Raw genomic sequence first — 144,179 nt, 5'->3', positions numbered from 1 at the left:
AGTGTTTCCTTACTCAACATATATTTTAAGGGATAAATATATGATTCCAGCTTAATTTAATGAGATAACATTCAATGCCTAAGTTTTTGGGTAGCAAAGAAAAGTACCAAGCAATATTTTTCAATGGCAATATACTTCATTTAATAGGAGACCAAGGTTCAATTGCTAAAATAAATGGCTTGTTCCTTTTTATTATAATATTCCTATGCTAGTAGTTCCCCCTATGATGTGGTAGTTTCTAATATGTACAAAATTAATGGTTTCCCCTAGATAGGAGACATCAAGATAAATGGACTTTCAAAATGCCCCTTCAACTAATTTAAGTTCTTTTCACAATCTTCATTCTATTTATAAGTGAAATCTTTGTGTAGAGTATTCATTAATGGTTGTGACTTGTCTTTCAGTTGTGATATGAACCTCCTAATAGATTGGATCCTTCCTTGAATGCTTCTCATCTAACTTATATTTCTAGGTGGTTACATTTTTATTATAGCTATAACCTTTTTAGCATCCACTTCAATGCCTTTAGTTGATACTATGCAGCCCAAGAGTTTATGAGATGTGACTCTAAACACACACTTCTTTGGATTGAGTCTTAACTTGAATTGCTCCATTTGATCTAACATTGGATTCAGATGTTCTAGATGTGTTTTTCTTTGCATGGACTTAGATAGACTATCATCTATGCAGTCCTTCACTATCTTGTAAATAATATCACAAAAAAGTATTTATTATGGCATAATAATGTTTTTATCCTACATTTTAAAGACCAAAATGCATAACATTCTAACAAAATTCCCTCCAAGCACAAGTAAAATCCATCTTTTCTTGATCTTCCCATCTTATTTTTATTTGATCATATTTAGAAAATCCATCCATCCATGAATACATATCATATTTAATGGTCATTTTCACTATCATGCCAATATTGAGAAGTGGAAAATCATATTTTGGATATGCCTTATTGAAATATCTAAAATCTATGTATATCTTTATAGATACATCAAGTTTAGATACCCAAAAAAAATAGAGATCCACTTAACATAGTCTATAACCCTTATGTATCTTGACTTTAGTAGCTTCTCCAATTCTACTTTGATTAACAATGCTACATAAGGATTCATCTTCCTTAGTTTCTATTTATCAAGTTTGAATCTAGGTTATATGGACAAATAATGTATGATGAGGTCAAGGTCAAGACCCTTGACATATAAGAATATGTCCATGAAAAATTAATCTTGTTTCACTTTAAATAATGCTATGAATTGTTTCTCATCTTCCTCTAATAGAGATTGAAATAACTATATAATCTATGGATTCTCTTTAGTTCTTAGATTGGTTGAACATGTTGATTCTATCAAAACTGATGACCTCTCCTAGAAGTGACTCAAGAGGAGATCAAATATCCCATCTTTGGGTGCCTCATGGAGGTTTTCACTCTTAGATCTTTTTTTTTTACTATTTTGGGTTATGGTACTTTCATAATGTGTTTTTTGTAATTAGAAAATTTATTCATTTTCTTCTTTATTATGAGCCTAGGATATTTTATGTGGGCCTCCATCATATTCATGCTAGATTTATTGGTGAAAGATGTTATAGGTTTGACAATGTTAAGGTAATAGCCTAGAGAATAATCATTTTGGAACATAGGGACTTCATTGGATGTATCAGTGGAGTGCCAATCAATTATCTCATGATGTACGAGAGGAAGTGAACAAGCTAGTTCAAGTGCATTCATGGTAAGATTGTCAAAAGATTGAACTAATAAGTCAATTCCTAGAGTGATTTTTTCCAAAGGTACATTTAAATTACCATAAGACCTAATGTCATTAGATAGGGACACATTGAGATAAATAGAATCTAACTAATCTAACCTAATACCAAACCCATCTCCTACCTTGAGTTGGTTTTCATAGATATGAAAAAAATCTAAATCCTTTTCTCTAGTAGCATCAAATAGTGCACCAAACTCATATTCATGGGAATATGTTTGAATTTTGGGAGGTAAGTTGGAATACTCTCCTACAAACATGGGTATCCATTCTCCACTCTCGTTATCTCCCTTATTTGGTTCACTTCTCTATTCAATTCCTTCTATTGTTTTTGTTTGACTAGATTCACCTTTTGAAACTATGGAAGCATATAAAGTTCACTTTGATATATTGGATTAGCTATTTGTATGACATGTACTTGTTCATAGGTTATCTAAATGATTGTAGTTGTTTCCTCAGATTCACCATGTAGTGCCTCTCCCATTTGACTTTTGTAAGTCATCCTGATGGATGCAACCTTGCTGATCTTTTGTGGTGATGGATCATGATTGTGACCCTGAGTGGTCTACACCGTCGAGGTGTTTGGATTTATATTTTTGTATCAGTTGCTTTATTTATGCTTTTTTCTGATCGGTGAGATTATGATGTGATTTTTGGTTCACTGAGGTTGTGCCAGTGGTTACCAGGATCGATGTGGTATCATGTGGTTGTTTCATGATTACCCTGAGATGTGTGCAGAGATTGCACTATGTTCTATTACCATGCTACACGGGACTAGGTTCTTGTAGCAGTGGTTAGTCATGTTGATGACTATGGTTTTTCATATGTTTTAAATGCCTTTTTAATATAGAGTAATCAATCATTAGTAAATGCTTAAGTAATTAGAATGGATTGTTCATGTTGGATTCTTTGGTTATGTGCTGCGAACATTTACCTTGTTATATTTCTGATTAGAGAGGTATTTGTTACTCATATGATGTTTTACATTTGAGATGACCTGAGGGTCAAATGCTACACTTTGATTCCAATATCATGGATTTTAGACTACTATGCTGTTTAGTTAATCATATTGCATGATGATGCCATTTTGAGATGACAGTGTGTTTTATGATGTTATCTGGTTATCTGGTATTTGGACATACCTCTGATTTTGTTATGTGATGGATTTAATGCTATGGTTATCTACTTCATTCTTGCGTTGCTATGCCTTTTGCGAACGTGAGTGATGTAAATAGATTATTTTAATATAATTGAATAAATGGTTAAATTAGGTGATTTAATACATTTATTGCTTTGGCTATGTTATTATATGCAATTGCACTTGATCGTGTTGTTTAGTGTGCAGGATTTATATCCCTGGCAGTGGCACATGGAGTTAGTGATTTAGCCATTCATATTTTACCAATGTCATCCTTGTATGGTTGACGTATCCTTAATTAAATGTTTAAATTAAACCTTTCAGTGAGTATTAAATCCGAACTCATTTGCATTATGTGATTAGACTAGTAAGCGTGTCTGTGCATTTTAGAGGTTCGCATTGTCGCAAAAAGTTATTAAGGAGATTTATGTGTTTTTGGGTTTTCGGGCTTTTTAAATTTGATTTATTTTAATTTCTGGAAGCTTTGCCATAGATGAATTCCTATTTATAGGAATAACCTATTTTCGTTTGGGTCGATTTGAGGTTTAACTAGATTGGCTGTTTAAATGCCCTAATCGATTATTCACCTGAAAAGTGAATAAATATCCAAAAAGGAATTTAATTCCTCACTTCTCACTTTTGAATTGGAAAGTTGGAGAGTAAAACCCAAAAATCCTCTTCATGAGGATTTACTGTTTTGTTCATTGTGGGAGCTACGAGTGTGGGATCGTCGCGAGGTTGGGCTCGTTGGATCCAGCTCGAGGAAACCTTGGATTGCTGCAATTTTCAGCTTATTCTGTGGGATTTTTATTTTATGGTTCAGATTCCCATTTTGCCCTTTTGGCTGTGAGGTAGGGCTTTCCCGTTTTATTGTTTCTGCTCCGTTTCAGCTTCTATTTTTGGTAGCCATTTGTTTGGAGGCTGAGAACTAGTGTTCCCCTCTATTTCTGTATGCTAGTTCTACCCGGTTGGGCGGGTATGAACATTTCTCTATTTTTTGAGATGAGGGTTTGGGATTTTACGCCGTTATGCTGGCCGTTTTTGCATACAGTTTCCGATTCCATTTATTTTTGGATTTTTGAGGTTTTTGAACCCAAAGGCCAAATGGGTTTTAATTTTGAAGTTTTCCAAAATTTTGGGTTTTTAACCTCGTTTTGTGTGCCGCCCTATTTTCTTGGGTTTTCTTGGCACAATGTGGGTCGTGGACCTTGATGATCCATTTGGATATCAGTCAGACCACTTTTGCACTGTTATGTTGCATTGGGATGCATGTTGCACCCATACTCTCGATGTTGTGTTCGGTTGAGTGATTTTATACCTGTTATGGTTTTTGTTGGACCTTTGCTTTTGTTTCGTGAACGCTAGGATTCGTGTAGAATCCATACTCTCGGATTGAGGCCGGTTGAGTAAGTTCATGACTTCTGGTCTTGTTACATCATTGGGATTCATGTAGAATCCATACTCTCGGATTGAGGCTGGTTGAGTGATTTTATGATGTATGGTTTTTTTGGCTTTGGGATTCGTGTAGAATCCATCCTTCCCATGTTGCTTTCAGTTGGGTGTTTTTTTTGCATTGTGTTCTCATTCCTGTCCTTGTGTTATGATCTTCATGATGGTGGTACGCCACACACAAGTACGTATGCGTACATTTGTTAGGTGACTTGCGAGGCCCGATCTTCCGTGGATTTGCCGAAAGTTATGATCATTGGGGTTGGGATGGGAGTATGCATGCCCACGGGCACTTGTCGTAGGATGAGCATGGGTAGGGTAGGGTAGCATATGGATGAGGCTTCTATCTTGCAGCTTGGTGACCTTAGTCCCATAGGGTTGGCAGAGGAAGTTTTAAATAAGTGATAATTAAAGAAAATGTGTGACTGATAATAAAACTTAAGATAATAAAATGTGTGTGCGGGGCCCTTCGTTGAGGAGTTGAAACGCATGATCCAAGCTTGGGCTTTTCGATGCCAAGCAACTCTCCATGATGTCAGCCCCTACTTAGTAGCCTTTTGAGTGTCTGACCAGGACCTTTACTCCTTGCATTGTCTTAGGTTCTTGGTTCAGCCATCATACTGTCTGGCGTGAGTGTTAGCCTTGGATGTTGTGCTTTTGTGTGTTTGTGGTTGGATCATTATCTCCATCAGCATGATGGGTGTGGACCTATGGGTGCCATGTGGTTGGGAGGCATAGCTACCTTCACCACTACTAGAGATCGGTGTACAGAGATGATCTTTTGTCCTAGTGCGACCGTTGCTAGATGTCTTCACTTGGTACTTTGGGTTCCGGAGTATGCTTTCTTGTGATTTATGCTTTCATTGGGATGCTTGGATATCATGTTTAGATGATGTTAGTTTACTTGACACATTCTTTTATCATGATGTTTAGCATATGATTATATGATGTTATTTGATTTAGTAGTATATCTGTTGCTTACTGTTGTTTAGCATGTGATAGGTGATGTTATCTACTGTAGGATTATCTTTATGCTTTACTACTAGCATGTTAGATTTCCTTATGCTTATTTTGTTGCATGTTTTAGTAGTGACATCCCTATTACGACAATACTGATGATCTGGTAGGTGGCTTGGGATGTTACGCACGGGGGATGGCTAGGACCCACGATGGTCTTATGATGCTATTGACGGTTGGGAGGAACCGCGTACTTAGTTTGGTTGTTTTGTTCCTAAGATGCATTTCTGTGCATTGTGATGTTGCCTTTATTCTCTGCAATGCTTATTTTCAGTGTGTTCTTTGCTGTTGTAGTTTAGATGGTTTGGTGTTCTTCATTCTGTGTTGTTCTTGTACTCGAGTGGTCATTCCTTGAGCCTTGGTGGATCCGGTACTCCCTAGTGTGGAGGTTCTTTGCTCTATTTTGGTCCTTTTTGCTTTTGGGAGTGTTTTCGTGTTTCTATGGGCAACATTTGTTCAGCATGGTACGACACTGATAAAGTATCGCATGCCCATAGAAAGAATGTCGTACGATACTGTAAAGTATCGCACACATTACTGGAGAAGTGTCGTACGACACTGGAAGAGTGTCACACGACTTTATGAGAAATGTTGCGTGATACTTTTCCAATATCGCACGACTTCTTGAGAAGTGTCGCATGCAGTAAGGGAGAAGTGTCGCCCTCCCTTAGTAAAAAGTGTCGCATGATTTTTGTGAAAAACCTGTGCGTGCCATCAGCGGGCACTTTTCTTCATGATCCAATCTTTTTGAGAGTGGTTTTGGATACCCTTTTGGGCGTTCTTCGACCCTATGCTATTGCATTTTGAATTCTGTCGGTTTCTTTGAAATTCAATTTTTGGGTTTCTGTTGTAGTCCTTCAGGGTTTAAAATATATTGTTTAAGTATAAGTTGACAACTTAAGATATATTTTAATATATGCAACAAATCGTTTGAGATAGGTTTTAGACCTCTCAAAGATAAGTTATGGATTCTAGGAAATTTTAGGGCTTCAGAAATCCAGACTTAGCCAATTTTCAGGGCTTTAGGATTTCAGGCTTAGCCAAATTTTGGGATTTTGCATTTTACCTCAGCTTGGTGTTTGTTGATGAGTGGTCATTTCTTGTGCCCTCATCTTGCTGTGGTAGTTGTTGGCTTTTGTTTGGGTGTGTCTATTGGTAGTGGCGTTCGGAGATTCGTTGGTTGCTGGGATTGTGTTGAAGTCTTCCATTGCGATCATTGTGATCCCTGTATGATGTTGTCATGTGCATTCATACTTGTAAAAAAAAAATTACCTTGGCTTGATTTGAATCCTTGTTTCCAAGGATCTCCGGGCGGGGCATTACACACCATCCCCTTTAACTCTATTTAATTATGGAGTTCTCTCCTCATGAGCATGAAGTAAATTAGAGATGTTTCTAGAGATAGGAGAAGGAAATGGATCCTCCTCATCTGAGCTCTCATTGTAATTTTTTGGGATTAGAACATATCTATTCTTTCTAAGGTAGAATGGTGCTCTCATAAAACCTAGGTCAATTCTATCTTCAAGTTTCCTAAATTTAACTTTAATGGGGTCAACTAAGTCTTTGTTATTCTTTCCAATAATTAATTTTCCTTCAAATGTAGCCTATTTATTTCATTCACTTGTATTCATTCCTATACTTCATAGGTGAGATTTCACAATGTTTTTCCTCTTTGGTTGTATCTTCATCTTCATTCTCAAGGGGTATACTTGACTATATAAAGGTACCATCATGAATAACATTTTCTTGAGGATTAGATGGTTTCTTATCCTCAAAAGGTTTACCATAGTAGTGTTGGTCTTATATGGTTTTGACATTTGAGTGTCAATACATTTAACCACTTTCTACATTGAAGCCGAGTATACTATGTATGCCAAGCCAAAGTGCGTGCCAAGTTAGATTTTCAATAGGTGCTGAGTGACTTCAGGTGCCAAGTAATATATAAGTGCTGAGTGATATATAGGTGTTGAGTCATAGTTAATGTTGAGCAATCTAGAACTATATATGTGCTAAGCAATCTAGGATCTTACATGTTCTGAGCAAGATAGAATGTAATACGTGCCAAGCAAGCCAGGATAGTATATGTGTTGAGCACTAGTATTTCAGTATGTGTTGAGTAACAAAGAATCAACATATGAGTTTGTCCCCTCACAAATTTAGATGTAAACTATTTTTGGAGCCGACATAGAAGGATTTTGAAGGAGGAAAAGGATAAGGATGAATCTTTTACATTTCCTATGCAATCGGCATGCAACCAATTAGAAAAATGGAGAAGGCATGCAACCAATAAGCAAAATGCATAGAATGAGTGGGAACTCAAGATTCAATATGGATCATAGATCCATACCTAACCCTAAGTATTCAAAATCTTTAAAAGGAGGTCAAAAACTCCATTAGTTATGTGGAAGAGAGTAGTGTATGGGTAAAATATAGCAAAATTTAGTGTGAAAGAGAGAAAGACTTAGAGGAACAGAGCAACAACTACATATCCAGTTGATCAAAATAGTACAAAGGACAAGGGACACAATCAGATATTAGATCTCAGAGGATCAAGGTCATAAGGAGCAGATCAAGTGCCTAAAATCAGCAATTGAAGATTGTAAGCAATCAAGTCAAAGATTCCTAATACTCTCTAGCCATTGTATTAGATAGTGAAAATCCTATGTTGATAGGTTAGCTTAATAGCTACTTTGTAGATCCTTTGAAGAGGTGACTAAATCCTTTAACAAGGTGACACTTCATGTAAAGTGTTTGTAAATTCTCTAACTAGGTCACTATTGATAGAGTGTAAAGCCTTTAACAAGGCAAGCCTTTCATAGGGTAGACCATCATAAGTGGTCAAACATTTATTGCTGCAGTGATTTTTGTGGGTATCATCCCCACCCTAGTTTTACCTTCTTATTCTTGGAGGGTTTCTAGGTTACCAATTTGGTGTTATGTGTTATTGCATGTGTTTACTTTATGTTCATTTATATGTTTACATGCATGTAGCTTACTTTTCAGTTATTTGATTAGAAAAGGTTAAAAGTGTGGTACTTTTGATTCACCCCCCTTCTTCAAAAGTACTCTTCCCATTTTGAACATTCCAAAAATTGGTATTAAAGCACTAGTTCTCACAAGGAGAAGCATAATAGCTTAGAGAAAAGATCTGAAGATGGAAGTACCTCTAATGTATGCAGGAGCAAGAATAGTCATCAGTATGATAAGCCTAAAAATGCAATCTTTTGTCACAAGTGCAAAAACCAAGGACATCAAGCACATGAATGTAGAAACAAGACTATGAGGACACCAAAATTTGAAGGTCACTACTACAACTGAAAAAAATATGGACATAGAGCATTTGAATGCATATCAAAGCCTATGTAGACACCTAATCAGCCTACAAGAGGAAACAACCATGGTCATCACTACAATTGGGATTACAATACTAGGTATAACTGTCACTATTGTTAGGAGTATGGACACATTCATGAAAATTGCATAAGGACATATTTTAGAGGAAATTACTATAGATGGTTAAGTCAAACTATATGTTTCAGTTGCTTGAAGATTGGTCATATCAACAAGAACTACCAACAAAGTCAAAAGCACCCAAGACAGAAGTTAACAAAGGAAAAGAGAAGGTTGATGTTGAACAAATAAGAGGGCAAATAAACAAGACTTGGAAGAAGAAAGATGAGAGAAACACATCAAATGGAGGGATTACTTCACTCAAAAGGTCAAGTGATCACACTTCATCCAACTAAGAAAAATAAATGTGTATGGGATTGATATACAAAGTTATATCATGCATCAATTCCAAGACAAAGAATTACTACAAGGAACGAATCTACATGAGCAAAGATGCCAGGTCAAAATTAAAAGTTTTTGCAAATACTACTGAACTATCCTTAGATGTTGAGTAAAGCTCCAATGGATGTCAAGTTGATAGTTGAAGCTGAGTGAAGTGGTGATCTAGTGGAAGCCAAGTAAATGAAATACAATAGGATCTGAGTCATGGTGAAACCTTCAAGTGCCAAGTTTACAGCTGTATGCATGAAGCATTTAATGCTAGTTCTTTGATAGGTACAAGGTTGAATTTTTCTCATTTTCACACCATTCAAACACAAGAAAAAATATGAGAAGAGAAAAGAAGCAATCAAGAGCAACCTAACAGCCATTTGCATGGATTTCAACAACAATTCAACACAAATTCATCGATTCAAAGGTATTTATCAAGTGCCGAGTTACACAGAAGTTAAAGTTTTAATAAATTTAAACCCTAGTGCAAAAAAATGGCCTCTAGTTCAAGAAATCCCAAAGAAAAGGAAGATCATGAGATTTAGTTAGTTAGCAATGAGGTAAAGCAACCCAAATTTAGGCCAATCCCTAAAGTCACGTACAAAAATGACCCAACTGGCACATTATCCATTATCCCACCCAAAGTTGTCATGGTGCAAGATGTAAGAAAATGCTATAACTAAAAAATTGGTGCCATAGGTGATCTTGAAATCTTCCATGCCTATGACAAGTTATGTGACAATGAAATATTGAAAGATGAATTCTAAATAGTTGAGAAAAAAGGGTTTGAAAAAAACCCTAGTCTTTCCTATAGTGTTTAAGACTGAATGGATTCACATTGTTTTGAGTCAAATTCATGATGGCTGTCTATGGTTGGAGATAGGACCTATAAATATTACAAAAAGGATAGTGCATAGGGTTACAGGATTCCCAACCCTAGATCATCGACAGACCTGGAGAAGTGATAGAACAAAGGTCATTGAGAAAAATACAGGAGTCAAATGGAATAATAGGGGAATGCCAATAGACACTATAACTGAACCCCTACTTGACTTTGTTGTGAGAATAATTTCCCACAAATTCTACCAATCCAGTAGATTGAACAATTTACCTTACATAGCTATTGATGTAGCTTACAAGTTGGTAAAGAAAGATCATACCTATGATTTGGCAGAACTAATGCTTCAACAAATAAATGAAAATTTGGGAGCTATAAGAAGATCCAAGGGAGCATAATGCAAATTTGGATTAGTATTAGTTTTCATATTATTTTATATGATCAAATAATTCCCTTTAATTGGGAAGATAAATTGGGATTCCAACAAGTCTAAAATCACACAAATCAATGAGTTTATTGATCAGATGGGAAATAATTTTGAGGCTCAGATGACTAGTTATTTTGAGGACTTTAAGAAGTCCATGAAGTAGAGAATGAGAATACCAATCTCATTAGTAGAGCAACATGTCAATGATATATACTTCTTGGTTGACATTGATTACACCTACATCCAAGTAGAAATACCAAGAGTAAGATGGCTAAGGCCATTAGGATATGAGCTTGATGTAGATGAAGCCTCAGTAGCAATCATAGCATTGCTTGCAGAAGAGATAGACAAGAAAGCTCATCACTTTGGAACATATGATATTATCAAGTCCAAAGTTGAAACTAAATTGAAGACAACTTCTATTATCAAGAAGAAAGAAAAAATAGTGAAAAAGATAAATAAGCAATTTGGAGCAAGCATTAAAGGTGAAATAGGTGAAGAAGAAAAAGAAGAAGTAGGAGGAGATAGTGAAGAAGAAGAAGAGCAAGGGCAAGGCCCAGTAGAGCTAACACAAGGCTTAGGGGAAGATAATGAGGAAAGTGCCAAGGGAGAAGAAGCCAAAGAAGCACCTACACCTATCGAGCAAAAGAAAAGAAAGGCTAAAACTCAGCCTGTAGCTCAGCCAAAGGTCAAAAGGGCAGCAAAGGTAGCTCAAGCTAAGGTAGCTCTAGCAACAAGGGCTACTACAAGAGCATCCACTCAAAAGGCTAAAGAGGCATCAAAAGAAAAGAAGAAAGCCACTGAATAGCTTGCTGAAGAGCCGAAGAAAAGAAGAAGGTATGTGGCTCAGCTAGATATAGATGATGAAGAACAAACAAAATCAGAAGGTATCAACCAATTTAGAGTGGTAAGTCATCCTCCTATGTCTACAATTAATAAACTTTGTGAAAATATTAGGAGTGTAGATTTAAATGATTTAAAGACTCTTGATTTTAATAAGCTAAATAGAGAAGAGAAAAATAAAGTAGAGGAATCTATGTATGCCATAATGGTAGAATTCAAAAACACACCTCTAGAAATTGACAATACCATGCCTAAGGAATTGTATGAGATAATTGAGAATAAATGGCATTATTGTCTAAAAATGGAAAGGGAGATCAGAGAATCTACCCTAGCTCAAGTAAAGCTTGACATGAAAAAGGGTCAAATAACAAAGGAAAATAAGAAACATGGTGGTAAATTTGCACCAAAGTATAGATCCTTCAACATCCTTTAAAACAAGATAGAGGATGTAGTGAATAAATCCACACAATTATGGAAAACAATTTACAAGATAACTGCTGACAAGGTAGAGGAAACAAATAAGGCAAAAACAAGTGCCAAAGAAAAGATAGAGGAAAAGAAAGCAGTGGAGAAGAAAGAAGAGAAATAAAAGAAAGAGGAGGAGAAGGAAGCAACAACAAGAGAAAAAGAAGAAAAGAAGAAAGAAGAGGAAGAGAAGAAAGATGAGGAGGATAAAGAAAAAGGTGAGGAGGAAGGAACACAAAAAGAAGACATGGCAACAACTAAACAACAAGAACAACAACAAGAAGAACAGAGTGTGCAAGACACACAAATGCCACCTCCTAGTCCACCTCATGTAACCATTACACCTATAGAGACAATAATTATCAAGAATGTTCCTGACAACTTAGATAAGAACATCAATCCCCTTACTATAGAGGATCTCTCCAAGATCCTTCACCAATCCACTCTATAGGCACAATTATGCACAAGCTCTATATTGGTGAGTGTTGATGAGTTACAAAAGGTAGTAGCAACACCACAAAAAGAAAAGGTGAAACCAAAGGAAAAAAATTTCACCTACATAGCTATTAGGACTAAAGTATTGATGCTTCAAACACCTCTAGTAGTAGGTGACAAAAATCATAAGCCAAGCATAGAAGAAGGGAAATCAGATGAGAAGGAGGATACATCAAAAGAAAAGGAACATGCCACCATTCAAACATTGGTAGAACTACCAAAGATTGGCACTCCTAAAAAGACCCTTCACAAGCCAAGCACTAAAGTCACACCTTTGCAAATTTCAACTCTAGGCTTGAGCTCAACTAGAGTGGCAAGGGTACTTCACTATGGAGAACCTGAATTAGATGAAGATATTGTAATACCCTCCTATGATACCAAGACCATCACTATGGCACAGATCAATGAAATGAAAAATGCATTAGACAGAAGGATGAGGCAAGAAATACTCAGGAAGGATTTCAAACACAAGCAAGCACTACATGACATTAAAGACACCTTTATGGATGCATTGAGCTTGCAGTCACCAGATGAAGCAAAGCCAATAATAGAGCAACTATCAGATATAGTTGACCAGGTGACCAATGAAGACTAGAATACTAATGTTAAACTCATGGAATGGTCAGAAAGAAAATTTCAAGGAAAATTAAATGAGAAGATATCAAGTGGAATAACACTTGAATAGGTAGATTTGGCCAAGAAAATAGACAAGGTCAAAGTTGTACTTGAGAACATTTTCTCATTATACAAGAAGCTGTGTGATTTTTCCAATTTCACATAAGAAACAAATCAAAGAACAATGAGCTTGGAAAGAAATTTGAAAATTTCTAGCATGCAACTACCAAAGGATCCAACTCAAAGTGAGAAGCATTTTGCACATTTTCATCACACTCAAAGGGAGTTAGCTATACTTACAACAGAGGAAGCCAATATAAAGGCTAAATTGATGCAAATTCAATCCTCTATAACCCCACATTTAGAAGTCCTCCACAAGGAGAAAGTATATGCTGAAATAGCTCTAAATAAATTAGATCCTAATCTTTCTACACTTGATGGATTTGTACACCTTGCTACAGAGACTACCATCAAGTACAAGTCACTTGACATTGCTTTGGAGAATTGGGATGCAACTTTAAAAACAATAATGGAGGTAAATAGTAATTTTTTGGCTAAGTATGGTATTACTCCTTAGAACCCTTTGACATTAGTGTCAAAAAGGGGGAGCTATATGTTTTAGGGGAGATATAAAAAAATAGGGAGAATACTATAAATTTTGATTACATTCTTTCGTTCATTTTGAAAATAAAAAGGAAAGTTTGTAGTTAGCCAAAAAGGGGGAGATAAGTAATAAGACAAAATGAGGGGGAGATACAAAATTTTGACAATCATATGGAAGATCAGATACAAAAAGACAAGGTACAAAATACAGGAACAAGACAAAAAGACAAAGAGTATCAAGCACATTCAACACAAAATTTTTGGTTGCAAAGAATATCAAGGCACAATCAACTCAGGGGGAGTTATAAGGTATTATGAACAAATTTTGAAATTTTGTGGATAAGGTACTCATAAGAACAGATTAGTAATGATTAGTTAAGTGGTTTTGACACTCATGTCAAAGGGGGAGATTGTTGGTCTTAGATGGTTTTGACATTTGAGTGTCAATGCACTTAACCATTTTCTACATTGAAGCCAAGTATACTATGTATGTCGAGCCACAGTACATGTCGAGTCATATTTTCAATAGGTGTCGAGTGATTTCAAGTGTCGAGCAGTATATAAGTATTGAGTGATAGATAGGTGCTGAGTCACAATTAATGCCAAGCAATCCAAAACTATATATGTGCCAAGCAATCTAGGATCTTACATGTGCCAAGCAAGACAAAACGTAATAGGTGCCGAGCAAGCTAGGATAGTATATGTGTCAAGCACTAATATTTTAGTATGTGCCGAGTAACAAAAAATCAACATATGAGTTTGTGCCCTCACAAATTTAGATGTAAACCATTTTTGGAGCTGACATAGAAGGATTTCAAAGGAAGAAAAGGATACAAATGAATCTTTTACATTTCCTATACAATCAACATGCAACCAATTAGAAAAATGGAGAAGGCATGCAACCAATGAGGAAAATGCAAGGAATGAGCAGGAACTCAAGATTCAATATGGATCATAGATCCATACCTAACCCTAAGTCTTCATAATATTTAAAAGGAGGTTGAAAACTCGATTAGGTATGTGGAAGAGAGTAGTGTGTGGGTAAAATATAGCAAAATTCAATGTGTAAGAGAGGAAGACTTAGAGGAACAGAGCAACAACTACATATCTAGTTGATCAGAATAGTACAAAGGATAAGGGACACAATCAAATATCAGATCTTAGAGGATCAAGGTCAGAAGGAGCAGATCAAGTGCCTGAAATTTGAAATTGAAGATTGAAAGCAATCAGGTCAAAGATTCCTAATACTCTCTAGCCATTGTATTAGATAGTGAAAATCCTATGTTGATAGGTTGGCTTGATAGCTAATTTTTAGATCCTTTGAAGAGATGACTAAATCCTTTAATAGGGTAATACTTGATGTAAAGTGTTTGTAAATTCTCTAACTAAGTCACTATTGACAAAGTGTAAAGCTTTTAATAGAGCAAGCCTTTCATAGGGCAGACCATCAGAAGTGGTCAAATATTTATTGCTACAATGATTTTTGTGGGTATCATCCCCACCCTAGTTTTACCTTCTTATTCCTAGAGGGTTTTTGGGTTACTAATTTGGTGTTATGTGTTATTGTATATGCTTACTTTATGTTCATTTATATGTTTACATGCATGCAACTTACTTTTTAGTTATTTGATTAGAAAAGGTTAAAAGTGTGGTACTTCTTATTCACCCCCCCAAAGTACTCTTCCCATTTTGAACATTCCAACAAGTAGTAAGGAGATGGCAGGAGAAACATTAATGATAGTATACGTTCCAATTTGTACTCCCCCTTTTTTTGCTCTTCATCTTGAGGGATTTTTCGTAGTCCTTTAGTTTAGCAACATGATTTTTAGTAGTCTCTCTATTGTTTGGCACAAGTGTATGAATAGGTTGTTTTTGTGTATTACAAGCATAGCTAGAGTCAGTAGGCATAACCACCTCTATTATTTTTTAGGTGAATTTGACACACTAATGGGTATGTAGAAGGCACAACTTGAAGTTTATGTATCTAGGATCTCCCCAGTAGGCTATTATTTGACAATGATAAATATAGCACTTGGAAAATCTAAATCTCATAGGTAGTAAAAAAAGTCCTTTAGCTGATATATCCTCTTTGTCATAAGCTTTGATAGTAATATTCTTGTCAGGATTAATAACATGTTAACAAAAAACAAGTTTTATTATTAGGTTGTAGGTATAGATATTTAGACCAACACCACCATATATCAATACATGTTTGGTGTATAACTTATGGATCATGACTTCAATGTGAAACAATTGATTATGTAGGAGACTTAAGGAGTTATCATAGTCTTCATAAAAATATAAGGAATGGGGTAAGGTAAAATGACCTACCATGCATTGAAACTAATCCAAGTCTAAGTCCCTAGGCACATTTTCTTAGGCAAGATATTTCTCCAAGACTTCCTATGAGGAGGTAAGATTTTTTAGTAATTCAAATATCTTGATTTGTGTGTTGCTGTGTTGTAGCTATTTAAGGATATTTTAACTAGTAGTGTTAGATGAAGATACTTGTTTTTAAATCTTATTGATATTTATAGCAGTTTTCTTATTTTTTGAAGATTTTTTTTGATTTGAAGTTGAGGTTCCAACTCCCTTATGAGTAATTTTGGCTTGTGATATGTTGAGTGGTCATTTTGCATGACACTAATGACATAAATGATCATGAATCTCTCTCTTGAAAAGATGATCAATGACCAACTCTAAGGTTTTAGATGGCTATTTTTCAACCTATTGAGTGGCTATATCGAATATAAATGTGAATGTTCACAAGGAGGCCTTTGCTAGTATCTACCAATTTTGCACAACTTTGTTGAAACTTAACCACAAAAAAAGTATATTTTTGTATTTTATATTTAATGATGAATGCAACTTCTTATCAATGCAACTATATGAATTCCTATTTTAACCACATGTTTGAAAATAAAATAACAACAATAGAGTGATGAGAGATTTAAATCAAATTACTGAAAATGAAATTGCTAACAAACATAAGCCAAAGAAAAAACACATCTATGAATTAAATTATCAAAAGGGCATGGTAGGAAACTAATGAAATTAGGAGCAACACTTCCTCAACTCCAATGATGCAATCCTCTATGGGAGCTTTAATGAAAAATAAAATATGTTTCATGATTCATCAAATCATACAACCACGAAAGGTGCATGCACATGAGATAAAATACTATGTAAGAATAATGATGATCCTTTCTCCAATTAATCACAACAACATAATCTATTAACATAAGGCAAACACTATAATTAAAATATCACACAATTATCACAGCACAACAAAACCATTAGCTCTATTATTATTATTCATGAACAAAAATTTACAAGAAATAACATACTCTGGCAATATTTACTACACTTAGAATGAGAGCACTAATAGAATTTGTTATTGCATAAAAATATCATCCTAGAGTACATATTACATCCATGTATTTATAAGAAACCATCTCCTCTTTTTTTGTTAGAAGTGAGAGCTCTTCTAATGAAAACACTATACTAAAAACTAATAAAATAAAGCTAATTATATACAAGTTGATCCTCTAAATGGTGTTAAGTAGGTCTCCACCCTTGTTTATGTTCATCCATTAGCCCAAATTCTTGGTTTATGAATATAACCAATTCATTGACATTATTTAGAATGTTGTGTAGAAGGTTCAAATTACCCTATATTATTTGCACCCATCTATCTTCAAAACTGTGATGCCACCTTTTGCAAGCATCCAAAAATGAATCAATTTCTTATGCAACTTGTTCTCTCTCATTCTTTTCTAGAGTGGCCCCTAGAGAAATATCTAGATGATTGAGGTATATCAGACCTACAATTTCATTTAAGTATCCCCTCAGTAATTCATTTTTCTTTTTGAAAACCAAAATTTATGATTCACCCTGATCCAAGTGTGAAAACACTTTCTTGAGGCATGTGGTGATTAGAACCTTTTATGTATCAACTATAGGTTTTACAAGAACTATCTCCTTCATCTAGTAGTATTTTGGAGACACTTCTTCTGTATCAACATGGGGAGGTGGAATGACAATGTGTCTTCAGAGATCCTCATTTTGGTTCTTCATGATAAAAGCCAACATCTTACCATCACCCTTTGTTTATTCTAGCATCCTGGCTACTTTTATCAATTTATTCATACCTTCCTCTTCAATAAACTCCATATGTCTCATTTATTGAGTTAAGACCTCTCTTTTTAACCATGTCAGAGTAGTTCCCATGGGGGATATGTACTGAGCAAATGTTCTAGGTTCCAAAGGTGGTCATTTTCCTTTATCACCTCATTCTAGAGCCTTCTCTTGTCGAGGGAGGACTACTAATTGAGCTTCTATCTTTTCTTGTGTCGAAGACCTAGTCTCTTCTTTGGGAAGAACTTTTTCTCCTTGATAATTTTTCCTTCTTCTGATACTTCATTTGTATGTGACCAGACATATTCTCCTTCCTCTATGGTCTAGCTTTCTAGCTCTTCTATCGAAGCAGGTAGAGATGCTACTTCTTGTTCTTGCCAAGGTATAGATGGAATATCTTCTAATGGTGGGAGAGGCATACCATGTGGCCCTTTAGGTAAGGGGTACAATTATTCCCAATCTTCTCCTAATGACTCATTTTGAGGGGTATCTTGTATTGTTTCCCCTACCATTTTTGTACCTATTGGCATGAAGTGAAAGTCTAAAATGTCAAAGACATTAGGCCCTTCATATCTATGCTATCCATATTTCATGTTCTTGTTCCAAGGATTTCATATGAATTTTTGGTTTTGGGATGAAAGGTGGTGTCTGGGTTAAACTATTCCTCCTTTATTCTTCTATAGCTCAATCTTGTCCCTCTCTTCCTCATTTTGAGCCTTAGGTATGGTCTCTAGAATTAGAGGTGATAGAATAATTTTCTTATTTAACTTCCTCATTTTCTCACCTACCACTATTATCTCGATTCGAGCTCTTTTTGGTATTGATGGGGTGGAATTTTATGGGGCTGTTGGTTCTTCTTTTACCAAATGTTCTTCTTGCTTGGGTTGAGCCTCTTCCTTCTTAGTTGGTTCTGGTTGAACCTATTCTTATTGGGATCTCTCTTGAGTAACCCTCTTTCTCTTCTTTCTCTTCACCCTCTTAGTTTGGAAGTACTTTTCCTCTGTTGATGTTGATGCACTATCTCTAGTCTTATGGGCAGCTTTGTGGGGTATGTAAGAACTACAACTTTTGTTCCTTTACCCTCCTTTGGTCAGGTGATGGCTTGTAAAGTCAGAGCTTGGGGAACTGTATCCAAGCAAAAAGGCTTCTTGACCCACTCCCTTATTAATTCTATAATATGTCAGGCCCTATGATGAATACCATTATTCTCCTCTCAACCAATTTCTATGTTCATGATGGGACTCTCATAGATATTGTATTTCTTATGTAATGAATCCATCACATTAGGAGTGTTCTTATTCCATGCCTTAAGGGATACTTCCAAATTAAGCACCTTTTTTGTAAGTTTTAGATTTATTCTACAATAGTCCCTAATCTAGACATCATAGTCATCTACGTAGTTCATCCAGTAATCTTCAATTTCCATCTTGGGTACAAGCTTTTTTCCTATAAAATTTTGCACCATCCCAATATTGTTGAAGTAAGGATGAGGTGATGGATAATCCTCCAAATGGTATTGATCCCATTCTGAGTTAAAAGTAGTTATGTCTTTCTTTTTCTTGACCTCAAAAGCTCCAATGGTGATCGACTAGACCCATGTATTCTTATGTTGTTTCTGTACCCTTTCATAAGTAGAGGTTGTAAGGAAACATGAAACAAAATATAACCATTTCCACATAACCCATAATATATCTAAATATATATATGTAATTAAAATCTACATACAAGAGAATAGACAACATACCCACAAAAATGTGACACAAAATTTACCCTAGGAAACTCTCATTGAGGGAAAGCCCAACCTCCAAAAGCATCCATCACCATGTATTATTCAACAAAAATGTCATTGCAATACAACCATGGAAGCCTTTAAAGCTACAACCACAAGCAAGCAATCCATGTGAATAAGGATGAATCAACACATCCAATGACATGCTTCCAACCTTCACAAATACTCCCTTGGTTATCCTATCGAGTCTTTTCTTGCTCAACTATTGCATTTTCAACTTTTTCTCTTTCATCTTTCTTGTCTTGTCTCTACAACTACCCTTGTGGCTTCTTATATAGTAACAAGTCCCACAAAACCACTAAGTGGTATTACATAAACCATGTGCTACCTAACCCATTGACCCCACCTTTAATATTGGACATTTAATTCTTTTCCCCAATATTAAATGATTACATCAAATATTATCACAATATTATAATATAGTTCATCAAGTATATCCTACGGGAGTCTTCACATGTTGCATGTCCATCTAAGTGCACCTAGGTGAAACATTACATAATAAATAGCTGGCTTATTCAGGGGCCCCTTATGAACAACCCCAACTATGAGGTTTGGATGAATGATTGCATCAACCATTTTGGGTAGAATGTTAGTAACTATAGGAATGACTAGGGATGGATAGACCTTTCCATCATCTCTGAAGATCTTAACCCTATTATAATTATGCTTAACTCTATGGCCCTAAATAACAATAGGGATGAGTTGGTCTAGGGAGATAATGCCAATGGGAAATATACTGCCACCTCTAGGTACTTGGCCCTTTGGAGATTAAAAGAGATTCCTCCTTGGTTGAGGGCTTGGATTCTTGGCCTCATTCCAAAAATTAATATATTCTATTGGCTGGATCTACAGGAAAAAATCCTTACCCAGGATAACCTCATTAAAAGAGGTCATATTATGCCTAGCAGATGTATGTTATGTAAAGATCAGATGGAGACTAGCAATCATTTGTTCATTCATTGCTCTTTCTCTAGAGAGGTTTGGGTTTTCCTCACCCAGGACTTGTGCTTCAGCTGGTGTGTGCCTTTTAACCTCCTAGATCTCTTTTGCCAATGGAAATGTATGTTCAATAGATCTCAACTTCAGGAATTAAGTTCCTAGATCTTGCCTCATTTCTGTTGGAGCATATGGAAGAAGAGAAATAACAGAATCTTCAAAGATAAAGAGGAGCCGACTATAGTGATAGGAAAGAAAATATTTGCTAATATTAAGGAAAAATATTTAGTAAGGAAAGGGGGAGATATAGAATTAGGTGGTAGAAAAAAGGAGAAGGTAAAAGATAGAAAGATGAAAAGATAGGAAGCCAAGTGGCTTCTCCCCCTGGAAGGTTAGCATAAAGCCAACTTCGATGGAGTGTCCAAGGGAAATCCTAGCTCCTTGGGAAGTGGATGCATAATAAGGAATGAAAATGGAGATGGTATTGTGGCTTTTTCCCTCCCACTGGGCTATCAAACCAACCACTTTGTAGAAGTGAATGCTATGTGTAATGCTCTCAAACTGGCTTTTGAAATTTGAGTTACTAATCTTTGGCTTGAAGGGGATTCAAACAACATTATAAAATGTATTAATGGAAACTCTCAACCATCATGGTCGATTGCAAATCTTATTGATGAGACTCGTGAGACTCTTGCCAAATTTAGTAGATTCCATGTCACTCATATTTTCCAGGAAGCTAACTTGGTTGCTGACAAGTTTGCAAATATTGGGGTCGATGCAAGCCAAATTATGACATGGCATCCTGGAAACACTTTGCCGATGGATGTTAAAAGAATGATTGAACTGGACAAGATCCAAGGAAGTACAAAGAAGATTAATTTGCAATTATGAGTATGAATGGATCAAGGGGAAAGGGTACTTCCCAAAAAGTTATCATAGGAAATTGTAATTGCTACAATTTATTACAGGCTAGTCGACACGCTTTGTGGGTCATTTATTACATTTACAATAGAAGCAACAAAAGGATTATTTCTTTTTGCATTTTTCTTATTCATAGATGTTCCAATATGTTGTAGTGTAAGGTGCATATGAGAATTGAGGGCATGTAGAGTGTAGATATGGTTGGCGAAAGGTGTAGAAAGAAGCCAGTGGGCGAAATTGAGAAATAGAAGAGTAGGGACAAAGTTTGGGAGCAGCTAGATTAGGGTGGGATAACTAGATATGTTACGAAATTGCATGGCTTTGATCAGGAGGTGACCAATAGTATGATTGGTTCAAGGAAGGATGGCAAAGTGAAGGTGAATGGGGTTTCTTTCATGATCATTGAGGAGGTGATTTTGATCGTTGCTAAAATCCCAATTGAGGGTTTTATGTTTTTTAGGGACAAGAAGCTCTCGACTAATGCTATGTAGGATTTTGTTAAGGATGAGAAGGAACTGAAAGCCTTGAAGAAGATTGACACATACTATGTTCTTGATACCATGAAGAAATTGTGGAGGTATGTTCTGAGAGTTGTTATAGAGTATATTACTTTGGACCCTAGGTTTGATAGGGCTCATACCCATCACTTTGTTCTTTTGAATCATTTTTGGCACAGCCATAAAATTTCTTTTCCTTTTTACTTGTTAACTTCTTTGAGAAAGGTGGTGGTTAGCTTCAAAAAGAAGCCTACTGATAACCTTGCATTGCATGAGGGGCTCTTGCTACTTATTTATGAGCATTTTAAGGCTCAAACTATAAGCAAGGATCCCCCTCAGACTAAGAATGTGACCTATGGAAGCTCCAACTTCTCTTCAGACTTGGATGACATTCAAAGCTTTAGCTCTAAGGATGATGTGATTTCTTTCGTTGATAAAAAAGCCACCCGTCAGGTCAAGAACTCGCCTTCCTCCATCACCCCTAGAAGAAAAAGTCCTAGGGATCATGGGTAGAAGCATCTTGTGAAAGAACTAAAGGAGGAAAATGATGAGGAGGAGGATGTGGAAATAAAAGAGGAGGAAATGGAGATGTAGAAGTAAATTAAGGATGACCAAGGAGGGAAGAAATTTAAGAGGGAGGGTCTGGAGGATGAGATTATGCAGTAAGAATGGGACATGTCTTCACTGCCTCTTTCACCTATCCATATTCATGCACAACCTGAGGAACAAAATTTGGATTTTGAGACCGAGGGTGGGGAGGCGTAGGTAAATAACAAGAGGAAAGTTAGGTCCTTGAAAATGGGCATTTTTAGAGAGGCCATGATCCCACAGGTCCTTGTGGATAACCAAGAAGAGATGAGGCTTGAAGAACTCATTGAACCTACGATTGTGGCTATTTCAAACAAAGCTAGGGAAATCAAGCTGAATCTCTTGAACAATGCCTGCAATAGCATGATTGATAACTTTAGATCAATCAAGTGGATTTTCCATGAGCTAGAGGAGGTCAAAGAGTAGGTGGGTCATATGGAGGATAACAGGAATGGAGCAAACTCTAATAAAAGAGATGGTAACAATGAGAGGCTTAGTCTAGTGGAGAGAAGGATTAACACCCTCAAAATCTACAATCATAATCTATCGAATCAAATGATTTCGATGCTAAGCTCCATTAATAGCAACATCATATCTTTAACGAGCTGGATCAAAGATAGATTTATGAAGGATGATGAGGATGGTAAAGATAGGGAAGAAGCCAGAATGGGGGATGACACTGCAAAGGACAGCATCAACAATGGTTAGGACCAAGAGGATCAAAGGGTGCACCAGCAAGAGGCTAAGGAGAATAGGATGGCCTATGAGGTAGCTCAGGTCATGCAAGACCTAGAGAGAAAGAATGAGGACTAATCCTCTGCCTGTTCTTTTATTTCTATCTATGCCTTTTTTTGGCTTTTTGTAAGGGCTTTTTCCTTGGTCATTTCTTGTTTCTATTCCTGGTCTTTTCTTTGGTTTTTTTTTCTGTCGGCTGGGCCTTGTGCTTATTTTCAACATTTGAACTAGAACTTTTTTGGCTGGGCCTTTCATGCTTATTATCAGCCTTGTTAATGTTTTAACTCTTGGGTTTCAGGGTCCCTGTAAAACCTATTTATCTAATAAAAAACATTACATAATAAAATAAAATAATACAATATAAAAATATTATGCAATATGTGCAACATTCGTAATCTCAATAGAGGCCAATTATCTTACTATCTCTAATAGAAACAACTTGTCTAATGGATAATGATGAAGCTTCTTTGAGCACAAAAGGGTACTAACTACCTATATATAGGAAAATGTGTTAATATAGATGAAATAAGCTCCTATCTATGATATCTAATCTATTTCCTCCACTAACATTCTCTTGGCATAGTCTCCTTTGAAAAACTGAATGATAGAAAAGATAAATCGATCATTGATCAATATGTATTCAAGGCTTTTGAAAGGAGCTTCTTCTTCACAAGTTTGGGGTAGACTATGTATATCCATGCATTTTCATCTTGTATGCTCCCTCTCTTAACCAATCAAGGATAATCTATTATCATTGCAGCTAGAAGGTACATGACATAGGAGGTCATGTAAAAATGTGGATCATTCTTCACCAAAATGAGCTGCTCATCCAAGTTATCACTAAGGATTGTAGCCCAATTAATTGGCATCTTTCTTGTACTAATGGTCTCTATAAAATTTACCATCTTGTTTTTGAGGTGACTTGTTGTAGGGAGGTCTATGACTCTACTCAAAAGGATAACATAGTAGTGAATGTCATCTATCATGTATCCTTGGGTCATGTCAACCTTCCCACCTCTCTAGTTCAATGGCAATCTATTAATGAGGTACTTTCCCTATACTAGCTCTTTTTCTTCTAACTCATTCTCTCTATACCATCTGGCTTCCATGTCATAAGTAATCTACAAATATTGATCTACCCTAGGTAGATGGAAGTTGTCAATATTCTGCGGCCTTATGTCTAGGACAATTCTCCTATTATACTTTAACCACTTTCTCTTTTGGCATATAGTATTTGGCTAGAATCATTATCAATTCTAATGACTGGACAAATATTGTATGAGTAATCCTATTTACTAGCCCAATCCTGATCAATTCTAAAACCATTGTTGATCTTTCCTTGGGTTTGTTGCATAATAGTAGGGATACATTTTAGTCAATTTGTAATAATTTAGTATCTTGGATCTCTAAGTGTTTGTCCCCAAATTTGGACTTCTTTGGTGTTTCCTGATATTTGAAAGCTAATAGTTTGGGTGCAACCATTTTAGCCATAGAAGATGAAGATGATGCCATTTATCTGCACAAAAGAGAAATGTTAGTAACATTAATGCAAAAACCTAAGGTGACCTTATAGACATTACCTAACTGGTAGAAAACTTATCAAAATAAAGGAAACTAAAGAAAAATCCTATAAGTTCCTGAAATGTACACTTGCACACCATGTACACATGGTGCACCTATGCATGTACATAATGTGTACTGTGCACCTTGCATCTTTGGTTTTCTTTGAGAAAATGCATGAAATGAATTGCGCATGTTGTGCACATAGCACACATTTTGACATTGATGTGTGAGAAGACATTGTCTGCACTAACTCCTTTGAATAATGTGCACCATGTAGGGGTGCAGGGCTACACAGGTATGCTTGTGTGCACAAAGATTTACCTTGGTAAGTTTTGAGGGTCGAAGGCATGGATGTGCAGTTGTGATATGGCATGGAGCTATGAAGTTGCAAAAGTGTGCACTCTAGAATCATAAGGTGAAAAAGAGGGGCGGGGGGGTCCCCTATTTATAGGCCAGGGAGGTATTGGGTGTGGATGTGTGCATCTCCAATGGTGTGCATGTGCACACTTCTTGGATCCACACATTATGAGAACACATTCCACACCTTGAATTGGTGCATAGGTGCACCTATGCACACTTTTATCTAGCCTTTGCAAAAAAACGACCTTCTGACCAAATGACAGTATATGGGAGTGACCAACCAAACACCCTAGAATGACATAGACTCAAAGGGATTTGTTCTTTCACTGAGGCAACTGACTAGGTGCCTTATTCTACAAAAGAGGTTCTCTTTCCAGAATGAGAGGGTCCTCATTTTGAGTTCAAAATGGTGCATGCATTGTGAAACCACAATATGATATTGTCAAGACATTTGTAAATTCAGATTTTTTCTTGTTCATGTTTATAATGATTACATCACAACACTCCATATAAATAGGTTCTAGAATGTTTATCACATTATCATCATTGGAATAAGTGTACTTTACCTTAGCATGATTTTTGGATTTGGATGATTAACCTCCTTCATTCTCATCTTAAGGAAATGGTTCTTTAAAATATTTTTGATCAGTACTTGATTTGTGTCCCTCTATTACTTCATCACCACAATATATGATATCCTAGATAACATGCTCAAGTTTCATGTAGTTTCTTGTTTTATTACCTTTATTTTGATGATAGCCATAGTAATAATTGTTGTTACACCATTTTAGGTTGACTTTTGGATCATAAGGTTTTGAATTATCTGGTAAGGCGATGATGTTATTTTTCAAGAGAGTCTTAGAAGATGATTCAAGAGACCCTCCAAGGGGTGTGAACTCTTGTCTAGGTCTTAGTACCCAAGGTTTCTCTTTGAAAATATTTTTGAATATCTTAGGTATAAACAAAACTTTCTCAACAACTTTATTTGCTTGCATGTTGCTCGTTAGGTTAAAAATAAGTTTGATAGTTTGTTAGTTGACACTTTTTCCCTCCTATGGTTTGGCTTATACCTTGAATGCCCAATGTGTGGAGGAAAAAAAATATAATCAATAGATGGATTAGTGTATGGGTGATATCATTGCCCTATGAATTAAGAGGTATAGCTCCCTTGAGTGTAAAGTTTTTCAATGAATATTGTCTTTATTAGGTCAGCGGTCCTACTTCTAAATATGGGATATTCTCTTAACGAAAGAGAAAATGAGCAATAACTAGGTTATGCTTAGAAAAAAATAACCCAAGTAGAGAGAATGATTTGGACAACCCACAACACCCACATATATGGTTATTATAAGCTATCTTTTAGCTCTTCAACTACTCTAACTTATATTCTACCTCTACTCCTATAGCTAGAACTACTAAATGCAAGAAGTGTACAATGAAGAATGAACATTCATGGGCTCAAGTGGCTCTCTAACTAGACAAGATTACCCAATAGAAATATCCCAACTCATTTATAATCAAATCCCAAAGTACACACCATAATACTACACTATAGAGATGCAACAATAATAAAAAAATGGAAATACAATTAATGAAGTATTTCTCAAATTACCCCATTTAGTTACAACAACTCTCAGATTTCCCCTGACTAAATCAGTTCCCCCATTGACTAGATTCCATTCCCAATCTCCCAAAGAACATGTGAACTATTTTAATAATACAAATGAATAGGGTAAATGAACAAGAATTGAAGTTGAAAGCAACACTAAGATTGCTTACACTACTAGCATACAACATTAACAACTTAAAATTAAATTATATTTCACTTCCATGCAAATCTAAACTATGAACATAAAACATTCAAAGTAAACTTAGACTCTCACTTAGTAGTCTTAGCTATAGGGGATTGTTCACAAAGAAATTTGTCGATCTTTTATTCCTCCTTCAAAACTACATTTATAGGACCTATTTAGAGTTTGGCTAGTTACATTCATCATTACAATTCAACCCAGTAGATAGGCATAACCTAGAATTAGGATTGACTGAAAATTATACATTACAAAAGTGTACATGTGAAGAGAATTTCCAAAAATGGCTACAATAGAAGAGTGAGAGAGAGTGAAACTTGTTGAAATTTAGACTAAAATATCATCATGGATTAGAGCTTATTTGATGCTTACTTTAAAATGCCATAAATTCCTCTATTGTGGTGACCTTGGATTAGAGCTTATCTGATGATGCCATCAATTGTAGTGAGCTCTCAAATTTTTGAGTCTTGATAGTTAATTGGACTAACTACTTTGTCAATGAATTCTAAGAACTTTTCCTTCATGTGTCATATGTCCACCAATTTATTATTTAGAGCTACTTGAGATTCTATGTGAATATCCTTTAGATATACATAGATCTTTTCAATGATCTTCTTCACATCATCACATACATTTTTGAGCTCCTATTTTGATTTCTCTAAACTATCCTTCTTAAAATCCATTGATTATTTTGAGTGGTGTAATGACTCTTTTCCCTTTCTAAGAATCTCATGATAGATGACCATGTTAGTCTTTATATCTATAATTTATTGCAATGGATACAACTATTCTTCTCACTTTCCCACTATTGTTTGCATAGAGATTTGGTGATTAGACATTGTTGCTCTCAATTTTGTTGTGACCAATATTAGACTGCCCAGATTCTCAATCAAGGGACAACCTTGGATCTTCAAATCCTCTATCCACACATGACCATTTTTCCCAAAATGTCTTTCTTATTGCATCTTCATGAGAAAATTCTTGTTCTCCTCCATAGTAGGATCAAAAGTGCTTAGGATAGCAATATATGCTAGTTTAATGTCAAGGGGCTTGATCATTACTATGATATAATCCATAGATTACTTATTGGAGGCCTTTAAAGTTTCCTTAGCTATTACTAGCTCCTCCAATCTATCCTCAATCTTGAAATTTCTATATTTCCACATATTCAACATGGTGTCATGCATTGGAGGTCTTGTTGGTCTAATTTTTTACAAGGTAAAATTTTCCTAAGAATTAGGTGGAAAAAAATTAGATAAGTTCTGTGTCCTGCTTATTAGGGTTTAATTTTTTGGATTTGAAAAAAAATTTAACCCTATGTGAAACCCTAGTAAAGTAAGTTTTGTGTCCCAAATAAATGTGTTAGGTCTTATCTATTTTAAATGTTTATTTGGTGGGCAGTTGTTTTGAATTTAGAATATTCTCTCAGATCTGTTTAAATTTCCACTTTTTCACTTCTTGTTCCCAAAATTTAATTACACCATTAGATATTTACAAGGTCAATAGTGGTCATTATGTTACATAAAGAAAATGTGAGGATCTTAGCCTATGCGACATAGTGACTATCACAAAATAGAAGGATGGTGTCATAAAGTAGAAAGTAGGTGTCAAATTTTTTTAATTGCTCAAAATTTTTTTCTATATGACTAATGTCAAAACTATCAATACTCGAGAAGGGACTAGCTGGAGTTTGTTATAATTTGTATCTCCAAGTTTTGGTATTTTCTAGTGGGTTGCTATGTCACAACTAGAGAATACAAGAGCCCTATTAGTAGCGACATAACACCTTGCTAGAAATTTAGAAAGGTGAGAGATTATGAAATAGATGGGCACTATAAAGTTCCTTGTTGTTAATGTGGTTATGTGACTTCAATTCTTTGTCAGAAGCATTGATTGCGGTAATCATGGTGGAAATGCAAAGATTTTATCAATCCCAGAATTTCAAAAGCTTTAAGGAGGTCGCTATGTCACAATTGGGATATGACAAAATCTCATTGGCAGTGACATAGTGCCTTGACAGAAAAAGGGAATGTGGTAACAATTCCAGAGGTAGGTCCCATGTATTTCCTTCATCAGTAGTAAGCCATGTAATTACCTTGACAAATTGGCATCATTTAAGCACATGTGTGTCTTATATGCCAAAGTTTGCAAGAAATATGGGAGGTTGCTATGTTGCGACCAAAAAATCCTTATTTTCTGCTAGTAGCAACATAGCGCCTTACCAAAAAAGATGAAACATAGTGGAGCTCAGTTATATGGTGATTATAGAGAGGATTAAAATATTAATTAAATTGCCAGCATATCAAAATATTTCCAAGTTACATATGACCTGGACAAATCACTCAATAAAGAGCAAATGAAGAATCATAATCATTGGATTAAAGTTAAATCAACAATTGTCGCTAAGTTGCCATCAAAGGTTGCACACTATTTATTTAGCACAACATGGAAACCAATGGAAATAATGCATGGACCCACCACAATTAAAGTAGAATAAATGCATATTCCTTACCATCAGATCAAATTCACATCAATGGTGTGAGCATTGCATCACTATGAGGAGTTGCTCATTTTTTAAGGGAAACAACATAGCAACCAAAGGAAGAGGAGGGACCCACCATAGTCATATGGAATCATTGATCAAATGCATATCATTAGATTAAAGTGGAATTGATGACTGTTGTTATGTTGCATAGACAAACTACTCAATTTTTATTCATAACAATGTAGGGACATGACAACATGTGTCCTCAAGTGCTAGTGGGTCTAGTCCAAGCTGTCAGCAATAAAAGAAAAGCTTATGTGGAGAAAGCTTACTAGATTAACTTCCAGCTTGGCAAGTGGAAGATGAGTCATCCCTGGGCTTTATTCTTGGATCATCAGATTTTTGGAGATTGATGACATATTTTTAAATCTGAATGTGGTGTCACCCTATTTTCCTTACAGTTTATTTATGAAGAATGAAAGCTCCTCATGTGAACTAGTAACAAGATATATTACAGAGATCTTGCTATCTTTTCATATGGAAACAAGTTTTTAGGCTTCCAAAAGAACTGAAAGCTATTAAAAACTTGTGCTTAAGGTGATCAGGATGTGAAAGAATTTCTACTTGTTCATAGAGTATCACTGAATTGCAGAAAAGGGTACCAAAAAATCAAGTAAGTCCCTATTCTCACTATTTACATTACAATTTTCTAGTTTTTTGCAAAGACATTTACCATGCCTCTAAAGAATTTTTTTTGGGTTAAGAGGATTATTTGGCTAGAAATGTTCATGATGATCTTCTCAAATTATTGCCTAAATCCACAAATGAGATTGTCAAGGTGAAAAAGTTAATCTCCCTAAGCGCTAGACTCAAGATTGCTGATAGATTGTTTGATAAGGGAAATTGGGTTAGGGATGCTAAAACTACTCAAATAAGGCTTACCCTTTTTAAAATATGATTCTTAGAAAGGAAATTATTCGCCCCTCATGCCAACATCTAGAATTTTGACTTGGGAAAGCTGGTGGTCCTAAGTGTCTTAATGGATACTGATTTATTAATAACTATTGCCAAAAGCTATGACCTAACAATCAAGATAGTTAGAAGAATAGATGGTCAATACCTGATCATAGTAAGCCTTGAGGAAATTAGGGAAATATTTAGCCTGGCACCACTATCAGATCATCATACACCCATTAACTTACAAAGTCTAGAAAAATAATATTTGTCTAAAAGGGAGAAGATTAGGCAGGGTGTGTTGAGGGCACATATAGGCACAATTAGAAAATTTCCAATTTATAGCCTCCTCTAGGGAGCCTTTCAAGAAGGAATATTTCACTTTTTGGGCTGTGGAAATATACATGACTCTATGTAGGGTTTTTGGGGAAGATGAACATAATTTTATGCTTATAAGTTTCATGTATATCATAGCTCAGATTTCTTCTTTTGGTGCTAATATTATTTTTTATTTCACTTCCTACTTAGCAAAAGAAATCCATATAGGCCTGGTTGGAATTGCCAAATCAAAATTTGAAAAAACTTTTTTTCATTATTCTCTGTTGATGCACATGTTTTTTTTCAAAGGAGCAACATATTTTGGTAAAAAATTTGATTTGAATAGGGAAAATGAGGGAGAGGCTCTACCAATTTAGTTGTGGAGTGTAGACATGACTTGGGATGCAGAAAATGCTAGTTTTGTTAGGTTTGATAGGTATTTTGCCTCAAAGTTGAGGTGCCTTTTATTAAGTGACAATCCAAAAGTTTCTAAGGCACTAGTAAATTTTATTAGACCCATGGATAACCCATCTGGTTTGAAAGTATCTCATAATTGGGGAGACATTATACCATACCCTATTTCTACTATTATTAGAGTTTATGGTTTTCAAGGGACTCCTCATGTTTTGTCTTACCAAGTGCCATTGAAAATAGGAATAGCTAAGGTGTTATGGCAACTAGGAGGAATTAAAAGAAACCTATTTGGTGAAAAGAAATAGATGCTCAATTTTCCCCACTTGTACTGTAGCCCATCATTTTGTTATTACAAAGGATGGCTGGTTATTTTTATACAAATTTTAGATCAGTATAAGATGGCAGTGTTGCATGCCCATTTTTGTGATACAGAGGGCTTTTATAACCAATTTTTTAGAATAAGGGTTAAATTTAGTGCCATAGATCATGAACCATATTACCCTGAGGATGTAATTAGGAATGAGTTCTCCTTGTAGGAGCAAGAGACCCAAAAAGAAAAATGGAGGGTTTTCTCAAGGGTTTTGGAATTTATTCATTATTTTGACAAGAATTATAAGCCTCTTGGTAATACAAAAATAGAGGCAAATAGAATCAATAAAATCATGATTACTTTTCTTGAAACAATAGAGGCCATGAATGAGAAAAAACTATTTTTTATTGATGCATATCCAGACAAGGCCAGGGAGGTTATGAAGAGATTGGCATTTACTGCCAATATGGGAACTAGACAATTGATTGTCCAAAAAAGGTCAAGTTATAGTGTGATACAAAATAAGAATACCACTATGGATAAAGGAAAACAAATAATAGTGTCCACTAGTGTTATCTTGGAAGAAAGAGCTGATGAGACTTCTTCTAAGAGCAAAGAATAATTAAAGAACAAAGTCCTCACATTGAGAAGCATTCACCTACTTAATCCCCTTTATAGATTGGAGAGGAGTAGCTCACTAGGGTCACAAGGGGGAGTTTTTATAACCCAAGCAAAGTTGGATGAGGGAAACCCTCAAGAACCTTCTATGCCAAGCCTTGATTTAATAGTTGCAGATTATAGAGGAAGGGAATTGGATGCTGTAATAGAAAAAACCAGCCATGAATTTTTGTATGATGATAGTTTTGTTAGAACAAGAGCCTTCTACCAATGTACATGGAGAGAAAATATGGGAAAATATGAAGAGAGGTGCAATAAGTTAGGACTAAGCACCTAGAAATGGAGCAGGAAGCCATGCAAAATCAAGTGAAAGATGAAATGATGCAAGAATTCCAAAATATAACCCCTGAAGAGGGGAGATAAATGGTGAAGGCATCAAATATTCTACTACTACCTAATTGGGATATAGCAGATGACCTAGTTTTTAACTCTATTTCAAATAAACTAAATTTACAAGATCAAGATAAGAAAGAAATAAAAGGTGCCACTTTTAGTGAAGACTAGGCTACCTTAGTTATTTGGTCATTGAGGAAAGGATCTAGGGATATTTCATCACAGACATATGATACTGGATTGATGGGCAATATAATTATCAAAAGGGTAGTAGGTACAACTCATGTGGGGGTTGCACATTTAAATGTTGGTACATCTAACTTAGTTTTGGCTACTACAGAGAAATAAGAAAAGGCAATGTCTAAATTGCAAAATAAATATGAAAAGGTTCTAGAAGCCTACAATAAAGAAGTTCAAAAAAGGATTGAACCTTAAAATAAGATGTTGGGATAGTCTACTAGACCAAGGTTCACATACCCTAACCCACCAGTGGAACCTTTTAAATCCACTCCTCTCATTGAATGCCAGAAACTCCAAAAAGGCCACAATACTATACAACTGAATATTTTGAAGAAAAGAAGAGCAAACTATGGGCACTACATATAGAGTTAAATGTATAGTATGAAGATAAATTAAGGCTCTTATGTATTTGGTTGAAAAAATTGAATGTCCATTGTTCTATGATTAGTTAGCCAAGATAATAAATACATGGGAAGAGATCAAGGTGAATGAAGAGACTTTGAAACCCATTGTAAATAAGTGGGGTAAGAGGAGAAAAGAAATTAAATTATTATGTTACTCTTCCATAAGGTCTGTATATGACCATATTAGAAAAACTTATGATGTTGCTCATGATCTCTCAGAGTTTGATGACAACAGAGTTGGATTACAAAGGAAAATTGTTAGTTATTTGAATAAGTATAAAAGTGAAAAATTTTACTTATTCCCATTAGCCTTGGATAAAAAGAATAAATTAAAAAGTAAAGATGAGTGGGCCAAGGAATTAGATGACTTATTTTTTTAAAGAATGAGTGAAGTCATAAACCAAAAAGGACATGCATGGTGGGCAACCACAATAGAAGAAATAGTGAAGGCCCAGTTATTCTTTGATTCTTTAAAACAAGATTTTGTTAGCATTGATAAAGAGGCTAAATATGTTATCAAGAAGCAACATGATATTCAACATTTTAACTGGCTAGATGTCACACTTTTTGACAAGTGGGTGATATATATTACTTCTAATGAAAAGTTGGAAGAAGCTGAGAGTGATGATAGTGAGATAATGATGGCATGGCAGAAGAAGAAACAAGAATAAAGGTAGTTTTATCAGTTCATGATGAATTTAATAGAGATCCTAGAGTTGAGGTTGATTTACAATTATCAAAATAGGAAACAACATTAACCAGTTTGATGGCTACATATTTTGAGGAATCAGAGTAGCATAAGAGAAAATCATGGAATTAGTAGCATTTGGAGATGTAATAGAACTGGGGTCTACCAAAGAAATGTTTGATGTAAAAGTTTTTTGTTACATGCATTTTTATCTTTTATGATAACAAAATGTAAATATATTTTGTCGAAAAGGATAGCTATCATTTTCTCTTAGCCTAAATCTTGTTGCATCTCATAGTATATAAGTGAGATTCTAGGGCTAGAGAAAGGGCCTGATTGATTGTCTTTCAAAAAGTTTTGTTAAGTCTATCGGTCTAGTTTTATTGATGAACACTTGGTGATATATTTTCTCTACAACATTTATGAGAATTGAATCAGTATGATAGGATATTAATGCTTAGTCTTGAGTTATTCTGTGTACTATTCAATTGTATGCAATTTTTTAAAAAGAAATTAATGCAAAGATGAGCTATCCCCAAATCTTTTCTGGATGAATCTTGTCTCCATTTGTGTTATTTGGTTTCCTTAAAATTTTATGAGCAAGTCTTATTCAATTGAATACAATTCATTCATATTGTATATTAAATTGCTATTACTTTTAATTCAATGAATTAAGTAAATGCTTTAGTAAAATTGACAAGATTACTAGGATAATAGAAGGGATGTCTGTAAGAATGAGTTTTAGTCAAAATTGTTGATAATATTGACTATAATGCAATTAGTAAGATCTAGGAATTTAATATGCTCTAGATCCCAATGGATTAGGCACTGATCTAATTATTTTAGTCTGCAAAAAGAGAGATCATGAAGAACCATCAAACTTAATTTCAAAATCCATTTTATTTTCCTATCTAAAATTATCAATGCTGGTCAACACTCATTTGCATCTAATTTCTGAGTCTTAGCTAACTACTATTGCCAGAAATATTTGTAAACCTGAGGAGAATTGTGACTAAATTTTCTTACAAGGGATGCATATTATTTTAAAATTTCAAGGAATGAACTAACTATGTAGATGTCAAAGCTAGGAGGTGAGAATTAGAATGAAACAAAAAAGATTCTCATACAGTAGCATCCATTTGAACCATCCCTCAGATATACCCACCTTGCTTCTATAGAGCCTAAAAAGTAGAAAACCAGTTTTGGTTTTGTTGAAGTTGGATCCAAATAATATGCATGCATAATTGTTAATGAGAAGTAGTCGATCACTAGATTTGTGAGTATTATTATCTTGATATTGAGCTTTTGTTGTTCAATAGTTTTAAAAAAACCAATAGGTCCCATGTCACATGTCTTTACTTGGAAGTGCCTAGGGCTAGATCTTATATTATCCTCTCCTTCTAATGCTCAATAATCTCCATTGCCACATGCCCTGTATTAACATCAATAGAAGAGTTGCTTATGTCTTTTTCTTCTTAGTTTTCTGAGATGATGGTTGTGGTTGCATCATGTTCACAATTAGGTTCTTTAGTGGTGCACTATCCTCCATCCTCTTCTTCTTCCTCTCAATTGTATCCTCCAACTAGGAATATATTAGGATATTTAGTGCAAATTGTAGCATAGAGGGATCAAATAACTTTCTTGCTACCTATGAAGTCTCCTTCTTCCTACTAGAAAATGGAAAAGTAATTGTTTTAGTCACAAAATGTGTAGGATGATTACCTTGATCAATGCTTCTTTTTTTTTTGTAGAGGATTCACTTGAGCTTGTTGATAATCTCTATCTAATCTATCACCAGGTTGGTTACTATCTCCATCAAGATTTATTACTAGGATTGTTGAGGAGTATTTGGCCATCAATTTCTCTTTTTCTTTCTCTTTTCCTTTATCTTTCTCTACCTCTATTTCACCAACATTAACAACATCTAGCATAGAACCTCCTATACAAGTAGGGGTTATTTGAATATTCTTGTCATCTAGTGGTTGGTCACTTCCTCCTCCTACTAATTGTGATAGTTGTATGGGTGTAGAAGAGCTAGTTGTAGTGGTAGAAGTGAGTGTTGATTTTGTTTGAGCTTCTCCAAATACTCTTGTAGATGAACCAACAACACCTATTCTTTTTCTTCTTTCTTTGTCCACTCTACCCATTTATTAGTTCTTTTTATAATTCCCTCTGTTAGAATCTCCATCTTGTTAATTATTGGTCCCTCTAGTGGAGTAGACAAAATAGGTTTGTCTTTAATCTCTTTTTCATATGTAGAGCACCTCAAATGAGAACCATCATCCTCTACATCCTCAATATTGATGTTCACCTTATATAATTTAATTTTCTCAATTGTGAGCCTAGACCACAGATATAGCCTCTAGGAAAAATCTCCTTTCTAGACACCCTTGAATTTCTTTGCATAGCCTCATAGTAAAGTCATTATTTACTTTTAAAATCTCCTCATAGCTTTTCTCTAGCTGCAGTCATAGATAAAAGTCATATAATTTGGTAGTTTCATCAAAATATTCTATGCATAGTAGGCTTGGCCACAAGTGTTGTGTTACACACACACACACACACACACACACACACACACACACACACACATACATATATAAGATAATAAGACATATAAAATTTCTTGAATGCCTTGGTCAAGCCCATCCTTCTAGTGAATTCATCACAAATAATTTGGGTCCAATCAATATATTGACCATTTGTCAAAACTTCGGCACTAGAAAGAAATGGTGCTCCATAAAATTCAAAACTTCTTCATAACCCTTTAGTCTCAAAAGAAAGGCTAGGATATCCATAATTTCTCACTTTATACTAGTTCAAAACAAGGCCTTAAGAAGTTTACTCTTCTTTCACTTTGGTGGCTAGAACCATGTCACCAGGATTTCTCCTTGCCTTAGAGTCTTCTTTCATTGAACATAGATGTAGATGAACCAAAGTCAATATCATAGTATTTAGCTCTTTTTTGAATGCCAAAAGTACTTTTCAATAGACCTCTATCAAATGTGATAAAGATAGAGTCATCAGGCATCTTTATTTGTTTTGTCTCTACATCATATCTTCTAATCCATTCTTGAACAACTTATGGCACTTGAACTACCATGGCAAACCCAATGGCTTCAACTAGCCCATTCTCTTTAAGCTTCTAAGTTATAGGATGAATAGGCTAAGAGTTCAACCTCCTATGAAAATCTTTGATATTATAGAATTTAAAGGATGTATCAGTGTAATTCTTGAGCTCACTCTTTAGACCAAGCAATTTATTACTACCACCAATTCTCCTTGCCATTCACTATATAACACACAGAGCAAGAGAAATCACACTTATAATGGAACATTTTCCCATTGTAATCATAAAAAACTACTCATCTAGACTATTAGCCCCATTTCTAGCAATTTCTCATAATGTATCTATCGCTTATTTTTTATCAAATCATCATTTCTCTATTTATTCGATTATATCCTTTGATTTGATTACTTTATCCTAAGTATTTTATTTAATTAAAAGAACTTGTTCCCTTTTAATTAAATAAAAAAACCCCACTTTCCACTTATCCTAAGTGTGCACACATAAAGCATTATTCCTATTTTAAAAATAAAATAAAAGGCATTTTTATCTACACATGAATGCACAATTTTCTAGCTGGGAGGAATCTTCTATTTTGAAAATAACTTTAATTCTCCTCCACACATCTCTTTCCCTCTCAAAAGTCAACTATTGATTTTTATTTGTGGAGATGCTTGTGCACATGGATCACTCAAGATGCAATCTACTCCTTAATTATGTCTATTTTTCCTTTTAATCTTAGTCATCTATTTTTCTTTAAAAAGAAGGGCTCTCTCCTCATTCAAAAAAATATTAACTCTTTTACTAATGATATGTTGTAGAATTAAAGATCTCATACTTGTGGATCTCCTCTTTTTTTATCTCCTCTTCTTCATTCTTCATGCTTATTATTCATTCTAATTTCTCTCCATGCTTATAGCTTAAATCATCTAGTCTGAATAGGGGTTGTAATACTTATTTTCTATTTTAGCTTGTATTCTAATTTCTCTCATTTAGCTTTCATTTGTATTACACTCATTCTAGATTATTGGATATTTGCATTCTTGCCTCTACTCTTTGAATCTTCCATTCTATGGTGCATCTTACAAGGGTTTTCATAGCTAGGTTCACTTGAGAGCCACCATTTTATGGCTCTTGTATGTTGTAGATAGGAAGCTATAAGCCACCTCTTGAGATGCCCTCTTTCATTGGTATTCTTGAGTATAATGGCTTATAGAAGTGTGATACATTTTATGCACACATTTTTGGCACCCACCATGGGGCCAGAACCAAGTTTCTAGCTTCATTTTCTTGCTTGCATTTTGGTTACATTATCATTTCTAGATTTTTACAATAACTTATTGGATCTAATCAAGTAGTTTTGCAGGTTTTAACTTTGGTTTTAAGGCTAACCAGATTGGTTTGAAGGCCAAAATCCTAGGTTTTTAAAGATTTGATCATATCTCTTAAACTACTTAGATTCTAGATCTAAAATTTTGTTTGCAAGTTGGGGATGCATTGAAGATGGATCACTTTAACTTTCAAAGTGTTTTGAGTTGATTTATACCCATTATGATTTTTTTTTTTTTTTTTTTTTCATAAAAAGCCATTTTCGGTCACAAATCAGAGGGGTTTTTTAAAAAAATTATATTTTCAAAAAGTAATTTAAATTCTACAAGGGGTTTATTATTTTTTTTTGAATTTGAAAATCATATTAGGGCTCCTTAACTCAATGAAGAGATATTATTGAGTTTCTTACATTTTTGGAAAGATCTCTATTTTTAAGTAGGGGTCACCTCTTTACATTTCTATTTTTGGAGCCAAAAAAATAGCAAACAAATCAAATCTTGTTGACTAGGTCAAAAACAAAAAGAAAAAAACAAAACATTTGTGATTAGTTTGCACTTTTTTTTGCATATGCTTGATTGGAAGAAAACTTGGATTTTTGAGGAAACTAACCACTTTTTGTTATATGTCTTACTTAGTTTTGATGTCTTAACCTTGTTGTTTTGTAGGGGTTTCACACTTGGTTTCCAAAAAAAAACAAAAGAATGCATGTCAAAGACCTTGCTTACTAAAAGGGCTACTAACCTTTGTTTGTAGGGTTTCCCTAGCTTAAAAAGAAAAAGAAAAAAAAGAATCATTTTCATTTCATTCTTTCATGTATTTATTGTGCTTTCCTAGTTTAATCTATATTTCATTTTTTCATAGGCACATAATTACTTTCTTTACTAAAGCTTTTCACTTGGTAGGAGAGTCTGCTCTTCACCTTTTGGTGAATTAGAAATCTTGACCCATTTGATATGCAAATGTGGAGTAAGGGGTACATGAACTTGCTTGGCATGTCTTTCGAAAGTATTAAGAGCTTGGATTGCATTAGTGAAAGCCCTTGTAACCTTGGTCCATGGTGTTACTCATCTTTTTTTAGCTTAGAATCCTTTAGCGGGCTTGCTCTTGAGAGATCAAGAGGAATAACCCAAGTGGGGAAGTATCGTCCAGCCTATAACTTGTTGTTGTTTGAGTAGTTTTGTCAATTTTGGGTCTTTGACATTCTATTTTTTGGATTTCTCAAGTTTAATACTATCTGATAAATGTTTTGCTATAGGTTTTTGCATTATTTTGGATTAACCTTTGTTGGACTAACTTTTTTTCTTTGTAGGGTTGCCCTAAATATTTGCAAAATTAATCTAAAAAGAATGCATGTTAAAGCTTCAAATGCAAAAAAGTGACTAATGGTTGTTTGCAGGGCTGCCTAAAATCATAAAAACAAAACAAACAAGTGCTTGTCTTTTCCTTATTTTTGTCTGTAGTAATATTACTATTGTTCATCTTTCATAGGCACATTATAACTTACAATTAGGATCTCTTGGTGGTAGGAAAGTATGGTCTTCATCCTTGTGGTGAATTAGAAATCTTGATCCAGCTTTAGATTTTGAAAGTAAGTGGGAAAATTTGGCTTCTTGGTGTATTCTAGAGAAATGATTGGAATAAGAGAGTATTCTGTTCACCCTTGCAGTGAATCAAAAATATTGACGTCCAAGAGTGGATCCATTTTGTGTAGTTTAGAATCCTTTAGAGGGCCTACTCTTGAGTAATCAAGAGGAATGACCCAAGTGGGGACAATCAAACTTGGCTCTTCCAACCTACTAAAAACTCAAGGCTATCAAGGACACATAACCTTGGTAGACATAGTACTTGTCTTCATTTAGTGGAAGTACTTGTGGGATTGTGACCATGAGGAAATCACTAGGTAAGAATTCTTAAGGTACTCTAGTGGCTGCAAGGTCCATTACTTATCATATGATAAGGTGTCCCATATTGGGAGAAAGAGGAGTGCTATGAATGGAAGCTCTTACTAGAAACTTTAGGATTAGAGGCCACCCTCTTTTACCACTCAATGTATTGGTGCAAGGATCGATCCTAGAGGACTACCTAGATCACCCCAAAATTTGACTCACCATATGTGATCCTTTAGATGTGGGTAACCCATCTACAAAAAAACCAATATCTATTGTGGGAAACTACTTTGTGTGAGGCAAGGGAACATCAATTTTTGGGTCAGGTATTGAGTAATGAATAGTGTTCTTTAGGTAGATATTTCTTGATGTGTTCTTGAATGTGCTAGACCGGAGGTAATCTTTTGGACATAAACATGATGGTAGTTCTAGGGTTTTCCTTTTTAGACCTCACATATGCTAGTATCATGCAAGGTTTCTTTGTCCCTTGCTTGATTTTTTGAACATTACTCCATGTGTCACTATCTTTCTACGAAAATAACTTCCTTTTGAACATAAAAATTTCTATGCTATCCACTATTGTCAAACATTTTCCTCCAAGTCAAAACATCAAGTCTATACATTTTGCTTATATTTCTTACTAGGGGGAATTTCATAATTTGAATTTGATTTTCTATGACTCTAGTTCTTGAACATGCTTAAAGTGGCTATTTCATCTTAGTGCTCTTGGCCTTTTCCATCTTCATGGTCTATGCTAGCATACTAAAAAATTCATTTGTTGAAATGGTTACCTTGATCTCTTGACTACACTCTTTGATTGGGAGATGTGTTCACTTTTTTTTCCTTATCTATCTACTTGGATATTGGGCTTCTATCCCAACTCTTGACTTTAGTTTATAGTGCCATAAATTTCTTTTCCACTTTTCTTGATAAGTCACTCATTCATTTCTACCTCTCTTTGACAAGTGAACACTCTACTTCTCTAGTTTGGACATCGAGTTATCTTGTGTCACCTTATTAGCTTCACATAGTATCCTTCATGCTTGGCTTTCTATCTACTACTATGGGCTTCAAATCTTTTTCTACCAAACCTCTTGCTACCAAACCTTAACCAAGTCTAGATGATCATGAGTTCTTATATGCTACTAAAGAGTTTCAAGATCTATACACTTGATACAAAGAACTAGAAGAAACAAATGATCTTTCTTATCTTCATCTCACTAGGTGCATGATAGAAATGAAGCCTAAAATTGAGAAAATATTAGAGGAAAGAATGAAATCATTACATGAGATTCCCTTAATCTCTCATTATGCACATGATTCATCTTCTTAAAGATCATATTCTTTCTCTTCTTCTAAGTCTACACACTTTGTCTCTTTAAGATATCAATTGACTTCATTTATTGGATCTAAAGACCTCCTTAGAGAGCAAGCAAGTGATACCTTCTTTGAGCCTATGCCAAAATTTCATGATAAACCTATCTTTGACCAATATGATGAATACATGGATGCATGATATTCACTTGAGAATCAACAAGAAGATGAAGGATTTGAGTAATATAAATCCACAAAGTTCAAAGAATACCTGCATGCAAGAACTTGTCACAAAGAAGAAAAAGAAAAGAAGGGTCAAGGGTTTTACTCTAAGAATATGGAAATTGTATTATTAGACTGCAAAGAACAAGAGATATTTACAAAAGATAAATCCTTATAGAAGGAGATAAAAAAGCTAAAAGGGAAATCATAAGAGGTAAATGACATTTAATAATTACTAATTAATTATTAAATGGAAATACAAAGTGCATAAAGTGAAATATTAAGAAGGGAGTAAAGTGCATAAAATGTGCAATAGTGTAGCTACAAACAATGCAAAAAGAGAAAGGAAACTACAATGTAATGCTGAAAGCAAACTTGGGTCCTGGCAATAAGACCTAATGAGGTACCCAATCACAACCAAATCTCTATGAAATAGACAAATAGAGAAAACCCAGTGGGAAAAACCCTACTCCAAAAAGAGATAGCAAGAAAAGAATGAAGGAAGGACTCATTACTTAGACCCCCCAAGGACAACTTCCTTCACCCCAAGCATAGGAGAAAGCTGAAGATACCACGAGGATGAAAAGGGTTTAGTGAAGATGTCTACAACCTACTCAACAATGGGAATGTACTCCAAGCTCAGAGCACCATCCTAAATTGGATGCCTAATGAAGTGAATGTGAAGCTCAATATGCTTAGTTTGTTGATGCTCAACTAGATCTTGGGAAATGTGTATATCACTTTGATTGACACACCATAGAAAGGTGGGACTATCAAGAGGAAATCTAAACTCTGTCATTAACTGTCAAATCTATAAAACCTCCTAACTAGCTTGCACATCTTCCATGTACTCTTCCTCTATAGATGATAATGTGTGAGCATGTTTCTTCTTGCAAGACCATGTGATAGGACCAAAACCAAGATAGAAGACAAATCTAGAAGTAGACTTGTGATCATCAATATCACTAGCGCAATTTGAGTCTATGTAACCAACAATGTGATGATCCCTTGATGTCTAGTGAATGCCATAATATGAAGTACCCTGAATGTACCTTAAGATATGTTTGGAATATTTCCAATGATCCTCATGGGGATCATGGGAGAATATAGAGACAATTCCAACCATAAGTACAACAAACTACCCACAAGCTATCTGTATAAAGTGGAATCCACTGTAGGAATAGTGCAAGTGGTAGATCAAATAATGCTTGACTAAAAAGGTGTGGGAGAAGGCTTGCAATCAAGCATGTTGAATTATTGAAGCATATCAATAGCATAATTTTGTTGGAGTTTGGTTATCCCATCCGAAGACTGGACAACCTGTAGGTCCAAAAAATAGTGTAGAAGTCCAAGGTCTACCATCTCAAACTATTCTCTCAAGGCTAGATGAACACTTTGTATCATGAAGGAGGAGACACTTTTAATGATGAGGTCATCTACATAAAGAAAAATTATCAATAAGTCAGCCTCATGACACTGAATGTAAACTACAGGATTAGAATGACACAGAGTGAACTGTGAAGCAAGAAAGAAAGAATTCATCTTCTCATATCAAGCATGAGGGGCATGTTTAAGACCATATAAATTTTTTTGAAGATTGCATACCAATGAAGAGTCCTACAAAAAACCATGAGACTACTCCATATAGATCTCCTCATGAAGGTCTACATGCAAAAAGGCACTCTTCATGTCCATCCCTATGAAGCTGTAAGAGAGAGTACAAGGTGAATATAATTCATCTTGGAAACATGATAAAAGGTCTTAGAGTAATAAATACTCTCAACCTATGAAAATACTTGCAATAAGAAATACCTTATACCTCTCAATAGAACCATTTACAACATACTTGGTATAGTACACCCACTGGCACTAAACCAAATTTCTTCCTTTCATAAGAGCAAAAAGATCCGATGTATGGTTATTCATCAAAGAAGAGTAATCCTCATCCATATCCCTATCCCACTCTAAGTTTCCTATTGCCTATGAAAAAAGTTGTGGATCATCTAAAATGGCATGACTCAAGAAGTTAGTACCATGATTTTGAGAATGAGTGTAACGAGAATTTGTAGGATCACCTACCATGGGTCTTGCTGCATCAATAATATGATGAGCCCACTTAGACACTTGCAAAATCACTGGTGGAGGTGGTAAAGGGGGATCAATATCAAAATTTTCCTCAGAGGATGCATAATCCTATGGAGGAATAGAGGAAGTACTAGGTAGTGAGGGAGAAGCTAATGATGATGGCTCCATCTGATGATAATTCTCATCAAAATGAACATGTCATCAAAATAAGACATCTATGGAATTAGGATCAAATAAATTGTATGCCTTCACATCCTCATAGTAGCCAAAAAAGATGAGTGGCTGACTCTTCTTCTCCATGGATTCTCACTGAGCATCTAGAATAAATGTCTAAGCCTCACTACCAAAAATGTAAAAAGTAGAAATATCTGGCTTGACATAAGTCTAAGCCTCCTTTAGAGTCATATGTCACAATGCCTTGTGAGGCATCTAATTCTAAATATAATTGGTACAATTGGTAGTCTCAACCCAAAATGAAAACCTCATAGCTCAAGATTGTATCATACAATTGGGCATATCTTGTAATGTCCTATTCTTTCTCTCTACAACCCCATTTTACTAAGGGAAATGAGGAACTATGAACTGATGTTGTAAACCATATTGAGTGCCAAAATCTCTAAAATACTGATTCAGACATTCCCCCTATTGCTAGTGCATATACACTTAACAAAAAGATCAGACTGCTTCTCCACAAATTTCTTAAAGATTCAAAATGAATCAATGACATCAGACTTGTACTTCAAAAAGTATAACCATGTGCACCTAGAAAAATTGTCTAGAAGGTAAGCACATATCAAGCACTTGAAAAATATGGAGTGGTTAATGATGTAAGATCACTTTGTATCAACTCCAATGATGCCTGAGCACATGTGGATCTACTATTAGAAATAGATCTTTATAATGTTTTCCAAGTGTACAACCTTGACACACACCAATAGTATAAGAGATATAAGGTAGCCCAATCAATAGATATTATGTAATTAGTAGTTGTAGATATCTATAATTGACATGGCCAAAATGCTCATGCCAAAGATTTCTCACTTGTCTGCATGAGAAATGAGAGAAACACCCATAGAATCAAAGCTCTCAAAGCCATAAAACTTATATAAGTGAGATTGTTCAAAGATCAATACTCCTGATAGAAACAACCAAATCATGATCATGGAGGTCTCAAATAATATCATGTGGTGAGAACTCAACTATATTTCTAGAGCTAGAATGACAAATCTAAAAGATATACATGAGGTTCATAGAAATGAAAAGAACCAAGAGAACATCTTATAGTGAACCACCTTTTAAAGAGATAGCTCTTGAACCTATTACTAAAAGCTATGTAGAATTACCAACTACAATCTGTGTAGTAACACTTTGAGCAAGTGAGGTGACCAAATCAAGTGAGTGCATCATATGGTTTGAAGCCCTTGAATCAAGAATCCAAGTACCTATAGAAGACAATGCTTGTATAGAAAGAGTATGTCCTTTACCTAAAGGAGGAGGTGGTGGCTTCAAAGAAGCAATATTGTGTTATTACATGGCCTCCTCTAAAGCCTTAAGACGTTTTCAACACATGGAAAGTGGATGTCCTTCCTTGCCATAAAAAATGCAAGGATCACCTGTGTACTTCTTAGTCTTGAAGGAAGACTTACCAAACTTAGAATATTTACCCTTCTAAGAGGGTTTCCAAGCATCTGATTTAGGATTAGGCTTGGAGTAACTCTCACTACTTGTTGAATCTATCTTGTGCTTTGGTTTATGCTTTGGCTTCCATGTATATGTTTGAGTAACCAATAATTGTTTCTTTGAGTTGGTGATAGTATCCAAATTCTCAATCTTGGATTTCTCTCTAGTCAAGCGATTAAAAAAGACCTAAAAAGTGTGCATGAAAAATCTAGGACCCAAGGCATCCATAGTGGAATGGAAGGTAGAAGATAAAATCTAAAAGTTTCCTAGAAGCCTTGAGAGAATCAGATAGATGTATTCCTTATATGTTTTCTCTTTCTCATGGTCTTGTAACAAAGTCCTCTATTATTTGAACCTCATAATAAAGTCCTTAATAGAGGGGAAAGCATTGAGTACAAGAGAAGTAAGCTCTACCTCAATCTAAAGTCCTCTAAACTCTTTGATTGTACTAAACAAGTCATTAAACTTGGCCCACATTTCTTTAGGAGTGGAATACTCATCAAGATGAAACTATAAGTTGTCTAACACACTCAAAGAAATTAGACCCATAGCTTCATCCATCTTATTCCTATGCTTCAAAGTCTAGTATTGAGTCTAAAATATTGGTTGCATTGTATTTAGACAATACCACAAACCCTTTAAATGGAGAAGTTGTTCCATATGAAATTTCCATGTATGATAGTTGTGTGGGTTTAAATGTAATAGACAAGAAGAGGTCTCAACCATTTTTTTAAGATGGGGTTTTTAAGTTTTCGTGTTGATATTATAATAGAAAGTAATAAAAAATACCCCCCACAATGCAAAAAATTGAACCCCATCTTGCTGAAGGAATGCGTATACAAGAAAAGAGAAAAAAACTTCATATGTGTATCACATATACCTGGTATTAAATACTGGTAAAATGATAGAGAATCTAGAAAATTCTTGAGAAGATCTTTTGAACACTTTATCCAGATCAAAGAATGGAGCTATAATGAACAAGTTACACCCCCTAGAAGATGGAAGACATCATTAGACTTCAAGCACAAAAACAAGTACCAAACTAGAAAAAATTCCAAAACATGCCTACACCATTGTCTCCATCTTTGAATCATCTTTTTAGTACTTCTTTTGGATTGAAAAAGACCTCTGTATGCTCAAGTTATTGCCAAACAACTAATAGGACCCCTGTATGGCAAAAAAATTTAAAAATTTCAAAAAAAATAAATTGGAGGGTGCTTAAGCAAATCACCCCCAGCCCCCATGTGACCATGGATTAGGATGTGAAGAGTGGAGGTGGCTTTGTGGTAGTGCTTAGACAAAGAAGAGGTAATGATGACTCGGTAGCTAAGAAAAGATGGTTGATCAGTGAAGCTTGAGTGGTCAATAGTCAAAGGACCATGGTCAAGCTGACCATTTGCAGTCACTGAAGTGGTTGCTGGGACCAGTGGTGGTTTCAATAACCACTGTGAGGTTTTTTTGGCCTCAAAGTGCTCCAAAAATCAAAGACCCCCTATTTTCATAGAAAAACCAAAAAATGCTAGATCTGGTCGATCAAACCCTCATTCTTTTCCCCCAAAAACTGAACAAACTATAACAGATCTGGCTCTAATACTATGAAGGATTGGAGCAATAAAAATCCACAAAGCCCAAAGAATAGTTGTATGCAAGAACCTATCATAAAGGATACAAAGAAAAAAGAGGCAAGGGTTTTTCTCTAAGAATATGCAAATTGTATTATCAGACTGAAAAGAATGAGAGATATTTACAAAAGATCAATCCTTATAGAAGAAGATTGAAAATCTAATAGGGAAATTCTAAGAGGTAAATGACATTTAATAATTATTAATTAATTATTAAATGGAAATGAAAAAATCATAAAGTGAAATCTTAAGAAGTGATAAATGTAATTTAATAAATTAAATTAAATTAATGCTTTACTCTAACAGAAGATCCTAGGCATACTTTTGAGAGGACTTTTACTCCCTTGGTATATTTTTATGATAACATTTTGGAAACAATTCTTCGCACTAATCTCATCACATTTCCTAAGTCTAGCTCATGTGGAAACAAATTCTTGGATATCTATTGTGCTTATCATTGAAATAATGAGCATATTACTTCCAATAACATTGAGATGAAACACAAAATCCAAGATCTTATTGATAATGGGGTTGTTGATACCTTTAATGACTCATGTGATGAGGATACTTCTCTTGAGAAAGATCATGTTTATGGCCCTCTCTCTAGTGATGGTCTCCTTGACACCCCTACTTGTTCCAACACTCGTGAACCTTTAAAACTTCAATTATTTTAAAAATACCTCCGTCAAATAAAGAACCTAATGCTTTTCACATTGACTATGTGTATCCTCAAGGGTTACCTCTAAAAGAAACTCAAGCTAAACTTCACTTTGCTAAAAATCTTTTCCATGCTACTAAACCTAAAGATTTTCAACTGTCATGTGATGCTATACTTACTATGCCCACTTTAGCTAATCATTCATTCCCTCTTCAAGAGCCTACCATGCATACCCCACATACTCCCTTGTCGTTAGAAGTGGCTCTATCTCAAGAGAACTCTCAAAAAGATAAAGCTATAAAGAAAGATCATGATCAAGCACCCTTTCATCTCTTTCATGATTTTTCCCCTCCATATCCTATGTCTTACCCACCTCCTAAGCATGATGAAGACACAACTTCTACTATCCCCATTGAGCTTACTAAAAATCATGAGAAAATTTATATGCCTATGCTATCCAAAGAAACTTGTTAAGATCAAAGTATCTCCTCTTTTTCTACTTCTTCATGCTTACTTAAAAACTATGTGCAAGCTTCAAATGCTCCTACTAAATTTTTTTATCCTATCAAAGATACGCATGAGTCTATAGCTGGCCTTGGCTACATTTCTTACTCTAAAGATGTTGATATTCCTACTCATTATCCCTTTGTATATTCTAAATCCATCCTTGGTCCTTATCCATCAAAGCTATAGCCTTCAAACCTTCCTTCCATATTGGGACCCTATTTTCTTTTATCTCCTACTTCCACTCCTATCTCATCACCTAATTCTCCTATTATACCTCAAGATGAACAAAGATACTCATTCTTGAACCCTTTACATTCAGATTTTCATCTAAACTAGTCATATCAATCTTATTCATCCATCAATCCCAAGTCTTTCACTTGAATATTGAACATAAATCTAAGTTGACATTCAAGATTCCAAATGCTTCCACTCCATTTTCTTCCAAACATCTTCCTCAAAATATTTCAAAGGCTTCCACTTCATCTTCTTCTAAAATTCTCCTAACACCTCATACATCTAAACCTCAATATATTTCCTCCATAATTCCTCCATCATTCCAAAATACACCAAGGTGTGTGTTAGTGCTGATCTTCCCCACTTTGTTACCTACCCTTATGCAATATTTTCAAAGGTACACTTATCTACCCTACTCCTACAATCCTTTCAAGGCATGAATTCTTATCCTCCATATACTTATCTTACTAACTACCATCTGTCTTCCTTCACCCTATCAGCATCTTTGAGCATACTTATCTATGTTCTTGGCTTATCATGACTTATCCTTCATATAGGAGCATTATATAAATTGAAAAAGCTCGAGCTCTTTCTAAAAATTCAAAAAATAAAAAGAAAAAGAAAAAATGCCTTGGTGAAAACCACTTCTTGTGGCACCTTGGTAGCAAAAGTAAAGAGAAATAATTTCATCCTATGGTGAAAAACACTTCTTTTGGTGCCTTGGATAAGTACCATGATAAAAACCTAGCAAATAGACTTCATGCTTAATTCTTTGATAACCCATCTATTCCATCTTTCCTTGTTGATCTTGACAATGTTGAGCTATCCTTGTGTAATGGCTATTTTATCCATCAACTTCCCTATTGTTCTTTCTTATCCATTCATAGCCTTCATATCTAGTTTCATTCTTATTACTCTATCCTTTTGCTACCCTATCTTGTTGACCCTATTAGAGTAATTATCTGTTTACACTTATTAATTAGATCGCTTTGATTTAATTAATTAAGATTTCTATTACTCTAGTTTACTTAAGCATTCTCTTAGGTGCATATAATTAATATTTTATATTAATTATAATGTGCAACCTAGCTTTTTTCCCTTTTTAAGGTTTTTTTCACCTTTAAGGTTGAACTCTTGTAATTATTTTAACATCTTGGAATACATTTTTCTCTCACTCCACTAAGATTTCCAAGCTTCACTTTTTCCTCTTTGGTTTTTTTCTAGCAATAGGTTAGTTTGCATGCAGGTGTTCTTGGCAAACTGTAAAATTGGTTTTCTCAACTTCTACATGGTATCAAAGCTTCCTTCCTGCTGCTTGGTCTGGAGATCTTGAAGCCATAATTCAAAGACAAAAAGCCCAACTCTTCAGTGTTGTTTTTCTTTAATCTAGAGGAGGTGCTTTTTTTTTCTTCTACACTTTGAGTAGGAATGGATGTCATCATTGTGCTCAGAAGGCCTGGTCCAATCTAAATTGATATAAAATTTGTTATTTTTGGCCACAGTAGCCTTTGGGAAAAAAATTCCCTATCCTAGGCCATACAACACAAAAAATTTAAAAAAAAAAAAATCACAAAAAAGAATTGAACTTATTTTTTCAGTCTGTAGGCCCTTACTAATGCCAAAAAACACTTTTTTGATGCCACATCGGCACCTACGATTATCAGCCATCGAGGTTTCAAGTTTTTTGGCATTGATTTTTTAAATTCTGGCTATCACTCATCAATGGCCACAACACCACCACGACATTGCCCGTGCTTCACCTCCACTACCTTCCTCCACTCTATGGCCACCACTCCATTGCCCCCATGGTCCAGTCACCTCTGGCCCTCCATTGCCTATGTGGCTCTTCTAGCACTTGCCATGTGTTTGGTGGCATGTCACTTATTTTGGGGTCCACTACCATGTGGATGCCATGTGGCACCACTATGTAGTAATTTTTTTTGCTATGACAACGCCTAGGCCATTAAATATAGAGCAGTGAAATGATGACATCAACATGATATTAGCACTGCATTAGTACTCTTACATGCCCTTCAAGTCCTATTTTGATCTACTATCTACTTTTTGGATATAACTTGAGCATACAAAGGTCTTTTTTTGATCCAAAAGAAGTGTCAAAAAGCTAGTTCCAAGATGAAGACAATCATGTAGGACTTTATTGGTTTTGATGTAGTTTGGTTGCCTATTTTGGTAGTCAAAGTTGGATGTTTAGTTTTTCACTTCAGAGGGCATATCTTGAGCGTCTCATCTCCATTTTTTGAAAATGTTATATTTTTAAAAAGTTGGTTCCATCCACTTTTTAGAAATGCTATAATTTCTTCCAGATTTTGCTCCATGCTCTTTCTATAATGTTTTTTGTTGTTTTGCACTATGGTGGATATCTTGGGTATTTCAAGTTTGGGGATCATTTTCATGGCATGGTATCTCTTCTTTTGGGGTTTACTATTTTTTGTATAAGCTCTTTTCCCTTTCTGATTATTGTTGATATCATTTGTAAGAATTTTTATGCAAACACACTGAGATAAAGTGTCATATTGCATCTATTTCAATTATTTCCCTTGTTCTGCCTTCTCATTTGAGTAGTGTCATCTGAGGACACTCATACAGATTATTGTATTCTTAAGATTCATTATGTCTTGTGCCCTATTGTACATGCACTACTTTGATAAATTTGCATGGGGGGGTTGATGTTTTCCTTTCTTTTCAATCTTCCTTTTTCTAGTGAATGTCCCTTCCATGACATTAGCCTCATGACATGTCTAAGATTGATCACCTCAATACACACTTATGTACTCTTTTGTGCATCTTGATTGTGGTTCCTTGACATATAGTTCTTTTAGCCCACTTTTTTAGTTGCCTATCACCTCACCCTTGTTTGGGGGGGGGGGGGGGGGGGGGGGGTGGTTCTTTTGTTTCTCATGCTTCCTTAGTTTGATTGATCAGCTCTTTAGGGTTTAGAATTTTATTTTAGACGATGTTCTATAGATCAAAAGTTTCTTTTTTATAGATTTTGCAGCTTCTACATGCTTCAGTGGTTTTCTTCATGATTCCTCTTTGTTCCTATTTTCTAGAACATTCCTCTAGTTGGAGGATTTTTCAATCCTTCAATAAGTTTTCTTCTATCTCTTCTTGGGGTAGGGTTTTTCCCATTGGGTTTTCTCTATTTCTCTGATTTACAGAGATTCCCTTGTTTTGGGTACTTGATCAGGCCTTTTTGTCGAGACCCATTTTCATGCTTCATAGTTGTGATAGGTTAGCTTGCCTCTTGAGCTTTGCTTAAGGGGGGTGTTAAAGTAATTATCCATTTACACTTATTAATTAGATCACTTTTATTTAATTAATTAAGTTTTCTATTGCTCTAGTTTAATTAAGCTATCTCTTAGGTGCATATAATTAATATTTTATATTAATTATAATGCACAACCTAGCTTTTTTCCCTTTTTAGGGTTTAGTTCACCTTTAAGGTTGAACTCTTGTAATTATTTTAACATCTTAAAATACATTTTTCTCTCACTCCACTAAGATTTCCAACCTTCACTTTTTCCTCTTTGGTTTCCTTCCAGCAACGGGTTATTTTGCATGCAGGTGTTCTTGGCGAGCTGTGAAGTTGGTTTTCTCAACTTCTACAAACCCCTTGGTCTTGATCACAATAAAGAAAAATATAGTTCTTAGGCCTCTTGACATGTCTAATCTTTTGGCTTACATTATTTCATGCTACATTTCTTATTGGTTTCCATTGCTTATCCTATATGCTATCTCTCTTTATGGATTCACTTCTTATCCTACATGCTATCTTTCTCATTGCATCCATTTCTTATCCAAAACTTGCTTCATATGGCTATTTTACTATTTCTCTATCTTAGGTACTCTTGAGGAGTCAATCCTTGAGGATTTCTTTCACTTGTTTCATACCACTTTCTTATCCATCTTTGCTTATCCACCAACTTTCTACTCCATCATGTCCTACACCTTGCTAGACATTAGAACAAAATGATGTGATCATACTTGAGAACTAGTGATCTCTAAATCATTCTAAAAAATCCCCAAAAAATTAATATATGGTCTTAAAAAAATCCTTAAAAAAAATATGATGCCTTGAAAAAATTGATCATCTCAATGAAAACCAAACAATAGGTGCTTCGATGTACCGCCAAAAAAAATCTAAGGTGTTGAGAGCCTTTGAGGTTGTCCTACTTGACACTTTGAGCCTACAATTTTGATTCCTTTTTTTTTTCAAGACCACACTCAGGGGTTATCCTGGCACTTATGTCTTAATATAGGTGTAATCTTGGTATACAAAATTTAGGGAATCTAACTACATTATCCATCTTGACTTATATGTATTTCATGCATAGGTTGGGTCACCACATTTCAATCCAATATAGATCATATTCATATCTTCATAGGTCATCCTAGTGATGGTTGTATGTGTTAGCATTAATGTTGATGATACTACTTTGGGGGAGTATCCTGAGCATTGGAGAGTAATGACATGTTGCATTCATAACTATGTTTGTCAGTGATGTCAACATAGCAAAGTTTTTGTAAAGACTAGCTAAGTAGTAGATAGATATCTTAATGGTACGAAAAATGTTTTTATTTTCTATTCATGCATAGTCATAAGCATGTTCTATATCTTGATGACATGGTCGAGTGCACAAAGGCTAAGTCGAAGATGTACGAAATTTGTACCTAATTTACAAAGAGTAGTTTAGAGATGGTGTATTGGGAAAGAAGTTCTTGATGTTTGTTTGATATCTTACATCTGAGATGCAATGAGAAGATGTGTAGTTAGATAGTGGTAGAGGATAGCTAGTTGATGACATCAGTAAGTGGACAAGCCCTAATATTAGACGTGTGAAGTTTTCTATAAACTATGAGGCGACAGTTCTATTGTAATTATGATTAATTATCTTACTATACTTAATTAGGAAAGATTCAAGGCTAACTCAAGGAATTATTTTAAAGATATGGTATAATGTAAATATGCTTTCCTTGATTGTTAAAGTATCCATTATTGTATAAAGTGCGAAGTGAAAAAGGAGTAGAGTGCTTGAGGAATGCATGTAAGTGATCCAAGGGATTATTGGATATGAGATTTGTGATCTAGTTATAAGATTAGAAGGATTAGAAGTCTAGCTGATAGGATAGAGAAAGAGGAAGGAACAATATAGTACAATTCTATTATTCTACAAGGAAGAATACATAGACCGTTTGGACACTGGGTTCATTGGTCTTACCCTTGAAACTATTTAGATAGTGGGTCCATCTATCTTCCATAACTCCTAATAGCATTGGCACAACTCCTAATAGGGTTGGAATCTCCTTATAGGAACTTATATGTACTAAATGTATTCATAGACTCCTAACAAGGTCCATCCTCTAACAAGGAATATTTATATTAGTACATCATCTTGTGGGTACCATCCCCATCAAGGTTTTCCCTCTAATCAAGGGTTTTTATAGTTAACATATCTAGTGCTATTTTGTATGAGTATCTTGTTGTGGTTTTAGTTTATATTGCTCATATGGTTAAGTTTGTTTAAGGTTGATAATTGTGATAATAGTTGGATAACTGATTCACCACACCTCAACCCCTCTCAGTTATATTAGTGGACTATATATTCTAACAATTGGTATTAGAGCATTAGGTACTTGAAGGATAAGATTAATAGCTTTGGGAGATCAATGGTGAATCTTTTTAGAATGGATAGTCCTAGATTTTATTGGGCCAACTACAATAGTTGGAAGGAGAAGATGAAGACTCATCTATTGTGCATGGATCCAGGATACTAGATCTTGACAAAGAGTAAGAAGACAAACATTGAAGAAGAAAAGCTAGATGGATGTAGTGAAGATGAAAGAGATCTACTCATGTGTAACATGAGACAAGAGAAGCTCTACTATTAGCTCTTCGTGAGAATGAATAAAATTAGGTAAAGTCACTTGAAACATCTTATGAAATTTGGAAATCACTAGAGCCAACTTTTGATGATGATAAACATGCAAAGAGAATGAGATTACAAAATGGGATATGTGCATTTGAAGATGCTAAAATGATGGAAGGTGAATCTATAAGAAGTTATATTAGTAGAATATCAAGAATTTTTGTAGGAATTTGATCTCATGGTGGAACCAAGGAGGAAGATGAAGTAATATGGAAGATCTTGGAAAGGTTGACACCACATTTAAAAATGAAGCTCATATCATTCCACTAGTAATGCCCTACACTAAGGATTTCACAAAGGAAATGTTGCTTGGAAGATTAGAATCTGTAGAAGTAGATATGAGATAGTTTGGAGATCTAGCAAGAGTTGAAACAACTTTAAGTGCCCTGAACAGTCAACCTAATCTGACAAGGAGTGAAAGCACAAGAGTAGATTTTTCTAGTAGTAGTAGATCTGATGAAGACAAGAAGATTGGGGAAGGAATAGCCCTTCCTATGAGAAGAGAAAAAGATGGTAAGAAAATCTTTAAATATTGGACTTGTGATGAATTTGGTCATTATGCATCTAAAAGTGGTGATGAATTGGGATTTGTGGCTATCCAGGAAGATGATCTTGATAGAGAAATTAGAAAAGAAAGAGCTCTAATTTTCCAAGTGGAAAAGAAAATTGATTGGATAATTGATAGTGGTTGTTCACATCACATCACTAGTGATACAAATAAGTTTGGTAAGTTCAAGAAACATTATGGAGGTATTGTTAGAGTTGGTAGCAATGCATCCTGTCATATAATAGGAAATGGATCCATTACTCTTGATGGTAAAAATAACACTGATGATTTTTATTTTGTGGATGGATTGAAGCATAACTTATTGAGTGTTCGATAGTTGGTGGATAAAGGTTATCAATTGCAATTCATTGAGAAGACCTACTTTATCAAAGATAGAAATGGTAAGCTAATTAGAACTAGCACTAGATCTAGAGGTAATGTACTTCAGTTGAATTCTACTAAAAAGACATGTTTCATAGCTAAAGTGGATAATAGTTTCTTGTGGCATAGAAGATTCTATCACATACACCTTGATAATATTGTGAAGGTTAGTAGCACATTTACAGTTAGAGACTTTCCTAAGATTACAAAGCCTACTAATGTTGTGTGTAAAGAATATATTTTGGCTAAACAAAAGAAAGTGTCATTTCCTAGCAAGAAGTTCACAAGCACAAAGAAGCTAGAGATCATTCGCACAAATCTAAGTGGTCCCTCAAGAACAAGAGGATTCTGTGGTGAAATTTATTTTATGATTTTTGTTGATGATTTCACTAGAATGATGTGGGTAGCATTTCTTAAAGAGAAATCTGAAGCTTTTGAGAAGTTTAAGATATTTAAGAATGGAGTTAAAAATGTATCTAGTGTTAAGATAAATTATTTGAGATCTGATAGAGGAGGAGAATTCACCTCTAGAGAATTTAACATATTTTGTGAAGAGAATGGAATCAAAAGGTAGCTATATTGACCTAGAACACCTGAGAAAAATGGGATTGTTGAAAGAAGAAATAATTCTATAGTAGAAGAAACAAGAGTGATTTTGTTTGAGAATGATGTTTCTAAGACATTTTGGAGAGAAGTCAATACAATAGTGTACACTCTGAAAAAAGCATAGATGAGAAAAGGTATGAACAAGACATCTTATGAACTATGGTTCAATCAGTCACCATTAGTTAAGAGTTTGGTTAGTCACCATCAGTTAAGAATTTCAAAATATTTGGAAGAAAATGTTATGTTAAGAGAGATTATGATATTGGTAAGTTTGATCCAAGAAGTGATGAAGGTTTGTTTCTTGGTTATTCATTAAAAAGAAAGGCATACAATTGTTTCAACTATAAAACTAATACAATAGTTGAATACAAAAATGTAAGGATTGATGAAAAGTTTGGAACTTAAGAAAAGATGATAGATTATAATTTAGAAGAAGAAGAAGATAATTATATAATTGTTAGACAAAATGCTGAAGTTTTCTTTGAGACTAACAATGATTTGGAGAATGATGTGCTAATTGTTGAGCAAAGAGGAAAGAAAATATTTGGAACTAGAGAAGAGAAGAGTTGAGATTTCAACTCCTATCCTTAGTAGAAATATAACAAAGAATCATCCTTTTGAGCAAATAACTGGAAGCAAAGACAAAGATGTGATGATAGGAAACAAAGTAAATGAGGAGATATTTTTGATATCTCAAGTTAAACCTAAGAGCATAGATGAATCATGTAAAGATGATCATTGGATTCAAGAAATGAAGGAAGAATTAGATTAGATTGTGAAGAGAAATAAATGGGAGTTAGTTCCTAGACCTAAAGAAAAGAATGTGATAGGAACCAAATGGGTATTTAGAAACAAGATGAATGAGAAATGTGAAGTTGTGAGGAACAAGGCTATACTTGTTGCAAGGGATATTCAAAACAAGAAGGTGTAGACTATAAGGAGACATATGTACCTGTAGCCATAATGGAAGTAGTAAGGATGGTCCTGGCTTATGTTGCAAATAAGAAGTTCAAGGTTTGTCAGATGGATGTTAAATCAACCTTGCTGAACAGAGAACTTGAAGAAGAGGTATATATTGAGAAGCCTATAGGTTTTCCTTTATTAGAAGACAAATACATGGTATGCAGATTAAAGAAATCTCTCTATGGTATGAAGTAAGCACCTAAAACCTAGTCTACAAGATTGGGCAGTTATTTGGCAAAGCTTGGATTTGCTAATGATATAGAAAATAGTAACTTGTAATTGAAACAAGTTGAGAATGGTTTACTAATAATAGTAATATTTGTTGATGACATCATTTTTGGAGGCCATGATCAGGTAAGTGATAAGTTTTCTAAAGAGATGAAGAATGAGATTGAAATGAGCATTCTAGGAGAAATGAAGTTTTTCCTAGGATTACAGATTGTACAAAATAGTGATGGTATTTTCATTTCACAAGCTAAGTACTTGAATAATTTGTTGAAAAGGTTTGGTTTGGAAAGTTTTAAACCTATTGGTACACCTATGATAATTGGTCACAAGTTATCCAACAAATATGAGACACATGCATTAGAGAAAAAGAAGTACAAATTCATGATTGGAGGATTGCAATATTTGACTCACACTGAACCAGATATAGCAATGCAGTTAGGATTGTAGCCAATTTTCAAGATGATCTTAAGGAGTATCATTATGCAACAGGAAAGAGAATATTTAGATATTTGAAAGGGACATCTGACTATGGAATTTGATATGATAGATCAAATGATTTCATGGTATGTGCATATGCTAATGTGGATTGGGTGGGTAGTATGGATGACAGAAATAGCACCAATGGTGAAGCATTCTTTCTTCAAGGAAGATTGGTTTCATGGTTAAGAAAGAAGCAAGATTGTATCTCATAGAGTATTGCTAAGGCAAAGCATGTTGTAGCATCAAATAAATATAATCAAGTTATATGGATGGAACACATGCTGAAGGATATCATAATTGAGTTTGAAAAACCTATTATCATTTATTGTGATAACACAAGTACAGTAAGAATGTCTAACAATCTTGTATTGCATTATAAGACTAGTCATATATCTATTAAGTATCATGTATTGAGAGAGAAAGTAGCAGAAAAGGAGATCAGATTGGATTATTGACTACTAAAGATCATATTGCATATATCATTATGAATCCTTTTCCTAAAGATACATTTGAGTACTTGAGATGTATGCTTGCACATTTTTCCCTACCTACTTTTGAGTAGATGATGTAGAGAGTGCATTAGTCTAGTGGTACAAAGCACTATTGTTAGCCTAGAATGAATGTTGATGCTTCCCATATGGGGGAGTATCTATGATGCTTTGAGTCACTAAGGACTCTTGGTATTTGATTTTGAATAGTATCTTTGGAGAATCAAGGTGGTTGAAGACTCGATGCAGTATATTAGCAATTGGTATGTTGTAATATTGAGATTGAGAACTTTGACATTGATGTCAATGGGGGAGAGTATGCATGAAAAAAATCTCCTAAGTTATGGAAAAGAGCTCCTAAGAAATGGGGGAGAGATATCTCTTTAGGGAGATTTAGAAAGATTCATGAAAGGAAGAAGGAATATGCACTTGATGTATTGTGAATTATTTAATGTGAAGTAAACATTTGATGTCTAAGAAGTAGGAGTATGTCTTAAAATCTAGAGGATTTTAGACTTTCTTAATGAAGAGTATTTGAGAAGAAGAGACCATCAGCAACAGAGTATTAATTGGTATTCTTGGAACTTAGATGTTTTTCATCTATGTTGTCATCAATACCAAAGGGGGATATTGTTAGCATGAATGTTAATGATACTACTTTGGGGGAGTATCCTAAGCATTAGAGAGTATTGACATGTTGCATTCATGACTATGTTTGTCATTAATGTCAACATAACATGGTTTCTATAAAGACTGGTTGAGTAGCAAATAGAGATCTTAATGGTATAGAAAATAATATTATTGTCTAGTGATGCATAGTCATTGACATATTCTACACTATATCCTAATGATGTGGTCAAGTGTGCAGAATCTAAGTCAAAGACATACAAAATCTATACCTAATTTATAGAGAGAAGTTTAGAAACAATGTATTGGGAAAGCAATTCCTGATGTTTGTTTGTTATCTTACATTTGAGATGCAATGAGAAGATGTGTAGTTAGATAGTGGTAGAGAACATTCAACTAATGATGTTAGCACGTGCATAAGCCCTAGTATCGTACATGTGAAGTTTTGTATAGACTAGAGCTGGCAATACTATTGTAATTGTAATTAATTTATTATCTTATTATAATTAATTGGGAAAGCCTCAAGACCGACTCAAGGATTTATTATGAAGATATAAAATAAAGGAAAGATTTTTTCCTTGATTGTTAAAGTATCCATTGTTCTATAAATAGTGAACTACAAAAAGGGGCAAAGTGCTTGAGGAATGCGTGTAAGCTATCCAAGAGATTATTGGATGTGAGATTTGTGATCTAGTTACAAGATCAGAAGGAGCAGAGGTTTGGTTGATAGGATAGAGAAAGAGGAAGGAACAATATAATACAATTATAGTATTTTTCAAGGAATAATACAAAGATCATTTGGATAGTGGGTTCATTGGTCTTACCCTTGAAGCTATTTGGACAATGGGTCTAGCTATCTTCCACAACTCCTAACATGATTGACACAACTCCTAACAAGGTTGGTATCTCCTAATAGAGATTTGAAGTCTTCTGACATGCACTCATATGTATTAAATGTATTCACAGACTCCTAACAAGGTCCATCCTCTAGCAAAGAATATTTATATTAGTGCATCATCTTATGGGTACCATCCCCACCAGGTTTTTCCCTCTAATCAAGGGTTTCCCTAGGTAACATATTTTGTATTTTTGTGTATGAGTATCTTGTTGTGGTTTTAGTTTATATTGCTCATATATTTAAGTTTGTTTAAGCTTGATAATTCTAATAATATTTGGATAACTAATTCACACACCCCCCCCCAACCAACACCCCCCACCCCCACCCCACTCCCAGTTATATTAGTGGACTATATATTCAAATAGTATGATCTTCTAATGTTCCTAATAGGGCTCAATGATAAAAACTAGGACCCACCTATATAACCCTTGCAATTGCATCTTGAATGTACTAGCTTCCATTTTAGGGTTCATTCTAACTTAGCTTTTTCATTCTTTAATGTTGAGAGAGTTCTCTTTATCTTTTATGGATATGTCGACTAAATGCATTCATTTTTCTCTCACTTCTTCTCATTCATATATTGTCATCTCCTCTTGGCTTTCATTTACCTCTTTGTTATCTAGGCTTCAAACGGGTTAATCTTATTATTACATTTATCTACCCTTTTGAACCTCTTACATAATTTTGACATTCTAGATCCATTTTCAAGATCAAAATCAAATTTTGGGTTCATCTGATGGTTAAAATTATGCTCTAAAATTCTTCCTTCTTCTATGCAGTTAGCTAACTTTCTGAGGCTTAATCTTTAAATCTTGTTGTGGAAATCATCATTTCTACTCTCTTTCACTCTTCTTATTCATTTAATTTTACCCTTATTCTTGCTTTGACCTACTTTTGATGCTTTATCTTATTGGTCAAACTTTATCAAATTGGGGCATTCTATCACTTCTTAATAGTCACTCTTGGGTTTTAATTCCTTATATGTCATCATGGACCTTTCTTTATATCAATTTGATCTTGCTTCACTAATTTTTGCATCTCCTCTACCTCATTTTGATTTTGATCTTGAGGGAGTAGAAATATTCTATAACCTCTGTAGATTACTTCCTTGCTATGGCTATCTATTTCTTAAAAGCATATGCTTGACCTTTCCATTTTCTCTTGATCTGTCTTCTTTATTGACATGTTAGTCCTCTTCTTGACTTTTGATCTCTCTCTCTCTCTCTCTCTCTCTCTCTCTCTCTCTCTCTCTCTCTCCCTCCCCTAGAGTTTAGTAGTATCACTACTAGGTTTTGTGTTTAGGATTTTCTATCTCTCTCTGTACTTCATTCTTCAAAGTCAAATTTATTTGTTGCTTACCATCTTTGACATTATATGCTCCTAGATCGATCACACATTAGTCAAAGGGAGAAAAATGTAATCATAAAAAATTGGTCATCTAGACTATTAGCCCCTTTTCTAGTAATTTTGCATAATTTATTTATCACTTATTTGTGATGAAAATCATCATTTTTCTATTTATTCAATTATAACCTATGGTTTGACCACTTTATCCTAAGTCTTTTATTTAATTAAGAGAACTTGCTCCCTTTTAATTAAATAAAAATCCCTACTTCCCACTTATCCTAAGTGTGCACATATAATTCATTATTACTATTTTAAAAATAAAATATAAGGCATTTTTGTCTACACATGAATGCACAATTTTCTAGATGGGAGGAATTTTGTATTTTAAAAATAACTTTAATTCTCCTCCACACATTTCTTTCCCTCTCAATTTTGATTGGTGGAGATGCTTGTGCACATGGATCACTCAAGATGCATTCTACTCTCTTTATTATGCCTCTTTTGACTTTTAATCTCAATTGTCCATTTTTCTTTAAAATAGAGGGCTCTCTTCTTATTCTAAAAAAACTTCACTCTTTTACTAATTTTATTTTGTAGGATTGAAGATCTCATACTTGTGGAGCTCCTCTTCTTCTATCTTGTATTCTTCATTCTTCATGCTTCTCATTCATTCTGGTTTCTCTCCATGCTTATAGCTTAAATCATCTACTCTAAATAGGGGTTGTAATACTTATTTTCTATTTTATCTTGCATTCTACTTTATCTCATTTGGCTTTCATTGCATTACATTCATTCTATATTCTTGGATAGTGGCACTCTTGCCTCTATTCTTTGAATCTTCCATTCTATGGTACACCTTTCAAGGGTTTTCATAACTAGGTTGACTTGAGAGCCACCATCTCATAACTCTTGCACATCATAGATAGAAAGCTATAAGCTACCTCTTGAGATGCCCTCTTTCATGGGTATTCTTGAGTATAATGGCTTATATAAGTGTGACACATTTTATAAACACACCTATTGCAAGATGAACAAGTGAACTCACCAATAATATGATAATATTGAATTTTATTTGGACATTGCTTCTCAGATATCCCATGTCACATGAGTGAAGAGTGGAGAGTTAAGACAAACACAACCTTTAGGAGCATAATGATCATATTTGAAATTAATGCAATGAGTTTTATAGCCTTTAAGCTCTTGGAGTAGTGGAGTGCTCACTTTTTTTATTCTTAGGCTTTTGGAGGAGAAGCTCTCAATGGGAGAATCTAAAAATAATGCTATTTAGCTTATTTAGGAAGGAAGTGTTATCTCCAATTTTCCACAACACTTATTTTTAGTTATTTCAAAGGAGTATATGTTTTACTACTTAACCAAAAAACTTAAATTAAACTTGACTATTTTTCCTTTGTCGGGACCACAACACTTGAAGTGAACCTTCGAAAGTGCAGAAGTCTATTTCTCACTCTTTTGAATTTTTTCATACTTAGCCTTTTACTCTCTTGAGAATTTTTAGGAAGCATAAAAATTTAATATCCATCTAAATATTCCATTTCATAACATATCCACTATTAAAGAATGCACTTAATCTCACCTTTTGAAAAAGTGGTCTGTAGCGTGTACTTCTAAAATTGGTGAAGTTTGTTTTCTACTTTTCCAAAATCCTTTGATACTTGGGCACCTTTACATGCAAAATTGTGATATGATAAATTATAAAATAATATTCCCTTCTTACTATAAGTTTTTTTATCAAAATATCTACTTCAATTTTTCTTTGTCAAAGAAGAAACCTATGTGGTGCTCCTCCGATGGGGAGTAGGTACAACATAGAAACTTTGACATGGCTAATTCTTAATTGGATATCACTTATCTAAATGAATTATTTGCTCAAAAATTATTTAAGAATTTTGAAGAAGTGAAATCTTGAGAAATATACTTTGAGTACTTGATCAAATCCACCCTTTTGGAAAATCAGAGTGGCAAGTACTCAAGGAGCCACGGTGCACTAAATTTGTCTTTTTCTGATATGACCATTTCCTCCTTTGAGACACCTCAAAAATAATTCTTTATTGCTTAAGATCTCTTAAAATTTCCCTAGGATTCAAAAATACAACATCCATACTCCATAATACAAGAAAAATCTACATTTTTGAAAAAGTGCCTCTAGGGTGCTCCATTGTTCGAAATCACACTTGCAGAGGTGGATTTCTAACAAAGTATCACTTTGTCACTTTGGGCTTTGGGGCACCTCATAAGTGTTTCCTTTTTTTTATAGACTCATTTAAGCACATGTATATTGTGAATTCCACTTGCATACTTCATAGAGTGAGTCAGGTCTATGTTTTTAGAAAATGGTAGAATTAGTTTCACTGCTCACCTAAAATGACCTTTATCCAACACTATTGAACACTTCACTTTTTCTTCATCACATGGAGCTTTGCTCACTTTATCTTCATTTAGAAAAATTATACATAGTTCCCTTTAGCTTCTTGTTTCCTTCTTATCATCAAAAATATGTCTATCTTCCTCTTTCAAAAAAGTGGGTTCCAAACTGCTCCTCTAGGCGAGGGAGTAGTTATAGAGGTGAAACTCTGACTTTACATAATTCTAAGTCATTATTTCATTTCTAGGTAAATTCAAGGACTAATTTTCTTTAAATACATTTCTATAAACATCTCCACTTTGTAATCCTTCAAACTTTAGCTTCAAGAAGCTAGCTTCTTCATATGTCAGAAACACACTAAGTGGGCTTCACTTCCAACAAAGGAGCAACTAAACAAGGTAAACTTTGAAGAGAGCATACTTATGCAAATTTTGATGATTCTAATATTATATTTTATCTTTCTTTTCATCTGGAAAGATTCTTTACAACAATCTCACCCAATCTTAAAAATTTTAAAGGTGATTGTGCACTTAATTGACATGAATCCCATATAAAGGGTCAGAGGAGAAGGAAGAGTAAATCCCATGCAAGGAAAGCATAAAGTTAATTAATAATATGAGAGCCACCTAAGGGGAAAACCTAGACTTGGAGTTAGGAACATTATATTAACTTGACTCCAAGATGGAAGCATAAAAGAGAGAGACTGAAGGTTTGGCAACAACTAGCTTTGACTAGGGAATTTGGTACGCAAGTGCCAAAGAAAGGGACCTAGCATCTTTTATTTCACACAAGAAAGAATGAAAAAAATAGAAAGGAAACCTAAGCTAAGAACATACGACAGAAAGAAAACTAAGCTAACAAAGTAGGTCTAGAACAACTTTAGGTCCTAGCCATTGTAGGAATATGACAGAAACTCTCCTATGGGATAGGCAAACTTAAAAGAATTATGTTGATTATCTTGAACAATATTAAATGGCTCTTTCTAAAGAGAGTCAAAATTTGAATGCATACCTCTTGGTTCACATATCATATCCCACAACAAGACCATGCCTCCTTCCATGAATCTCCCCAATCTTTCTCTTTTATCAAATATTCATGTCATTCAAATATGATGTTGAGTGATTCAATCTATGAGCTCTTATCTTTCCTCTTACAAGAAATTTAGGTACATGATCTTCTTTTCTAGTCCATCCTTGAATATGCTATCTTTAATCATAGTTCTCAACTTGTGGAATGAGAGCTCAAGGGGTAGTGGAAAGCCAATTTCAATTCCATAGACCAGTTTGAATGGTGAGATTATGAGTTCTCTTTTAGGTGTGGTCCTATCTATCCACAATTAATCATGCAAATTTATCTAGTTGTTTGAAACTAATTTCTTCATGATGCTAACCAGATTCTTGTTGATTGACTTGGTTTGAAATTTTCCTTGAGGGTAGTAGTCTAATGAGTGACCCAATTTGATGTTATTGTCATAGCATAACTCTAAAATATCTAAAGAAGAGAATCAAGAGGCATTATGGATGATTAAATTTAGTGGCACTCTAAATCTTACAAAGATATGCTCCTTCAAAAATTCACACACTACTTCAGAGGTTGTCCTCTTTGTTGGCTTTTCTACAACCCATTTTCTAAAGTAATTTTTCGCATTTAGAATGTGAGTATGACCTTGGATCAATTATGGTTGATGGGCTGCCCTATGAAATCCAATCCCCACTACTGAAACAAGGCTTTAATCACTACTATCCTTAGAGGCAAAGAAACTAACTAGGGCTTGCTAGTGAGTATTTTACACTTCTCTCAATTAGCCACCCATCTATATGCATCATAAAACATACCACACCAATAGTAACTTTGTCTCAATATTTTGAATGATGTGACAAATGATGAGAATTTTCCTCCATATGCCTCATCATGAAAGGCTCTTAACAACTTCTCCTACTATTCTTTGTCTATGCACCTTAAAAAGGTGTCATCTATATCCTTATTGTATAGTACTTCATCAACTATGACATACTTAGAAGCCTTGTCTTCAAATATCATGTTTTCTTGGAAATTAAACCATCTATACACTCTCCATAAGTTAAAAAGTAAGCTAGATTTGTAAACTAGGGATCTTGCAAACTCACCATGAGCACTTTTCGGATCTCCTCTATTGCATTGATTTCTTGATTTTTTGTGATTTCACTATAGAGACCATTTACACACACCATCTTGGTTGGCCTAATCTCTATTTTGTATTCATGTACTTTGGCCACCAAGCTCCTCTAGTGTTGCATCCAATATCTTTTTGGGTGAGGATGCTCTTTATTTTTTAATTAGACACATGCACAATTGAATGAGAATGTACTATATAGAAGTAGAAATTCTTCGACGCTCTTACCATGGCATACGCATGTTTCTCCATTTGAGAATACTTCAACTTATGATCTTTAAGTGGAATTCTCATAAACTCAATGTGTCTACATGCCTTCCTTATTTTATTACATCAAGATGGTAGATAAAGTGTGTTTTGAGGCATAATAGTATATGATGAGTTCCATGGTGTAGTCTAGATGGACAAGAAAAGGGGCCTTTGCAATCACACCTTTTTTTGTCTTTGAATGCCTTCCTTCTAACATCACTTCATTTAAAGCTTTAACTTCCCTTCTTCATATCAACTATGCATTTTGTAATTTTAGAGAAATTAGGAGCAAAATGCCTCAAGAAGTTAAGTTGACCAAAGAAGGACTTGACTCCTATTTTTCTTGATTGTAGGTTGAGTTGATGAATAGCTCTAACTCATTCTAGATCAATCTAGATACCTTATTATGACACTATGTCCTAGAAATTTTCCTACTATCACATAGAAGGTTGACTTCTTCAAGTTGAGAAAGATACCATGCTCCCTACATCTATGTAACACCTTCTCCAAGTCCTTCAAATGATCATTCCTCTTCTTGTAGAAGAAAATGAGCTCATCCAAGTAGACCACTATGATTTTATCCTTTAAATCTCCAAAAGATAGATTCATGGATCACTAAAAGGTTGAATTAGTGTTGATCAACCTGAAAAACATTCTATTATATGCAAATATGCCCCAAGGAGTGGTGAAAATTGTCTTGTAATGGTCAATTTCATATACTTCTATCTGATTAAATCTTGAGAATCCATTAAGCATTGACATCATTTCTGATCTAGCAATGGTCTACAAGAGGTGGTCCATGTTAGGAAGTGCATAATTGTCCTTTAAGGAATCATGATTAAGGTTTTTAACACTAACATGGATCATTATCTCTCTTCTTTTCTTCCTAAAATGCACAATATTCACAATCCATGTTGAGTGGTGGATTGGATAGATAATCTTAGACTTCAACACCTTATCTATCTCTCTAAAGATAGCATCTTCAATCAGAGGATTATAGTTTCTCTACTTCTACCAAAAAAACACTACATCAAGCTTTAGGGGTATCTTATGTTTGAACTTCCCATCCATTAATTTCTTTAGATCTTCATAACCCTAAGAAAATACTTCTTGATAACTTATGAGTAGCTTCTTCATCTCTACCTTTTCTTCTTTAGTACAACACTTTCCTATGTTGATCATTTTTGGACTAAGTTTAGTTCATATATTTATCCCATCATATTCACCAGAAGTTCCTCCCTTCCTATCCCTTTCTTTTTTGATATATGCATCATGTATGCTGAATAATTTTTCCAAAGAAACTAGTTAGGGAGGAAGTTTGTTACCTTTTAATTGTACCATGTCATACTCCAATTCTTTATTGCTATCTATTGTGAACTCATGATATGAATTGGTGCTTCTTTCAAAGTACTAGCCTTCAAAATCATCAGCTCCTTCCATGAAGTGTTGAATCTTCTTTTCATTTTATAAAACTTTCCATGACTCAACATTGTCAAACACATTGGGTTTTAACATGACTTCAACTTTATAAATTTGATCTTCAAAGTTTAGATATGGAAGAGATAATGATGCTGAGACTACCAAAGAATAAACTCTGGTGTTTAGCTCTCTAAGAAATTCTACAACGGTGAAGGTATCAAATCATTCTATCTTGTCCCACACCTTGTTTATATAGTTTTGAATTTGATGATTCTTAATAGTATATTGTCCTCTAAATTTCTTCACGATTAGCTCTGCATCACCTTGGACTTTAGGAAATTTTACTCCTATATTATTTACTACAACTATGCCCAAGAGAAGGACTTCATACTTAGCCATGTTGGTGGTGTTCTTAAAATCCAATTTGTATGTAAGGTGTATCAAATTTCTGCTAGGTGACAACATTACCACACCAGCTCTAGAATAGGAAGATGCACAACTTCCATCAAATTCAAGTGTCCACACTTGCTCACCATCAAGAGGATCTTCTTCCTATTTTACTAAAACTTCATCTATGAACAACATATAATTTCCAAAATCCATTTCCTCGTAGAGGATCTGAGCTTTAGGATCATCAAATTTCATTATTGCAAAATTGGCTTTCTCCTCAAGTTCAATATTTACCTTATTACTACCCACTAGAATGATGACATGAGACCAATAATTTTGGTCTAACCTTGCATGTCTATATAGATTACAACTTAGGAGCATGCCATAACTGGTTGGGATTTTTGCTATGGTTAGTTTTAGTCTTTTCCTGGGATCCTTAATTTTTACTATTAGGGGAACTTTCTTAGTGTCCATAGAATAACAATGCCCAAATGTATTAGTTAATGGTAGACCTAAATCTCTAGAAATTGTAGTAGGTATGAAATTGTTTGAGACTCCTAAATAGATTGTATCCTTGCTCAATTTATGACCATTTATGAATAGGAAGACATAGAAGGGATCTAATTTTTTACCAAAAGAGGTAGCTAAGATAGTAGACTCCTCTTCTTGGAATATCTTAGGTAAAATGGGCTCTTGTTTAGAAGTGGGGCTTATACTAGCATTTACATTAGCATTAGCCTTATCTCTACTATCCTTTTTACAATAATCAACAAGCTTTTGCAATTAGGAAGGATTAGACTTGAGGTTATCTAGAGGAGATATTTAAATTCTAGCATCCTTATAGTATTGCACAATAGAAAATGAGTTTTGAGACTTATCACTTTTCTCCTTTTATGATGTTAAGGGCACAAGGTTGCTATCTATGGCTGGAGTAGTTGCAAAGGCATTATTCCATATTGTTGTTGAAATTATGGATCAAGATTAGCAATTTTTCTTTTTAGAACAATAATCTCATTTGATAGCTTCTATATTATTGGTGGTGCTAGAAACATTTCTAGTACATTCTCTAGATTTAATTTCATGTTTTCACTTCCCAGTAGCTATGAGATCATCTTCAAGCTTGATGGTCATGTTTTGGAATGCTTGCAAATTAGCTACACGTGCTCTTTCAATGTTGAAACTTATATCAGGAAGTGTGACATTGATGAAAAATGTCTTCAGATTACCTATAGTTACCATACTAGATGTATGGATGTCGTTGACTAGCTTGTTGAATCTGGCAACAAAATCCCTCATTGGGAAACTCATTTACATCTTTATCTAAGTAAGCTAAGATAGTAGAGAATGATCATCCTCCATTCTTTTGAAAAATTCTTTGAATCTCATTCTTGTATCATCCTATGTAGTGATGTATCGAATTGGTAGGTGTTGGAACTAGTTAGTTGCACCTTTGACTAGTGTCTCAATGAACATGCACATGACTATGTCTTCATGTTGTGGGGCCACAACAGTGAAGACTATGAAGAATGATGCAATGTGTTATTTTGCAAACACCTTCCCATCTCCATTGAATTTTGGAAATTTCTTCCTTGAGGCTCTTGACAAATCCTTGTTTTCTACCAAGCAAAGTGGGCCTATAGCATTACCCCCATGGTACTTCCATACCTCTTGGTAGAGCAATAGGTAAAAGGAATAAAGGTATGTGTGATGGTGTGACAACTCCATTTAACAATAAAGCATTACACAGTGATAGAGATTATGTTTAGAAAACTAGAGGAGAAGAGGGCATTCTTTACCTCTTCCAAGTAGGATTAACTAGTGGGAGCAAGGTCCTTCAGATATCTTCCAACACAGGGTCTCAAGAATGGCCCCTTATACTCCTTAGAGGGTCCTCCAAGATAGGAAAGTTAGTTTTCCTTAGATCTTTGTGTACTAGATCAACTTAGTCATGTTCTTTTATGCTCCATGTATATTTCATATCTAGGATGCATCAACTTCTTCTCAAATAGGTTTTTAGGCTTTCCTCAACCTTTGTTGTCGAAGCAACCTTTCCCAATTCTCAACTCTAGTTTCTTCTTGTTCCAATACAACACTTACTCTTTTGTACTCATCCAATGATCTTCTACTCTTCCAAGTGAGTGTGTTCAACTGATTCATAATCTCTTCTTGTTCATCTTGAAAGCCAAGATTGTGTTGTATAATTGGGATTAAGCCTTCATGGGGAAGCACAATCTTTTCTCATGGCCTATAAACTACATGTGACTCAAAAAATGTAAGAGTACCAAAGCTATTGTCTTCCAAGCCACAAAAAAATGTTATAGAATTTCACACTATTCGACTTGGGTGGGGATAACCAAAATCTATTTGTATGAAATAGATTTTAAAATCATAGAGAACATTTAGCATTCATTCCCCAACAGAGTAACCAAAAACTATTGGTTGATAGTTTTTCCCGCCTATGGTTTGTCTTATACCTTGATTCTTGAATGCCCAATGTCTAGAGGAACAAAGCTATAATCAACATATGGGTTAGTGTATGGGTAATATCACTACCTTGTGAATTGAAAGGTACAACTCCCTTGAGTGCAAAGAGTTGCAATGACTACTATCATTATTAGGTCAAGGGTCCTACTTCTAAATAGGAGGTATGTTCTTAACTAGAGAGAAAAAGAGGAATAACTAAGTTACCCATAAAAAGAAATAACCAAGGTAGAGAGAATGATTTGGGAAACCCATAACACCTGCATATATGGCTATTATAAGCTATCTTTTAGCTCTTCAACTACTCTATCTCTACTCCTATAGCTAGAACTACTAAATGCAAGGAGTGCACAATGAGAAATGAACATTAATGGGCCTAAGTGTCTCTTTGACCAAACAAGATTACCCAACTCACTTATACTCAAACCCCAAAGCACACACTACAATAATGTATTACAAAGATGCAACAATAAAAAAAAATGGAAATACAATCAATGAAGTAAGATTCATATTACCCCATTTAGTTAGAACAACTCTGAGATTGTCCATAACTAAATTAGTTCCATCATTGACTACATTTCATTTCCAATCACCCAATAAACATGAAAACTATTTTAATAATGCAAATGAGTAGGGGAAATGAACCAAAATTAAACTTAAAAGAAAAACTCAAATTGTTTACATAGCTAGCATACAATATTAATTCTTAGATCAATGCCACATTAATAAATTCAAATTCAATTATCTTTCAGTTATATGCAAATCTAAACTATGAAAAGCAAACCTTTAAAGTAAACTCAGATTCTCACTCAGTACTCTTAGCTATAGGGGTTCGTTCACAAATAATTTTTGTGATCTTTTATTCCTACTTTAAAATTATATTTATAGGCCATCTTTAGAGACTATATAGTTACATTCATCATTACAATTCACAGAAATAGATGGTATAGCCCAAAATTAGGATTGACTAAAGTCATCCATTGCAAAAGTGTACATGCAAGGAGAATTGCCAAAAATAGCTACAATAGAAAGAGTGAGAGTTAGAGAGAGAGAGAGAATGACACTTGTCAAAATTTAGACTAAAAGATCATCATAGAAAGAATTGTAATGCTTCTAATTCCTTCAGTTCTTCTTTGTAGGAATGGCCTTATGTACTCTCAATGCGTCAAGTATAATTCTTAGTTCCTTGACACCTAGAATGATCATGTTGTCAACTTTGACTACCTAGTAGTCATGGTATTCTATCAATTCTTCTATTGTGGCAACCTTGGATTGGAGCTTATCTAATTCTTTCTTTAGAATTTCATCAATTGCAATGAGCTCTAGAATCTTCAAGTCTTGATAGTTAGCTAGACTAACTACCTCCTCAATGAATTGTAAGAAATTTTCCTTCATGTTTCCTTAGTCCACCAACTTCTTATTTGGAGCTACTTGAGATTCTATGTGAAGATCCTTCAGATATACATAGATCTTTTCAATGATCTTCTTTACATCATGATATACATTTTTGAGCTCCTGTTCTAATTTCTCTAAACTTTCCTTCTTAAATTCCATCAATTATTTCTAGTGGTTCAATGGATGTTTTCCTATTTTGTGAATCCCATGAATGATTGTTGCGTCAGTCTTCATATCTATAATTTCTTGTAATAGAGACAACTCTTTTGTTAGCTTTCCTACTTCTCTTTGCATAGATTTTTTTGGTGATTAGCCAATTTTGTCGTATCCAATACCAGATCTCCTAGATCCTCAATAAGGGGAGGGCCTTATATCTTCAAATCCTCTATCCACACATGAATAATTGTCCCAAAATATCTTTCTTATTGCAACTTCATGAGAAAATTCTTCTTCTCCTCTATAGTAGGGCTAAATGTGCTTAAGGTAGCACTATTTGTTGGTACAATGGTGAGGGTCTCAAGAATTTCTCTAATATAATTAGTCAATTACTTATTGGAGGTTTTCATGATTTCTTTGACCATTATCAACTCCTCCAATCTATACTCAATCTTGACATTATTATAATTCTACACATTTAGCATGGTGTCATGCATTGGAGGTCCCATGTCATGTGTCTTTACTTAGAATTCACATTGGGCTAGATCTTTTATTCTCCCCTCCTTCCAAGGCTTAATAATCTCCATCACCATATGCCCTATATTGGCATTAGTAGCAATATTTTTTGATGTCATTTGCTTCTCAATTTTTTTGGATGAGGGTTGTGGTTGTGTTGCCTACAAAATTAGGTTCTTTGGTGGCATACTATCCTCCATCGTTCTCCTCTTCCTCTCAATTGTATCCTCCAACTAGGAATCAATTATGAGGACATTTAGTGCATATTGTAGTGTAGATGGATCAAATAATTTCCTCCTTATCAAAGGAGTCTCCTTCTTCCTACTAGAAAATGGAAAAGTAACCATTTTAGTCATAGAATGTGCAAGAGGATTACCTTGATCAGTGCCTACTTGTTATTATTGCTGAGGAGTCACTTAAGCTTGTTTATCACCTCCATCTAGTTTGTCACTAGGTTGGTTACTATTTTTAGAAACAATAGTCCACCAAGATAATTGAGAGGGGGGTGAATCAGTTATCCAAAAATTAATATATTTATCTTCTTTTAACAAACTTAACTATCCAACCAAAGTAAACAACAACCATAATAAGATGCACATAGACAATTACACCAGATGTGTTAACTAGGGAAACCCTTCATCAAAGGGAAAACTTTGGTGGGAATGATGCCCACAAGATGATGTACTAATATAAATGTTCCTTGTTAGAGGATGGACCCTATTAGGAATCTATTACAATATTTAGTACATAGAGTCCCTATTAGGAGACTTTGAATCCCTATTAGGAGATTCCAACCCTATTAGGAGTCATGCCAACCCTATTTGGAGTTGTGGTAAATGCATGCAAGATGAGCCCATTGTCCAAACATGCAATTTCAACTACAAGAAGACCTCATTGCTCAAACATGCAATTTTCTATTATGTTCTTCTTTCCTTTGTTCTATCAACCTAAATAATCACTATAAAACCTTGTAGACTAGGTCACAAACCTTGGATCCAAATATCAAACCTCAAATCACTCAGCAAAACCTCGACAATGAAGCTTCCTTCACTTCTACACTACTTTGCTCAATTTCACATTCTACTCTTACTACATATTATCATCAATCATAAACCATGCCATTACATATCCCATGATAAAGTAAAACATCCTTCCTTTATATTGAGTCCATAAAGAAATTCCCTAAGTTAGCTATTATACCTTCTCAATTAATCATTATAGGACCACATTAAGAACATGTTACACTTAGTGATAACATTAATCTTCCACCTTGCAACTTGAATATCTTTCCATACATGAAATATTATGATGATAGATCTTAGCCATGTCATCACCAACATGTCTTCTTCATATCCTTAACATCGATTCTTAGAATAACAACTTTGTTAAGAGATATTACAAATTTACCAAAAAATGCCTCTATAAACTCTATCTCAGAATAGACATCACCAATACTTGCATAACTTCTTCTAGACTTATCATTTCTTCTTCCAACATTAAGTGCATATACTAGATACTCAAAAGTATCTCCCATAACCTTGGATAGTTAGAATAATCAACTATTCATTCAACCAATTTGATCTTTCTATTGTTCTTCTGTCAAATACCATAGAAAACTACTATGTTGACATCAATGAAAAACTCAGTCATGAATGTAACATATCATCATAGTAACATATCTACAATAATCCCCCATAGGAATATCATCGACATTCATGCTTCCAAAAATCTTGCAACAACTATCTCCATGAATATTTATCATAGGGATTATCAAGTGGTCTTTGGACATTGATTGCTCTTTTTCTTTCCCTTTCCCTTTCTCCTTCTCTACCTCTATGTCACAAACATTACCAATATCTAGCAGAAAAACTCCTCCATAAGTAAGGTTTATTTGAACATTCTCATCATTTGGTCATTGATCACCTCCTCCTTCTCCTACTAATTGTGAAGATTCTATGGATTTAAAATTGGTAGTTGTAGTGGTAGAAGTGGGAGTTGGTATCATTTGAGCTCCTCCAGATGTGCATGTAGATGAACTAGCAACACCCATTCTTTTTATTCCTTTTCTTGTCTACTCTACCCATTTATCAATTCTTTTTATAACTCAATCCATTTGAGTCTTCATCTTGTCAACTATTGGGCCCTCTAGTGGAGTAGAAAAAATAGGTTTGACTTTAATCTCTTTTTCATATGTAGAGGACCTCAAATGAGAACCATCATCTTCTACATCCTCAACATTGATGTTGACCTTATATAATTTAATTTTCTCAATTGTGGGCCTAGACCATAGATATAGCCTTTGGCAAAAATCTCCTTTTTGGACACTCTTGAAGTTCTCTACATAGCCTCATAGTAAAGGTTTCATTTACTTTTATAAACTCCTCATAGATTTTCTCTAGTTGTAGGCATGGATAAAATTCATAAAATTTGGTAGTTTTATCAAAATATTCAATACACAACATGCCTAGCCACAAGTGTTGTGTTGCCAAGATACACACACATATATAAGATAAGAAGACATATAAAATTTCTTGAATTCCTTACTGGAGCCCATCCAACTAGTGAATTCATCACAAATAATTTAGGCCCAATCAATGTATTGGCCATCCAGATAGATTGCTTACACTAGAAAGAAATGGTGCTCCATAAAATTCAAAACTTCTTCATAAACCTTTAGTCTTAGAAAAAGGGCTAGGATATCCACAATTTCTCAATTTAGAAATGTTCCAAACAAGGTCTTAGGAAGTTTATTCTTCTTTCTCATTGGTTGTTGGAACCATGTCACAAGGATATCTCCTCGCCTAAAGTCTTCTTTTTATTAAACATAGATGCAGACAAGCCAAAGTCAATATCATAGTATTGAACAATTTGTGGAATCCCAAAAGCACTATATATTAGATCTATATCAAATGTGAGAGTGAAAAAGTCATCAAGCATCTTTATTTGCTTTATCTTCACATCATCTCTTGTAATGTGTTCTTAAACTTATTTTGGTATTGGAACTACCATGGGGAACCTAGCAGCTTCCACTAGCCCACTCTCTTTAATATTTTGAGTTATAGGATGAATAGGTTGAGAGTTCAACCTCCTTTACAAATTCTTGAGATTGTAGAATCTAAAAGATGTGTTATTGTAATTTTTTAGCTCACTCTCTAGAGTAGGAAATTTGTCGCTACAACTAATTCTCCTTGTCATTCGCTATATAACACATAGAGTAATAGAAATCACACTTAGCATGAAAAATGTTCCCATTGCAAGATGAAGTGAACTCCCCAATAATCTAATCTTATTGAATTTGAATTTGAATGTTTCTTCTCGGATTTCCCATTTCACCCAAGTGAAGAGCAAAGAGTTCAGCCAAACATGACCTTTAGGAGTATAATGATCATATTTGAAATTAATGCAACAAGTTAACAACTTCTTTAGATTTCATTTATATCATAACTTTCTTTAATACAAGGTCATAAAATGATTTTTATAGCCTTTAAGCTCTTGGAGTAGTGGAGTTCTCACTTTTCTGATTATCAGACTTTTGGAGGAGAATCTCTCAATGGGAGAATTTGAAAATAACTTTATTTAGCTCAGCCAAGAAGGAAGCCTTATCTTCACTTTTCCACAACATGTTTTACTAATGAAACAGAAAAATGGAATTAAAGGTAAAGGAATTTTTTTTTTTACACAATAATTACTTGACCAATTAGGGCTGACATCCTAGATGTTTACTCTAAGTTGGAAAATTATATTATGGTCTTATCTAACCTAGCTACAATTTATGAAAAGGCATGGTATTTATGCAAAGGACATCTTGCAAAAAGAAGTGTGTAATTGTATTGTAATAAGTGATATGCAAACTTTTTGTGAAGCAATATATGCAAAGTTTTTGAGAACTTGATTTTGCAGTCCAAGATCAAGCTAAGGTTAGAAATCAATCAAGAAAGAAGTTATAGCACCTATATACCTGAGGACTAATTAACTGTTTGGGCAGTGAGCTCTTCTCGTAATTGGGAGTGCATGTTTGGGTAGTGAGCTCTTCTTGCATCTACTATACTACAACTCCTAATAGGGTTGGAATCTCCTAACAAGGACTCCCTATAATGAATTACTCATTGTCTCCTAACAAGGTCCATCCTCTAACAAGGAACATATATATCAGTATATTATCTAGTGGGTATAATCTCCATCGGGGTTTTCCCTTTACTAGGATTTCCCTAGTTAACAAAATATGGTGTTATGAGTTCTCTTTATGCATGGTTATTATTTATATTCAACATTACTTGTTTACTTTATTATGCATGGTGTAAAGTAATTAATAATATTTAGTTGTCGACAAAAGTTTGTAGAATACTGATTCACTCCCCCCCCCCCCCCCCCCCCAGTATTCCCTATTTCTAACAATTTTTATGAAGCCTTTTGCTAAGGATACATTTGAGTATTTGTGAGGTATGCTTGGGATTATGCCCCTACCTAATTTTGAATAGATGATGTAGAGAGTGCATTAGTCCAGTGGTACAAAACACTATTCTTTATCTAGACTGAATGTTGATGCTTCTTGTATGGTGGAGTATCTATGTTTGAGAAGAGTCACTAAGGACTCTTGGTAGTTAGTATGAAATAGTATCTTTGACACTTAAGCTTGTTGATTACTTTGATTAGATGATTGATTGTCATTAATGTTAATGAGGAAGAGATTGCATGAAAAACATCTTCTGATTGTATGTAGGAGATGTATATGAGGGAGAGAATGAATGAGGGATAATTTTTCCTAAGATATGATGTCAATGCGGAAGTATATCAATGGGGGAGAAGTGTGAAAAATTGATGTCATCCATGTAAGAATGAGGAAGCACACATGGAGAATTGTTTATGTAAATTTCAAATTTGATTGATGAAGAGGATTTGAAAAGATGAGAGCAATAACAATAATAGAGTTAGATTTTGTATTCTTGGAACTTAGATGTTTTTCATCTATATTGTCATCAATGCCAAAGGTGGAGATTTTTAGCATGAATGTTGATGGTATTCCTTTGGTGGAGTAACCTAAGTACTAATTGAACAATTAAGGAGATTTACATGTTGCATTCATAATTGTGTTTTTCATTGATGTCAACTTAGTATTGTTTTTGTAAAGATTGGTGTAGTAGAAGAAACAAAATGAGGTCGTACAGAGTGTGTATTGATGATAATGTCCAACATAGTTGATGATATGTTCTACAATGTATCCTAATGACATGGAAAATTGTACATGTAGAGAGTCAAAGACATATGAGATTTATTCATGATTCATAGAAGACAGTGTGTCGATAGATTACTTGAGAAGTAGTTTTTGATGTTTTGATTATAACTCTTAACAGGGATAGAATCATGATAAGTAAAGTTAGAATGTGACAAAAGATAGTCTGATGATGATGTTAGTAAGTGTACAAGATTCAAGGTCACACATGTGAGAAGTTATATTTACTATGAACCAATAGTATTTTGTAATTGCAAAAAGATGTAATGAATTGTAATATCTTAATGAGGTCCTATTATAATTAATTGGGAAAGCCTCAAGTCCACCTTAGTAAATTAATTTGAGGATGTGATATAAAGGAAGGTTATTTTCATTGAGATGGATTGTGTGTATGATGTGTATTTTTTTAATTATGTAAGTGATATGTGAAGTTGGTAAATACATATAAGTGATCAAAGGGATTCATGCAATGTGAATTCAAAGATCAAGTATTGAGTGTTTGGTGTCGTATTGGCATAGTGAGAGGATAGAGAAAAAGTTTGAGCTGGAAAGGACAATTTTATTTCTATTATTCTACAAGGAATAATAAAGAGACCAGTTGGATAGTAAGTTTGGTAGTCTTACCCCTGAAGCTATTTGGATAGTGGGTCCATCTTCCTTCTACAACTCCTAACAGGGTTGGAATATCCTATTAGGGATTCAAAGTCTCCTACTAGGGACTGATAAGTACTAAATATATTTCATTGGATCCTAATAGAGTCCATCCTCTTACAAGAAACTTTTATATTAGTACATCATTTTGTGGGTACCATCCCCATAGACATTTTCCTTTTGATCAAGGATTTCCCTAGTTAACATATCTGGTACTTATTGTGTATATGTTTCTTCTTATGGTTAATTATATTATTCACATGCTTAAGGTTAAATAAGGTTGATAAAACTTATATTGATCTAATAATTGATTCCCCCCCCCCTCCATTAGTTATCTTGGTGGACTTTACTTTCTAACAATGTTCCCTTACGTATGGCTTGTTAGGTTCTAATCAAATTAAAATTACTCCTAAAGATCAAGAGATAAAAATATTTACTTGTGCATGGAGAACCTTTTATTGGAATTTCATACAATTTGGTATAAATATTATTGGTGCTACATATCAATGAGAAATAACCACTAATTATCATGACATGATGCATAAATCTATGGAAGACTATGTGGATGATATACTATAAAAATAAAAAAGGAGACTCACACAACTAATGAACTTGGGTTTAATCTTGGATCACATGGAATATTTCAAACTAAGACTTAGTCCTAAGAAGTGTGCATTTGGAGTCACTTCTGAGAAAATCCTTAGGTACATCATATCAAGAAAAGGAATCAAGGTGGACCCTAAGAAAGTTCAATCCATAATAGTAATGCCACCTCCCAAGAACATCTATCAAATGAGAATTTTACAAGGATGCCTCCAAACTATTATAAGATTCATATCTCAATTAGGTGACAAAGCCCAACCTTTCAATAAGACTATTTCTAAGGAAAATAAGTGTGTTTGGAATGAAGAATGTGAGAAAATCCTTAACCAAATCAACTAATACTTGGCTAATCCACCAATTTTAGTGCCTCCTGTTCATGAAAACCCTCTTATACATCATATTTTAGAAACAACTACTTCTAATTACACCAATATTGAGAATTATTTCCTTGTATTATTATTGTATCTAAAAAAGTCATATTATATGCTAGCACATACTACATGGCTTTTAACAAAAAATGATCAACCAAAATATTTTCTCAATAAAGCTACTCTTATTAGTCAAATTACTAAATGGATGATGAGCCTCTTAGAATTTGACATTGGGTATATTGACTAAAAAGCTATTAAAGGCCAAAAATTTGTTGATCAATTGGCTAATTTTCCTTTTCAAGATGGGGCCCCTATGAAAATAGATTTCCTAGATTTATCTATAATGTATATTATTGAGTGTACTTGGAAGCTTTTCTTTGATGGATGATACACACAAAATGGTTAATGTAGAGGAGTTATATTTATTACACCCAAGGATATAGTATTCCTAAATAATACAAGTTGTTGCTTCCTTTCACCAATAATAATGCTTAATATGAGGCTCTAACTAATGGTATCAAGCTAGCCATTGAATGGAGGATTACTAAAATTCATGTCTTTGGATATTCACATCTCATCATCAATAAAACCAATTATTATTATAAAACCAAGGATGAAAAACTAATGCCCTAAAAAAGAACAATTGATGATTCAAAGAAATATTTTATCTTTGTTACTTTCCAATAAATACCAAGAGTTGCAAACAAGGTAGTTGACTCTATGACTACTCTCACTTATATGTTGCAATTTCAAGAACACAAATCATGCTATGAATTCCTAGTGGAATAGCTACATCATCTATGTTAGGACTCCCTAGAATCTTGTGTTATTTGTACCACTATTAGTCATGACTCTTACATTATGCTAAGATATATTCCTTCCTACATTACCAAGTAATCCATGCTAACCTAACTCATAATTAGAGGATTTTGCACACCAATATCAGCTATAAAGGGTCCAAGCCATAACAAATGAGAATCTATCAAGTGAAACTTAATCAACTGGATCTATTGAAATAATAAAAAATAATATAAGGAAATTGCTTGATTTAATAGGAATGCCAACTCATTCAAAATGTCTCCCTCTATACCATCATTTTGGATTACTTATTTAGTAGGGGTCTAGGTTCTAGATGGTACTTTTCTTAGGTGTCTAGAATGCAAAGAGTCTAAACATATGTTATCTAATGTTCATGAGGGTGAATGTGGCTCTCATTCTAATAGCCTTGCACTTACTCAAAAACTACTTAGAGATGGTTACTATTGGCCCACTATGTAGACTAATGCTATTTGTATACTAAATCTTGTAAGAAATGTAAAATGCATGGAAATATGATACATGCTCTAAGTAGAGAGCTCATCCCTTCTATTATATATTGGTCCTTTCAACAATTGGAATTTGACATTATAGGAAAGATTAATCCAAACTCATATAGAGGGAACAAGTTCATAATAATAGCTACTAAGTACTTTACTAGGTGGGTTGAATTTTTCCCACTTTTTCTACTATAAGAAAATAAGTGTCCATGTTTATCCTTAATTACATCATCTATTGCTATGACATGATATCCTCCAAAGTTATTGATAATGGAGGATGATTCAAGAATAAGGACCTCAAGAAATTATGTAAGAAATTTAAGATCAGCCAACACTAGTCAGCCATCTACTATCCTCAAGGAAATGGATAAGTAGAAGCATCCAAAAAGACTATCCTAAAAATATTGCACATAAAACTTAATAATTATGGTAGGATTGGCATCTATAGACCAACCCTACTCTATGGGATTATTTAAAAAACATTCACACACCAACATGAACTACTCCCTTCACCCTCATCTATGGGGTTGAAGCATTCTTACCTATTGAGGTGGAAATACCTCCATTGAGAGTCTCCATCAAAGCACTTGTAATGGGTGAAGACTATCTCACATCAAATAAATTGAGCTATTAGATTAATACATACAAGCCTTGTTAAGTCATCTTTGAGTCTATTAGTAAATAATGTCAAAAATCTACAACAAGAAAGTACACCATTGATCCTTTAAAGCTGGTGATCTAATCTTAAAATAAAATCCAAAGACTTAGTAGAATAGTGAGCCAAAAGGGAATTTTGAACCCAATATTTTGGGTCCCTACATTGTCACTACCTCTTTCATATCAAGTGCCTATCAAATCTCAACACTAGAGGGAGAATAGCTCCTACCACATATCAACGTAGTTCTATGCATGACATTATTTGCATCTAAAGCTCCTGTACATAGCATATGATCCTTAAAAAATCCCTAAAAAATGACCATCTTAGTGACAACCTAAAAAATAGGCACTTTGGTACATCACCAAAAATAAATTAAAAAAACAAAGAAGACCAAAAAAAAATAAAAAATAAAAGAAATTTTCCTCGGCTAAAATCTAGCAATAGACATCATGGTAGAAAAAATAGAAATCCTACAAAGTAGTAAAAACCTAGCAATAGGTTCTACTTGTAAACTCTCCACCCACCTAATAGCTCATGGATTTGGCCAAGACCCAATTGACTTCGCAACATATCTCCATTCTCTAGAATTGGTCTTCCTCTAAGTCTAACTAGGTGGTTATTGTGTACCATGTCTGTCTCTAGGAATGCCATGCATTGCTCAACACCCATTAAAATAGTTTTATACTCAAAACTTATTCTAGAAATCAATATTACTTATCAAATAAAATATCATGAATGACACATCATTTAACACTCAAATTTTGTTTCTTGAAACTAAATATATTGATCTTGCAAGCATAAGATCTTACAACATCAATGACAATCTTAACACATACACTCAAATTGAAACGAATGAGATATGATTAAGAATTTTTCTTTGTATGTTATCTTTTATTTCTGATTTTTATTGATATTCCCTCCTTAAGTTTCTTTGGGATGTTACTTGACTAGAGAATTAGGGGCATGGGGCATGTTTTCTTTGTCTTCTACTTCCAAGTGTGATTTTAACAACCTCACATGTTTGATGTATTAGGTGTCTATGATAAGTTCCTCCATTATGATTAGAATGACACACATACCTCAACTTAATACATTTAAATACTTAGGTGAGTTTTAAATATATCATTGACTAGTTGTATCATGTTTGTTTACACAATACCACACTCATGGTTATCTTGATGCTTATGCCTTGAGGCTAGTGTAATCTTGCAACATTAATTGGAATGTTAACATTAGTCATCTCAATATTTGTATCTTATAAGGATCATATTTATGCTTTCACATTTTTTCTTGCACCAATAATTTTTGTATGGTCCCACGATGCCCCTTAATAAGTCTTGATTATGAAACTAAGGAACAAATAAATATCCCTACACTTTGCACTTTTATTTTCATACTTGGTTGCATCTTAGTCTACATCATTTCACTTTGCATCTAGTGAGGCTAGAGCCTTCATATAATAAAGGTTGGTAACATCAATCATCACTTTCTCAATGGTCAACTATAGTGATCTTATAATTTCTTTAGTAATTTCTCATCTCTTGATCCTTCTCAATCATGTTGTCATCTTCTATTTTCTTCTGCCTGCAATCAAGGTGTTAGTCATTATATCATCATCTCTAATCTATCCAAAATGCTAAGTTTTCAAATCATTTATACCTATCTATTGTTGGAAATATAAGAGGAGTAACTAAGAGGGGAGAGGTGAATTATTTATCACAAAAAAAAAATCCAAGGTCCCTTAATATGTCAATACAATTCAAAACAAAACTTTATTGATACTGAAATACTATTGTAATTCGATTAGCACTAAATCACTTGGTTAACATAGTATCTCAGTTAATACTAAATATATGTATTGTTACTTGGTTAACATTGAACATGTAGATCTTATGATATTAAATATGATTACCCTTAATTAACTTAGTTACATAAACATAAATAAAATAACATGAACACATGTGAGAGAAGGATTTAACGTGGAAACCCAATTTGAGAGAATCACCAATTGCAACTAGTTATTGTTTTTCACTCATCCGAAGAGAGCCATGTTAGGAGCAAGCCATATTAAAGGTTACAAAACACATTTTTAGGTGTGTCCCTATTAAAGAATTTAAATCACCCTATTAGGAGTGGCCTTGTTAGAGGTCTTTAGATACTTCAATCTAGAAATGCCACCTTGTTAGAGGATTTGGAAAATAGTTGTTAAGCTAACTTTGTTAAGAGATTTGATTCGTTGCTACAATTATTAGAAAGTAACAATGATATGACCTGATTTTTTATGCAACTGTGTTTGCTAATTTTAGATCTCTATTCTATCTTGAATACTTGATCCTCCTTGATTAGTTAAAACATTGTAGCTTGGTCAACTCTAATATCCTTCCAATTTGCTTCCTTGATTTATCTTTTCAATCCCATGCTTCTCTCCTTTAATCCCACAACTTGACCTTATATCATTTACCTTGTCAAGTTGGCTTGAATACACTTTCAAATAATCAATAGTCATCCCTTAAGTTAGCTAGACTTAATAAATAAATTCATCAAACTAAATATGTTGACTCAAAAAAATCCTTCCTTAGTTGACCCAGCTCAGTCAGTAGTAACTCAAAAAATACTTTCTTTAGACTTCCTTTGGTAACCAATTTAACTCTGTTAACACTACATCCTAAACTAAATTCCCTTTGGTAACCGAGTGAGCTTAGTTAACACTAGTTCCATGCCAACCTCTCTTTGGTGCTTGAGTGAACTTGGTAGACATTTTCTTCCTACAAAATCCCTTTGGTGCCCAAGTGAACTCTGTAGACATTAACTCTGAACTTGATATCTCTAAAATGCTTGGTAGATACTGGGAACTATCTTCATCACCCAAGTGAGTTTGATAGACACTGACTAGTAAAGACTTGACATTTTTTGTAATATCAAAGATAGTATACACTTGAATAATTATTTTCAATAATCTCCCCCTTTGGCATTGATGGGAATGCAACATGTCATAATACAATGAAATTTTAGAGAAAAATAAAAGTAAGGATAATATCATTAGTTTCATTCTGATTCTTATCTATGAGAATTCCCTCTATCGATGTGAACTCCCTCTAACATCAATCTCTCCCTCTGGAATGATTCTTTGATTACTTTGATTACAGTTTCTCTCTCTATTAGCAAACTTTCCTTCTTTACTCTTCATCTAACTTGACAAAAAACTCTCCCTTTTTTACAACTCATGCCAAAAGCATAAAAAATTACAAAATTTATTGATATTGATAGAAAAATCTCCCTCTTTGACATCTTATGCCAAAGATAGCATTTAGTGGACTTCCCATGTACCTGATGTAATGCTTCATATGCATTCTGCTCTTTATAATATGGCATCAACCTTGGCTGATCTTCAAATGCTTGGTTGATGCATCACTAAAATCTTATTAGTGAGATTCAAATAGGTAAATAAATGCATCCTTATAAAATGGCTTGGTGAACATGTCTACAATTTGTCCTTTTGTATTCACATATTTCAATCTTACTTCCTTGTCTTGCACCAATTTTATCAAGAAATGATACTTTATTGCAATGTGCTTGGTTTTGGTATGCATCACAGGATTCTTGGAAATGTTAATTGCACTGGTTTTATCATAGAAAACAACTACTGGATCCTTGATTTCTTCCTTCATACCTGTCAACAGTTGTTTGAACCAAACAATATTGGAACAATTGACTATTGTTACAACATATACTACTTTCATTGTAGATTGAAAGATATAGTTTTCCTTCTTGCTTGTCCAAAATACTAGTCTCTTTCCAAGAAAGAATGTTCCACCACTAGTGCTCTTTCTATCAACAATGCTTCCTTCCCAATCAACATTAGTGAATGCTTTCAATTCAAAGTTGCCACTTTTCTTATACCACAAACCATAATCTTCAATACCCTTTAGATACATCATGATTATTTTTATTTTCATCATATGATTTTCTTTTGGATTAGCATAAAATATTGCCACCATACCAACTACTAATGCCATATTAGGTCTTGTGTGCATTACATATTGAAGTTTTCCAATCATTGATCTATATGTAGTCTAATCGACCTCTTTTGAATCATCATGTTTAGAAAGCTTATGTCTAGTAGACATAGGTGTTCCAACTAGTCTAGAATCATCCATTCCAAAATTCTTTAGTATCTCATTGATGAACTTTGATTGAGTAATGTAGATACCATCTTTCTTCTATTGAATCTATAGGACAACAAAGAATTTCATTTCTCCAAACATTGACATTTCAAATTCCTTACTCATTTCATCATAAAAAGATTGGCACAAATTGTCATTTCTAGTAAATATTGTATCATCCACAAAGATTTATGCCAACACAATCTTCTTAGCTAGTCCTTCTTTGATGTATAGTTTTTTTTTTATCATTAGTTCTTTGAAAACCAATCTTAATGAGATAATTATGTAACCTTTCATACCAGGCTCTAGGGGCTTGTTTGAGACCATACAAAGCTTTGTGTAGTCTGCAAACCCTGTCCCTTTTGCTAGGACCAATGAAACCTTCTAGTTTCTCAATGTAGACTTCCTCTTCTAAGTTCAATTCAAGAATATTGATTTCACATCCATCTGATATACTTTGAATCCTTTATGTGCAGCATATGCAAGGAGTGTTCTAACACCTTCTAGTCTAGCAATAGGAGAAAAAGTTTCTCCATAGTCAATACCTTCCTCTTGAGCATAACCCTTGCAAACTAACCTTGCCTTGTTTCTTGAAACTTCTCCATTCTCATTCAACTTATTTCTAAATACCTATTTTGTGCCAATTACATTCTTGTCCTTGGGTCTAGGAATAAGTTTTGTTCCTTTCAATCTAATCAATCTCTTCATTCATTGCTTCAATCCAACTTTTATTTTCTAATGCATATTTAATAATTCTAGGTTCAAATTTAGTAAGCAAACATGTACCTTCTAATTTAATCATTTTCATTGTGCCTATTGATTGATCTCCAACGATTTTCTTAGGTGCATGATGTCTTCTAACATATCTAGTGAGTATGGGCTCCTTCATCCTGAATTTACTAGGTTCACCATGATCTTCTGAATCATGCTTGGGTCCCACTGACTATGACTCGAGTCCTTCAAACTGTGACTTAGTTTCCACTAGGTCAAACTCGGGTCCTTCTTATTGTGACTTAGGCCCTTTTGATTGTGACTCAGGTTGCACTAGTTACAACTAAGGTTGAACTAGAGATTTTGGGGACTCAAATGGAGAAAAATGTTGATTGCCATTTGCTTAAACTTTAGGTAAATTATCAAGCTCATAGTAAATAAATTTTTTGTAGTTTTCAAGTTCCTTACTGCTTTGTTCTTCACTCCTTTCTACAAACTCATCAAACTTTACATGTGTATTTTCTATAACTTTATGAGTAGATAAATTCAGACATTTATATGCTTTTCTCTTATTTAAGTATCCTAGAAATATGCCTTCATCACTTTTCACATTAAATTTTCCTTTTTTTTTACTCCTTTAGAATATAACATTTGCTTCCAAATACTTTGAAATAACAAACATTAGGTTTATAGCCATACCATAATTTATAAGGTGTTTGCTCTGAATCTTTCTTTAGTTGAACTTGGTTCAAAGTATTAATTGTAGTATTTATTGCTTCCTTCCAGTATTTGATAGCAATATTCTTCTCTATCATCAGTGTCCTTGTGCATTCCATGATTGATCTATTTCTTCTCTCATCTATGTCATTCTACTAAGTTGAACCAGGTGCAAACACTTTCCTTTTGATTCCTCTTTCATTGCAAGATTCATTGAATTCATTAGAAATGAGTTCTTCTCCTCTATTTGATCTTAAACATTTCACTTTCTTTCTTATTTCTTTCTCCACTCTTGCTAGATACCACTTGAACTTTTGAAAAGCTTTTGATTTATCCTTCAAGTACATAATTTTCATCATTTTAAGGGCGGGGGCCCTAGCTCGATTGGCTAAATCTTCCCTATTTTAGGGGGTTGGTCACGAGTTCTAGTCTCCCCCGTCCCCATGGTATCGGTGGGCGTGTCATGCCAGCACTACCAATCACGTTAAAAAATTTACTCTGCGCACTACAGTTTATAGGGGGTCCGTGCTGCACCTAATTCCTATAGTCTAAAAAAATAAAAAATAAAAAATAACTTTCATCATTCTAGAAAAATCATCAATAAATAAATAAAGTACTTATCTCCACGATAGCTTTCTATGCCAATAGGTCCACAAAGGTCTACATGAACCAACTCCAACACTTCTTTAGAATGATAGTTCTTTCTTTTTAAACATTTCTTTCCCATATTACCAATTTGACAATTCTTGCACATTCCCATGTCAAGTTTCTTGAGGCTTGGAAAGTCTATCACTCTTCTATTTTTTCTTATGTTGACTAGGTTATCAAAATTCACATGACACAACCTTTTATGCCATAACCATCTTTCTTCTACTTGATCTTGGAAACATGAACTTTTTGTTAGATCTAGGTAGAATAAATTACCTTTTTTTTTATTACCAGCCCCAACCAGATTTCCTTTCTCATCCAGCAGTTTGGCCTTTCCATTCATGAATTCTACCTTGAATCCAATGTCATTCAATTAAGCCACACAAAGTAGATTATGCTTTAGTCCTTCAACCCAATAAGAACTATCACATCTGAGATAATTGGGTAGTGCAATACAACCTTTTCCTTTCACATAACATGGTTCATCATTGCCAAATCTAATGCTTCCACCATCATAGTGTACTAAGTTCTCAAATTTAGATTTATACCAATCATGTGGTGAGAACGACCACTATCTATGATCCATGTGTCATTCTTACTAAGATGAGAAATCAAAGTCATCTTATCATTATCATCATCTGATTCATCCTTAACATCAATATAAACCATTTCATCATCATCACTATTGTCAGAATCTTTAGAAATGTAACAAGATTTCTTAGCTTTTTCCTTGTAATATTTGCATCTTTTGAAAACCTTCTTTCCTTTGTACTTTTCATGCTTCTTTTCTTCTTTTCCTTCTCTATTTGAACACCTTGCAGCAATGTGACCAATTTCTTCACAAGAAAAGTAGATCAAAGGAGTTTTGCCTTTGTAATTTCCTTTGCCTTTGGGAAATCTTCTTGCAAGTAATGCTTCAATGACTTCAACATCATCATCAAAACCATCTTCATCTTCACTATCAAATTTCTTTCTTTTAGATTTTTTAGCTTTCTTCTTAAGTGATAGCTTGGCTTGAAATGCAAACTCAATGTTGTTAGAGTTAGGAACATAGTTATCATAGTTATTTAACTCAAAGGTTGTCAACCTTCCCACTACTGCATCCAAAGTTATATCATGTTTGGGATTACATATAATTTCTTGAATTTCTAAAAATTTGATTGCATAAATAGGAAGAAGAATTTCGAGAACCTTTCTTACCATTGTCTCATCATCTATCTTTCCTGTTGAGGCTCTGATTACACACACATAGGCTTTGATTCTTTCACTATATTTTGCAATGTTTTCATCTTCTCTCATCTTCATTTGATCAAATTGATCTCTAAGACTTTCTACCTTAGTTCTCCTCACATTTTCATCTCCTTCATAGATCACTTTCAGCTTGATCCATATCTCATAAGCAATACCACAATCTTTGACTTCATAAAATTTAGCATAATTGAGAGTTGAGGTAATATCAATCATCATAATGTTATTATTATTCTTTTATGTACTTTTTTCAATAGTCATAGTTCTAGTAGGTGCCACATACTTGGTGTCTAGGTACTTTAGGCTTGAGTCTCCAATGGTTTCCAAATGTCCTCTCATGAGTTCCTGTCATGCCTTGAAGTTATCTCTGTTCATCTTAGAGATCTCCCTTTTGTAAGACATCTTTATATTTAGCTTAGGTCCTTGAAACCTTCTATGCAAGCACCAAAAGATCTAATACCAATTTTTGGAAATATAAAAGTAACTAAGAGGGGAGGGGTGAATCAATTACCATAAAAACAAATCCAATATCCCTTAAGATGTCAATACAATTCAAAAAAAACTTTGTTGATACTAAAATATTGTTGTAACTCAGGCAACATTGAATCACTCAATTAATACTAAATATATGCATTGTTATTTGGTTAACATTGAACATGAAAATCTTATGATATTAAATTTGATTAACCTTAATTAAGTTAGTTGTAGAAACATAAAGAAAATAGCATGAACACATGTAACAGTAAGATTTAACGTGGAAACCCAATTTGGGAAAACCACCAATTGCAACTAATTACTATTTTTCACTCTTTTGAAGTGAGTCCTATTAGAAACCAACCCTATTAAAGGTTAAAACAAACACTATTAGGTGGGATTTTGTTAAAGGATTTAAATCACCCTATTAGGAGTGGCCTTGTTAGAGGTATTTAGACACTTCAATCTAGAAATGCCACTGAGGATTTGGAAAATAGTTGTTAAGCTAACTATGTTAAGAGATTTGATTCACTACTACAATTATTAGAGAGTAACAATGATATGACTTTATTGTTGATGCAACTATATTTTCTAATTTTAGATCTCTATTCTGGCTTAAATACTTGATCCTCCTTGATTGAATAAACTTTGTAGCTTGGTCAACTCTGATATCCTTCCAATTCACTTCCTTGATTTATCTTTTCAATCCCACAACTTGACCTTATACTTATATCATTTACCTTATCAATTTAGCTTGAATAAACTTTCAAATAATCAATATTCATCCCTTAAGGTGGCTAGAGTTAAAAAATAAATTCATCAAACTAAATATACTGACTCAAGAAAATCCTTCGTTAGCCAACCTAGCTCGGTCAACACTAACTCAGAAAATACTTTCTTCAAACTTCCTTTGGTAACCAAGTTAACTCAGTTAACACTACATCCTGAACTAAATTCCCTTTGGTAACCAAGTGAGCTCAGTTAACATTGGTTCTATGCCAGCTTCTCTTTGGGGTCCGAGTGAACTCAGTAGACACTGTCTTCCTTTAAACTCCCTTTGGCGCCCAAGTGAACGTGGTAGACACTTACTCTAAACTTGATTATGTCTACTATGCTCAATAGACATTGGAAACTGTCTTCATTGCTCAAGTAAGCTTGATAGCCACTAACTAGTAAAGACTTAACATTCTGTGTAACATCAAAGATAATATACAATTGAATAATTATTTTCAACACCTATATGAGAGATTATTGTATCCAACATGCTACACATATAATAAAGAAGGTGTATATATCACATTATAAGGAAAGGAAAATAAGCATCTATCTATCAACATCAAAATGAACATGAAAAGTAAAATGTCAAAAGTAAAATACTTTCATAGCATGAATATCAACATATGAAAGAAAGAGACAAGTATACAATTCTTAGTCATTGAATATAGAATCTCATATATAAATAATGATGAACCAACACAAAGTACAATGAGATCAAAATCTAGACAAAGCCAAAATCTTGAAATGCTAACAAAATTGGATGCCAGGGATCTTGTCCTAAGTACAATCTACATAAAAATCTCAAGACTGGACCCCTCCCTCCTAAGTAGGTGAAGAGGGAAGTGGAGCAGCTTGGGGCCTATTAGGAGGTTGCACCACTCCCACTAATCTACCTACTTTTTGAGAGTATTTAAGTACTCATGTTCCCTCAATAATAGCCATAATATATGCACTGGGCACTATGTCTCTTTGCATCTTGCCTAGTTGTATCTTGCTCTTGAGTTAGGATCTAATCTTGGACTCTATTTTCCTATAGCTGTTGATCCCAAATGGAAATGGTAATCTAGGCTTTTTGTAACTTTTCCTATAGTACCAATATCTTCCTAGAGTTAGGCCACTCTTCCATAATTTATTGGTTAATTTGGTACTCTCTTCTCAAGCTACTAGGGTGTCTTTTTTGTTGGACTAGTTGCCTCTATGTTGATCCTTTTTCCACTTGGTATCTCACCAACCATGGTCCCTATATCACTCATCCTCCTCCATGGATATTTCAATGTCCATGAAGCCTAGTGTTCGTCTATCTCCTCTCTACTCGATGCGAGGCCTTAACTAACTATTATTGGGAGCATTTCTCTATCCCCCTCTAAGTTCTCCAAGACCTGCTACTACCCCTACCTCTTCTCTCTTCACTTCTTCCATCATCATCATCTCCCCCATCATCACCTCCATCCCTTCCCTCATCTATATCCTCTATGTAAAGATCCTGTTCTATTTGATATGTTAATCTTAGGAAGGGATGTTCCTACATCTCCTTCCTATACTTGGGAGTAACCCCTAGATCTACCATCCATGGAAGGAGATCCCACCCCCTATCTGTTGTGGTCCCATAATGCATGCTACAATTTGAGTCACAAAATGGGGGCTCCCTAGTTTCAAAATTATCTATGAAGCATCTAGTCTAAAGCCTTGGTCATTTTGAACCCTCCCTTAGGTCTAGGTCAAACCCTAATCCTCAACTTGGCAATGTCAGGTAGGGGAAAAATCAAGTTCTTTTACTCTAAAGTGCATAAAGTGCACACACATGCACATGTGCGTTAAGTGCATAGATGCACACTTAACCTCCTTTTGAGGATGCATAAATACACATGTATGCACCCTTGAAGGTGCACACCTTCGAAGGTGTGCACCTAAGAAGGTCTGCACCAAGACAAGGCCTCAAGCCTATATAAACCCTCTCTCTCTCTCTCTCTCTCATCCCTTTCTACACCACACCTTTGCACCCCTCGTGAACTTCACATCTGTGTTGCTCCTCCAATCTTTCACCCTCCAACATAAAGGCTAAGCTCTGGAAGGTGTACACATGCACATGTGTGCATCCTCAAGAGGTGTGCACTTCCACAATAGAAAAACAAAAAGAAAAAAACTAAACTAAGACCCCCCCCCCTTTCTAAGGCATGTGCGAAGCTATGCATGTACACACTAGCACACATGTGTACCCTAAGTAGCTATGCAATTGTGCTAGTGTGAAATTATACATTTTTCCACCTTCAAGGTAAAAAGATAGCACACTAACACACCCTATACACCTACTAGGTGCACTAGTATGCAAAATAGGCATTGGAGGGGTTTTACTTGGATTTTCTCAGTTCTGATTTGTTTTTGCTCATTTTTTCCATAGTTTGGGTCCTAGATGTCTCTTATTTTGGTCTTCCAACACTAAATTACTAATTTTTTCCTTGTTTATGCAGATATAATCTTCCTCCATGGTAGAAAAAATGGCATTGAAGCCTATAGCATTCAAATACCAAGGAGCTCCTAGAAAGCCTAGATTCCAAGATGGGCATGCAGAGATCCAAGATATAGTTTTCAACCACCTTGACTCAAACACTTTCTTAACACTCAACAACAAACCAAAGGAGAGGTTAGAAATGATATCAACATTGATCCAGAGTGGGTTGGTGAATGTCACTTCACACCCTACATCAGTTCAATCCTCAGAATTGTTCATGACACTGGCTGAATACTACGTGCCAAAAGAAAAAGTTGTCAAAACTATCATATGAGAGATAGTCCTCGACCTCATACCATGAAATATAGAGAAAATTTTCCACCTCCTGAGGGCATACCAATAGCTTCATATATCCTATGAGGGGGTAGATAGATGGTATAGAGGAAATGAGAAAGAGGCTAAGGAATTAGTATAATCCACATTCTTGATCAACAGGACACCTTTGGACCAAAGATTGGGAAAATTGGATATGACTCATGGGTACATGAAGGATGACATTAGGTATTCAATTGTTCTTCTTAGCAGAGCAATGGGCCTCCTTGCAGTAGGTCACCTACAAACATGGATGGTTCACTTCATTAAGACCATCAAGATTGCAAAGATTCCTATTGATTGAGCTTAGTAAATTAATAAAAAATATATAGACACCCAGGAAGACACAAAGTAGACAGATCTTTCAATAAAATTCTACAATGGGTTTTCAATCCCTACCTCAAAACCATAGCTAAAATTTGAGACAATATGTGAACACATGCAAATCCAAACCCTCTGAAACTTTCAACAATTCTTTTGATCCAATTCTAATTTTTCGCTCTCAAAACCTGTGTACTTGCAAAATGAGCTCGAGATCTCTAACAAAGAGTTCTCCCCTAAATTGGGGCTCTGATTGTGCAATCACGAGAGGGAACTCATTGATCAATTACTATTTATTACTTTATTACCTTTTACCTTTTCATGCACAACTCTTTTAGATGTTTAATTACAAAATATATTAATTTAAATAATTATCTTTCTCACTTTAATTAATTTTTGAAGCATTTTTAATAATATATTTATTTAATTTAGTGATAACTATTTAAGAGTTTTATAACATTTTTTAGAGTTTATTATTAAAATAAAACTCTTAAATAGTTATCACTAAATTAAATAAATATAATTATGCCACAATTAGAACTATAAATTTATCTTTAAATTTCATTCTTTTATATTTTATTTTCCTCCAGTTTATTAATTAGTGCAAGCATTAATTAAAGTATAGTTTATTATTTAAATTAATAATAACAATCAAAGCTCATTGTTTAAATGCAACTCTAATTCAATTACTATTAAATAAATAATTATAATAAAGCCATATTAAATTTTTAATATTTTAATTCTCTTTTTGTCCAACTTCTTAAATTAAATCTTTTAAACTGAAGTACATATTTAATTAATTTATAATAATTAAATATCATCATATTCTAATTTCTCTTTAACCAATTTTTTTAATTAAGACTTTTAAGTTAAAGCATATATGTAATTGGTTCTTTAATTAATTAAACATTCTCATGCTTTAATATTTTCTTTTTAATCAAATAATATTAAATTATATAACTAACCCAAATATTATAATTAAGTCATTTACCAAATATATCACATAGTCAAATCTACACAAAAGCAACATTACCAAAATAGATTGAAACTCAAAATTAAACAACACATACAAAGATAAACTCACGGGTTTTAAAAATGGTGGAAAGTAAGTTACGAGTCCTTCGTGCAAGACAAGTATTTAGGCTATGGTTGGGATTAGACTTAAACATTATCTCACCATTCTTACCATAAACATGTCTCGTGAATTAATTAAATAGAAGAATTAAATTTAAATATTTTATTAAAGTCTTATTTTTGACATATTTATATTTATTTAATTTAAGGATAATTATTTAGGAGTTTTATTTTAATAATAAATCTAAATAATATTATTAATTAAGTTAATAAATATGATATTAAAAATATCTTATAATGAATTAAAGTGAGAAAGAAAATTAATTTAATAAAGATATTTTAATTAAATTGTATAAAATTGTTGCATGAAAATTGTATATAGGAAATTGAATATTTAATTATATTTAATTAATTCAAAAATTAATTAAATTGAAGAATTAAATTTAAAAAATTAAATTAAAGTTCTAATTTTAGCATATTTATATTTATTAAATTTAATAATTATTATTTAAGAGTTTTATTTTAATAATAAACTCTAAATAATATTATTAGTTGAGTAATAAATATTATTTGATTAAAAAATAAAATATTAAAATATTGAATATTTGATTTAATTAAAAACTAATTAAATTTATGTTTTAAATAAAAATTCTAAAATTCGAAGTCTAAATTTAGAAAATTGGTTGAAGAAAGATTTGAATATGATATTATTTAATTACATTATTAAATATGTACTTTAGTTTAAAATATTTATTTTAAAAGTCTAATTTAAGAAGTTGAGTAAAAATAGAATTAAAATATTAATAGATTAAAGATTTAATATTATTTTATTATGATTATTTAATTATAAATTATTAGATTAGAGTTGCATTTAAATAATGAGCTTTAATATTCTTATTAATTTAAATAATAAACTATGTTTTAAATAGTGGGAGGAAAAGAAAATATAAAAGAATATTTTAATAAAAAAAAGTTCTTTAAATGTGCATGAAAGAATTAAATTTAAAAGATTTTATTAAAGTTCTAATTTAGGTGTATTTATATTTATTGAATTTAATAATAATTTATTTAAGAGTTTTATTTTTAATAAACTCTAAATAATATTATTACTTAAATTAATAAATATTATATTAAAAACGTTGCATGATTTAATAAGGGAGAGAAAGCTTTAATTTAATAAAGTTTATTTTAATTAAATTGTATAAAATGTGTGCATGAAAATTAAAATATAGTAATTAAAAACAAAGGGTTTTCACATGATTGCATGATCAAAGCCTTGATTTGGAGGAAAAACTCTTTATTAAGGAAATTAGAGCTCATTTCTAGATACACAGGTTTGGAGGAGCCAATTTTCGAAAAGAGATTTTTTGAAGGAAAAGGAAGATTCTTGCATGTTTGTTCGTTCATTGTTTTAGCATCAAGTCCAAGTAGGATCTTGTGGGTTTGTGCAGTAGTTGCTCCTTTGAATTCATATCTTGTTCATGTCTGTTGTGTTTCTATTTTTAGAAGTTCTCTGGGTTGGAACTCTTATTTGAGAAAATTGATTTCCACATGAAAGAATAATTACAAGTCCAAGTCCATTCAAATAATATACATTTTTTCTGAATGTCACTTGACAATAAATTTGGAATGCTTAACCATCCACTGTACATTTCATAGGGTATGAAAGGCTGAAAGAATATACATTTAAAATATGTTACATCATCCCTTTCGGATCCATGAAAAAAGTACAATACAACAAGTAAAGATCATCCATCATAAAGATATAACCATGTATCATAAAGATATAACCATCCATCATAATACATGGAGATAGAATGAAAGGAAAAGTAGACAAGAAACTCTAGCCATGGCAACAACGAACAAATCTCAATGGTTAGAGTAAAAAGAACTACCACCCAACCACGTGGTAACCCAAAAAGGCCCACTCCCACTATGCTGAGGAGATAGTTTCAAGTCCCAAATAGGATATCAATACAAAAATCAAAAGTAATATCTAAGTCAAGGAAACCCTAAAATTAATCTAACTAAAAGGTTCCAAGATAAATCAACATCTAGACCCACAGGTAAACACATACATGTAGGAAATCTATACTAGTAGTGGCAAGCATCATCACACAAACTAACTCTAGGGTTACCTGGTTAGTCTTTTAATCCTCTGGCCCCCTAGTGACTCTATGCGGCACTAGTATCCTTTCATACTGACAAGGCATACTAACAAGTCAACTCTAAGGTTACCCGGCTAGTCTTTTAATCCTCCAGACCCTTAGTGACTTTCTATCACCCCACTCGGGAACCCAAAAGAAATAAACCTAATATGTTACAAAGTTTACTGAACTATTTTTTTTTAAAATTTTAAACAACATCAAAGTAACAATTATGCAGAAGCAATATATACGTACACATCAAGAATGCATAATCAATTACAAATATAGTTTTGATTCCTCAAGGGTTCCTTCACATTGAGTCATATATAAAAAAGTTTTATTAATAAGTTTAAGTTTCAATTACAATGTCCATAATCATAAAATGAATAAACATATATATAATCATATAAGCAAATGCATAAGTACAACTAATAATATGAAAGCACATCTAATGAACAACATCCACTGCACATGTCACAGAGTATGTGAAAATAAATACAAGTATATCAATATACAATACAATGTCTCATAGGATCTTAAAACACATGATACATAATACATCAAATGAATAGAAGTCTTCAAGATAAGAGGAAGAATGATAATGGTACCACTGTATCAAGGAGCATCCAACATCTATCAATCTGAGGGGGACCCAAATGGTAAGAATATACTATCTTCCAATCGCATGGTCACCTAATCAAGCTCCCACTCCTACTGTATAGGAGAGATAATGTACAATCCACATAAATAATCAAATCTTAAAACAATCTTATGTAAAGAATCCTAATAGCCAAAACTACCTCAACCTTAACACAAACTACTCAAGAAGAAGAGATAATAAAAAATGAAAGGACACACATTTTAATACTAACATCTCATACCAAGTCAACATACAAATATTAAGACAAAAAATATACAAACACCTTAAAATCCATGTCAAGTGCCACAAGCACAATGACCAATAGATATCAAATGTCATCAATAAAAGTAAACTACCAATCACTAACTCCAACAATAAAAACACCACCAATGAACAACTAATTGTTCATTAATAAAAGTCAATTGTCAATAATAAATGACATCCAATCAATGAGTCACAACTCACAATAAATACACCATCAAAAGTAATATCCAACAAGTACACCACTAGAGGCAAATATAAAAAACCCATGGAGACTCAAACTACATACTATGGAGTGTCATCACATGAGCCAAATCTAAGGTTATCCTGGCAGTCTCTCAGGACCCTGGCCCCCTAGTGACTCTATGTAGAATTAGGATACCCTCTTGTGAAGATGAGGAAACTAGTCATACATCTCAAGGTGTCATCTTCATCTCATTCTTAGTCTATACAAGCACTCAAGGCATGGACAAGGAAAAATCTCTAACTTATATTTTTAATGTATCTCAAGGAAAAGGGCTAGGCAAGATATTTTAAGTACTATGTTATTTATTGTTACAGAACTTACAATGAGTTACCCTGGCAGCCACTTTAGGCTCCGACCCCTATTACAAGCCACTCTTATAGACATGCACCTAGACTACCTTCTCAAAAATCACGAACCACAATAGTGTACCATACAACAAGAGTAATATTGATCAAATTTGGTTCCTTGACAAACAACCCAAAAAATAACAGTGTTTCTCAAAACCCAAGTTCTCATAAATGATCAATAGTATAAAGCTCATAAAATATAAATCTCAATTCAAATCATAAAGTTCATCATGACATCTAGTCAAATAATCATAAAAGAAATCTCAAAAAAGCCTCTAGTACACATCCTAACTTGGGCAACTAAACAACCCACCAAGAAAAACTATTAAGAAAATAAACATCACAAGACTATAAATAGAATATTAGAAAACACATAGTTTTCAGTTACATGATTTAATTCCACCAATATCTCTTGTTTAGTTTGGTTCATAAGGATGTGTTTAAGAATAAGGTAAGAATATACATGTTAATATAAATTGTTATGCTAAAATACTTACTTAAAACAATAAATATTTAAATATACAATCTTTTTGTGTATATAAAATATCATGCAATATTATCATTTTATTAATTTAAATAATCTTAAATCTTAAATTATTTAATTAATAACATAAATGTATATTATTATGTTTAAATATTGATATTAATTTCAATTTCTAAAATATTAATATGACTTCTATTTAAGTCTAATATTAATATTTACTTTTCCTTTAATTCATAATGTAACTAGAAATAAAATTATAAATTTAATTTAATTATTTATAATTTTTCTCATAGAGTCAAATAGTTATTAACTAAAAGATTACAAAGTGAACTCTATCACAACTTCTCCTAAAATAAAATTATAAATATTTATTTATTAACTTCCCTCTTGTATTAATAATTATAAAATTATTTATATGCAACTAAGAGTCTAATTAGACTTAAAGAATCACTAATACTAACATTCACATTATAACTAAATGGATAATATTTATTTAATTTTAGAAATTAATAAATTATTATTATTTAAAATAAATAAATCTGAAAATTAAATTATATAAAATAAAAATACACATGCAATTAGTATTTTTGCATGTTTTTGATCTCTCAAATCATGCAACCATACTATACTTAGTTTTATTTTTTTAACATATTTTTTTCTAATGCATATAACCATACTATATTTAGTTTCTATTTTTAGCATATTTATTTTCACATGCATGTAACCATACTATACTTAGTTTCTATTTTTAGTATATTTGTTTTCACGTGCATACATAAGTTTAGTAACAACATGCTTTCCTCTCAATTAATCTTTTTTTTCTTTTTTCAATAAATTTTGCAATTAAATTATTTTAGATATAGGAATTATATTTATCTATATTTAGAAAATTTATGATAATCACATAGTTCTAATGACAAATTCAAAGTTGAAACCATAACTATTAGATTTATTATTTTTTTCCAATTTTTAATAACCAAAATTTTTGTTATATTAGAAAGGGGTTTATAAGAATATAGTTACAATAATTTTCTACAATTTTTCTATAATTTTTCTTAGTCAAGTTTCTTGATTAATAAGTTTTCCTTTTTCAAAATGTACAACATAATTCTTTATTCAACAATCAATACAGTAAACTAATAAGCAATATGTAAACACCCAAGAAGAAATGTAGTAAAATCTTTCAATAAATTTCTACAATGGGTTTTCAAATCCTACCACAAAACCACAACTAAAATCTGAGACAATTTGTGAATGCATGCAAATCTAAACCCTCCAAAACTTTCATCAATTATTTTGATCCTAAGGTTTACCTGGCTAGTCTTATAATCCTTCGGCCCCCTAGTGACTCTATGTAGCACTAGTATCCTTTCGTACTAACAAGTCAACTCTAAGGTTACCTGACTAGTCTTTTAATCCTCTAACCTCTTAGTGACTTTCTATGGTACCAATATCTTATTAATTCATTTTAAACCCATTTAATAAAATGTTATCACCTATTAAACTACGAACAATAGGTTACCTTGGCAACCACTTTAGGCTCCGACCTCCATTGCAAGACACTTCCCAACTTAACATACACTACCTACCCTAGGTTCATAAAAGTACAAATCAAAGAATCACAATTTTCACCTTAGTTCTATACAAGTGACTAGAAAGCATCAAAAGATAATTCATGATAACCCATCAGTTCTTTACATGCAACTAGAAAATATCCCAAAAATACTGATCAAAGACTCAAAAAGGTTAAATCATAACATCCATCTCGTTATCACACAAGGACACTGAAAGCAAGAACCAACAATATAACCAAACTCGTCATAGAGCATACCAATCACATTACCATGGTTGAGTTTAAAAGATCAAAGATCAATTCATCATAATATCACAGACACATAACTCCCAAGCCTCTGGTAGACATCCCAAAATTGGTCAACACTCTAGTCAACCCAAACCAAAGTATAGACAACATTCAGATAATAGTGTAGTTCATAGTTTGGTTTAATTTTGAAAACACATAGTCTCAGTTTATAGTAAGGTTTCAATTTTCATTTCAATATAATTTTTCAAGTAGATAAGGCTTACAGTTTTACCCTTATGATATAAGTCATTCTTCTTCTTTTTGAACAATTGCACAATTTACCCTTAATTTATGAAGTCATAATTAACCCCTTTAAATATCACATGATAACTTAAAATAATTATCTATCAAATTGTTAAATTAACAAATATCGATTATTAAATAAAATACTCACAACTCTATTAATAATCAATTTATAAAAATCTTCACTAGATTCCTAAAAAAAGGGCAAAGAGCGAACTTGCAAATTTAGTAGAGCAAAAACACAATTGCAAAAACTAGCAAACTATTGAATTTGCACAAAAGAAGAAGAAGAACAAGACCGCATTTCGATGGGTGTAGAAGAACCCTAGAATAAACTTTGAGGTTAAAACCTCAAACAAATTTTCTACATTAGAAGAAGTGAATGGCTCCAACAAGTCTAGGCATCAATTCACAAATCAGCAAAATGCTCCTTTGTAGAAGTCGAGGCCCTCCAAAGCGGTGCAAGAAGTGTCCTCAGACCATGTCCAGGGATGACCTTTCTACCAACACCCTCTAACATATTATACACTGGATAGTTTAGAGGAGCAAATTAGATATTTTCATCTAACCAAATATGTTCAATCCATCCATGATCAGCCAATTACTCATCTCGTAGATCTAGGTAGGGCAGATTCATCTCCTTTTCTTACCCCTATAAGAGCTAGCAACTCATCCTATGGCACCCCCGCTTGTCATGGCTCATATATCCCACCACACCGTCATCCAAAGCTATCAATTCCTAGGGCTTCCTTAAACCCTAAGGTTTCAGATTCCCCCAAAGAGGTGGTTCCCTCCATCTCCCTTGATGGGAAAGATATTGAAGACACCTGGAATGAATGTCAAAAATGTGGAATTTATGCAATCTAGTGTGGTCCAAAAGAAGATTTTCTTTTTCTTTCTAACTGGTTAGAAGAAAATTGTGGATCTTAGGTAAGTATTTCTTTCTTCTCAAAATTTTCTCTGTACTTACATTGTAGTGATGAAGGTGTTAAAAAATAATTTATCAAAGCATCTGCATGTTTTTTTAATGGGCATGCTGTTAAATTTATTGCTTGGTATCCTAATTTTAAATTAGAAAATCTTGATATCATGTGTGTGCTTTGGTTTAATATTATGTCCATGCCCCCAGAGCTAAATCACATAGAGATTCTTAAATCTTTGGGGTTTGGACTGGGAGATCTTGTAGATATAGATTCCTCTTATAAGGATGGTAATAATGTTAAATTGCTTATTAAGACAAAAATCAATCAATCATCCCTAGGATTGAGGAAAATTGTGACAAAAAAAGCTTCATATGATTGTTATTTGCACATCTTCAAAGGAGAGATCCTAGATATTATTAAGATGGAAAAGGGTAAGAAAACAAATTTTGAAGTTATTTTAAGCACCTCAGACTTTCTGCAGTTATTCCCCAAGCTTAGAGAATAGAGAAGGAAATTGAGGGCCTAACTATGTAGCTTGGATCCCTCTAATATGGAGTATAAGCATTATTAGGTAAACATGGATTCCCAAAGAAGCAATAAGGATCCTATTGAAATCTTTCCTAAACCATAGATAAGACTTAAGTCTATCATTGTTCAAAACTCGAAGTTGGATTCCCCAATTGACAAAGATGGATTAGCCAATAGAAAATAGGGGTTTTCACGAGTACAGGATCATCCTGAAAGATCATCAAAGAATCAAGGTTTTCCAACATATAGTAAATGTAAGAAAAAAATGGTTAATGATTTGGTATTATCACCAAACAAGAATAGGCTTGATATTAGAGACACTATGGTTAAAGCTAATCTGATACATGTTGAATAGCAAAACAAAGATTCTAGGGTCTCTAAAAATGCCTATATTGAAGATATTGAAAATCTTATGTTATTTGAAGCAGAATCATATTTAAAAGAGCTCAATTTTCCATAACAGAAACATCCACAAAAAGATGGTGCTAGATATTGGATTCGTCGGATTCCACTCCAACCAAAGAAAGCCATTATAAAGCTTCCAAATTCTGGCAAACTCCATCAGAGGTTAGAAGCTCTCCATTCACCCCAATAGAGCATTCTCGTAAAGATGAGGATTATAAATGTGAGGGCTTTTTGACAGAAATGGTTCAAGAGTTCATAAATAGAGAAGACAACATAGAGGCAGATCTATTCGAGTTTAATTCAAGAGATTAGAATTTGAAGTAGTTAACAGATGATTTGGTTTAGGTTTTTAATTTTGAAGAGATTAACAATAGTTCAGAGGCTCAAAAGGCAGAATTGATCTAGAGAATCATAAAATTAGGGGGAAGTAACTACACTGGTGATGACCTAAGAAGAGATCTAATGAGTATAGAGGAAGAGGATAAAGCTAGAAGGCAAGATCAGAGTATTGGCAGGAAGGCAGCAGATGGTGGGGATAGTGAAGATAATAGGATAAAGAATGGCATAGAAGAAGATACTCAAAAGGATATCATTAATAAGATCATTAGTGAGTTAGAATCTAAAAATATAGAAGGGAATGATATTCATAAGAAGATATGTGATTTAAAGATTGGGAAACCTACAGAGCTCCTTGGGATCCAGCTGAATCAGCATAGTTTAAGTTCTCCCATCTTTGGTAAGATTAAAGGAAAAAGAGGTAGAAGATCTTTGAAGAACCTGAGAGAAGCAAAAGGTATTAGTAGAGAGCAGTAGAAGATAGATCAGCTTTTTAATGTTGGGAAGTGGAAGTGCCTTCCCAAAGAGACATGAAGATAACAACATGGAATGCTACGGGATTAAATGCCCCTAGCAAGAAAAGGTTAGTTAAACAAAACCTCAAATCCTTTGAATCTGATATTATTATAATTCAAGAAACTAAGCTTAATAAGGAAAAAGTAATTAAATTAGATAAAATGTTAGGCTTATGGAGTTCTTTTTTCCAAGAATCTATGGGAGCATCAAGTGGTTTAGGTGTCTTTTAGAATCCAAGGAAAGTATCTTTTAGCTGTCTTTATCATAGTCCTAATTGGATTAGTTTGAATTTTAAGAGTCTAAAGTTTTATTTGCAATTTATTCTTGTTAATGTGTATGGTCCTATTAGACTCTTGGATAAAAGGCAAGTTTGGAATGACATTAATAGTTTCATCCTAAAATTTAAGGATAATGTTTTTTTAATGGGTGGAGATTTCAATACCATTTTAGACCTATCAGAAAAAATAGGTGGTATCTGTCACCTTTTGCAATCTTCATTAGACTTTAGAACATGGTTTAGTAAACATGACATGATAGATGTCCCTACTAGCAATGGGATCTACACGTGGAACAATAGGAGAAAAGACTATGCATATATCGTGGAGAAATTAGATAGGTTTTTTATCTTAGGCAAGTTAGCTAATGGTAATTATAATTTTCAATTACAATTATTCCTATTATTGGGTCAGACCATTATCCAGTTTGACTGGAACTCTTAGAACCACATAAACCCACCAAAAACCCTTTTAAATGTGAAAAAATGTGGTTCCTAGATCCGGATTTCATTGAAAACATTAAAATTTGGTGGGAGCAAGATAAAGTAGAAGGTTCAAAGATGTTTGTGTTTGTCTCTAAGCTAAAATTACTAAAAGAGCGAATCCTAAAATGAAATAAATCTCATTTCAACAATATTTTCAAAGAAAAGACAGAATTAGAAAACCAACTTAAAAACCTAAATATGGATATTATAAAGAATGGTATGAACAACGAAAGTTATTAGTTAGAGAAAGAGTTAATGGCTAAACAAGAGCTGATTTTAGCAAAAGAAGAAACCTTCCGACAACAAAAATCTAGGGAAAAATGGTTGGAAGAGGGAGACCATAACACAAAAAAAATCTATAACTTGTCTATATATAATAGATCTAAGAATAGAATTACCAGCATCCAAAATCAATTGGGTTATCAAGTTGAGAAGCCAAGCGAGATTGCAGATATCTTCATAACTCATTTTAAAAATACACTAAACAATTATGAAGGGTCTAATAAGGTGGCACAAGATAAGATGCTGAAATTCATTCCTAGGTTGGTCTCAGATGAGGATAATAAGCTTTTAAATAGACCAATTACCTTGGAGGAGGTAAAATTAGTATTTTTTAACATGAACTTTGATAAATTGCTAGGACCTGATGGTTTTTAGGTCTTTTTCCTCCAAAAATGTTGGTACATTATTGGGATCGATCTATGGAGAGCCATTGAAGCCTCAAGAAATGGAGGTACTCTATTATCGAAAATTAATTTTTCCTTTATTATTTTAATTCCTAAAAATAATGATTCCAAAATTGCACGAGATTTTAGGCCTATTGCCTTATGTAATACAATTTATAAGATCTATTCTAAGATTTTAGCCAATAGGCTTAAAGCTTTCTTGCCTAAATTGATCTCTGAGGAGAAAACAAGCTTTGTTCTTGGGAGATCTATTCTCGATGGTATTATTACTATACAAGAGATTATTCATTCGGCTAACAAAAGCAAAGAACCTTGTATGTTTATGAAACTTGATATTCAAAAAGCATATGATATGGTAGATTGGAGATAGGGCTAACTACAAATGGTCTCCTCCCCTGTTGGGATGGGCCAAGCTCAATTTTGATGGTGCTACTCGAGATAATCCTTGGATACCAGGAATTGGTGGTATTATCAATAATGATTCTGGTCATTGGCTAGCTAAAAAGGTGATGGCCATTAGACCTACCTCCAACAACCTAGCCGAACTCAAGGCATTGGAAGCGAGATTACACTTGTGTATGGAGGCTGGGATTACCAAAGTGGTTATTGAAGGAGACTCTCAAATAATTTTGAATGCAATCAAGAAGTTATCTACTCCTAATTGGATCATTAACTCTAGATTAGATAATGCTCTTAAACTTCTTGATCATTTTGAGGATTATCAAATATGCCATATCTATCGTGAAGGTAACCTGAAAGCTGATCAACTAGCAAATAAATGGGCTAATGGTATTAGCATTCATATAATTAAGGATTTGTGCATTTAGTTTGATGTCTAAAACTTTAGAGTATAGCTTATTCCATTAGCCTAAGTGTCCTATAATTATTATATTGGATTTTAATTACTCTATCGAATTATATATTGGCCCCTATTATTATCAATTATTATTTGTAAGATTGTGGTTGAATCAATCTTATGAGTGTTGTCCTTAGTACTATAGAGTCAGGTCTCAAAACAAGGTGTGGGTGTCTTATACTACCAATTCATGATGGGAATCTTGATTAATAATTCACTCTCAGCCTTTACCTCTCGCATGACTTGTCCTAATGGTGACAACTCCATGATGAGGTACATTAATTACTTCTAGATCTATCTGTGCTAAGTTTTTATGGGATTGTTCATACCTACAATTTTCCTTCTTCCATCTCAGTGACTATGGAGACCAATGTGTTGGTTTTTCACACAAAATAAGTCAGGACTATGGCCTTCCATGGATCAGTACAACTAGAGCATTGGAATAGGATCCTCAATCCTTTAGATGATATGATAAGGATTGTCGTGGGGAGGGTGATTGGTGAAGGCATATTTGACTACAACTATTCCTGGCATACTAACAACAACATTATTAGAACCTTCATTAGCTATTTAACTAGAGTTAAGGTCAACCATGACTTAATTATTCAACTCTGTAATGATATTTTTCAAGTCACATAGTGTAAGGTCCTAGAAAATGCAATCAGGAGCATTGACAACAAACTAAGGATACCGCTCCTTGAGAGATATATGGCCTCCCCTCCAGGTTCCTCCAAGTTGGACATGGCATACCAAAGGCCATCTTTGATCATACGAGAAAGCCTCAAATTTTACACCCAGTGGCCCAAAATGGAGGCAACTATTAGATTCCTTCTTCACTAGAGGGGTATAGTAGTTGAAGAGAATAAGTTGTGGGTGATGGAGTACCTGGATGTATTTCATGCCTACATTCACCCAAGCGTCTCATTTGATAACCTAGAGGCCCTCATATTTTGCACCCCCAATGCTGATAAAACTAGTAGATTGAAGTCCAGATTCGAGCTTCCCCCAAATTTCTAGGTGGAGAACCTCAATGACATTTCAGAGGTCATTATGGTATTTCCTAGGTGGGGTTTGTGAATGGATGGGATTGCAGTCCCTTTTTGGTAGCTAGATATTAATCAAGTCTCTTGTTATCACATTTGTCTAGGGTTTATGTAATTAGCAGTCTCAGTAATACATGGTATAAACTACTGATTAAAATTTGTATGAAATTATGATGGATTTTTTGGCTTTATATGTATAGCAACGTTTTGTAAAGAAACTTATACTATCAATGTAAAGATCTAGTTACGATAATTTGTTGTTTGTGCTGCAATTTTATTGTTCTCTATTTTGCACTTTATCTCTGTTGTGTTCTGTTCCTTCACTTGGGCCTCATGCAATGGTATGTCGATAAATTGATTTGCCTTCTTGCAATGGTGGAAGGTTTGTCATCTACTAATTTGTCTCATATATTAATTGCATTAGAGATCTAATAATAATTCATGCTTCTTGAATGTTTTTGGGTATTTCAGAGTAAAGTTAATTTTAGCTAAGTTCTTAATGTTTCCAATTAGGTTATAGCATAGATTGGTCTATATTTTTAACTCTTCTTGATTTGGTCTACTTAAACAGGTAATGCAAATGTTTGACTGGTGAGAGATTGTTTTAGTTGGGTATGAATGGTCAGGGTTAGGCTGGGGATTCCCAAATTCCTATGTGGAAATGGGATCCACATTTAATATTATTCCTTAACTAGTTTTTTTACTCTTCTCCTTTGACTCTGTCACATACAATTACATGGCAGAAGGGAATTGCCTTTTAGTATTGATAGGAATTAATCTCAAATTTTAATATCATCTTCGAAGAAACTCTACAATTAACAGTTTGGGGCAATGCATTACGATTCATTATCATTAAGTGCTCCCATGGTTTCTTTCAGACTTAGAAGTTTGTTTGACATCCGGTAGTGAGTGTGATTGTTAATTTTATATTAGATAGAGTAAGACTGAAATATGTTGCCTAGTAAGGAGGTGATGTTGTATGGGAATTCAATCAGCTATGGAATAGATCTATAGATACGATCATAACTCTGTGGATATTGGTTATGTTTGAATCAACAATTAGACTATACATGTATAAATTTTTAGGTCGATTGCTTTTTGTTATTGGTTTTGTAATGTAGGGGCATCCCTTATTTGAAAATAGAGCATTTCTTGAAACTAGTAGAACAAGGTTTTTTGGATTAACTCTTGTTGAGATAGTTTTGGATCTAGTTGGATTTAATATTTATTTTATATTTTCTATTGTGATTATTTGGATGTACTCTCTTTAGGTGTCATCCTTATCATTATTTTTTAGATTCAAAATGTCATAAGGGGCTTTGTTGTATTATTTCACATTTGTTGACCCTTGTTGTATTACCTCATTTGAAATGCATTCACTGATAGCATATAGATTGGGTAATATTAATTTGTCTTTTACATACAAGGAATGGATTCAGTATACTCATTATCTGGTAACAGATTTCATTTTTATGGATTTTCTTGCTCGCTAACATGTTTTTTTCCTGGCCCAACACAAATTAAGGATGGAACGAGGGGGAAGTTCCTTTTTTGACAAGGTTTCAAAGTATTATTTTGATTAACTTTGTAAGCATATTGGTCAAACGTGATGTATATTTTCAAAGGGTTGTGATCCCTATAATTTGTAAAATTATTTATAAATATCAAGTTCACTGGGGTATGCCCCTTTTAAATTTGTAATAATATAGGACATGTGTCCCAAGCTAGACTAGAGATTTTCTTCTTCGTTCTTTACTACCAGTGCCTACTTGAATGGAGTTTAGCTTTTGTAAACCTTTTATTTTAGATAAAATTAATCAAGGCCTCAGTCATTCATCAATTAAAAAATAATAATAATCAATTTATAAAAAATAATAAAGTAAATATGGTTTATTAATTGATACCCATCAGTAAAAATCTAAATTACTACACTATTAATTATTAATTATTAATTAATTTTTTAATAAATTCTTTAATAATTAATATTTATTAATTATTTATTAATTTAATAAATATCAATAAGAACTATTAATAAATTTTATTAATAAATAATAATTTAGACTTAAATTAAATTTTAAAAAATTTAAAAATTGAGTTGCGGTTTAGGCCCGTCGGCCAGCCTTTTAAAGGCAGCTATCATGTGGTCATAGCTTGTCTGCTGCCACATGCAGTAGTATTTAATATTGCTGCTATGGCGGCAGTGCAGCCTGTGTCGCAAGCAGTACTTGAACCCACAAGGGGAAAAATAGGGAGGGAGGTGCAGATTTGGTGGCCCTGCCTCCTCCACATTATTTATTATATATTTTTTAAAAATTTGTTATATAAATTTTTATATAAAATAAAATTGTATACCAAAAACAAGCCCCCCAATGAATTTCATTTTTAATATTTTTTTTTAAACAAAAATTCTATCCATATCCTGATAGGGAAAATATAGCAAACCATACAAATTTTCAATATAAAATTTCCATTTCGTTCAAAACTCTTCCCAGTTTAATTTTCAATTTTAAATCTACAGAAAGACGGTTCTAACAATATTTTTATCTCCATGTATATAGAAGAAACCCACATGCATTCCAATAATTCTAAAATATAATATTGAGAGATTCGTCACAAGGAAATTCAGACAAACAATTTCACAGCCACAAAGAAGACGAATATTTAAATAATGTAATTGACAAGGTGATAAAAACACAAGAATCTACTTGGTTCTGATGCTAAATTCGCAAACACCCAAAAGATTGTGAGAGAAATTTCTTCTCTCAAAACCTTCTCTCTGAAAATTCCTTATTTAATTTTAGAATAATATATTTAGGAGATCATTTTTAAATAAATGTTAAATATTATTATTACTTAAGTTAAATATTTTATCAATTAACGCTTCAAAAATAAATTAAAGAATGGAAAAGATATTGATTTATTAACTAGTATAGATATCTTAAATAAATCTATCTACAGAAATGTTGATAGATATCCATTACAAAATAATAATTATTTAATTGACTAAATCTAAAATTATTTATATTTCTTTTATTTTTAACTAACTTAATCTTTTTATTTTAATTTCTTAAAAAAATGGATGATTTATATCTCCAAATATTATAATTTAAACAAATATTTTATGTTGTATTTATTAAATTATTTTTAAAAGTATATTCTATTTATAATAAGATTTAAACTTTTGACATGTAGATGGTTGTCAAATTTAACCTAGAAGAATAAAAGTTAACATTAACATGCTCACACCATCCCAATCCACCCATTCTACCATTGTAGAATGCCTATCGGCATTAAAGAGTTTTAAAATTGCATAAATTATGCATGAGTTTAAGATATTATAAATTAATTTAAAAAACAGAAGTCAAGTGAATTTAAATAAAGATATTTTATATTGCAATAAATAAAAATTACTATTGCACCTATAGAAAATATAATACTAATGAAAAAACACTTCTATTCTTGAGACAAATTTGATGATGTAAATAAATATAACTAAATGTTTTAACTATCCCCTTGGTGGGAAACAAGAACGAATTGACAAACCTAGCACCAAATCCTAATGGTATTGCGAAGGAAAATGAAGGTATGGATAAAGATGTGGCTAGTTTTATAGAGGTTCAAACCTCTAGGGATTCCACAGTGGTGGAGACTAAACCATCCTATGATAATGTCCCCTTGGTGGGAAACAATAAGGAATTGATAAACCTAGCATCAAAGCCTAATGGCATTGTGGAGAACAATGAAGGTATGGATAAAGATGTGGCTAGTTTTAGAGAGGTTCAAACCTCTGGGGATTACACAGTGGTTGAGACCAAACCATCTTGTGATCCAAATCCTCATAATAGGCTTTTGCTGGAGGGGACTTATCAACCTTCTCAGGAAACCAACAAAGGGATCTCCCCTTCAATGGTTAGGAGATTCCTTGATATAGTCTCTATCACCTCGCCTGAGCACTTCTCTAGGTTGGAAGTCCTCTTAATTTGATAGTTGCAAGGACTCTAACGAGAACCCTTGGTCTCTCGTAACCCATAAGAAAAAGAAGAAAAGCAAGGATCCCTTACCAGCATCACCTATAGCAACAAGGAGCAAGGCCAAAGCTGATACTGGAGGTACTTCTAGCACCCTAGGTGGGAAGAGCATGAAGCAAATCAGAAAGGACAAAGTAAGGAGGAATATTCTAGATGGAACTCAAAAGACCATCCAGGATGCTTGCCATAAATTTAAAATATGAAGATCATATCTTGGAACATTTGTGGACTCGATGTAATCCACAAATAGGAAATTGTTAGGAATATGATTAGGGATCATAGGCCAGATCTTTTTTAATTCAAGAAACTAAAATGAATAAGGAAAAAGTTGAAAAGATTTCCTTTGGTAAAGGTTTGAGGAATGTGACCACTAACTCAGATGGGGCTTTTGGTGGACTGCTAGCAATTTGGAAGGACTCCTTGGGTGCCAATATCATCTTTGATGAAGATAATATTTTCTCATGAACCTTTTTGACCCTAAGTCTCTAGTTAGATGGTTTCTTATGAACATTTCCCCAACACTAAGAGTAGCAGAAGAATCTTTTGGAATAAAATTTTGGATTTAGTTTCTTAGATTGGGGAACCTAAGGGTATTGTTATGGGAGATTTCAACACCCCCCTCTTGGCTAATGAGAAGTTAGGAGGTCTTTCATCTGATGTTGATAGCAAGCAACATTTGGCTGATTTGATCAAGGATTTAGCCTTTGTGGATGTGGAACTTGGTGGATGTAAGTTCTGAGATTGGATAGAGCCCTTTAACCATGGATTAGATGTTCCAATTTTAGTACAAGCTATCATCTTTGGTTCATCTTGGTTCAAACCACTCCCCTATTTCTCTTAACATTGATAGATTAATAGAAAGAAGCCTTTCCTTTTCAGATTTGTGAAGATGTAGTCAATGCACCCTGGCCTCTTTGATAAAATCAAGGGGTGGTGGGGGATAGAGTTTGAAGGTACAGCTATGTACAAGTTTTCTAGAAAGCTTGGATCTATCAAGTCTAAAATCAAAAAATGGAACAATTTAAGGGACTTTGGTAATATCTTTCAAACCAAATAAAGGATTGTTGTAGAGCTTGCGAAGGTTTAGGAAGAGATCCAGACATGGGGTTATGATGATATAAGGATGAATACGAAGGAGGGAAATCCTTGCTAATCTACACAATGTTGGTGGAAAGGAGGAAATGTTTTGAAGATAGAGGTCTAGGTCAATCTGGCTCAAGGAAGGGGATAAAAACTTGAGATTCTTCCACCTTTCCACAATGAAACACAAGGCGGACAACAGAATTGGTGAGATTAAAAAGGGAGATGACTTGATTAAGGAAGATAATGAGATCATTAAGGAGGCCATCAAGTACTTTTCCTCTATCCTTTCTACAGATCTTAACCTGGTTGAAGAGGACCAAAACTCTATCGTTAATACCATCCCTTTTGTTATCAATGAGGCTCAGAATAGGGCCTTACTGGCTATTCCTAAGCTGGAAGAAATCAAAGAGGTAGTTTTTTCTTTGTCAACTAAAAAGGCCCCTAGCCCTTATGGGTTCCCCACTTTTTTCTTCCAAATGTACTAGGAAATTATTCAATTTGACCTGGTCAAAGTTGTTCAAGAATTCTTTGGTGCAAGGAATCTACCGAAAGAAATTAATGCTATTTTTTTGGTTTTAATACCCAAAGTCACTAGGGCTGATTCTTTTGGTTCTTTTAGGCCTATTAATCTCTACAACTCCTTCTATAAGATTTTTGTGAAAGTCCTAACCAACAAAGTCATTAATTTACTTCTAGAGATTATTGCACCTCAATAGTTTGGATTTGTTCTTGGTAGGAAAATTCTAGACTCCATCATTGAGGTTCATGAAGTTATTCACTACCTAGAAGTTGGCAAACAAGAGGGTTTCCTGCTTAAACTTGATCTTTCTAAGGCTTATGATAGGGTGGATTGGGGGTTTTTGGATAGGGTGCTTGAAGTTTTTGGGTTCGATTCTAGAGTGAGAATGATTATCTCTCAATTGATTTCAACCCCTACCATTTTTTTTATGGTTAATGGGACCCCCTTGGATTTCTTCAAGTCTTCTAGAGCACTCTGCCAGGGGGACCCTTTATTACCTATTCTCTTTATCATTTTGGCTAAAGACTTGGGCAAGCTTATTAATTTTCAAAGATGTAGAGGGGAGCTAGTGGGCCTGAAACCTTCTTCAAGTCCTCTAGTTTTCACCCATCAACAATTTATGGATGATACTATTTAGAGAGGTGAGGCTTTGGTCAAAGAAGCTAGGAGCGTCAAATGCATCCTCAATACTTACTCTAAGGCCTCTAGTCAGCTCATCAATTAGGATAAGAGTTCAGTGTTTTTCTTCAACACGCCTTTAGATAGATAGAAGAAAATTGCTCACATTTTGGGATGCAAGATTGGGATTCTTCCCTCCACTTATTTAGGCCTCCCTCTAGGGACTAAACTACCTGATTGGTTTTGGGATAATCTCATTGATAGGTTTAATAAAAATTTGGCAGGCTGGAAAGGGGTTACTCTCAACCAGGCTGGCAAAGTTTTGTTGATCAAGTCTACCTTCCAAAACCCCCCTACTTATGCTCTTAGACTCTTCTCTATTCATCCCAAGATTGTTGAGCATTTGGAAGCTATTCAGAGGAATTTCTTGTGTTCAGGCACTAATGAAAATAAAAAGTACCCTCTGGTGGCCTAGGAGAACATCTATAGACCCAAGAATCATGGGGGTTTTGGGATTAGAAAGCTGAGATAGGTTAATTGTGCTCTTCAAGCAAAACAACTATGGAGAATCTTCAAAACCAAGGGGGAATGGAGAGATATTCTAGAGCTAAAGTATATGGAAAACCTCAATCTCAAATAGTTCATTAACAGAGACCCTAACCCTAGGGGCTCTTTTATTTGGAATGGCATTCTGAGGACAAAGAGATTAGATTTTGACAAAGCTAAATGGAAACTTGGAAATGGTCAAGATATCAACTTTTGGCATGACGACTAGCTAAGTACTGGCCCTCTATGGGACTTTGCACTTTTTAACAGATGAGCTAATGCTTGTATTGATAGATTTGGGTTTAGGGTGAGTGACTACAGGATCTAGAATGAGTGGATTTATTTGGCTAAGATGTTCTAGGATCTCAAGCTGCTCATGGACCTAATTAGACACATATCCCCCTATCTCTCAATAGAGACTCCATTATTGTAATGCCCACCAGTAGTTTGCTTTTATGTTCTGATTGTCAAATTCTTTTAGGCCGATTTTATGCATTGATTAGTTTTAGAAATACTAGATTTATAATATTATGATATTGTTTCATGACCTGGATTAGTGATATATTAGTGATGATTGCTTAGTTGATTTTATTTCATGTGTTGTTAATGATGTCTTGATGATTCCTAATTAGTAAATGAGGTTTCTTTCATAACAATGTTAACGTGATGTCTTTAATGATGATTATGTTTGTATTGATAGAGATGCATTATTATATGTACCTATTTGATGTTAGACTTGTGATTTTTATGATACTTGCCCCATACTTGCATGTGTATGGTGCACGTGTTTATTTGATCTTTTTGTCTGACGTGTTTGATGTGGTTAAGGAGTCGTAGTCACCTTCTAGTTGGGATCTACATGATGAACCACTCCTCACCATTGCCTGCTTAGTTTAGATTTATTTATATACATGTACATGCTCATCTTTTATGCAAGACATAGGTACTGGGCATCGACTTCCCTGCTAGGATGAGCGTGCCCAATTACAAATACTCAAATAGTGAGAATGGGAAGATAATGATCAAGTCCAATCCCAATCCATAGCCTAAAATACTTGTCTTACAAGGAGGACTTGTAACAGACTATCTACCCTTTTAAAAAACCCATGAGTCTTTTGTGCGTATGTTGTTTTATGAGTCCTTGATGAATTTTATGTTAATTAAGTCTAATTAAAGGATTAAATTAATGATTTAATTTAATGAAAAATTATTATGACATTTTAATATTTAATTATATTTAATTAATTGAGAAATTAATTAAATAAAAAGAATTGAGTTCACAGATAAAAGTTATAAGAATAAATTTAGAACGTGATAATATTTATTTAATTTAATAATAATATATTTAGAGTTCATTTTTAAATAAATGCTAAATATTATTGTTATTTATGTTAATAAATATTTATCAAATTAAATGTTTAAAAATAAATTGAGAAGTGAAAAGATATTAAATTATGAAAAAAATTTAAGTTCGCATGATGCGTGCATGAGATTAAAATATAGGAAATTAATTAAAAAGATAAAATATGTGAGCTTAATAAAGATATTTTAATAAAGTGTGCATGAGATTTAAAAGTTAATAAACTAATTAAAAGAAAATTAATTGTGCATGAAAGAAATAATTAAATAAAGTAACTATAATTTTAGAGTTGTGGAGACAGAAACCCTAAAAGGTAATTAAAGTTTATATTAGAGGGTTTTTCGGGTCATTATTACACACAAGTTTTGGACAGCGACTCAAAGGGTTTGGAAAAGAATGGAATTTTCATGGCTTGAAGGATTTTTCTTGTAGTAGGAATTTTCATCTAGCTATCAGAGTTTAGAATCAGAGCTAGGTAGGTTCTTGAGTTTTATGCACCCACTTAGAATTATGTTTTTTTAGATAATCTTGTCTTCTTCGTGACTATGGATCTAATTGTTGTAGTTCATTGCAACGAATCTTTCAATCTTGTAATTTGGAATTCGGGCATGCATGTTGTTTTCATCTGGTTATGGGAGACTAAAAAAAATGGAATTAAAATAGAATTGAGAAATTAAATTTGGGTAGGGTCTAAGATAAAAAGAAAATTTAAAATTAGATATTCGAATGATTTATTGTATCTTCTCTATCAGAGTATATTCACAAATAATATTAAAAAATAATAATTTTAAAAAAATATTGTAATTATTTATTATGGAGGGGGTGATGTTGATAAATTGTTTGTATATAAACAAACTAATTTAAAAGAAATATTAATAAATAAAAATTTTAAAACAAAATTTAATATCTTTTAAATAAACAAAAATTTAAATATATATATATATATATAGTATAAACTTAATAGGGAGGGGTGGGTTTTACCCACCCCCTATCCCTCTTACCTTGCTGACGTGATACTATACGCCCATGCAGGCCTGCACATGCAATGTACCTACAATGTGGGGAGGACGATTAAAGGGGTCGCATGGCCTTTATTTAAGTCAGCAACTGTTGGTATTAAAATAGCAGCCAAACTCATACACCATCGATTATATTAAATCACTTTTTGCAGTTTCATGAATGTTATAAAATTTTTATTTTAATATTAATTTTAATAAAAGATTTTGTTAGTTTTTAATTTAGTTATTATAAAAACTTATTAATAGTTATTAACAATTTTAATAATAAATTTGTAATGTTATTGATAATTATAATTTGATTAATAATATTTATTAATAATAAGATTGTAATATTATATTATTATTATTTGATAATAATTATTAATACGTTGATTATTGTTTATTAATTTAAACATTAATGTATTTAAACTTAGTAAAGTTTCAATTTATGAAATTATTGGTAATTTTTATTAATTATTAAGGATGCATAATTACTAAGATATTAATATAGTTTTTTAATTATTATTATTAATTTAATTAAGATTTATTAAAGTTAATGAATGAAGTTGTAAATTTTTTGTTGCTAATTAATAATATTGATTTTAATAAATTTATAACTATTTTACTTAAAATCAATGAATTGTTATTTTTATAACTCCAATTAATAAATGATTATCCTCAGATTATTCTTTTAGGAGACTGACTTTAATAATGAGGGTAACTTTATATATTGGAGTCAGATAAATGAATGGAGTATTATGTGGAATAAACTGAGAATCTTATAATTTGAAATGTACATTTAAACGTAAACTAAAAACTTTACTTTTAACCCAATTGTGTATTTTCAAAACAAACCCAAACTATGAAACTATATTGTTTTGCTTGTACTATCTATGCTTTGGGATTTTGGGGGTTGATTAGATGTTGACCAGTCTAGGATGTACACCAGAGGCTTTGTAAGATTTCTTTTATACCATTTATGTGGTTGGATGTCATGATATGTCTTGTGACTCATATTGAAAATTATATTTATGAGATTTACTTTGTGGAGTATTTATGTGAACTTGGGTTTGGAGAACCAATTTGTTTTCGAGTTGCCTCTTAAGGAACCGAGTTTGATCATTATGGGTGTTGTGGTATGGGACACAACTATGTTTTATAAGCTTAGGAGAGGTTTTCTAGGTACATGTCTTTGGGAGTGGCTTGCAGTAGGGGTCCGAGACCCAAAGTGGTCAATGGCAGGGTAACCTATTGTAAGTTATGTAATAAGTGATAATCTAGTAACTAATAATTTGGGAGCAAAACACACTAAAAAGATAAGTTAGAGATATTTGCCCTGCCCATGCCTTGAGTGCTTGTATAGACTAAGGATGGGAATGGGATGATAGTATGATTGGTTGCCTCGTCTTCTTGAGAGGGTTTTCTAGTTCCACATGTGTCACATTGAGGGTCTGGGGTTCAAAGTAACTAGTCCAGGGTAACTCAATGCTTGAGGGTCTGGGGTCTATTGAGAGACCAGTCCAGGGTAACTTAAATAGTTTGACCATGTGATGACACTCCCTAGTATGTAGCCTAAGTCTCCTTTGTAGATTTTGTGTACCTCGGTGGTGTACTTATTGTGGATTTGTTTATTGTGGTTATTTACTTTCATTGATGATGATTGGTGATTCATGGATGATGTACTTTTGACATGTGGTTCTTGACTTGAGGTGGATATCTTTGATTGACTTTATCTTATGATCTTGGTATTCGATTTATACTTGGTTCATGTATGATGTTTGGTTATGTGGTGTTGGCATTCGATTGAGTGTTCTTTCTTTTTGGATTATTTTATCTTCTTGAGTAGCATGTGTTACCTTTGAGGCAGTTGTGGCTATTAGGAATTCCATGCCTAGGAATGTTTTATGTTTGATTATTCGTATGTGGATCATTAATTATCTTCCTTGCATGGTGGGAATGGAAGCCTGACTAGGTAACCACGTGCTCGGGAGGTAGTGTCTTCTTACCATTTGAGTCCCCCTCTTATTGCCAGTTGTTGGATGTTCATTGCAGAAGATGTACCTTATCATTCTTATTTCTTATCTCAAAGACTTCTTTTCAGATGATGTAATATTACTATCATGTATTCTGATGTATAGTATCTATTCTCAGATACCCTACAACATGTGCAATGGATGTTATTAATTGGATGTACTTTCATTGTATTAGTTATACTTATGCTTTTCTTATGTGATTATGTATATATTATTTATTTATGATCATGAGACATTGTACTTGAAACTTAAACTAATTAATTTAAACTTCTTAAATGTGACTCAATGTAAAGGAACCCTTGAGCAATTGAAATTGTATCTGTAATTGATAATGTGTATTTGATGTGTATGATTATATTCCTTCTACATTAATTATTTAGATTATGGTAAAAAAGGTTTTGAAAGGACCCCGAAACCCTTTCACATCCTTAAAAAAGAAAAAGCAAGATAGCCATTAGGAAAAGAGTCCTTAAACCTACTAGAAGCAGCACCAAAATCAGGTTTTACAAGGACCTGAAACCACATACATAGTCCAAATAAAGTACCCAAGTTTTAAAAGGACCTAGAACCTCTAATACAGTTTAAAACTAAAAACCAAAAAATAGGACCAAACACAGGAACCAGAAGTAAAAAACAACAAAAAGGACTTGAACATGAACACAACCAGAAAAGAAGACCCAAAGAAACTATTGCAGTTTCGTGATCATCTTAACTACTTCCTTTCCAATCTTAGCCGTATCCTGGATGGAGTTAGTAGTCGAAGAAGTAGCAACAATCAAGGCTTTCTTCCTCGAACTTTGTCTTGTCCTCTTTCTAGGGCTCTTCGAAGATATGGTTCCTTCATTTTATCTTTTGCCCAAGCTCGCCATAGTAGCATAGATGCTTGAAGTTACTTGCTCCATTTTTTTTCCACTTTCCTTGATAAGCATTCTAAGATTCTGCTCATAATCCTTAAGTTTTTTGGGATGTCTCCCATTTGCACCTCCAAGTGTTTGATAATAGCCTAATGAGCCTCCTGGTTATGTTGCAAGGTTTCCAATTTCTTCTTCAACCCCATTATTTCATTATAAATCCAAGAATCAACTTGGAGGAAAGAATTAGCTTTAAGTTTGGTAGAATGTAGGAAGGAGAGCATGGTTTCCCTCTCCGAGGAGTCACCTGCATCTTTAGCAATGGTATGTGGCGAGGACCCAACTTTATCAATTTGTTCCTCCCCATCCAATGGCTCCTTCTCTCCAGTCTCCATAGGGTCATGTTGACTAGGGACCTCCTTATCTTGTCCCTCAGTCTCCTTTACAGGAGTGGAAGCCTTCCCCATATTTTCCTCCTCACTCATAATGGCTAGACCATTAATTAAATTATCTTTATCTTTATCACATCCCTTGGACACAGTCTAAGTACCCTCATTATCAGACTTGCTCTGTTTCAAGTTATTCTCAATTTTTTCTTCCTCTTTCCCTTTCTCATTTTTTCCTTTCATTTCCAGATAACCTTCTAGGTTAGAGCTAAACTCTCCAACATCCATCCCTTCCTCTTCCTTTGGGACATCCTTATCTAAGCCTTCAGTACTCTCCACCTCAGTATCCTCTTCAACAATTTGTCTTCAAGAGCTAGAGGGTTTCAGTTTTGCCTTATATTTTCCTTTAACATTCTCATCAATTTTACATTTTATGGACCAAGAATCCTTATGTTTGCTAGTGGAGGGAGATGAAGCAATGGAACCCTCTATGAGCAATATCAGACTTTCATGTAAAATGGGTCGTGACTCTTTCTTTCTATGGGCATGCAAGCTTTGAAGCAAAGAGAAATGCAAATAGAAAGGGAAAGAAATTTTGTCCTTATACCTAAAATGGTTAAGAAAGAAAAAGTGGAATTTGTGCACCCTTTTATTCCTACCATCAAGGATAAAGTACTCATGAATATAACCAAGCACATCATGCCAAATACCTTTAATCTATTGCACATCAAAAAAGTCTCCATTCTTCTCCAATCGCATATCCTCTTCATCCGTCTTTGGGAATTTTTTGTAGGCCGCATTGGAAATACTGGTCTATTTCAAGAATTTAATACCTTTCATGGGGAGCCCAGTAACCTCGGCTATGAATTCCTCAATAAGCTTCACAATGACTTCGTGGAGAATAACTTTGTCATCGACCCAATTTTTGAAGAAGAGGGTGGTGACATGGGGTTTGAATCCATGCAACCGCTCCAAAAAATTGACCACCTTCCCTTTTGGAGAATCTTGAAAACATCCTTCCTAGCCTTCCAGTCATCACATTTTTTTGGCTCCTACTTCCTCAGTTCACCGCTATTTTATAGAGTAAGAAAAAAACCAAACACACCTAGATACCGATAGCAGAGAGGTTGAAATGAGACTACTTTTTTGTGACTCGAGATTGAGGTCACCTTTTCAATGATACATGCAGAGAGCACATAACCTTCACATGAATGTACCTCCTTGAGGAAGGTAATCTAACAGTCATAATGCCACTCCTACAAATCATTAAATTTCTAATCCAAGAAAATCTTTCCCACTTTGAAATGAATAGCATAATAATTAATAATCACTTTAAGACCCACATGCTTGTTTAATCCATCAAGCCATCTCACCTTATGCCTCATTTGAATTGCATGATTGGCAATCCAGTCAACGGCCTCATTCGCTTCTCTGTATGTATGGGAAATGACTAGTTTTTCAAATTTTTGAAATAAGGTTTTGATTTCCATAACCGTAGCCTCTATAGACCATGAGAAAGAATTTTTATTATTTAGGGTATTAATAATATTCATAGAATCACCTTCCAACCATAATTTGGAATACCCAAAATCAATAGCTAATTTGGTGGTATAGAGGGCTGCAGTAGCTTCAGCAATATGGCTATTCAAGTGATCAATAGGGATTGCTATAGCATGAATAACATTTCACACATGATCTTTAAGAACACCTCCACATCCTGCTCTTACCAGGTTTCCCTTAGCAGCTCCATCAAAGTTCCCTTTGATCCATCCATTAGGAGGAACAAACCATTTTATGATCGATCTAGGATTATCAATTTTCAACTTAGATCCTTGAGATTGTAAAGGGTTAGCAAGTTGGAAGGTTTGTATAGACTTCCTCTGGGATTTAAAATTCTCCTTGAAGGCTTTGATGATATTCTAACCTAGCACCCATCCTAGAAGATCTGTATTTTTGAATATCCTATTATTTCTTTCTTTCTAGTTGCCCCACCAAAGGTGAGGGAGGGTTAATTTCCAAAGAAATTGAGTTTTAGGATTCTTTGAGGGGCAACTCCAACTTTTGAAAGAAAGATCCACATTGTTTTAATGGACCCATGTCATACCCCAAAAATTCAAAATCTCAGTCTAGACTTCCTAGGTATAGGAACAACTCAAAAACATATGATCTCTATCTTCAAGTCCATTTCTGCATAAAGTACACCTATTAACCACATTTATACATCTTTTTTGCAAGTTTTCAAGGGTCAAAATTTTGTTTTGGAGAAGAATCCAAAAGAATATGTTAATTTTGGGTATGAGACCCTTAATCCAAGCATGTGACTAGAAAGGTTGATTACCCTTATCCTTTGAAGCAAAGATAAAAGAGACTTTAAATTGAACACTAGGATCAGCATACCAGATAATCTCATCCTCAAGATAAGGGTAAAGAGAGACAACATTTAGGGATAGTTGGATATTACTAAAACCTTGATCAACATTATTTAAATTCACCAAGAATCATTCTGCCAATAATGACTTACTAGAAAGCCAAAGCTCTACTTGCATCGGTCAACTAAAGCCTTGTCATGAAAGTCTCCAATCAAAGGATGGTCCTTAAGCTAGATATCCTCCCAAAATTTCACCTTTAGCCCATTACCAATTTTCCAAGAGCATCCTTTTTCCTAAAGTTTTCTTGGTCCCTTGAACAACTCCCCATATGGAGGAAGAATTGATAAAATCAAGATAGGCGAAGAAATCAGGAAGGGATTCAGCATTGAAGAGATACTTATGTTTCCATATGGTACTCCACTCTTTGTTGTCATGGTAAACTCTCCACCCATGTTTGGCTAAAAGGGCTTTATTCATACTTCTAATTTTTTGTATTCCTAATCCCCCTTCACTTCGGGGTTTACAAACTTGATCCCAAGAAATAAAAGGCATTCTCCTTTTTTCCTCAGAGCTAGTCCATAAGAAATTTATTTGAATTTTATCAATTGACTCAAAAAATTTAAAAGGAATTCTAAAAAGACTTAGAGCATAAGTAGGTATGCTTTGGAGACAGGCTTTGAGTAGAGTTAACTTACCAGCCTAGCTTAAAAGATTACCTTTCCATCTCGCCAGTTTCTTGCTGAATTTGTTTATAAGATCTTCCCAGAAAGCATCAGGGACCTTCAAGCCTAGGGGAAGCCCCAAGTAAGAGGATGGGAGAGATCCTATAAAACATCCCAGGATTTTAGCAATTTTAAATTGTTTGTGGATAGGGGTGTTAATAAAGAACACATCACTTTTACTCCAGTTAACCAATTGTCCTAATGCAGAAGAATATAAGTTAATAGCTTGCTTTAAAATTTTGGCTTCCTTCGCTTCAGCCTTACCCATGAAGATGGTATCATCAAAAAATTGTCCATGAGATCAAATTAAAGGATAGGAAGATGGTTGTAAGCCCTTAATCAAACCTCTTTGAAAAAAGTCCCCAATAAATCTCCCCAAGTAGTCAGCCATAATAAAAAAAAGGATGGGGGATAAAGGATCACCTTGTCTCAGCCCACAAGAGGGAAAAAAGAAATGAGAGGAGCTACTATTAACCAAGACATCGATAGAAGAGGTAGAAATCAATTGATGGATTAGACCAACAAACTTATGGTTAAAGCCGAAAGCAAGCAAAATATTATAGAGGAAAGACCAATCCACTCTATCATAGGCCTTTGCAATGTCCACTTTCATAATGAAACCCTGATTGTTACAACAAGACAAGGAATGAATATTCTCATGAGTAGAGATGATAGAATTAAGGATTTGTCTACCTGGGACAAATCCATTCTATTGATCAGAAATAATCAACGAGATCACTTGAATAAGTCTGGAGGTGAGAACTTTGGAAATAATTTTGTAGAAAGAGTTACAAAGGCTGATCGGTCTAAACCTATCCGGAGAGTCAGCACCAATTTTATTAGGAATAAGGCATAGAAAGGTGGAATTGACATCCTTGAGCATCTGTTTTGCCCCATAGAATTCCTTAACAGCATCACAAATATCTTTACCCACAACTTTCCAAAGCTTTTGGAAGAAAAACATGGGGAAACCATCAGGACCAGGAGCTTTATCTCCTCCCAGAGAGAAAACAACTTTGAAGATCTCATCATCCTTAGGAATTGAACATAACATTTTATTCTATTCCTTTGAAATTAGTGAAGGAATCACTTTGAGGAATTCAGCCTGACTATCCACATTGATGTTGGGATTAGTCGTCATTAGAGAAGAGAAAAAAGTCACCATCTCATCCATGATGGCCTTGTCCTCAACAATCTTCACATCTCCATTTTTTAAGTATGATATGTGAGTTTTGGCCCTATGCTTCAGAGTGGAGGGATGGAAAAACTTTGTATTCTTATCTCCTTCCCTCAACCATATCAACCTAGATCTTTGTCTCCAATAGATTTCTTCTTTACTGATGATGTCATGGTATTGAGCAAGCTTTTCATTTTCTTCAAGGAGGAGGTTAGAAGTATATCCTTCCTTCTAGATTTTTTCCTAAATTTTTAGAATATCCTCCTTAACAGCTATTTTGTTCTCAAAAATGTTCCCAAAGCTATTCTTGTTCCATCTTTTGACTTCCCTTTTAACATTTTTCAGCTTGGCAGCAACTCTAAAGAGGGTTGTGCCTTCAAAATCAATATTCCACCAGTCTTTCAATCTACTTTCAAACTGTGGGTGCTGTATCCACATCTTCTCAAATATAAAAGGAAAATTCTTCTTAAGGTTAATCTTCGAAGTAGTGAAGATAAGGGGGAAATGATTCGATCCAATTTTTTGACAGGCTTCCAGCTTACAAATGAAGTCTTTAGTCCAATCAGGAGAAATAAGAGCACGGTCAAGCCTAGCCTGAATACATTCATTACCAACTCTCTTATTACTCCAAGTGAACTGAATTCCATAGAGGTCCATATCCATTAAGCCCTCTTTATTTATAAATTCCATTAAATCCAATCTTCCTTCCAACTAAGTAGCATTGCCTCCCATTTTCTCATGATCATAAAAAGGGACATTAAAATCTCCCATTATAATCCATCATCCAGAATAGTCTTTACTTTTAAAATTAGAAATAGAATCCCAAACCTTTTTCCTTAGATGCTTTATGTTTGGAGCATAAATATTCACAATATACCAATCCTCCTTCTAGTCTATACTAGTAATTTTGGCTATCATAAGATGTTTACTATCAATCAAAATTGTTCCAAGGTAATATTTCTTCTTCCATAACATCAGAGTTCCCCTTGATGCCCCTTCTGAATTGCTGGCATTTATTGAATAATTTTTAAAAGCTTTAATCTATTATGCTTTCTCTTTATTCATCGTAGTTTTTTGAAGCAAGAGAAAATTAGACTTTTGTTCTCTAAAAAAATTCCTAACAATGTCCAGTTTATGAATACTGTTCAACCCCCTAATATTCCAAGTTATGATCTTCATATCTATTTTTTAGGAGTAAAATTTGGAATAGTTGCCTGCCTACCATTAGCAATATTCTGCATACTTTCTAACTCTCTAGTTTTCTTCGTAGATCTTCTTCTAGGTTTGTCCAGGGAACCAACGTCCAGTTTCACCTTAGAGTGTTGTTCTTCTCTGTTCCCAGTTTTATCCGGATTGGAAGTAAGAGGTTTTACCTTGATATGATGATCTATTTTGCTGCTTCTAGTCTCTACCCCCTTAGTATTGTTCTTTTTTTCAGCCCTTTTTCTTTGGTTTGGTTTATGAGTTGAGCCATTTTCTTTCACATCATCTATGGGAGGAGGCTCATCCATAGAAAGGTCATTATCAATCTAGGATAGCACCTAGATCTCCCTAGATTGAGAAAAAAGAGGATCTCCCTCCTCAAGTAAATTTTTGGTATCAGCCAAGATTTCACCTTCCTCAAGCACAATTTTGTCATCAAAATCTCTCCATTGTTCTTTTATCCTCTGATAAATTACGATTTGTTTTGATGAATCTGCCTGATCTTCTAATCTTTTTTCAAGTAAACTGGTTTTAGAATGTAAACCAAGACCTTCTTTCTTAGAGTTAGCTTCCTCAAAAGTAAGCTCTTTATCCACCTCAGCCTGTTGAGCTTGAAGTTCTTCATTAATCTTTTGTTCTTGGCAATGGCCTTCTTTGGGTTTCCATACTTTCTTTTGTTGAACCTTGTTATTTTTCCCATCCAAACTGCTACTAGACTGATTTTTACTTTTGGAAGGATAGTTTTTAACCAATTGCCCCTACTTCTTACAAGCATAGTAGGAATTAGGTAGATCTTCAAAAAAGATTTCTTGAGTTTTTTTACCCAACTTGGAAATTAGATCCACCTTAGCTGGGAGATGATTCAGGTCTACCACTTTAACAAAAAGTCTGGCACAATGAAGTTTGGTTCTAGAAGCCATAGCATTATCCAATGCCACAAGTTCACTAAAGGAACTAGTAATACCTTTAAAAATGTCTTCATGCCAGAATTCTAAAGGGAGCCCAGGAAGTCTGGCCTAGATGGGAGTGGTTAAGAAAAAAGAGTCTGAAAGATCCATGTTAGGTTTCCATTTTTTAATGGTAAGAGAGCTTTTACCAAAAGACCATAGTCCTCCACAAAGAACCATATCCATGTCTTCTTTATAGTTGAAGATAAACGAAAAGAAGCCATTCAACATGGGAGCAATATCTACCTCTCCTCTAATAACCCATTTCCTTTTAACCATTTTTCTAAGAGATTCAAGATCTGTCTTGCGCCTAAAAATTTACCCACTAGGGTGGAATCCATGGAAGACATAGAAAAATCAACTAAAGGGTCTAGAATAAAACTTGAAACTCACCTTTCTCCCAGCAGGTCTTAGTAGTCACCGGTGGGAAAAGAAATTTTCCAATAGGTTTCTTGCCAAATAGGGATGACCAAGTTTTTTGTTCTGAGACCCCTTGCTTTAGCCCTTTAGAGGACTTTTCCTTGAAAGAATCAACATTATCTTTCTCCTTCTCAAGAGCTTGTCCTAACATATGAAAAGCAGACAGGGAAACCAATGGTGGGATACAGACCCCACACAAAGGTTCAGAATCACCCAAAAGACTTTCCATTGTCCACATCAACCAAAGATTCTGACCCTGCAAACTTCTCAGCACCCCTGCCATTCCTCTAGGGTCTATACCTCCAACCAGATTCTCCCTAACTAGTTTCCCACCTACAAACGAACCAACTAATTCAAATTCTAAAAGAGTGCCCATATTTTCTTCTATAATGTTATCTTGATGTTGTTCAAACCTTTAAAAAAAATAGTTCAATAAACATTGTAACATGTTAGGTTTAATTCTTTTGGGTTCCCAAGCAAGGTGTTACAATTATATAGGGGGAAACTGCCTGGTCTTTTCCCTGTGTAGGCCAAAGCCTAGTTCTCGGGGCTTATCCCAAGAGTTAATGTTTTCTTCTAGATTGTGCTCCAAAATTATATCTTGACAGTGGATAACCTTACAAAGAGGGGTAATATGATGCCAAATAGATGTATTTTGTGTAAATTACATTGTGAGAGTGTGGATCACCTTTTCATCCACTGCCCTTACATTAACAAAATCTGGTCTCTTTTCTTGTCTTTTTTCAACATGTCTTGGTGTTTTCCATCCAACATTCTAGATGTCTTTTAGCAGTGGAACCGAGGAAGGATTGGCTATGAGGATAGGGTTCTATGGAAATGGACCTTACCCCATGTTTGTTGTGGGGTTTGGAAAGAGGGAAGCAATAGAATATTCAGGAATAAGGAAACTATGGTTGAGGTGGTTTTCCACAAATGTCTCAATGCTATATTGGAAAACTATTCTAATATCAAAGGTCCCATTCCCTCTTTTAGCACCAATGAAAGGGATAAATGCAAGAGGGATGGGTGCAGATGGTTGGCACTACCTGAGGGTTGGTATAAGGCCAATTTTGATGGGGTGGCCAAAGGTAACTTGGGAAAGGCTGGAGTGGGAGGAATTATTAGAGATCATTTTGGAAAAGGAATGGTTGTGGTTACTACTCCCCTTGGAACACAAACCAATCACTATTCAAAGGCTATAGCGGCTCACTATACCATAAAGTTGGCTATAGGAATGGGTGTTAAAAAACTTTGGCTAGAAGGTGACTCAAAAAACATTATTGACTACCTAAATGAGAAGAAAAAACCTACATGGACTATAGAGAATATTATAGAGGAATGCATTCTTCTTCTCAAGACTTTCGAAGAAACCTATGTGGAGTATTGGGAGGCCAATCAAGTGGCAAATAGCTTGGCTAATTGGGCTGTCAAGTACAATGAATTGGAAAAAGGGATAGAAGATAATTTCCCATCAGATATTAATAACATAATTTGATAGGAAAGGATCCTAGTAAGATTGGGTATAATTAAAAATTCATTATGACTGCTAAATCAATATGGGGGGTGGTCAAAAATTTGATGTGCAATTTAATTATGCTAGTTAGTGATTTATGGGGAATGTGCAAAAATTTGATGTGGAAGTATGATATCACTCATACTTCCCACATCAAACATATCTATCTAATTGATACTATGATAGATTTCAGATTGATTGTGCAAAAGGTAGAAAATTTGATCAAGAAAATGAGAAAAGCATTTTTCTCTAAATTTGAAGGTTTTGACATGGGTTTTCAATCTCGTAGTGAGGAAAACATGGTTGGGGAAAGGCATAGGTGGGAACTAGAAGATGAAGCCAAGAAATGGCATGGGTGGTCAAAGGTTTGGGACATACTGAAAAAAGGGGAAATTATGACCTTCATTGGTAGGCTCCATGGCTGGAAACCCTCGGTTACCAAGGCTATGGCTAAAATCTAGAATGAGGGCATTGTGACTATTAATGGGGTGGAGTTTATAGTGACTAAGGATGTCATCTTTGGGGTCACTGGCATTCCCATTCTAGGAAAGAAATTCTATAGAGACCAAAAAATCTTGAGGAATGCGGTGGTGGAATTCACTAAGGATCAAGAGGAGAAAAAAGTGCTTGTGAAGAAAGGAACCCATTACCTCCTGAGCTCCATCAAGCCTTTGTGGAGGTTCATGTTATGGGCTATCATCAAATAAATCACCTTGGATATTAGATTTGATTGGCTATGTACCTACCATTTCATGATCCTCAATCACTTCAGGTATGGGGCCAAAATTTCTATCCCCTTTTATCTTTATGCTTCTATAAATGAAAACATCAATGAATATTAGGAGAAGCATACTTGGAATCTAGTGCTCCACAAGGGGCTATTACTTTTAATTTATGAGTTCTTTAAAGCTAGGATAGTGGGGAAACAAATTAAGGCAAAGAAGGAGGGTAAGAAGGGTAGAGTGGACCCTAAAGATTCAGAAGAGAACTATGTGCCTTCAAACACTAAAGATAGCTTGGAAATGCACACTAATTCAAATAATGATGACACTCCAAAGGGTGACTTTGGGAAGCATTCCATCAAAAATGAAAATAAAAGGTATAATACCCCTCATCCCAAGCACAACCTTGAGTCCTCCTTTGACAGGGAATATAATGAAAGAGCTGAAGGCATGGACATGGGCAATGACAGTCCTGATGGTGATGTGGAGAACAGGGAAGGTGAAAGCATGGAGAGAAAAAAAGGAAAAAAAAAACATTACTGTCAAAATTCTGAGAAGCAAAGAGGACTCTGTTAAAATTTCTAGGGGCCAACAACTTGAGGCTAAGATGGAGGAACAGGGGGTTGAGGTGGAAGGAGCGAAAGAGGTTCCCATCAAAGAAGAAAGAGTTGACCATGAATAAGTCTTCAAGGAATTGGGTCTAGCTGATAGAGGTGCTCAATCACAAGTAGAGACAGAAAGATGGTGTGGAGAAACTTTAACACTACCTCAGCCAAGATGGGGATTAATAGAGAAATAATGAGAACACAAGTCAAAGAGGATGGCAAAGGAAAAAATAATATTGAGGAATCAATTGACCTGGCCCTAGTTATTGTCAGTGATAGCCAAGGAGCACCTAGATATGAACATCATCAACAATGCTAAGAACAATGTTATAGATAGTTTCTACACTACCAAATGGATTTTCCATGAAATCTAGGATATTAAGTACAGAGTGTGCAACCTTCAAAGAGAAAACTATAGCCTAAAGAATAGGCTTTCAGAGGAGGAAAAGAGCAAGGATGAAAGAGTGGAGGAGGTTATAAACAGGGTTCAAATTATGGAGAGCTCTATGTAGATCATTGTAGAATAATGCTACAATATTCTAAAAGAGGCCAATGAGAATGTCAAGATTCTCATCAGAACCAACAAGGAAGATGACCTGACCCTCCACAACACCAAGGAAAAGACCCCCGAAGATAGCTCAAGAAAGCACACAAGATCCAACATGAGGAAGAAGGATACCCAGGATCTTGACCAAGAGCAATCAGAAATGAAGAAGGTGGCAGGAAAACTGTCAGAGCTAGAAATCAATGTGGCAGAGATGCTAAGAGAGATCTCCTAAGCACCTCGGCTTTTCTTGTTTGGCTTGGCTTTTTGCCTTCTCTCCTTGGCTTTTCACTAGTTCTTGTCTTTTTTGTGGGAGAGTGTTCTCTTTTGTTTGCTTTTAGTATCTGTTGCAACTTTAAGCGTTCCTTTTTTGTTTGAGCTATTTATTGTATGGGTTTTAGGGCCCTGTTAAATCTTATTTTCCTTAATCAAAAACTAAATACTTTTATTGTTGTTTCAAACAGTCTCCACACAAATTTAATGATTTTAAAATATATAATTTTTTATGAACAAGCATTTTTGTCATTTCAATTCAATATTTAAGTAGTATTTTTTAATGTAAAAATTGTTAAATAATTTATTTTTTATTAATATTATTTAAAAATTAATTACATTTTTAGTTCATTTATCATTACAACATTTGGAGTCAAGTTGTGATGACAATTTGCAACAGGAGTGCAATTTGTGTGTGATTTTTATTTTTTTCTTTCATTATATATATATATATATATATATATAATTAGTTTTGTTTTAAACCACACTTGACCACAATGATTTTCAAATTGGAGCAAGAGTGAGGTCCTATTCTCTTATTCGCTAATTGAAAATTCATATTTTTGTTGTTTAATAATTGTGCAATAGCTTTAAAAAAGAAAGTATTAAGAACAAAACAATTGAAATATTAAGAATAGAACAATTGGTTTTTCATCTCTATGAATTTGCAAGCTAATTTGAATGGCTTTAGATTTTACCTTGGCATTATACTTAACTATCATCTATACACAATAATGTAAGTCCAACACTAGTCATTGTAGGAAATGGTATGTTAAATTAGCCAATTGTAATCTTTTAATCTTATAATTTCTATATATTTTGGCTATTCTCACAAATAGTAGAAATATTTTTCTCTCGCTGAATCATTTGAATTCTACAGTTCATTCTATATTCTGATAGTACTATCAACTAAGTGGAGTTACACACGTTGACATGTTTGCAAACACAAAAGTACTCCCATTGTATGCAACATGTTCAAGACATTATTGTATAATATATTTATACAATAGTTTTTAAATTAATTTATTATATTTTAAATATCTTTATTTAAATTCACTTGCATACATGTATGGTTGCATGCATGTGAAAACAAATATGCTAAAAATAGAAAGCTAAGTATAGTATGGTTGTATGCATGTGAAAACATATATGCTAAAAATAGAATGCTAAGTATAGTTAGGTTGCATGCATGTGAAAACAAATATGCTAAAAATAGAAAGTTAAGTATAATATGGCTGCATGATTTGAGAGATCAAAGACATGCAAAAATACTAATTGCATGTGTATTTTTATTTTATATAATTTCATTTTCAGATGTATTTATTTTTTAAAAATTAATTAATTAATTAAAAATTAGTATTTTATTAATTTCAAAAATTAAACAAATATTATTCATTTAGTTTAAGTGGATGTTATCATTATTGATTCTTTAAGTCCCATTACACTCTTAGTTGCATATAAATAATTTTATAATTACTAATGCAAGAGGGAAGTTAATAAATAAATATTTATATTTTATTATGTTTTAAGAGAAGTTGTGGTAGAGTTCACTTTGTAATCATTTAGTTCATAACTATTTGATTTTATAAGAGGCATTGTAAATAATTAAATTAAATTTATAATTTTATCTCTAGTTGTATTATCAATTAAAGGAAAAGTAACTATTAATATTAGACTTAAATAGAAATCATATTAATATTTTAGAAATTGAAATTAATATCAATATTTAAATATAATAATATCCATTTATGTTATTAATTAAATCATTTATGATTTAAGATTATTTAAATTAATAACATGATAATATTGTATGATATTTAAGTTTCCCTGTAATGCCTACCCCTACTTGACTTTTCTAATTTGTTTTGACTGGAATCTTTTAGGCATGTGCTATGATTATGTTCAATGATGATATATATGCTCATGTATTGACTTTCAGTTATTGAATGATGTTAGTTAGACAAATGATTTTTATGTGGTTTCCAGCGATACTAAACCCATACTTGCATGTGTATGGTGTGCATGTATGTTTTCTTTATGTTTGACGTTTATGATGTGGTTGAGGAAAGGAGTCATAGTCACCTGCTAGTTGGGATCTACACGATGAACCACTTCCTAGCATTGCCTATTTAGTTTAGAATATTGTGTTTGTACATGTGTGGATTTTATGCAGATTGCAAGTACCGAGTATCAACTTCCCTGAATTGTTAGGATGAATGTACCCTATCGCAGTATTTCAATAGTATAAGTGGGGAGATAACTCTTAAGTCCAAATCTTAAATCCTAAGCTGATTATCCTAGAAAATAGGACAAGTATATGAGTTAGGTTACCCATCTGAATTCGTCAGGTGACATGAATTTGTGATTTTGACCCTAGAGTTTGATTTTGTTCTTTGACTTTCAGTTGGGTTGTCGTATTTGGTTTTGTGGGTCTGTTGTGATTTTTTGCTATAATTAAATCAAATTAAAAGACAATTTAATGATTTAATTTAATGGAAATTTTATAAATAAATTTGATATTTAATTAACTAAGAAATTAATTAAATTAAATAATTAAATTTAAAAGATTATATTAAAGTTCTATTTTTGAAATATTTATATTTGTTTAATTTAATAATAATTATTCATGAGTTATATTTTAATAATGAACTCTAAATAATATTATTACTTGAACTAATAAATATATTATTAAAACGTCTCGTAATTAACTTGAGAGAGAAAACATAAAATTTATAAAGTTTATTTTTATTAAATTGCATAAAGCATATGCAAGAAATTTAAAGATAAAGTTATAGTTCTAATTGTGGCGTAGTTATATTTATTTAATTTAATGATAATTATTTAGGAGTTTTATTTTAATAATAAACTCTAAATAATGTTATTAATTAAGTTAATAAATATATTATTAAAAATGTCTCGTGAATTACTTAAATAAAAGAATTAAATTTAAAGATAAAATTATAGTTCTAATTTTGGCATATTTATAATTATTTTATTTAATAATAATTTATTTAGAAGTTTTATTTTAATTAATAAACTCTAAATAATATTATTAGTTAAATTAGTAAATATGATATTAAAAAGTAGCTCATAATTAATTAAACTAAGAAAGAAAATTAATTTAATAAAGACATTTTAGTTTAAATTGTTTAAAGTTGTTGCATGAAAATTGTATATAAAAAATTCAATATTTAATTAATTAAATAAAAGAATTAAATTTAAAAGATTAAATTAAAGTTCTAATTTTAGCATATTTATATTTATTTTATTTTATTATTATTATTTAAGAGTTTTATTTTAATAATAAACTTTAAATATATTATTAGTTGAGTAATAAATATTATTTGATTAAAAATAAAATATTAAAATATGTGAATATTTGAGTAATTAAAAATTAGTTAAATTTATGCTTTAAATAAAAAGTCTAAATTAGAGGTCTAAATTTAGAAAATTTGTTAAAGAAAGATTTGAATATAATTTTATTTAATTATTTAAAATTAATTTAATATGTACTTCAATTTAAAATATTTATTTTAAAAGTCTAATTTAAGAAGTTGGATAAAAATAGAATTAAAAGATTAAGAGATTAAAGATTTAATATTGTTTTATTATGATTATTTAATTAATAATTATTAAATTAGAGTTGCATTCAAATAATGAGCTTTTATTAATCTTTTTAATTTAAATAATAAACTATGCTTTAAATAGTGCTTACACTAATTAATAAGTGGAGGAAAAAAATATAAAAGAATATTTCAATTAAAAGGTTCTTTAAATGTGCATGAAAGAATTAAATTTAAAAGATCTGATTAAAGTTCTAAATAAGGTGTATTTATATTTATTTAATTTAATTTAATAATAAATTATTTAGGAGTTTTATTTTTAATAAACTTTAAATAATAATATTAGTTAAATTAATAAATATTATATTTAAAACAATACATGATTTAATAAGGGAGAGAAAGATTTAATTTAATAAAGTTTATTTTAATTAAATTGCATAAAGTGCATGCATGAAAATTAAAATATAGTAATTAAAGACAAAGGGATTTTCACATGATTGCATGATCAAAGCCTGTATTTGGGGAGAAACTCTTTATTAAGAAAATTAGAGCTCATTTCTAGATACACAAGTTTGGAGGAGCCAATTTTTGAAAAGAGGGTTTTTGAAGGAAAAGGAAGATTCTTGCATGTTTATGCGTTCATTGTTTTAGCATTAGATCCAGGTAGGATCTTGTGGGTTTGTGTAGTAGTTGTTTGCTCTTCAAATTCCTGTCTTCTTCATGTCTATTGTGTTTCTATTTTCAGAAGTTCTCTGGGTTGAAACTCTTGTTTGAGAAAATTGATTTCCATTATAGAATTGTCTGTGATTTAATTTGAAAACTTTTGGTAAATATTGAACTTGAGGGTTTTCAAAATCTAATGAATTATGAAATTCACTTTTGTATTCTTTTCATGTGATGTGTGATTTACTAGTGTTGGGATTTTCGGATTTGACTTAGCTTTGGCTAGTCGAGATGTTTACTAGAGGCTTGGGAGTTTTGTTTTGTAATGTCATGATGATGTTTTGATCTCCATCTTTTATACTCAACCATGATAATGTGTTTGGTATGCTCTATGAGATGTTTTGATTCTTTGATTGTTATTGTTTTCCAGTGTTCTTGTGTGAAACTGAGGTGAATGGTGTGACCTATTTGATATAACCTTTGAGTCTTCAATCAGTTGTATTTGGATTGATTTCCAGTTGCTTGTATAGGAATGAGGTGTTTGTATGATTTATTTTTGTTGATGTCATGTTGTGACATAGAATTGGTTTATCTGTACTTGATTTTGGGATCAGTCCTATTAGGATGATCGTATTGGTGGAATCTTTGATTATGATCAGTGATTGTCGGTATTTGTCAGTTGCTTGTTTAAGAACTAATGTATGGTGTTAGTAAATAGTTTTTCCCAAGATTTCTGACAATTTGGACAAGGGAGAAATTTTTTAACTAACAAATTGAATTCCTATTTATTAATAAGGAACTCTCTGCTTCAGAGATTTACTCAATATTATTCAAGGTGTAGATAACCTTCATGAAAAGATAATCATTTTTCCTCAATTGAGGGAAAATCTTCCCAATAAGTATTTTTACTGAAAATATTTTAAAATTTCAAAATCATCTCATAAACACAATATAAATGCTAATGCTGAAAAACCATTTGATCTTAACAATCAATATCATACACATGATTGAATGTTAAAACAAAAGCTCGGCGGTAAAGTAACACAGATTCAATCTCCCACAACCTTTCAATATTTGAAAATAGATAATTCTAGAATGCATAGAAAAATACAACTTCACCTCCACATATAACACACTCTCAGGAATGCACATTACCATAAAGTAGATAGTAGTATCTACTTCAAGAAGTTTCAGTACATAAAACTATAGAATTTTACTTCAATTACTACTAACATGAAAATATTCTATTTCAAAATTTAAAGTGCAAAGTATCAAAAACAAAAGTATTTCTACTTTAGTCTATGGAGAGATTAACCCCATTGAATATTATCTATTGCATATATAGAGCATGGGGCTGGATAGTTATCCAAAATTACCCCGCCAAGAGTTAATTATCTCTTAGTTAACACAACCATGTTAACTGAAATGCATAAAGAAATAAACATGAAAATAAAAAATAGCTGCCCATTGATCATGTGCCATGTTAGGAGGAACCATCCACACCATCCATGGTCCTTGTGGCCTTCCATGTCTCGTATGTAGTGGAAAATGTGGAGATAACTAACTGGTGAGGTAAGTCGATGTATGCAATCCTTTGCTTTTAGATTCATTTTCTCTTTTGAGTTCCATTACCTTTTCTCTGTGCATCTGCAAATTTTTCAAATTGATTATCAACATAGCTTCGATATGGGCAATGTTAGAAAAATCATGTCTACATGGTATCTTTTTATCGTAGACTTCTTGGGACTTCTTTTGGATTTCACTTATTAGTTCTTCTACAAGGGCAATGGAGTCACTTTCCTTCCCTGTGCAATTCTTACTAAACCATTTCAAATTACCTTGGATAATTTCATCCACAAGCCTGATACCGTCCAAGATTTATTTGATTTAAGTGACTGCCTAGACTAGCGCTTCATTTCTCCATTCAATGCAATGTTTAATCACATGTAAGATTCAATCATCTAGACCAATGATAGGGCATTCAACTTGAAATTTCTACATTCCAAACCTTGAATTTTCTCAATCTAGAGCACCATTTTTACCCAGTTATTTCTTTTTTTTCAAAACCCTCATTATTGGAGTCCACCTTTTTGACAATGATCGCAGTCTCTTTCGAAGCTTTGTCCAAAAGTTTGATCTATTTCTCAATTTCATTTAGGACAAATTGTAACTATTCCTCAGATGTTTTTGCAATAGCCTTGCACTTCTACAAATTATCAAGAAATTTTTGGTTGGCTGAAGAGGATACATCTACCATTGTTGACATCTCATTTAGAGGCTTGGGTTCTAGATGCAGGATGGCATTAATGTATTGTTCCATGCCCTTCATTGTTTTTTCATGTCCTGTTTGTCTTGAGCATCTTTCCAAACTCTATCAGCAATCTTCTTGTTTGAAGCTTCACAAATTTTCATATCAACCGCATGACTCCCTTTTCCAAGATAATTTCTTGTTACCTGGTAGTCCTGAGGAGAGAGGTTTTTAGGCAAACTACCTTCTAGTGGCTTGGCTACTTCAGCTATCCAATGCCCTAATTTTTTATCAAAGTTCAACCTGGACTCAGTTTTGCCCCTTTATTTTTTAAAGTCTTTTCCAAACATTTTCTAACTAGGTCATTGATAGGCATGGATAATGGTACTAAGCTCTTTTTCTTCTCGATAGAAACTTCCAGCCACTTGGGAATAGTAGGTTCTTTACCTATCATAGGAGAAACTTTTGCTAAGGCCAAAGCATCAAATTGAGCACCAGCGTTGTCTAGAGACTTCTAAGGGTATGGGGTATTATCAGCCATGAGAGTAACAAGAGGCTACTCTGAACTCATCTTCTTTTTGGTGGGATCTAGGTCGACTGTGACTATCTTCTTTCCCTTGCTTGGTGTCGCCTTCTTAGTGCTGGATCAAGTTACTCTTCTAAACTTTGGGACCTCTTCAGGAACTTGAAGTTGAAGTGACTTTGAAGTTACTTTAACTTCAACTTCAAACTCAACTTTAGGAGAACCTGTAATAGGATCAGCAATATCAAGGTTAGAAATGCCCTTAGGTTTTGGCTATGCCTTTTTGTGCTTAGCTCTTGAGTAGTTCTCAGGGACTTTAGGAGTGGTTGATTCAATATTCTTTGTCTTCAACCATTTTTCAATTCTCTTCAACACTTCTGAAGTATGAGAAAATAGGTTATCTTCTTCCCTTCTAGTCCAGTAAAGCTTAGGGATGGGTATGCATTCAATCTGATCAACATAGAATGGGTCAATTACATCCTCAATTTCATCTTTTGTTATCCCATGTGTGTTGAGATTCACCTTAAACATATCAATCTAGTTGATTGTCAACCTAGACCATAATCTTTTTTTGACTTCAAATTCATCAAGACAATTGGCCCAATAATCTTCTAAATGAGGAACATGGAGTAACAAAGATGTATGCCCAAAATTATCCCTAGAAAATCCTATATAATCAATTTTTTCTCTAGGAGCGTATGGTTTGAGGCAAAAATGTGACAATGCAGTTTTTGCTAGCTTGGCCTACTTGTAGCTTGAACATCAGTAATGACCAATTTCAATGGGGAACAAGAAAAAGGTTGACTTCTTTGTACTTTCAGAGTACTCAAGAATAGAAATGAACTACCCACATATCTCAGATAAAGCAATATTGTCTAAACAATAGTGTGGCAACTTAAGAGGTTCACTAGAAAAACCCCCAAATCTGAGATGCATAAATTAAGGGAATTGGATATAGAAACAACCAAAGATTTTGATAGCTTGCATGGATTCTTCTAATAATATATGATTCTCATGGCCTTGAAACTCAAAGACTCACCTCCCAATAAAGACATCATTAACTCTCCTAAATTCTTTGTAAGATTTGGTTGCCTAAAGGTCTTTGTAGTATTGGTAGATGGTCATTTCTTCAGTCTAGGGATGCGTGAAAGTCCCTCCCATTCCTTGGATGCTGCTAGGATATAGACTAAGAAGGAGTACAAAAAGAATGGGCTGGAATTACTTACTATTATAAGGCCCTTATATAGATTTTTAGCTATTAAATCTACCCAATCAATGAATTTTTCCCCTTCAACAATTTTCTAAATGAAAAGGTACATCTAGCTTTCTCAATGGAAAGTGTGGTCATTGCCCTTGACCCTATTCAAAAGTAACACAATGTCTATAATTTCCTTAATGAAATGTTTGATTGTCAAAGGCTTAGGTAATCTAGAACCCCCTTCAAAAGCCAGCCTCAAAAGCCAAGTTTGAGCTACAATGTTGTCCTAATTCTTCTTTCTATCACAATACAGACGATCAAACTCCACAAAGTTCCAAGGCTCATAGGGTTCTTTATGAGGGAATCTCAAAGCCAAACTGATACTTGTCCTATTTATCCTAACTAGCACCTCTCCTGAAACTTTCTTTATACACTTGGTGTTGGGGTCATAGCAATTCACACATTCAACAACCAATTCTAGGCATTCTATAGCTGGTGGGAAAGTGGCAGGTTCTAATAACCCACTACTATCTTTATTATAATATATAGGACCAGACTAGACATTCCTTGCCCACTCAATTATATCCGATAGGCTTTTGTTTACTAGGAAAGTATCCTAAATTTTGGGTAAGGAACTCAATAGGAAAGGTTTACCAAGCTTAGGCATTTTGGGGTGAAAAAGCATCATGGTTCAATTTGAAAGATATAAATTTACAAAATTAAATCAAAATGCTTCAAATTAAAACCAGGCACAAAAATGACAGAGTGGGAGATAATGCACTTATAGTTTTTGGTAGAGTTTATACTTCCACTTTCATTGATTACCAGTCAACGTGGAGAGCTCAAGATGGTTAAATGAGCACTCATGCAAGATAGAGGGTAATTATAGGGAATGATTTCTTGAAAATCCAAGGGTAGATTTGAGTGGGTAGAAAAAAATTATTACAAATGTGCCATTTGTACTTTGACAAGACTTAGAAGGCTATTTGCAGTTAATATCTATCACATCCATGTGAAGCTCAACCTTTCATGATGTCAAGCTCAACCTTAGGCAATCTAGAACTCCCTTCAAAACCCAGCCTCAAAAGCCAAGTTTGAGCTACAATGTTGTCCTAATTCTTCTTTCTATCACAATACAGATGATCAAACTCCATAAAGGTCCAAGGCTCATAGGGTTCTTTATGAGGGATTCTCAGAGCCAAACTGATACTTGTCCTATTTATCCAAACTAACACCTCTCCTAAAACTTTCTTTATACACCTGGTTTTGGGGTCATAGCAATTTGCACATTCAACAACCAATTATGAGCATTCTATAGCTGGTGGGAAAGTGGCAGGTTCTAATAACCCACTACTAACTTATTTCTAATATATAAGACCAGACTAGACATTTCTTGCCCACTCAATTATATCTGATAGGCTTTTGTTTACCAAGAAAGTATCTTGAATTTTGGGTAAGGAACTCAATAGGAAAGGTTTTCCAAGCTTAGGCATTTTGGGGTGAAAAAGCATCATGGTTCAATTTCAAAGATATAGATTTACAAAATTAAATCAAAATGCTTCAAATGAAAACCAAGCACAAAAATGAAAGAGTGGGAGATAATGCACTTACAGTTTTTGGTAGAGTTTATACTTCCACTTTCCTTGATTACCAATTAGTGTGGAGAGCTCAAGATGGTTAAATGAGAACTCATGCAGGATAGAGGGTAATTATAGGGAATGATTTCTTGAAAATCCAAAGGCAGATTTGAGTGGGCAAAAAAAAAATATTACAAACATGCCATTTGTACTTTGACAAGACTTAGAAGGCTATTTGCAGTTAATATCTATCACATCCATGTGAAGCTCAACCTTTCATGATGTCAAAAAATCCATGTACCATCTTTTCCCATAAAGTAACTATACTTTAGCATGATTTTTCATAATTACCATAATTGTTTCCCTTCACATCTCTAATATCACCCTGAGGTGGGACCCGTTTCTTTGCCTTATAGAAATGAGTTTAAAATCTCCTGATGCACATCCTACGAGAAAACAAGCAAACATCAGCAAACCTCAAAGTTGAATTTGAAGTTGAAATTTGAACCAAACTCCGCTTCAACTTCAACTTAAAGAAAATGATCCTAAGCTGACAGGAGAGGACTTTGTTGGGATGAAGGGAGACAAGTGAAACCAAACTTGAACTTGAAGTTTTGAATTTCAAGTTCAACTTCAAGTTGCAAAAGGGGAATTGACCAACAATATTGCACATTGGGGAAGAGGTAGGGTAACAATTGGCTCTGATTAGGGAATGAGACTGGAAGGATCATATGTGAACTTAGAATCTCTAGTTCCATAGATCAACTCAAAACAAACCTAAACTAAAGACACACAAAACAAGGAAGATAGGAAAAAATAGCTAAAAAGGAAACAAAGCAGGGGAAAATAGGTATTTACAGTGATGGTGAATAAAAAGTAGACCTAAAACTTAAAAATCTTAAGATCCTATCCATTAAATGATAAGGGCAAATCATCACCATTAAGGTATTTAAGTTTGAATGCATTGGAACCCAACTCAGCTAATATAACAAATGGTCCTTTCTAGAGGCTTTCAAAGTTAGCATGAGCTCCTTTTGGCTCTCTTCTCTTATCCCATAGTAACACTTGATCTCCCTTCATGAACTTTTGAGGCCTAGCTTTCCAATCAAAAATCTTCTTTACCCTTTCCTAATGATTGGTGATGTGATTCACTATCTCCCTCCTTTCTTCTTTGATCTTCTAGAGGTACAATATCCATTTTTCAATAGAAGTAGAGAACACTTTGTCTTCAATTGCTTTCTATAGATTTAGAGTAGCCAGTTCTAGAGGTAAAGACAACTATGCTTCAACTTCATAGACTAACTCAAAAGGGGTCATACCAATAGTCCTTTTAGGAGAGTTTCTATCTACCCATACTACTTCATACAACTGTTTATGCCAATCTCTACCTTTTTCATCCACCATCTTTTTCATGATATTAATTAGATTCTTATTAGTTGACTTAGTCTACCCATTGTCTTGAGGAAAGTAATTAGAGGCATGTGATAATCTAACACTGTGATCATAACAAAACAACTAAATTTCTCAGGATGAAAAATGTTGAGCATTATCAATTACCATCTTGCTTGGAACCCCAAAACATGTTAGAATGTTTTCTATCAAGAACTCATAGACTACCTTAGATGTTGTTGATTTTATAGGGATTTCTTCAACCCATTTGGTGAAGTAATCAATGGTAGAGAGAATATGTGTGTAACCAGCGCTGGACTTGGGATTTATTGGGCCAATAAAGTCAAGTCCCCATTGTTGGAAGGTCTCTTCTATGACAACTGGTTTCAAAGGTACGTGGCTAATTGTGGTTTACCTATAAATAATTTGCATTTTTCATAATTACCTACCCATTTATAGGTAGATTTAAACATACTTGGCTAATAATTCCACTTCTTAATATCTTGAAGGTAGTTACTGTAGATGAAAAATGTCCTCCACAAGCTTTATTATGAAAATTTTTGAGTAGCTTCTCTTGTTGATTAGTATTGACACATCTCAGGAATGTGACATCTAGCCCTCTCTTGTATAAGATATCATCAATGATCACAAACTTTTCTACTTTAAGTTGAAGGCTTCTTCGGTCCTTTCCTTTCACATGGTCAAGGAATTCCCCATAGGTTAGAAAATAAGCTATATCTGAAAACCATTCATCATTAAAGCCTACTAGTAAAAAATTAGGGTAAGCTTCTTCCTCTTTGTTTTCTAATATAAGCTTGCAAAGACCTTGACCATGAACCAGTTTAGTTTTTTTGATATCTAGGTCAAATTCTTGTACTTTGATACCCAGGAAGCTCTTTTGTTTACTGCTATATCTTGTTGTGTAAGAATACTTTTAACCATTGTAGATGGTACAAATACTACATAATGTGAATGCAGAATATAGTATCAAAAATGTTTCACTACCTTTACAATAGAAAATTCTTGCTTCTCAGCTAAGGAGTAACATAGTTTGTGTTTCTTAAGAGGGACACTCATAAAAGAAATAGGTACTTCTTCACCTTTTTCATTTCTTTGAAGTAGTATGCCTGACATAGTATGGTCTGATGCATAGAAATACATTATGAAGTCCTTAAAATCTAGATGAAATTTAGTTGGTGCCTTTACAATAGCTTTATTTACCTCTTCAAATGCCTTGATCATTAGGTTATCCCATTTCAAGTTTTGTTTCTCACTTAAAAAAATTTCCATGGGTTGTATGGCTTCAGCAATGTTAAGTACAAACTTTCTAAGAAAGTTATTTTTGCTGAAGAAAGACCTTACAGAATTATGGTTAATAGGCAAGCATAGCTTCTAAATAGCTTTTACTCTTTCTAGGTCAATCTTAATTCCCTTAATATGTCCCAATAACTTTCCTTCGGTTACAGAAAAGATTGATTTCTTGGGATTTAATGAGAATGCCATGTTCTCTGCACTTCTCAAGAACCTTCCTCAAATCTTTCAAGTGTTTCTTTCATCTTCTTGAAAATACAATCATATCATCAAGATAAACTATGATGCACTTGTCTAAAAGGTGTCCTAAAGTTGAACTCATGGCACGTTGGAAAGTTGCATCTGCATTTATCAAACCAAAAGGCATTCTTTTATAAGCAAAGGTGCCCAAGGGAGTTGTGAATGTATTTTTATGTTGGTCTTCTTTAGAAACCTCTATTTGATTATAGCCTAAGAAACTGTCAAGGAATGACATCATTTCTGAGCCATCTACTATTTGAAGAATCTGATCCATTATGGGTAGAGCAAAGTTATCTTTTAGGCTTGCCTAATTCAGGTTCCTAAAGTCTACACAGATCCTTATTTCTCCATTCATCTTTCTCACTGGTACTATGTTTTCCACCCATGTGGAGTGATGTATGGGGAAGATTATACAAATCTTAAGCATCTTATCAATCTCCTTGAATATTGCATCTAAAAGATTTGGGCTCTAGGTCCTTAACTTTTGTTTAAAGGGAGAAGCATTGGGCTTCAAGTTATATGATGTTTGAACTTCCCTTTCCTGAATGACTTCAAACCTTCTTATGACCATGCAAAAACATCAATATACTCTATCAGTAATTTAATAAATCTTGTTTTTTCCTCTGTCTCACAGTAGCTTCCTATGTTTATCATCTTAGGGTTATGATTATCTCCTAGGTTGAGCTTCTCATATTCACCACTCTCAACTTCCTTGGGAATTGAGTTTTGAGCCAAGAAAGCATCTCACTTATCAAAAAGTTTCTCAAGTTCAACTAAACCTTTAGGTATCACATTTCCTTTCAATTGCATTATATCCTCTTTTTTCCCATCTACACAATCAGGACAAAACTTCCTACATTCTGAATCAAAGCCTTCAAAATAATTAGTGGTAAATTTTTCCATGCTTTGCAAGAAAGTATTAATATGTGCATCATCCTTGAATACTTGCCAAGAATTATTGTTGTCTCGGACACTCAGATCTCTATAGAATACTTATCAGTTGTAAAATTAAGGTGAGGGATCAGTAGAGAAGCCGATACTACTAACGAATCTGCTCTAGAATTTAGCTCCCTAGGAATTGATTCTATTGAAAAAGCTTCAAAGTCTTCAATTTTATCCCATACATGATTCATGTAATGCTTTAGTCTTTCATTTTTAATAGAAAATAAATTTCTAATATGTTTTACTATCAGCTCTACATCACCCTTGGCCTTCAACAACTTAACATTTTTCTTTTTTGCATCTTCTAATCCCAGAAGTAAAGCCTTGTACTCTATCATATTATTCATATTTCAAAAGCTAACTTGAAATAAGAGGGAAAAGTTTAACCTATAGGAGATACCAACACAACACTAGCTCTAGATCCACTTGAGCAATAGCTTCCATCAAATTCCAACATCCAAGGCAAATCCACCACCTCTAACTGAATGCCTATTTCTTCAATTCAGGCATAATCAAGTAATTAGCAAAATCAATTTTCTAATAAAGAATTTGAGACTTCGAATCATCAGATGGGAAAATTGTGTATTTAGACTTGACTTCAGGTAGTAAGGTAACTTTTTCCTTTCCTATAGGTATAATGGCTTGGGACCAATCCATTTTGACTTCTCCTCCCAAATATTGACAAAAATTTTAGCTAAGGAGCATGCCATAACTAGTAGGGATGTTAGCTACTAGGATGGTGAGCTTTATTCTCTTTTCTAGGAAAGCTGCTAAAGAAACTTGGGCATCTTTGATTTGACCTACTAAAGGTACTTGTTTGCAATCCATTGAATAAGCCAAAGATTTTAGTTGGGGGAGATCAAGGGCCTTTGCTACTATATCTGGCATTATGTTATCAGAAGCACCCGAGTCTATTATACAATTTCTTAATTTAAAACAATGGAGGTAAAGGGATACATAAAATGGATTTGGCTTTTCTCGACAAGACAACTCTGGATCGATTTTATCAGGTTGGACCAAGTCTTTTTGATGATCAAGCTTTGGAGCTTTGGTTTCTTCATTGAAAGTAGCTTTATTATCTTGTTTAGTAGATATATTAGATGAAGGTTGGTGAACATATAAAAGAATATTGAGTTCATTAGGATTCATTCTCAAATACTGAGTAGGAGATATCTAAATTCTAGATATTTTACAAAATTCAACTATATCAAATGCAAAGCCAAGATCAAACGTTTTCATAATCTAAGGAATAAGAGGTTGTGACTATGGTGACTTAGTCTCACCCTCCTCTCTTGTTTTAGAATCCTTTGCTTGAGCTAAGCTCATAGTATTTTTGGCTTGAAAATCAGTTTTCCCCATCCTCTGCCCCCTCGTGAGTACTAAACATGAAACTTCTTCCAAAGTTAAAAGGAAGTCACTACCTCTATTAGAGTCATATTCATACTTAAGGTAGCAATTTATAGAGTCACCAGGTTCTTCTGAAGGTGCTTCCTCTATGACTATGTTCACTATTATTAACCTTTCAATTTCAAGCTGCTGATGTCTTATATTCTTAGGACATGTGGTTCCTTCATGATCATTAGTAAGATGAAAGACACAAATGTTGTTTTTGTTAGGAGGCTCAATTTGCAATCTTTGTTGGTTAGGTGGTAAGATGAACTATTTCCCTTGAGAAGTGGCATT

Source organism: Cupressus sempervirens, chromosome 1 (genome assembly GCF_028749045.1).
Source record: "Cupressus sempervirens isolate cs-2001-9-10 chromosome 1, ASM2874904v1, whole genome shotgun sequence".
In the NCBI taxonomy this organism is placed as follows: Eukaryota; Viridiplantae; Streptophyta; class Pinopsida; order Cupressales; family Cupressaceae; genus Cupressus; species Cupressus sempervirens.
This window is presented reverse-complemented; position numbering follows the sequence as displayed.